Raw genomic sequence first — 141,879 nt, 5'->3', positions numbered from 1 at the left:
GATTTGCGACTGAGGTCAATTTGCAGTCTGAAGTCACAAAACTTGGGAGCCCAAGAACTCTAAGCCAAGACTTTAGCTTACAGTGGCCCTGTACGGGGAACGAGCCCAGGTACTGACAGAAGAGAACACAAGTTCTCTCTGGAGGGCGTCACTTTCATCCCGGGCTTCGAAAACTTTCCATACCGTTCCATAGAAAATGAGCAACACCTGTGTAAAAATCACTGGCCAAACAAGGGCACAGGGTGGAGAAAGAGGTCAGGAGAGAGAGAAAGGAGAATGAGATTCTATTAGTACATAGGCAGACTTTTAAGAACTTCAGATATTAGGATGATTATACAGAGAATGCAAAATATCAGTTTAATATATTAGTTTAATTAGCTTAAGAAATAAGAGGAAGTTTAAGATGAGTAAGTAGGAAGATTAGCAAACAAACTCCTAGAAATGAAAAAAAAAAAAATTGGAGTTAAAAATACAATAGGCAGATTTAACAGCAGTTTGAACAAAGCTTAAGGGACAATTACTGAATCTGAAGACAGAAATAAGGAAATTATTGAAAATCAGCCCAAAGAGACAAACGTATGGAAAATACGGACACGAGGTTAGGAGACCTGCAGGACTGAGTGGGAAATTTAAATGTCGTGTCATCACGGCTCCACAAGGAGAGGACAGGAGCGTGGAGGAAGGAAGGGGGGTGGGGCAGGGCAGTGATGTGAGGGGTGATGACTGAGAACGTTTCAGGATTGAAAAAGGAACAATCCTCAGAAGCCCGTTAAATTCCCAGTTAAATTCAAAGAAAAATATAACACAATGAAGGTGCAGGGCACCAAAAATAAAAAAAGGTGTTCTAAGTAGCTGAGAGAAGATAGATTCTACACAGAAGAGGGTTGTGTGACTTTCCCACAGACACACAAGGAGCCAGAGGACAGTGGAATGATATCGTCAATGTGCTGAGAAAAAAGAGTTGCGGACCCGGAATTCCATACCTAGCAAAAACAGCTTTCAAAAATGAGGATGAAATACAGTCATGTTCAACTAGACAAACAGAAAATCTGCCACCAATAGTCCCTCACTAAAGGAATTCCAAAGAACATACCAATAGAAGGTCTGAGGCTCAGGAAGGAGTATAGGACTAAAAGGAAAGTGGTAAATAAGCGGGTAACAATTGTTTTATATTGACTATATGAAACAAAATCATGGGCAAGCACAATAGCTCACGCCTGTAATCCTAGCACTTTGGGAGGCCAAGGTGGGAGGATCGTTGGAATTCAGGAGTTTGAGACCAGCCTGGGCAACATAGCGAGACCCTATATTATACACACACACACACACACACACACACACATATATATGTAAAAGCTGAGCATGGTGGCACATACCTGTAGTCCCAGCTACTTGGGAGGCTGAGGCAGGGGGATCACTCGAGCCCAGGAGTTTGAGGCTGCTGTGAGCTATGATTGTGTCACCATACTCCAGCCTGGGCCACAGAGTGAGACCTTGTCTCTAAAAAAACTCAAAGAAACAAAAAAAGCAGCCAAAGCCATGTCTAGTCACATTCATAACAACTGGCTGAGCAGGTGCTCACAAATGGTAGCGACGAGGATGAGGATGACCGTCACCACGGTGGCGCACACAACCTGCAGGCTGATTACATGGAGAGAGTGCAGGATTAATGTCAGAAAAACTTAGGTCGGATCATAAAACTTTGATTTATTAGTCAAATGAGAAAGTTAACAACTCCCCAAGAGTAGTTTTATAAAATGATAGGTAGGGATAAAAATAGCGGTCGTGGGATTTTTTGTGAGACATAAATTAGATAATGCCTATAAAACGCTAAGCACAGGGCTTCGGACATAGTTGGGACTTTGAATCTCAACTTCTCCGGCAAAGTCTGGAATGGAGGGACAGGTGGTTGCGGAAGGTGGGCAGGGGACCAGTTGCTCACGAATGTTCATAACAGAAGCTACCACGTATGGAGCATCTGCTGTGCACTAGGCACTATGCCATGGAATTTACGTACATTCTCTTACGTAATCCTTGTCGTATCTCTGAGAAGTGGGCACCTGTGCACCTAGTGCATTTAGCACCTGAAGCAGATCGTATGTAGCACTTTCCTTTCTCAATGTGACAAATTTATTTTCAGTATCAGTAATAATCATTATTGTTTGATTTTTTAGTTCTAAAACAATTAATTAAAACATAAATTTTAACAATCAATTTTTTTTATTTCAGCTCATTATGGGGGTACAAAAGTTCAGGTTATATATATTGCCCATGTCCCCCCATCCCCCGGAGTCAGAACTTCAAGCGTGTCCATTCCCTAGACAGTGCACATCGCACTCATCATGTAGGTATGCACCCATCCCCTCCCCCCACCCCCATCCCCCCGAGTCAGAACTTCAAGCGTGTCCATTCCCCAGGCTAACTATCAAATTTTAAAATTAAATTTTATTTAAACCCAATAAAAGATTTTGTTTATGAACTGAAATTTTCATTTATCAAGCAAAAACACTACACCTCTTAGTTTGCAAGCTTGAATGATTTCCAACCATTGTAAAATTACTCTCCAAATAAACATTGTAATTGAGTTCATGTGTGCTGAGTGCAAACCATTTAACTGGAAGTTCTTTATATTAACTTCCATGTAAGGTGCAATAGTTAATAGAGGATAAGTCATAAAATGTGCTAATTTGAAACACATACGTATTATTAAAACTCAACTGTAATAGCAGAAATTATTTAGAACTCAGATCAACAAAAATTCTTTCTCCAAGGAGGAATATCTTATCACGGGCGTTTTTTAGAATTGCCAATGCAAGGTAGTAATAAAAAGCAGATCAACTTTTAGTTGGTTTTATTATTGTTTTAAAATTATCTATAGGCAGTTGCCTGCACACAGAGTAAACTATTCTCCAGAACCCACCCTCTATATGCCATGATAAGCCACTGGGTGAGATATTTCCTTTGAAATTTTTCATCTTGGTCAGCACTTTCAGTTTTGAATTTCAAATTTATTATATCTTGGTGCTTCATTCACAACTATCAACTTAATATTTCTTTCTATCTATCCATCCATCTGTCTAAAATGTATGTATATACTCTTTCTCTCTCTGCTATGGTTTGAGTATCTGTCCCCTCCAAAACTCACGTTGAAACTTAATGGTGGCATTGTTAAAAGGTGGGTCCTTAAGAGGTGATTGGGTCATGATGGCTCTAATGAGGGATTAATGGATTAATGGGCTGTCTCGGGAGTGGAACTGATGGCTTTACATGAAGGGGAAGAGAGACCTGAGCTAGAATGCTCAGCCTCCTTGCCACGCGATGCCCGGCATGGCCACGGGACCCTGCAGAGAGTCCCCACCAGCAAGAAGGCTCTCCCCAGAAGCAGCCCTTTGACCTTGGACTTCTCAGCCTTCATAACTGCAAGAAATAAATTTCTTTTCTTTAAAAGTACTCAGTTTCAAGGCTTCTGTTAAAATCAACAGAAAACTGACTAAGACGTACTCTCTCTTAAATGTATAATAAATAAACCATTTAAAAATTTAACACATTACATGATTTTTTTTTGTTATTTTCCCTTAAAGTGACTTGAAGAGATTTTAAAATTAGTACACATAGGGAGAGTTGTCTTATTAAAAATACTTATGTGGCATTTGATAGTGTAGATGCACCATAACTTTAAAGTGATTTTTAAAATTGAACTGTAACATACATAGAAAAACATACACAGCCCATATCATATAACTTAATGAATTTCTTGAAAGCCAGCCCCTTTGTGTAACCACCAACACGTAGCAATAAACGGAAAATTACTGGCATCCCAGCAGCTTCCTCATAGCCCCCTCCACTCTCTGCTTTCCCTCGAATGTAGCCTCTAGCCTGACTTCTATCACCATGACCTCCCTTGCTTATTTTTGAGTTTTGTGTACATGAACTCATAGTATGTAGGTGTTTGTATCCGGCCCCGTAAGCTTCATCCATGTTGTTGCATATAGCCGTGGTTCACTGATCTACAGCATGATTGTTCATCTGCAGTATGATCATTGTACGGCCACACCACAATTTATGTGTCCATTCTGTTGGTGATTGACTTTTGCACTGGTTCCAGCTTGGGAATATAATGAATCACACAACTAATGCAAAATTTTAAACATGTCTTCTGATGGCAGCATTTTCACATTTCTGTTGAGGAGTGAATTATAGGGTGTACATATATTTCCTTTTGGTCAACATTCTTGCCGTGTTCCTAACCTTAGAAGGGAAGAATTCATTCTTCCGCCAGTAAGTATGATGTTAGTTAAAGTTTCTTCTAGGTACTCTATATCAGGATAAGGAAATTTCCTTCTATTCCTAGTTTGGACAAGGATGAGTGAATGAGTGTTGAACTTTTTCAAATACTTTTTCTGAATTTATTGAGATGATCCTATGGCAAACTACATTGATTGATTGATTTTTAAATCTGAAACCAACTTTTCATTTCTGTGATAGATCCGGTTTGATTATAATGTATTATCATTTTACAGATTGCTAGGTTTGCTTTGCTGATATTTATTAAGAATTTTGTGCATTTTTCTAAGGTATTTGGTTTATAGTTTCTTTCTCTTGTAACATCTTCATCTGACTTGGGTATTAAGGCCTCAGAAAATGATTTAGGAAGTATTTCTGCCTTCTGAATTTTCTGAAAGAGTTTGTGTAGGACTGGTACTATCTACTCCTTGTATGTTTAATAGAAATCACCCTAAGTTATATTTACCTGGGCATCATTTTTTTGTGGGAGGGTTTTTATTTAATAAATTAGAAATTCAATTCCTTTGATAGTTGTTGGGCTGCTTATTTTTTATTTCTTTTTGAGTTAGTTTTGGTAACTCATGTTGCTATGGACTGAAGAATGTGTTCCTCCCAAATCCATATGTTGAAGCCTTATCCCCCAATGTCTTCAGGAGGTAATTAGGTTTAAGTGAGGCATTGTGGGACTAGTGTCCTCCCATGAAGAGGAGGTGAAACCAGAACTCTCTTTCTGTCTCCACCACGTGGTCGGCAAGGAAGAGGGCCCTTACCAGTAACTGAACCCGTGGGCATCTTGATCTTGGACTTCCCATCCTCCAGAACTGTGAGAAATAATGTCTGATGTTTAAGCCACCCAGTCTATGGCATTTTGTTATAGCAGTCTGAGCTAAATCATGTCTTTCAAAAAACTTACTTCATCTAAGTTGTTGAATTTATTGCATAAAGTTATCTGTCATATTTTGGAAAGGATTTTGTGTCTATTTTTTGAGGATTTGAATGTATGGAGCCAGGTCACGAAGGCTCCCAGGCGTCGACGTGAGCATCCCTTTCTAACTTCGCATTTGGCAATGTCTTATCGACAGCTTGAAAGCAGCCATGAGGGAGTGTTCACAACAGGGACATTGGCAAATGCTGCAATTCAGATCCTTTATCCCTGCCACAGGTAGCTGTTTGACAAGCACAGCTCGGCTTGTTTATCCTTCTAATGTCTGTAGGATCTCTACTTGTGTCCACTCTTTTTGAAATTGATAATTTTTTCCCTTATTACTCTAGCTAGAAGTTTATCAATTCTATTGATTTTTTTGAAAGAAGGAGCTTTTAGTTTTATTTATTTTCTCTATTGTTTGTCTATTTTCCATTTCATTGATTTGTCCTCCTTATTTATTCTGCTTACTTTTATTTTCATTCTTTTTATTTATTTTTTTAAGTTTCGTAATATAGTAGCTTATAGCAGAGATTTTAGGCCTTTCTCCCTTTCTACTATATGCTTTTAAAATTATAATTTTTCCTCTTAGCCTCACTTTATTTGTACCTTGCACATTTTCTTTTGCTGTGTCTTTGCTATCATTCAGTTAAAAATATTTTCTATTTGGATTGCAATTTCTGGTTTGACCCATAGGTTGTTCAATTTCCAAATACTTGGGGCTTTTCTAGGCATCTCATTGTTACTGACAAGTAATTTAATTCCACAACTAATTTCAATTTAGTCAAGAAATACACTCTGTGAGATTTTGATCGTTTGAAAACGGTGGAGACTTATTTTAAAATCCAGTGTATGATCTGTCTTGGAGAACATTTCATATGCAATTGAAAAAAATTTATACTCTGCAGATGTTGGGTGTACTATCCTATAAGTATCAGTTAGTCAATGTGTTTGATACTATTGTTATATCTTCTGTATCCATATTGATTTTTTCCCTAGATCTATCAATGATTTTAAAAATATGTCTTAAAATTTCCAGCTGTGATTATTGATTTGTCTGTTCTTCCCTTTAGTTCAATCAGTTTTTGCTTTATGTATTTTGAAGCTCTTTTTTAAACTGCATGGCTATTTATAATTTTCACATATTCCTGCTGTATTGATTCTTTTATCATTATAAATTGTACTTTTTAGTAGTACTTTTTATTGGAAATATATTTTGTCTAAAATTATTAATAATGTAATCATTCCATCTTTCTTATGCTCACTGTTTATATGATACATCTTTCTGCATCATTTTACTTTCAAATTATCCATGTTATTGTATTTAAAGTGCAACTCTTGCAAATAGTATTTAGCTGAGTTTTGTATTTTTATCTAGTTTGACAATCTCTGCCTTTTAATTTTAGCATGTGGTCCATTTATATTTAACCTAATTACTGATTTATTAGGATTTAGATCTATCATTTTGGTATTTGTTCTCGATATAGTTCCTCTTTTTTGGTTATTCTTCTGTCTTCTTCTATCTTCATCTGTGTTAATCACTTTTTTGTGTGTTTTATTTAGATTCCTCTATCAGCTTTATAGCTATATATTAGCATTGTTTTTAATGGTTGTTCTAGAAATTTAAATAGGTATCTTTAATTTATCACAGTCTACTTAGAGTTTACATTGAAATACTTCAGATAAAATGTAGGAACTTTGCAACAATGCTTTCATTTAATGCTATTATCATATATATTACATCTATATTCACTATAAACCTGCAAATATAGTGTTGTTAATGTCACTTTAAACAATCAGATGCCTTTTTAAAGACGTTAGGGGAGGAAAAAAAATATATATCCGCATATTTTCTATTTTTGGTGCACATTATTCTTTCCTATAAATTCAAATTACCATCTGGTGTCATTTCCCCAGTCAGCCCTCCAGCACTTCTTGTAATGTAGAACTAACTTTCTCATGTTTTGTCTCTATTTTGCTTTCATTTTTGATGGACTATTTTGCTGAGTATGAAATTCTTTGTGGACAGTTTTATTTTTCTTTGAGTACTTTAAATATGTAATTTCAATACATTCCGATCTTCACTATTTCTGATGAGAATTCAGTGGTTAATTTTAGTCTGTTTTCTCTCATTTTTCTTGGCTACTTTCAAGAATTTCTCTCTATCTTGATTTTAGCCTTTTGACCATGGAGTTTCCAGGTATCATTGTCTTTGTATTTATTCTGCTTAAGATTTATTCAGCTTCTATTTCACCAAGTACGGGAACTTTTAGATCATTATTTCTTCAAATATTTTTGGTCCCTCTCTCTCTGCCCTCATTCTTGAGTTCCAATTACATCTCTGTTGGACTCCTTTCTATTTTCTCATAGTTCTTTGATGTTCATTTTCCTTCAGACTTTTTTCTCTCTGATTTGGACTGAATAATTTTTATTCATTTATCTTCCCATTCGCTGATATTTTTCCTTCTGCTATATCCATTCTGCTTTGAAGCATATCTAGTAAATGTTTAATTTTCCATTTCAAATAGAACATACAAAGTTATATACTTTTCAGCAATAGAGTATTCCTTTAACTTTTTAAAAGTTTTTTCTCTGTTAAAATTTCCTATTTGTTCACTCATTAAGACCACATTTCATTTAATCTTTTAAAATGCCACAGCTTCTTTTATTTTTCTTAAATATTTATATTAGCTGCTTTGAAATTTTTCTAATCCAACATCTGTGCCATTTGGAGTTAGTTTCTATTTATTGCTTTTTTTTCTGGAGTATGTGTCACATTTTCCTATTTATTTGCATGTCTAGTATTTTTTGTTGAAAACTAGACACTGTGGACAATAGATTGTAGTGACTCTAGATTCTGTTATATTCTTCTAAGGATTGTTGATTGTTGTTGTTGTTGTTCTAGCAGATAGGTAATTTGCCAGGACTCAATCTTTATTTGCTGAATTTTTTTTGGGGGGAGAGACAGGGTCTCACTCTGTCCCCCAAGCTGGAGTACAGTGGCATGATCATAGCTCATTGCAACACCAAACTCCTGAGCTCAAGTGATCCTCCTGCCTCAGCCTCCCAAGCAGCTGGGACTACAGGCATGTGCCACCATGCACAGCTAATAAAAAAAATTTTTTTTTTTGGTAGGGACAGGGTCTTGCTATGTTGCTCAGGCTAGTCTTGAACTCCTGGCCTCAAGTGATCCTCCTGCCTTGACCTCCCAAAGTGTATGAGCCACTGTGCCTGGTCTCAGTCTTTAAACACTGTCTTTTCTATGTTCAGTGGATTTTCAACCTCCAGCTGCTGTATTTTTAGACTGGCTCCTGGGGTCTCTCCTGCAGCAGCATAGACTGGTGGTCAGCCAAGGATTCAGAAAGAGTTTATAGCCACATTTTGGCATTCGCCCTTTCTGTGACTTCTTTGCTTCTATGGTTTCTCTCTTAAATTCCTGCTGCTCTGCCAATACTGAGCTCTGACCTCTAACACCTTAAGCCAGTAAGGATTTGCATTTCTGCTGCTTTGAGCTCTGCATGTTTGGGAATACCCTTAGTCAAAAATGTGGCAAACTTACAAATCTCTCCCAGTGAACTTCTATATTTCAAGGGTAGACCCTTTGATTTCTGCCTCTTTTTCACTGGACTGCCTGGGTTCCCCCACACATGTGCAGGTTAGCCAGGGATTTGGGCAGTTTACACTCAGATTTTTGAGTCTTGTTCCTTCTATGGTTCTTTTGCTTCCAGGAATGCCCCCCTAAATTTCCAGCTACTCAGCTAGCCCTGAGCTTACTCCTCTACCTCATCTAGCATACAAAAATGAGGTTTTCTACCATAGGGTTTGTGAGGATTAAAGATCACCCTCAATCACATCAAGAAAAAAAGCCACAAATTTGCAATTCTTTTCCATTGCAATGGCCATCTTGTGACAAAAATCTCCTTTGGTTTCTGCCTTTCTTTGATTGCTTTACAGTGTCTTGAAATAGTTTTTCTTTTAATAAAATTTTTCCAGATTTTACAATTGTTATCTTTGAGAGTATTTGCCTAATTCTGCTATGACAATAAACCAGAAGTCTAAATGGTATCATTTTCAAAATATCATTTTCTAAATGTTTGCTGCTGTTATATAGGAATAAGAATGACATTTTAATACTAATTTACTATCCAGCAATGTAGTTAGTGTTGCTAACTTCACTCATTGAATTTAACAGTTTGTGGGTTGTTTGGGATTTTTTACATATGCTATTATGTTGTCTGAGAAAAATGACAGTTTTATTTTTTTTCTAATTCTTATATCTTTTCTTTATTTATTTTTCTTTAGCATATTGCCTAGGGTCTTCAGAATAATGTTGCTATAAATGGTGGTGTTGAGAATCCTGGTCTTTTCTATATCAGAGAGATAGCCTAAGGATGATGGTCACTGGAAGTTTTTAAAATAGGTACTCTTTGCAAGAGTATGGGAGTTTATTTCTATTCTGTGTTTGCTTAGAGAGCTTTTTTAATTAGGGAAGGATGTTGAATTTTATCACATATTTCTTCTGTATCTGTTGAGGTGATAATTTTTCTGCATCTCCTGAGAATACAGGGAATTAAACTGGTTGATTTTCAAATATTAAGCCAGGTTTGTATTCCTCAAATTAATCAAATATGGTCATAATGTAATATTCTTTTTAAAAATCACTGGATTCAATTTACTTACATTTTGCTTAGGATTTTAGCATCTAGTTTGAAAAGACTGATCTGTAATTTTCCATTCATATAATGTCTTTATCAGAGTTTTGACATTAAGATTGTACTGGTATCATAAAATTAGTAGGAAAGCATTCATTCTTTTTTTATTCTCTGGAAGTTTGTGTAATATTGGCATTGCTTTTTCCTTAAATGTTTGAAAAAATTTACCAGGAATACTGTCTGTGCCTGGACATTTCTTTCTGGGAAGATTTCAAATTACACAATAATTTAAAAATATTTATACAGTAGTCAGATTTTCTATATCTTCTTGCACCAGTTTTGAAAAGTTGTGCTTTTCTAGGACTTTGTACATGTCATCTAAATGGTCGAATGTTTTGGAAAATAGTTGTTCATAATGTTCCTATAGGGTCTGTGGTGATATCCACATTGCGTTTCTAATATTGGTAATATTTTTCTCTTCCTTTTTTCTCGATTGTTTTTTCTAGATGTTTATCAATTTAATCATCTTTTCACAAGGAATAATTTTTGTCTTTGCTAGTTTTCTCTGTTATGTGTTTGTTTTCTGCTCTCTTCTTTATTATTTCCCATTTTTGTCTTTGTGTCTAGTTTGTTGCTCTTTTATAACTTGACATGGATACTTAGGTCATTCAATTTTTTTCTCCTTTATACTATCTGCTTTTGAGGCAATACATTTCCTACTAATCACAGTTCTAGCTCTATGTCATGTTTTCATATGTTGCATTTTTAGTCTCATTTCATTCAAAATATTTTCTAATTTCTATTTTGGTTTATTATTTGACAAATTGAATATTTAGAAGTGTTTTGGTTCATGTTCAAACATTTGGGGATTTTCCCCCCACCTCTTGGTTCTTGTAGTTATTGATTTCTGGCTTAATTTCACCCTGGTCCCAGAGCAGACTCTGAATGATGTCAATCTTTTGAAATTTGTTGAGTATCATTTTATGATCCAGCCTATGGTCCTGCTTCTTTCAAAAAAAAATTGTTTTTAACTTTATCTGGATTTTTTTAGTTTTTCTTAACAGGCATGCTGGTCTTCTACAAGCTACTCCATCATAGCTGAAGTTCCATGGCATCATAATCTAATTAATCACTTCCATTGGTAAACATTGGCTTCATTTCCAATGTTGTGATATTGCAAAATGCTGCAGTGGACGTGCTTGTAACTGCTTCTCGTGTACTTGCATGACTCTGTGAGGGATCAGGGGAGCATAGCAGAGGCGTGGGGGGCATGGCTCTCAGCAAGATCCCAGGTTTACGTCCTGAGCCTTTGTCTTGTTAAAAATACAGATTCCTGGGCTTCACTCTGGTCTCCTGAGTCAGTTTCCCAGGTGCGTTTTATGATTCTACAAGTCAGGGGACTGCTGCTCTAAAATAAGGCATAGCAATGACAATGACACTCTGAGTTGCCAAAGCGCTGCAGCTGACTACAGCTTTTCTGGGAGGGAGTGAGGAGAGGAAGAGTAGGGAGCAGGCATTTTACTCTGCTGCCTTAATTTCCTTGGGTCCGTTTGCCTCTTCCCAAATTGTTTGCAAACTTGTGCTATAAATCTGGCATTCTTGGACCTCTCCTGGCCTCCAGTCCTGCCTGTGAGGAGCAGCACTGAGTCTGCTCAGAGACAATACTTGGGGAGGTTTGACTCATCGTCCTGGGATTGGGACCAAATCTGGGTGGGTTCTGGTGGCTGCTGGAGAATTGTTTCCTCTCCGTTCTAGGGGCTAAGTGGAACCATGTCTGGGGCGTTTCTCTTGGGGCCCTGCCAGCTGCAGCCACACTCCTGTTGGGGATGGGAATAGACGCATCAAAGCCAGGTTGGGTCAACCAACAGAGAAGTAAGTTCCAGCGACAGGCTGCGAGGATGCTCTGTGGGGAGAGTCCCACTAACCTTCACCTTCACACACGAATCTGGAGGCCGTAGGAACTGCTCCTCACCTGGGAGACGTCTTGGGCTGAGAGCACCCCATCTTTCAGGCCCAGCTCGACTTTACTTTTTTGAAAACAATTCTGCGCAAATCATTTATTTAACAAATATTGTTAAAATGCTGTGGCAGTAACTGTTCTAGTTGCTGGAGACACAACAGTGAACAAAACACATACAGCTGTCTGCTTTTTTGGAGCTTATATTCTGGTGGGTAAAGACAGACAATAAACAAAATAAGTAAAATACACTATATTGATACGGCCATAGCCGCTACAGAGAAAAATAAAGCCCAAGGAGGAGCCAGGAAGTGCCAGCGATGGCGCGGGAATTTGACTGCAGTGATTGATTGCTTTTGGGTATGATTTCAGACTTACAGAAAAGTTGCAAGAATAGTACAGATAATACTTAGATCTCCTTCACCCACACTCCCCAAATGCTAATATTTTGCTACATAAAATATTCTCTCTCTCTCTCGAACTATTTAAGAGCAAGGTGCCTCTATTTCAGTGTGTGTATGTCCTAAAAACAAGGATTTCTCTTACATAACCACAGTACAATGATGAAAATCAGAAAATGACCATTGATACAAAACTGTTATCTAAGTAATCCTTATTTAGAATTGTCCCCATACTATCCTTTATACTGTTGAACTCATTTGTCATTTCTCTGTAGTTTTCTATTTTATGACACCGACCCTTTTGAAGAACACAGTCTCGTTACTTTGTAGAACGGGTTTCCTGATGGTTCTTCATATTTAGACAAGGTGAGACCCTTGTGGTGGGAATGTCACGGGGTGACACTGTGTCCTCCTCAGTTATGCTATCAGGAGGCGCCTGTTGTCGGTCAGTCCCGTTGTTGGTAACGTTAACTCTGATCACTGCTGGCATCTGTCAGGTCCCCCCACTCTAGTTACTGCTTTACCCTTTGTAGTTAAGAAGTATCATATGAGGATGTACTTTGAGACTATGTAAATATTCTCTTATTCCTCAAAGTTTTATCCACTAGTTTCAGCATCCATTAATGACTCTGGCCTGAACTATTACTCTTACTACCATTGTGATTGCCAAATGGTGATTTTCTAGCTTTATCACTCCTTCTACTTTTATTAGTTGGATTTCTCCTCATTTATTCATTTTTAAGATCAGTATGGACTCATAGATTCTTATCTAATGCTATAGGTTATAATCATTTACTGCCATTATTTATTTGGATGCTCACATCTTCTCCGATTTGGCCAGTGGAAGACCCTCCAGTCTGGTTCTTGTGCCTTTGACACACCTCCATAATATTTGTGAGCACTTTCTTACTTTGTGTCGCAAGATGTTCTAAGCTCATCTTACACTTTCCTTGCTCCAGCCCTGAATTAGCCATCAATTCCTTTGAGTGGAGAATGGTATTTACAGACCAACTTGTCTGTCCATACGCCCATTGCTGTGAGGGTCTTTTAGCAGAGTATACATGTGTACACGTACACACACCACCCACACTTATGTCTATTTCTCTATCTATCCATCAAAACCTACAGGCTCACACTGATGTCTCCAATTCCAAACAACACCTCACGGTTCATTTTATCTTCTTCCTTTCCTGTATTTGTAACTCCCTTCTCAGCGGTGAAAGAGCTGGCTCCTGTTACCAACCATATATTCGCATATTTGTCCAATCCTGTAGAGAGTAGTTTCAGAACTGCTAACCTATTCATCTGTAAAAATGAGGCCTACTAATGAGACTTCAGTATCTGTTTAGAGTTCTTCTTGTCGATTGCCTGAGGGTATATAATCCAAATATTGTGTTCAAAAGTTACCTAGTTCTCCCCGCTCGGTGTAGTTCTGTTATTTATTTGAAATGCAGCTCTGTGTTCTGTCGATACCCTAACTTAGGTCCCCTCCCCACTCCTCGTGGGTTTTCTTTTCTCTTTTTGAGCATGTGGAACATTAACATGGTCGGTACTATACAACCATAACCGGAGAAGTGTCATTCCACTGCCTCCGTCACCTCTGTCACCAGCCTCTCCTCACCCATGAACTGTTGTGGGCTGAATTGTGTCCCCTCAAATTCACAGGCTGCATCCCTAACCCTCGATACCTCAGGATGTGACTGTTTTGGGGGGACAGGGACTTTAAAGAGGTGACTAAGGTAAAATGAGGTCACGTGGGTGGGCCCCGATCTGCTCTGACGGTGTCCTCCCTCTCAGAAGGGGAGTGGAGGACACAGACTCACACAGAGGAAGGCCACGGGAGGACACAGGGAGACGATGGCCATCTAAAGCCCAGGAGACAGGCCCCAGAAGAAGCCAACCCTGCCAACACCTCGATCTGACTTCCAGCCTGCAGAACCGCGAGGAAATGCATTGCTGTTGTTTAAGTGCCCGGCCCGTGGCACTGGCTCAGGGCATCCCTCGCAGACTAGCACAGCGACAAGCCTCACTCGTCTCCGGTTTATCTTCCCTGTTTCTTTTGTTCAAATTAGCGGATCGATGTGTATTTTCTCATTTCTCCTTTTCTCTTATGTCAACTGTAGTCTGCTATAGATATTTGCAGTTTTTCACTTCATACTATATCCAGAAATGATTCCACATAGGTAAGTGCATCAGTTGTGGACTAGTAGGTCAACCGTACAGTCCTGAGTACACTCACTTGGTCGTGATGCATTATGCTTTTAATACGTGTGCAATTTTCTAATAATTTGTTTATATCTGTGTTCATGGGGGCTTACGGCCTGCAATGGTCTTTTCTTGTCACATTCTCATCAGGTTTTGGTACCAGGGTTATAATTTGTCCTCATAAAATGAGTTGGGAGGTGTTTGCTCTTTCTCTATTTTCTGGAAGAGGGTGTGTAAAACTGGTATTTTCTCCTTAAATGTGTAGCAGAATTTGCCAGTGAAATCATCTAGGCTTAACTTTTTTTTTTTTTTCTGCAGGGGTGTAGTGGAGTGGTAGGCAGAGAAAGGCAGGTTTTAAATTACAGATTCAATCTTAAACAGACATGACTCTTAAAATTTTCTGTTTCTTCCTATGTCAGTTTTTATAAGTGATGTTTAAGGAAGGAGTCCATTTTACCTAAGTTGTCAGTGTTTCATAAAAAATAGGTGGGTCCAGGCAGACCTTGCTGAGAAGGCAATATATGCACAGAGACCTGAAGGAGAGGAGGGAGCAAGCCACAAAGACATCTGGGGCAAGAGTGTAGCAGAGAGAGGAAATGGAAGTGCAAAGGCCCTGGGACATGCATGTGCCTGGTGTGTTGCAGGACAATAGGTAGGCCAGCGCAGAGGGGATGGAGGGGAAAGAGCCGTGGATGTAAGGTCAGCGGATCACCTAGGACCATCTAGGCCATTGGAGGACTATGGATTTTACTCTGAGTAATAGAGAGTTTTGAGTAGAACAGTGCTGTGCTCTGACTTATGTTTCAAAAGGTTAGACTGGTTCTTTGAGAATTGACTCAAAGATGGAACCAAAAAGACCAAGGAGGAGGCTCTTTGTCTAGGGAGGTGGTGAGACTAGTTCCTCTTCTGCAAAGACGTTAAGGGTAGAACCAATAGGATGTAATTAACGATGGATTGGACGTTGGGTGTGGGAGAGAGAGAAAGGTCAGGGGCGACTGTCGGGAGTTTGGGGTGCTGGGGTTGCAGTACCTCGCCTGAGGTCACATTGCAAGGAAGTATCCGAGCTCTGATTTGAATCGGTTTGGTTCCTACCCAGCAACTCTACCTCGCAGGCCTTTGCACACAGCAGGGGCTCGGGAAACATTTTTTGGCATGACACAAAAATGAAGGGAGGCTGGATTTTGCAGAGGCCAGAGAGGGAGACTGTCTCCTGCGGACTCCGCAGACACCACTCAGAGGGCCGAGCACCCTGTGAGGTTGCCCTGAGGATCTGCTTCCAGGGAGCCAGTCCCCTGGGCCATGGGGTGGGCTCTGCTCTGGGAGGGCAGTGGGGAGGTGGCTGGAGCAAAGGGGACAGCCCCAGCAAGGCGCTCCCCGCCCCCCTAGGGTGCTGCCTTTGCTCAGGTGGGCCTCACCTTCTGTGTCTAGACCAGGTGTGGCCCCTTGCTGTCCTTTCACCCTGTCTCCCTCTCCTTCAGTTTCTGCAGAGGGACCTTCCTGACCCACATCCTGCCGCGTCCCACCTCTGCTGCAGCTCTCCAGCATCAGGTTCAAGGAAATGAGCCAGCACAGCCCCTTCCCAGCAGCCCTAGCCGCCTTCCCTCTGCCCCTTCCTTCTTCCATTCCTCCTTCCTTCTCTCTCCTTTTTCCATCCTTTCTTTCCTTCTTCCTGCCTTTTCTCCTTCCTTCCCTCCCTTTCTTCCTTTCTTCTTTCTATCTCTGTTCCTCTCTGCCTTTCACTTTCCTTTCCTTTTATTTTAAAAAATTAATAAACTATTAAAAATTAATAAAACTACCCTGTATGATACTTTAATGGTGGATACATGTCATTGTGTGTTTGTCCAAGCCCCCAGAACGCATGGCGGCGAGAGTGGGCCCTAATGCGCCCTGTGGGCTCCGTGATATGGGGCATCGGTGGAGGCCCCTTACTTGTGACAAAGGCACCGCTCTGGGGGTTGACAGTGGGGGTGGCTGTGCACGTGGGGGAAGGGGCACATGGGAACAAGATGAGTATATACTACATCTTCTGCTCTATTTTGCTGCAAACCTAAAACTGCTCTAAAAAAAAAAGTGTTTTAAAAAATACGAAGTATTTTCGGTTTGCAACAAAGGCAGGTGACCATATCATAAACGGTCGTGCACCCAGCACTCAGTTTAAGGAATGTTACAGATGTAATTGAAGCCCTTGTCTCCCCCTCCAAGTCTCTTTATTTGTTTGTTCGATTCATTTCTTTTTTTATTTTTTTAAAAGAGACAGGGTCTATGTGGCCCAGGCTGGTCTCAAACGCCGTCTTCAAGTGATTCTCCTGCCCTGGCCTCCCAAAGTGCTGGGACCACAGGTGTGAGCCACCACACCTGGCCTCATTTCTTTTTCTTCGTTGGGATCATGAGGTCTATTCGGGTTCGTGCCCTGCTGGTCTTGCCTGGTGGGGAGGCAGCTTCCCATCTTCCTTAAAGGAGGCGGCACCCGGGGGTGGGGGTGGGGTGCAGCAGGCACAGGGCCATGCACGCATTCGCCCTCACTTGCTCTCTCGTTCAGCCCCTCGTCTACATAACTCACGGACTCTCCGGTCTGTGCATCACCCACATTTCCCGGGAGTCTCCTTGGAGTGGGAGCAGGTGACTCGCAGGTGAGTGAGCTGTGGTCCCTGCTTGCAGTTACTCATGGTCCAGGGGAGGGACAGAAAGAAGATCCAGCAAAGCCTGGGACCTGGTGGTTGCCGCAGAGCTGGAGCAGGAGCAGGAGCAGGACTGAGTGGTGCACAAGCTACACGGAACGAATGTCTGCCGGGAAGTTGCTGCAGGGAGGGCGGACTTCCTGGAGGAGACGACCCTGGGCTGGCTGGGCCCTGGCCAACCAGCTGCAGCTCGGGATCCCCTGCGGAAACCTGGCCAGAGCCCCCCAGGCAGAAGGAAATGGTCCAACATCATGGTGAGCACAGCGCCTCGTTTGCAGGGTCGGCAGGTGCAGTGGGGAGGGTGGCCCAGCTGGCGATGAGGCTGGGAAATGGGGGCCGGACGCCAGGGGCTTCCTCCTGCCCCAGGCTCTGTACCGAGGCAGTGGGGAGCACGGAGAGCCTTACAGAGGGCGTGACGCAGGCTATTTGGAGGCCCTTAGTCCTCCCTGGCCGAAGTGGTTGCTCTGCATTCCTGCCCTGTCTGCAGGACTCACTGCACTACCTGCCCCTCGGTGGGCCTCAGTTTCCCCAACTGTAACCTGATAAGCCCCAGGATTCCTTCGACTGAACGTGCACTGTGGAATAATGTCCATCCAGACACATTTTGACAATAAGCTTCCTTAGAAATAGTTCCTGAGTCCCTGGCGGTTCAGAGTGTTTCGGTTTCCCTTGCTCAGAGCCAGGCCTGGGAGAGCACAGCTGGCGGCTGAGATGTGTGGGGGGTGGGTGCTGTGTTTGCCTGACACGTGTCGATGAGGTGCCCATGTGGAGTGGCACGGTGCTGTTCACTGCCTGATGTCCACTCTCTTCATGAAAAAGTCCCTGGTTTCTTTGAGAACGTGGTGGCCCCTGTAGGGAGAAGGAGAGGGCCTTGTCTGGGGTGAGGGCAGCCTCTCAGGCTTCCGAGAGGGCACAGTGAAACTCACGGGGCCACAGTGAGCGGAAACTAGGAGCAGGGGGCATGGCAGTCCCTGTGCTCTGAATGTTTGTGTCCCCCACCCCCAAATTTACATGTTAAAATCCACCCCTCAATGTGATGGCATTTGGAGGTGGGGCCTTTAGGAGGTGACCAGGCCATGAGGGTAGAGTCCTCATCAATGCAAGTGTGCCCATATAAGTGTGCCCATATAAGAAGAGACACCAGAGAGATCACTCACCCCACCAAGTGAGGACACAGCAAGAAGACAGTCTGCAAACCAGGAATAGACACTGGCTCTGCCAGCACCTTGGTCTTGGACTTGCCAGCCTCCAGAATTGTGAGCAATACATGCATGCCTGTTTGGATGCCCGTTGTTTAAGCCGCCTGTTTCTGTTAGGGCAGCCGGAACTGAGACAGAGGAGAGAAACCCCTAGGTGCTCCACCACCCTTCTCCGAAGATTGACGACTGCCACCATGCCCATCATCATAGGTAGCTGTCACCAGTGCCATCTAGGTGACTGGGATTCATGAGCCTTTTCCAAGCCTTTGTCAGGCCCACTGGAGACACAGGTCTATGGTTTCCCAACCGCTTGTTTCTCTTTTGTTGATTGACAGATTGAAAAGGGATTTGGGGAATGGTTTGGGGCAACAGTCCCGGGCCTGGGAGTCAGGGGCGTGGGGGACCAGCCCATGGCTCAGGCCCCGCCCTGGGTGTGGGCCTCCTCTGCCTCCCCCGGCCGCAGGCTCCCTCCTGCAGTAGGTGGACTGCATTAGCTTCTGGTTCCTTCCAGCTTAAAAATTCCATGTTCTAAATCCATCCATCAAACACTATTTTGAGGGCTTTGAAGTGAAGCCTGGGTGTTTTTACCTTATCCCACACACCTACCTCACACCTTCTGAAGCGCTCACGTCTCTTTTGATTGGCATGTCAAGTGGACACATTTTTGGACCAGAGGGTCCCATCGGTGAGGCTGTTTTTCCAGGGAATTGGCTGCTCACTTCTGAATCTTGCAGGTCTGTCTGCTCCTGAGGGCAAATCGCTCAACAAGGAATCAAGTCTCCGAGATTATCACCTCTGTGTCACCTTGAAGGCCCCATGCTTCTTCAGTGTGATGGGGGCAGGCGCCGTGAGTGACGGGTGAGGAAATGGTGCCATCAGTGTGTACCAGAGGATGGAGGGAAAAACCCCATCAACGCAGGGTAAGAGTCCTAAGTACGGTTACTTAACAAATCCAGGTGTGCTTCACTGTCCTAGAGCCTCAGTCCCGCTCCCCAAATTGACTGGTGAAGAAACTTCCAGGGAAGGCCCATCTGCCCCCTCGGCGACACACAGTCACTGCACACACGCTCTTCCTGGCCAGCACAGCCTCCGACACGCAGATACTTGTGCATCGCCCAGCTGCCCTGCAGCTAGGTTGGGTCATGTGACTGGCTCTGGCAAGGGACTGTGAGCAGAAGTGACAGGTGCCACTTCTGGGCTGAGGCAATTAAGAGCCAGTGGGACGTTTCTGTCTCCTCTTCCCCTGCCATGGTGGCCCTGGAGGCCACAAGGGGTGGTTAGATGGACGGGAGGGCTGCCAACAGCCTAAGGTGAAAGAGACAATGTGAACTTTTCTCGTGTAAATATAAACCTCTTAGATAAGGAGAGTAAGTTGTTAAAGCAGCACAGCCTGGCTCGTCCTGACTGAGGAGGGGCGTTAGACACGGAGAGTACCCACATCCTTGGGAGACCTGACTTTGAGCCCGGCTCTGCTCCTGCTGGCGGTGCAGCCTTGGGCAAGTTGCACAGCTTGGCTTCCCTCCTGTGAAATGAGACGCCAGTGTCCAGCTGACAGGGTGGGTGTGTTGGGAGAGTGGATGTCAAATGTCCATAGTAGGGGCACAGCCTGGGCTAGCTCTTGTCTGTGACCCCAGCCCCACGACTCCACTCCCTCTGAAGGCCCACAGCCCATGAGCAGTGAGGTCAGGTCCACCTGCCACCGGCGCACTTGGTCAAAGCTGCAGAAGCCTGTGTCTGGGTGTGAACCCAGCACTTCTCAGAAGTGTGAATTCTCAGCTTGCCTCCCCACGGCTGCACATGCAGGGGTGCAGGCAGCCAGGAGCCAGGTCCTCCCCAGACCTGGGCTTTCTTAATTAAGGTGAAGAGGTTTCTTTCTGACCGTCCATGTGCAGGAGCAGAGGTGGCTTTATCGGCCTAACTGACTTCGGGGGTGGCCGGGGTGGGAGGAGAGGGGGCAGTGCTGCATTGCTGTCTTGCGTCCATGGCTTTTCCGAAAGCACCAGAGAGATGCGGCTTTCATCCGATTCCATCTTCCCTGTGTGGTGATTTACTGCTACCACGAAGAAGTAGTTAGTTCTTTGTTGCCTCTTGCTTTTTAGTCTTTGTTTATTAAACACAAAAATGAAAATGAAACCCAGCCACACACCGAGCTAACACCTCAGTGGCCGAAGGGTTTCAGAGGGGCGCAGTCTTATTTTAGGGTCAACCTTACATAGATGCTGAGCGTGTGGTTACTTGCAGGGTGTGATTTGAAGACCACGGCAAATGCTCAGCCCCCAAATATTTCCTCCACTGGAGTGTGACTTTACCCCAAATCTTGCCTTTATGACTGAAGTTTGAGCTGTGTGTGAAGTCCCGAGCTAGGATGAGAGGTCGGCGTGGATGCCTGAGTTTGGGGTGACCATCCACGGTCTCGGCCTCGAGGAAATTGCAGTGCAGTCATTATTGCTCTTTTTGAGGCTGCCAAGGAAGGCCAGGAGTTCTTGTCAACATTCTCTTTGCAAATAAGAAAGCAGGGTAAACTTTTCACAGTGTTTTACTGTTTCCTAGAAAAGGCCTGTGGCCTGAGCCCCCAGGGCAGGGGCAGGGCCCACGTGGTTCACTGCCCAGCAGGGACAAGAGCCTGTGTTAGTGTCCTGGGGCCGCCACAACAAAGGACTGCACACTGGATGGCTTGAAACAACAGACATTTATTGTCTTGTCTCACAATTTTGGAGGCTAGAAGTCTGAAATCAAGGTGGGCCAGGGCCATGCGCCTCTGAAGGCTCTAGGGACGGATCTTTCCCTGCCTTCCGGTGGCTGCTAGCGTTCTTTGGTGTTCCCCACAGCCGTGTTGGTCCAATCTCTGCCTCTGTTGTCACCCAATGTTCTCTCTGTGTGTCTTTGTGTTCACACGACTGTCTTCTTATGACACCAGTCGTTGGATTTGAGGCTGACTCTAACTGAGTGTGACCTCCTCTTAACTAACTACGTCTGCAAGGACCCCATTTCCAAATAAGGTCACGTTTGCAGGGACGGGGTTAGGACTTCAACATATTTTGAGGGGACACAATTTGACCCACACCAGAGCACAAGACATAGTTCCCAAGTGAACAATGAGAGGCCTCCAGAGCAGAGAGGGCATTGGGCAGTGAGGAGGGCCCAGGAAGGAGGACTTTGCATTTAAAGTGTGCTTGTTTATCCCCACATTGTGGTGCACCCTGCTGGGGGAGAAAGGCCTGGTCTGCTCGGGGCTCTTTCTCTTCCTGGGGCTGCTGTGCACTTTTGCCTGCTACCGATTCCTTCCCTCACTCAGCAGCTGTATTGAGGCCGGCTTCCAGGCCGAGCTGGGACGAGAGGGAGTAAAGAACACAGTTCCTGCCCCAGGGAGCTCCCAGCTGAGCAGGGAAAAGGCGGTGAAAATGATACTTTTGATACTATAGCCTGGTAGGTGTAGATCTAGAACTCTCTGGGACTGGGAAGGAGGATTGAGGGAAAATGGGGCAGAATGAGATTTTAAAAAACTGTCAAAAATACAAAACTGTATTTTTTACTTTTATTTTATCCAAGTGAGGACCCCGAGCTGAAGGATATTTGACCTCATGACTCTTGGGGGTGCGGGGGGGGGAATCTGGGCTTGCTGACTTGTCAGGGTGTTCTCTGCAAACATCAGGGCGTGGGTGCCCACAACAAGAGCGCTTCCCCGCCGCGGCCCGGGGCTGGCTGTGAAGGCTCCAGGGGAGAACGTCCTCTGCAGGAAGAATAAGAGCCATCCTGTAGCCCTCGCTGTTCCAGAAGGCTCCGTGGTGAATACATAATTAGGCCCTCTGTAATTACCAGTTTGAATCTGCCTAGGACACTAGGGCTCCCACCCCCTAATTTACCTTATAAATTTATTCTGCTAAAAAAGTCGAAAATGTCAGTCTTCTGTGAAAGCTGCATAAATGAATTATCTCTCCGGATGACAGAAGGTGGGAAGGAGGGGGAAGCTTCTAGAGGACATTCTTCACTGGGAGTGTCTGAAAGTGCCCCACACTTAGCACGTTCCCAGCAGAGAGCCCAGCAAGGCTGCTGTCTGTGCACAGAAAGCCCCCGCGAGCTCCACCAGGTTTGGTTAGAGTCCCCAGCACGGTGCGCAGAGGTGGCATTTAAAACCAGCCTGCTTGGACGCCGTTAGAGAGCCTTCCAGAGTCTTGCCTCTGCGTTCGGTCTTAGGTGACGGAGGCCCCCAAACACAAGGAAAGGAAGGAAAACACAGGGCAGCTTTTTTAAAAGGGCCACATCCAAGATTCCACAGTCCTCCCTGCACTCAGGACGATCTCATACCAGGACAGTGACCTCCTCGGACCCAAGTTCAAGGCCTGGCCGTCCAGAGGAACCCCCGCTTCAAAGCACAGCAGTTGCTCTCTTGATCCTTCACAAAGATGGATTTTGCAAAACTGTTCGTAAAAATATACTGCAAGTCTTCAGTGACATGTTAGGAGGTTTGGGAAATGAAGTTTTTTTAAAAGCCCCTAAATTTCATAACTCTAACACAATAGCGGCTGTCATTTCCGAATCTCCTTCCAGACTTTTTTTTTTTTCATATGTAGTCTGTTGATTATTTTTTCCCTGAATAATTAGCCAAAAGGTTCAGCTGCTACAACCTTTAAGTTTTAATTTTTAGGGGCTGATTATAAAAACCATAAATTCGGACCATAGGAAATTTTGGAGACTAAGAGAAGAAAATGAACAGCAATCCCCTCCCTGTCCCCATCCCTGTCTCTGAGATGCCATCTTTCCAGCTTTTGTGCTGGGGCGCGGTTTCTAGTTTGCAGATGTGTTAGACCTTGTATCGAGGTCTAGCTGGCTCCGTCACTGACGTCCTACTATGTGTGTGTCATGGCAGCTTCTGGGCTGTCTGCTTTGAGGAGCTCAGAGCCCAGTGACATCCCACTACCAGGTAACAACGATGACGTTTCCTCTGGGTATTGCCAAGCTTGGCCTGGTCCCCGCCACAGTGGTGTGCTGTGGTTTAAATACGTCCCCTCTAAAATTGGCGTTGAAACTTTTTCCCCATGGCGGCGGTATTAAGAGGTGGGGCCTTTGGGATGTAATTGAGTCACGTGGGCTCTGCTCTCTCTGCCGTGTGAGGACACAGCGGTTGTCCCTTCTGGAGGACGCAGCAGCAGGGCAGCATCCTAGGCAGAGACCGGGACCCTCACCAGACAGCAAACCTTCTAGCCCCTTGATGTTGGACTTCCCAGCTTCCCGAAATGTGAGGAAATAAATTTCTATTTTTTATAAATTACTCAGCATCAAGTATCTTATTACAGCAGCACAAACGGACAAAGACAAGGTACTTCGTCAATACTTGTGGAATATGTTGACAAATGAAATCTAGGAGAAATTTCTCATGCCACTCCCAAAATGAAATGTTGAAGTGTGCACCACAGACGGAATTGAAGGTGAACTTCTCCACAGACAAGCACGAGGGGTCTGCTCTAATCATATCGGTGATTTATGAAATGCCTACTATGGGCCAGGCCTATGCTGGGGCTTTCTGATAGATCATCTGATGTGGTCCTCCCAGAGGCCTTGGACAGAGTATACGAGGACCTAGGATGCTGAGAAGGGAACCTGCGGGAGGCCTTCCAGCTAACAGGCAGTGCGGCGGGGACTCGAACCCTGTGCCTTTTGGACGTACACGAGGTTGCTGGAAGGACAAACTCAAGTCAGGGAAGCAAAAGGGCTTTGTACACTGTAAAACTCTGTTCCAATATGAGTTGTTTGTTTCAAAATTTCACCAGCAGAGCCTTCTGTCTAACCTGACTCTTTCCATCCCATTTCTCTCTGCCTCAGTTATTTGGTTTCGTAGCCATGGTCATGTTTTCTTGGATTTTGCTGTCCAAAATGAAAAAAAAAAAAAAAATCTCTTCTACTGACCTGATATGCTCTGTTTCCTCATTTCAGACCTTGTTTCTCTTTATAATTTTCTCTTCTGTTCCCCATGTCCCGAACCAGCATTGACTTTGTCCTTGCTGTTCTAGTTCCGCATCTACAGATGTCTCCAGCAGCCCACCACGGCCTGCAGGATGGATGGAAATCGAGTCTGGGTGGGGAACGGTGTAGTGGTTACACACAGAGACAGACCTGGGGTTGACCTTGGCTTTACCCCTTGGCCACTGGCCTCGGGCTTCCTGTGTAATGGGGAGGAAGGTCTTTCTCTTCTCACAAAATGCCGAACAATGTAATTAGACGCCTGTCTGTGACCTAGCCGGCCTGAGGTTCTCGGAGGGACTGCACGCTGTGATCAGGACACCTGCAGAGGTCCACTCGCCCCGCTCCTTTGCTCCCTGGCACTTGGGACACAGCCAAGACTACATTTGGTGGGCTCTATTGTCACTACTGTAACAGTACAACTACGTCCTCAGCTTTTGCCTTACCTCACTTTGTTCCTCATAGCTGGGGTGGTGGGGTCAAAGTCACGTTTGTCTGACCTTGGAACCTGGGTACCAACCATGGCACAATATTGCCAGGTTTGGGCTCAGTAGCCCGTGGTGTGCTTGCACAGCAGGTGGCCCATCTGTGTGTGTGTGCGTGTGCGTGTGCGTGTGTGTGTGTGTGTGTGTGGTTGAAGGAAAGAATCACAGTGATGCTCACGAAGTGACTGTTGTGTGGCAGAGACCGGGTCAGGTGCTTTGCGTAGGTCCACTCACCACTGGTACCAAGTCAGCTCTGAAGCCCGTCTGACAAGGGAGCCTGGGAAATGGACACCCTTTCCGCGGACTACCCTGCCAGTGGGCACCTTTTTACAAAGCCTGAGCCTCCAGATCTGCACCCCTGGCCGCATGCAGTGGGCCAGGTTTTGCAGAGCAGGGGAGCCGCTCTAGTTCCAGGCAGCTGGCAGCCCTCACGGCTGGTGGGGAGGGGCTGGCAGTCACTGGCCATTCCTGCTGGCAGGCAGGTTTTAGGGGGTGGACACCTCACTCAGACCCAGCCTCCATTTTTCATTGAGAGGAAGCCTTTGATGGGTGCTGCAGTGGTGGCGGGGGGCTAATTGCATGGAGCTGGAGCTAATGCAGCCGCTGTAATTCCTGTCACCTTCTCACAACTCAGTAGGAGCTTCCGATGAATAACTCGGGGCGTTCAGGGGCTGTGTACATCAGTCGCAGGTGTCACCGTCGGAGGTCAGGCAGGGCACTGGTGCTGCGGAGAACACAGCTCCACCTCGCCTTGTCTTTAATTAAGGGAGGAAATATGTCAGAACCTACATGACCACTGCCCAGCCTAACAGGTCGTTTCCATTCGCAGCGAAAGCTGCCGCTGAAGCCTTCGGTGGGAATTGGCAGCTCAGCACAGCCTGGCACATCTCAAGAGGCCGACACGTCTCCTAATGCTTCAGGGAGAAATCACCACCTGGCGAGGGGACTCCAGCCTTCAGGGGTCTCCCTGCCACCCCCTCCGGGCAGTCTGGGGGCTCACCCGCGTGTACCCCTTACTTGGGAACTGTAACCCTGAGAGATCAGAAGGAGCATGGGAGTGAAACAATTCAATAAAGTCACAATAAAACATCCAAAGCCTTTCATACTTTTTCACTTTCTTTAACTCAATTTATTTTTCATTTTGTGGACAGAGATTTAGTCCGGGTATTAGTTTATGATTTTTACTGAAGGAATTACTCAACACACACACATATAAAAAGGAAATAATATTTTTTATCATTTATTTTGTGCCATGTATACCATAGGAGAAAAAAACAGAGCGAAATCACTTCAGTACCGCTGTGTTTTTCATTACAAAGTTATTACATATAGAAATTACTCCAAATTATCTGAAATGAATGGAAATTATGAGGTTTAAATTCCCCAGGTTACTGCAGGCACAGCTCTGGAAATTTATTTTGTCATCTTGCTGAACATAATTGCTACAACAAAATTTCTTCCATTTTACAACTGCAGCATAACTTATTTATACCGGTGTAGCTGTAATTTTACATCAATAAGTTGCATGGGAAGGAATACACAGGTGGTAATTGAAAACAATAATTTGTACTGAGGTCCAGGTGGAACGGTTGGCTCAGAAAAAGGCTCCAGTTATTGTCGGCAACAGCTTTGTGTCACTGCGGCCTCTTCTCATCCCCTTAGCCAACCCCGGTCAGACCATCCAAACACCCTCATTCACGTCCTCAGGGCTGCCACCGCGAGAGCCGCCACTTTTCTGACTTCGCACCATGGCCCATGCATCCTGGTCTGGAAACTGAGGCTGCAGGGCCCTGGGGGTGCCAAGGGAGGCCTGTGCCACCTCTGCTCGAGCTCCTGTCCTTGCCTTCTCTTGCTTTCCAACTTGCCTCTGGGTTGGGTGCATTTAGGTACCCGGAGCTAATTAAGGTGTTTGATAGATTTCAACTGGAGTATGAGTTCTTGCCAGAAACATCAACAATTCGATTCCCCAAGCACAACACAGAGCGTTAAATCCACTAATGCTTTATACATTACTGTGTTCCTTCCCAGCCGGAATGTGTGGTCTGGGTACAATACTGAACCAGTCCCCAAACAGGCGTCCTCACTCTTCAGTTCTCTAATTGTTCCTGTTAAGCAGATACAAATAATGAAACTGCAGATGCCTGTGCTAAATCCCAACAGCTGATGAATCTACCCGTTTGAATCTGGAGGTCCAAATATGGATTTTTAAAAACTGACCATAAATCTGTCCTATTTAGAATCCAGATTATCAGGGTGGTCTGGAGACAGGTCAGAGATGGGCTTCTTTGCTCCTGTCTGGTGTGCAATGCCATGATACATGTGGGAGGGAGAGGGAGGTGGGGGGTTGTGGAGGGAGAGAGAGAGAAGAGCAGGCAGAGGGGCTTTGTCCCAAGTTCAAATGGAAAATGTTATTGCCACATCCATATTTTAGAAGCCATTGTTGTTTCAATGATTCCAAAGGCTTAAAATCACAGTGAAGTCATTTTTTTTAAAGGACTCAGATTAAACTAATATCAGAACACACAGCAATCCAGTGTCTCGGTTTCCCCTCGCGGCATTAATTACCTTTTGTTGTAGCAAATTGTCTGCCTTGTAAATTGAGCTGAAAGTGCATCTTCAAGCAGATGCAGTGTTTTAATGTGTACATAATGGAACAACTTTCATAACTTCCACATACTATAGAAATATTATTTCATCTTCAATAACGTGCTGCAGTTAAAACTTTGCATTGTCGAGCCTTGTTGCTTCTCATCTCGCCACCTTAACCCTTCCTTCTTTGTTAGAGGGGAAGCCACTTACCTGTGTTCTAGGGTACAGACTATCTTTCTTGAATTCACTGGAAAGCATACGTGGCTGTTTCGAAAACTGCAAAACAACAGATGAGATCTCCCAGAGCTCTCTTTCTTTTTCAGCTCTGGAAGGCTTGTCTGAAACAAGGTGTTGGCTGGTTTTTATTTTTATTTTTTGGTGAGCGCCCCCTTGCAGCGCTCTCATTAGCCGATTGGGAGGGCTGCTAGCTTGACTCATGCCTCTCTCCCCTTCTCTGCTCTTCCCCCTCACTTCCTTTGTGGTGCATCACAGCACAGATAGGAGTTTTTGGAGTCTGGGATTGGGGGTAGGGGAGAGCTCTCAACTGAGTCAGACTTGTCTACAACTCCAGCTTAGCATTTACTGAAACTTCCTCTTTCTCCAACTGCTTAAGGATACAAACTAATTAATCCTCACAGCCTCATAAAACCCTTGTTAGGAAGGTGATCATTACTGCCTCCATCCCCAGCCCCTCCCCATTTCCTACCACCAGACACCTCATTGTCGCTGGTGTTCTCCACCACAGCGGCTGACAGCTAGAGTCGGAACTGAAAATTCCCGTCAGCATCCCAGGGCTTTCTCCAGATGAACCATTTTAACTCCCTTTTTCTTCCTTGTCTGTGCTCTACGTAGGGCAGATTGATGGTCACTGGACCACCGAATTCAAACTCACGGGTGTGTGTGTGTGTGTGTGTGTGTCTTCAAAATACAGCTTTCATCATCCTTAGGAAAACTGTCCCCTTTGCAATTGCAGTTGTACAATTTGGAAACTCAGTGATGAGAGGGAAAGCAGCAGAGAGACCCCTTTGCATAGCCCACCCCGACATGGGCACGCAGGCCACAGCCATTCCGGTCTCTGCTTATGCGAGGGGTGGGGGTGGGATTTGGTGGAGTCTGATTATCTTCACGAACAATATTTCTCCCAAGTCGACCAACTGGGTGATGCCAGTCTCTACCAAATTTGAATTGATGACTCAACTAAAGAATTAAAATTAGCAAGGCAAGAAAATTCCAAATGAGGTGAGAAAGCTGTAGAAATAGTTCCAGATCCCCTAGTACTGAGCCATTCAATATCATTTCTGATGACAGGGACAGAGCTAGGAACATTCAATGTGGGTGTGAGTCTTTTTCATATACGGGGAGCTGGGTAAGTATTTTTTGAGGAAAATAATACATGAATCAGGAACAGTGAATTTGGCTTAACCCCTTGCAGGCTGCAGATATCCAGGCAGCAGGCAATGATGCCTTAGTTTTCCTAGAGCCTACCCCATGAGCTTCAGGTAGTTAAGCAATAGTTGGAAATTGACTATGGTATCAAGCCCAAGTATTACTTGCAGAAAAAACTGAGGTGCAAATGATGTCATCTTTTAAGAGAAGCAATGTTGTTAAATTCAGTACATGGAAAGAGTCACAAACGATTGTTGAAAGGCTGGCGTTTTGTGGTCCTGCCTCTGCTATCAGGTGACAATGCAAAACCCCCTCCAAATCTAGTAAAGCCTTAATTGAGTGCTTATGGCACCCAGAAATTTGCTGTAATTTTCAGAAATGACACAAAAGAATTCTAGAAGATATGCCAGGAAGCCCAAAAGGCCTCTTTTGTCTTTTTATGCTTCTAGATTTGATAGCTAAAGATTCTAGAACCGTAAGGAAAGAGATGAGGACCATCTTGGGAGCCTTGTTACTATGTACATAAATATGATTTGTTTAGTGCCTCCTCTGTGGTTTCCTCAAAAGTTAGAGTAAGTCAATCAATCCACTGATCAGACCGGCACATGGTATTTATCCTCATCTTCATAGTCAATAACGTTTATAGATCCAGAGGAACAGAAATTCACAGACACAGATTGCTTCTGAGTTTGCCCCATACCTGTGAATACGGAAAGATTTGCCTTCTCTTTGTATGGGTTTCTTTTTTTTTTCTTTCTTTTTTTTTTAAATCATCAGAAAAGAAGCCCAAAGTAATTTGGTAAGATGTGCTGTTGTATTGCTACAAAGTTGACTACATTTTAGAGGGTGGATCCCTGTTAAAAAGAAAACAACAGAAACAAATGAAATGTCAGTTTTCTTTCTGCAGAAACATTAGGAGCTCCCATTTCCACTGACACTTCTTATCTTGATTCTTTCCAAATTTTTGTAAAGACATAAGATAAAATATAACAGCTCAGAAGGCAAAGATAACATTGTAGAATCTCGAATAGAGTCCAACCTCAGCTGAGTTAAGTATTGAGAATCGCTCAAAGAATTTTAAACAAAAAGCTAGGCTTGGGGGTCACGTGTCTGTTTAATCTGCCCCCACTGCCTGGCGTGTTACATGCAGCACACACAGGGAATTAAAGCCCCACACAAGGTTAATAAAAATGCACTCTGATTTGATGAAATGATTTCTGATTTCTGAACTCTTCTTCTATAAAGAAATTTAAAGTGACTGAGAATATGGGGGATTATCTGCTGGAATGCACTGTGAAGCTAGAAAAAGAATAGCAGGGAAATATTTGTGAGTTCAAAAAGCTTTTTGACATCTGCTGCTGCTGCGTGTGTGTGTGTGTGTGTGTGTGTATTTAAAGATAGTGCAAAAAAATGTGGCATTTATTTTCATCTGATTCTAGTATACACAAAGCCCCCGCTATGGGCAGAGCACACAGTAGGCCTGCAGGTGCTGGGGAAATGAATCTGAAGTTTTATGATATTAGTTCAGGACCATATTTGTACCTGCACTTTTCCCCTTACAGTCTCATATGTTAACTATCTGCACCCCCTTTTGGGGGGGGGGGTTGAGAGTGGCTTTTATTCTAAACAAAGGCTTGGTAGCTGAAGGGGTGGGGTGGCATGGTGCTGCGACCTTCTCAGAGGGGTCCTGGATTCCCCCCTTGCCGCCTGGGGTGCTGGGGAATGGATGGGGACGGGCTGTGGCCCCAGCTCAGCCACCCCCTCCCGCCCCGCCCGCTGTCTGGGCATCCAGAGAGTGGGGAAACATTAGTGTGGGCCAGCTGCCGAAGCCAGGAGGGGTCGAGGGAGAGGTCAAGGTCGGCCGAGAGGCGGCTATTGATCCGGCTTGGAACGCGAGACAAGGAGCGCAGCAAGACTAAAGGGGGAGCTGTGAGACCAGACATTAACAGCTTTCTGCGCTAATGATGCCCGTGCCAGACGGGCAGAGGGAAAAAGAGGAGACAGGAGTGGCAGCTGGGATCGCTCCCTGCCTGCGCTCGGCCGCCTCGCGGGAGAGGAGGAGGAGGAGGAGGAGGAGGAGGTGGTGGAGGAGGTGGAAGAGGAGGAGGAGGAGGAGGGAGAGGAGGAGGGAGAGGAGGAGGGAGAAGAGGAGGAAGAAGAAGAAGGGGAGGAGGAGGGCGAAGGGGCCAGCGCAGGGCTGGGCAGGGGCAGGGCAGCCTCTCCCCGGCTGCCGCGAGGTGGAGCGCGCCGGCGGGCGACGGCGTGTCCGGCCCTGCTTGCGCCCGCCCGCGCGTCCCTCTTCCCGCCGTCGGGGCAGCGCGGGGCCAATGAGGAAGTGCTCCTCGGGTCAGTCGGGGCCCGCGCCGCCCCCCTGCCCGCCACTTCCTGCTGGGGGTGGGGCGGGGGTGCTCCCTCCCCAGGCCCGGCTGCCTGGCCGCTCGCGTGTTGGCAGCGGCCACGGGATCCCCTGGCGCCCTTCGCCGCCCGCGGCGGGGGGGCCCTTTCCTGAGGGCATCTTGCCGCTCCCCTCAGCCAGTGGTCTCCCCTCCTTGTAATCAGCTCCGGGAAGGTGAGGGTCGCGTGTCCGGATTTGGGGCCCCAGATTGCCAGTGGCGCGAGGCTGCAGGCACGCCGCAGCGTTTTGAGTCCAGATCTGTCCCTGATGTGCTGTGTGACCTTGGGCAAAGTGCTAACCCTCTCTGGGCTTCACATCTCCAGTTCTCAAATGGAGAGGGCTAACTGAGCGCTCAAATTTACAGTTTGGGCGAATCGGGATGGCCAGTTTATGGATATCTTAAGTTTATTAAAGGTGCGTGTGGGCATTTTTTTTTTTTTTTCTTACTTAGGCCACTTTCCTGGAAAGATTTGCTTGGTGGGGTGGGATGGAAGGAGAGGGAGGACCTTCTAGACTTTGGACCACGTGGAGGTGGGGTGTGCGTGTGGGGGGTGGGCAACTGAGTGCAGTCTGCCTGGCCAAGGTGGGGGGTGGGAGGAGGTGCAAGCTCACCACCCCCCCACCGCCTCCATCCGCTCGGCCTCGTGTCCACCGACCTTGTAGCCCACAGTCCGCAAACCTGCAAGCTGGGGTACATTTCATTGCTATTATATTTTTAAGGGGTGGGAGTCCTTTCTGTCCTCCCTCACGGGTTCTGAGCGCTGTTATTGGTGCCACCGCCCCTACCCAAGACCTCGGGGAGAACAAAACCCCCACGTATCCCCGAGGAAAACCCCGAGGGAGGCGGCGCGCCTGCAGGCGTCTCGGCCTCGCTCCTCGCTCGGGTGAAGCCGCGGGGGCCAGGCCTGGGGGTGGAGTGGGGTGGCTGCAGCTGGACTCGCCTCCAGCCCAGCCCCAGCCTGGCCCCGACCCGCCCCGGCCGCGGCTGGACAAACCCTGAGAAGGGAGCGGGGTCCCGCCGCGTGGAGGCCGGGTCATCAAATGGACCAAGTTGGCCCCGACCACGGGAACGGGGGTGTCCCCGGGGGCCACCGACAGGCCCCCACAACTCCTCCTACCCTTGCCCGCTGGAGATCAAACGGCTGACAAGGCAGCTGTGTCCTTCTCAGTGTGACAGGCAATTTCAGGTCCTACCCTGGGCCGAGGAGCGCGGGGGCGGGGGTGGGGGTGGGGAGGCGGGGTGTGACTTCCAGGTTGCTGTGATTGTCAGGGGCTGGGAGGGAACTGGGGGCCTCGAGGACGCACCAACCCGAGTACTCCGGACCTGGCCACACCTACTCCTGGGTCAGCAAGTCCAAGTCCCTCTCCCACGTGGAGCGCCCCTGTTCCTTCACTCTCGCTTCCTGCGGATCCTGGCCTTAGGGGGCAGGGCCGTGTTAGACCCCCCCAGAGGTTAATGGGGTGAGAGGTGAGGGCGAGCAGAGATTAGGGTGAAAATCCCTTCCAGAATGGGACTGAAACAAGGTCTCAGATCCCCCCCACGTGGTTTTGGATTCTCTTCTCTTAGTATGTTTTATTTTGCCGTCGCCCTCTCAGAGTCTGATACCAGTATTTCTATGGAGACACTTTATGGAAGTTCAGCTCCGACCCCCAATAAAACAAAGTAAAAACTACCACGCTACTTTTTGAGGGAGATGAAGCAATTGATCATACCCCCTATTCCCCAGTCGATCCCTTTTCCACAGTCCAACCCTCCCCCCAGGTCCGAAAGCACTTTTGGGTGGGTGGGGACTTGCATTGATTCAATTTACTTCACTCACAGGGCACCCTGCCCCCCCTTCTCAGGGGGTCCTGCTCCCAGGAGGGGAGGAGGGCTGGGGAGGATTTTCTTTTATTTAAAAATATCCTGTCCGCCCTCCCCAACCCCCCGGCCCGCTTTTGCGCAGCGGGTGCTCGGGGGGGATGAGGAGCGCACAAAAACGCGGTTTGCACGTGTGGCCGGCCCGGGCTGCGGGTGTGCGCACGGGCGAGTGTGTGTGTGTGTGTGTGAGTGTGCGCGCGCGCGCGTGTCTCTGTGTGTGCTTTCTTGTTCTCTTACAGGGTACAATGTTAAAAAGCCACCGCTAGTCGCCCCCAGTGCTCCGACTCTCTGGGTCTTTTTGTCTCTAGTGCAGATTAAACGTCACGTCCGCACTTGAACTTGAATTTTATCCCATTGTACAGAGGCAGCCCCAGCCATAGAGAGACCGAGAGCTCCCAGAGAACCCGGACTCCGCCATCTTCACGTTGCAATCTATAGCTCCCAGTCCGCGCCCGCACCGACCCAGGCGCACTGGGCGAGCCGCCCGCGGCCCGCTCCCCCTGGGCCCGAGGCGCCGGGGGAGCGCTGGGGAGCGCTCGCGGGGACTCGGCAGCCCTGCGGCCGGCGCCAGCCTGCCAGGTGAACTGGGAAGGAGCCGTTCCTGGAGTCCCCCAGAGCCTCGGAAGGGTCAGTCTCCGAGAAAAAAACAGGCAGCCCGCAGAAAACCCAGACACAGCCGAACCAGGGCAGTTTTACAATTGCTTCGGGTTTTTTGAGGGGGCGGGGTGAGGGGGTACGAGACAAGTCCCCAAGTTTTCGTAGCTTTTTTTTTCTTTGCTTTTTCTTCTTTTCATTTTTTTTTATTTGTTTGCATTTTTTTCCCTCTTTTCCCCCTCCTGGTAGAAGTGCGCTTTCCACCTACCAGACCCCGAAAGAAAGTGTCAGGAGCCGGTGCAAAATCCGGTTTAAGTTCAAGAAGATATTTGGAAGTCCAAGAGGCCAAGCAGTTTGAAGAAGTGTAAGAGATTTTTTTTTTTTCCTTCAAAAGAATATATTTTTAAGGAAATCAGCCAGTCCGCGGCAAGCAACAGCAGTTTTTTTTCCCTCTTTCTCATATTTTAGATCGAGAGGTTTTTCTTGTTTTTTTCCTTCTCTCAAACAAAACAAAAAGCAGCATAGAAGAAAGAGCAAAATAAAGAAGAAGAGGAGGAGGAAGAGAGGGCAAGAGAGGAAGGGGAAAAAAACACCAACCCGGGCAGAGGAGGAGGCGCGGCGGCGGCGGCAGCGGCGCGGCGGCGGCTCGGACCCTCCCCCGGCTCTCCCCATCAGTGCAGCTCTCCGGGCGATGCCAGAATAGATGCCGGGGCAATGTCCCGCCGCAAACAGGGCAACCCGCAGCACTTGTCCCAGAGGGAGCTCATCACCCGTAAGTGTCTGCGGCGTGTGCGCGAGGGGCCGGAGCACGGGGCTCCGGGCGCCCGGGGCCGGGGACACCGAGCGGGGAGCAGCCAGCCGGGCCGGGCGCCGGGGCCGCCCGCGGGCTGGCAGAGCGGCGGCATCGGCCTGGAGCACGGTGGGGGGCGGGGGGCCATAGGAAAGTTTCTCTGCAGCCCGGGGATTCGCGGCGCTGAGCAGCCGGACGCGCCTCGGGCTCGGGGGCCTGCGGAGCCACCTCCGGGCCGGGGAGGGGGCGCGCAGGCTGGAGGAGGTGTGTGTGTGCGCGCCGAGCCTGGCTGGACGCTAGCCCCTCCGAGCGGCGTGTGTGGCGGCGGCGGCGCTGGTGGCGGGGTTTGGAGAGGAGGGGGAGGGGGCCGGGGGAGCGGAGGGGGAGGGGGGAGCCGGGAAGTGGGGAAAAGTTGGCGAGCGCGTGGGTCCGCACTGACGGCGCGGGCGGAGGAGAGCGGGGTGCGCTCCGGAGTGGGGGAGCCGCAGGGCGAAGGGCGGCCGCGGGCCCCGGTCCTCGGTCGCTGCGCCCAGCCCGGCAGGGCGCAGGCCACGCCGATCCTAGATTCCGCTGCCGTCTTTCTCTCCCCTCCTCTTGCTATTTGCAAAAGAATCCAGCTGCGCGGCTGTTTGCCGGGCTCAAGGCCCCCCCGCCCCCCGTTTCCCCACCTCCGTCTGTCTCCGGGGATGATCTTCATCCCCCCACTCCAAAAAAAGGTGGGGGGGATTGGGGTTGGTGAAAAATCCCCGCCACAGGGAAAAAAAAAAGGTTGTCAGGAGTGGGAAGAGAGTGATGCGCTTGTAAAATAGTAAAAAAAAAAAAAAAAGAAAAAAAGAAAAGAAAAGAAAAAGAGACCTATCAGTCTCTTATCCATCTTTCTATCTCTGTATCTTTCATCTTCTCCATCTAAATAAACAACGCAGGTCGCAGTGGAAATCCACCGGCCGCGATCGTGTGGATTTCCAGCGAGTGGCGGGGCGGGCAGAGTCAGGCGGCGGGGCAGCGACGCCCCAGCTCCCAACGCCCCTGTCGGGTTTGTTTGGCCAAGGGCGAGAGCGCGCGCGAGCCGGCTAGGTGCCGGGTTGCAGGGGAGTGCGCCCGGGTCCCCGCACACTCGCGCGGGGAAGGTCGCTTCACAGCGCTCTCCGCCCGCAGCAGCCCGCGGGGCCGCTTCTTCGCTGCGCGCGAACATTTCTCCGCCGTTCTTTCTCTCGCAGTGCCTGGGTCGGGGGTCGCCGTTGACTTTTTTTTTTTTTAATTGCAATAGAAATAAGACATCTTCTGGGTGCCATCGAGACCGCGGGCAGGTTGTATTCCTGCGATCCTCCGCGAACCTCGCCGGGCTGGGGCCGGGCTGCCGGTGCGGAGCTGGAGCGGGCTGCGCGCCCAGCCTCCGCCGAGGACTGGCTGCGGGGCGGCCGAGAGCCGAATATTTATGTTATATTTTAAAAAATTTAAATAAATAAATAAATATATAAAGGGGTTTTCCCCTCCCCTGAAAACCCAGCATAGGAGCCATCTGCTCGGAGCAATTGCTGTTGCCATCTCTCCTTTGTTACAGCAGAGACATTAGTAAGAATTTGTGGGTTTATTATTATTATTTTTGGGGAGGGGAATAGATATTAAAGTGGGATTTGCCTTGGGAGAGGGATGCTTTTTTGAAGAGAGGGAAGAGGACTTCTCTTTTATTTTTTTTCCCCACTGTAACATCAAAGAAGACTCGCTGGTTGCATTTAAAACAAAATGTTTTGCAGCCAGATTTGAGCCTGGTTTGATCAAGGGCTTTTTCGCCAGTTGACATTTCGATCCTTTACCAAGCCACAGCAATCGCTTATTCTACACCCCCACCCCCTTTAGATGGGGTGGTTGTTAAAACGTCTATACTTGCAGGCGCCTAATTTCTCCAGGAGGCAATTTGCCCCACGTAGCCTCTGTTTAATTGCAAGGGTTGTTTTTGAGGAAGGGGAGGTGGGGGGGTTCGGGGAAGGGGGAGTTGTTGGGGGTGCATTGCCAAGCTGGCAGCAACGACAAGAGCCAGGAGCATTTGCAGTTGTAAGGGGAAGAAGCAGGTAGGTTTGCTTTGCTTTGGCTCTCCCTGTCCTGGCATTCCTGGGACGTCAGGAGAGAGCCCTGGCCAGAGGACCGGCGGCAGCGGGGCACAGGGGGCGAGGGGTGCCTGGTGCAATGTCCTTCAGTCCTTTATTTGTTCCCTGTCTCTCTCAGCCTTGCTCGGAGCGGTGCTGGGGGATCCAGCTGACACTGGAGCTGGGGCAGGAAGGGAAGAGGGGCAGAGGAGGAGAGCTTGGGAGAAGCAGGGAAGGAGACTGGCCAGCACGGGGAAGCCGCCTGCCTTCCAGGGACACACGGGGCCCAGGCCTGGTGTGCGGGTTTAAGCCGGGAGAGTGGTCCAACCAGTTTTCAGACAAGGCTATTTATTATCCAAAAGCTGCTGGCTTTTCTTATGCCCCGTGTCACCCGGGAGGGACGTGGGAGCAGGCAGGGGAAAGGCAGGAATCGATGCAGTTTAGACTGCGTGGCCGCTGGAAGTGCCTCTCCACAAATGACACAGGAGTCATGGGTTTAGGGTGCTCTAGAGCTCCAGCTAGCAGAGCGGGTGCTGTCATATCCCCTGCCTGGGGTTCACATTTTAGGTTTTAAATGTGACAAAAGCCACCTGAAACATGGTGCATCTTTATCAGTTGGGTGGCAGCCCGCTGTCCTGTGGGGTGGCAGCCTCAGGTTCTTTAGGGATGATGCAACTGAGAATAACTGATGGCCTGGGAAGCAAGAAGTGCACGCAAATAGCATCGATGATCTTTGTGTTGGGGGAAGCTGAGAAGGGCTCCATAATGAGATAGTTAAATTTACAGACAGGGCCAGTGACAAGAGGAGTGAGGTTAACAAAAAGAGTGTGGAAGACAGCTGGCGGTGGGAACCTGGGCTTCTGGTTTGCCTCAAAATGTTTGACCCAGATGGATATGGCTTTTAAAACTGGAGGACAGACACAGCTATTAATAAAAACAAACACAAAACAACACAGTGACAATAGTGAAGAGGGAGGTTAAGGGGGAGCGGCTGACCAGGCAGAGGGTAGGGCCAGAGCCGGCTGTGCAGACAGGGCCAGGGTGGAGGGAAAGGGACTCAGGTCTACGAAGGAGCCTGAGGCTTTCCAGAGAAACCAGAGGAAATAAGATGTCCATGGTAAATTACATAACCCTAATTAAGGTGATTTTCAACAACCCACCAACAGGTTTCCTTGGAAGATTAGTAATTTTCCGTATGAATTCACGATTTTGCAAAACAACTAGAGACCCAGGATTTGACGCAGAAGTTAGGCTAACTTAATTCCATCGTTGCCTTTTAAATTAGGTTTTGCTGTAGCTGTATGTTTTGAAGGTGGCTGCGCTCACAATTATCTTAACTCCCCAGGGTATAGTATATCTCCAATGGTCCACGTATCTCTCAAAATTGGGCCTCCGATAAATTTCACAAGACATGAACCCTCTTTTTTTTTTTTAGTAGTTGGTGGGGGAGTGAAGTTCGTCTCCCTTCTGCACAGAAGGGAACCCCATATCATTAGAAGTGTGATATAAGTCAGCTGCTCTGATGCCACGGGAGAGTAAAAATGTGTTCATCAAAGGTGTTATGCCAGGCTGATTTTATTCATTTGTAATTCACACCTGAGAGAAAACAGCCGTGAGCATATTTTAACAACCCCTAATATTTTTAAAGGATATTTTTTTCCCTACCTGAATATTATGTACATATGCATATTTCTTTTTTTGAGGGAAGGAGGTTGCTGTCTGTTTGTGCCTTGGCCTTGGCAAATTTTGTCTGGCCTTTAAAATATTTCGTAACAGAAAAGTAGTCATTTCTCAAGTGCTGGGGTAAACGCAGTTGCTTTTGTGAAGCCGGCCTCAGAAACACTGAGGGAGGCTGGGCTTAGACGGTTGAGTGTGATGCTTCCCTGACCGCTGTGCAGGACTAAATGGGTCTCACATGACCCAGGGGAAGGCCAGCTTTGGGTGCATTTGACAATCATTAGAATTATGTCTCAGGTGAGATGGGAGCACATCAAACAGTCGGATGACAGATAACCAGTTTCTGCCTGTGGAGTGCACCGGTTTCTAGAGTGTTATCAGAATTGGACTCTTGGCACTCTCTTACAGCTTAGAACACGGCTTGCAGCAGCCTTCACTTATCCCCTCCGCATCTCCTATCTCGATTGCTTTGCATTCTCTGTTGCTTGTTGTGATAAAATACTTTCCAAAATAAACTCAGTCGAATTGGCTTTTGGGGATGGCAAGGCTGGGATGCCGAGCCGCGCCTGGCGCCGCCTGGCGCTAGGGGGCGCTCGGTGCCCGTGTCATGCGTGGCGCCTCCGCCGCCGCGGCCAGGACGGCTCCACCGGCGGCCGCGGCAGTTTACGTTGCTGCAAAATGTCTTAAGTGTGAAGTTGTAATATTGATTTTCCTGCAGAGATTTGTGCAGGACAAAATGAGAATATAAGTTTGAGAAATCCATTTTCAAGCTATTGCCATTGATTTACAAGCCCTCACTTGGCAGATGGGGACATTTTCCTTTTCTTTGAGTTTCTTTTTCTTTTTTTTTTTTAGCAATTAAAATTGTTAGTTTTGAATGGGTGTGTTTCCCCTATCCGTCTGTGCTCTTGACGTTCTGAAAATTACGTTGGGTTGTTAAGGCATTTGTGACCGGGTTGCGGGGGGGAGAGAGGGGTGTCAGGGAAGAGCCTACAATTGTTTGGGTTAAGGCATACTGTGTATTTCTGTCCCACATGTCACAGACCCAGGGACAGCCGAGAGTCATGTACCTAACACAGCTCGGTGAATTAAAATCCTTTTAGCTCAGATTTTATAAAACTTGAATTCTCCATCCGTTTATTAGGTAATGTTCCCACTGGACTAAGGGAAATAGCACTGTTCCCCAAAGGTAGAAAATGCCAATTCAAATAACGCATAAAACTTTGTTTGGAGGGAGTGTGTGCCTGCCAGAGCCAGCGTTGATAATACCTTTCACCCCAAACGGTGCCCGTCATGGATGGCTTTTAATGAGACTATTTCTTCCCTAAACATGTAATTTAGTGCTGGAGAATATGTGTGCTTTTGATCACAGGATTTCTAGATTTACAATGTCTTCTTTTCCAAGTTCGAGAAATACGCAGACAGCACAGTAACCTTGCGTCTTATGCTTGAGTTCAATATGTGAGCAGAAGAGGTTATTCTGCGACAGGAAAGAGTGCTTTATTCTAACCTGAAAGAGAAATAAATTAGGTCAGACAAAAGCCTAGTGCTGTCATCAGCTGGAGAAAGAGCCCTCACTCTCCAGTACAGAGGGCCAGCAATTTATCTGATGATTTCTCTACTTCATTTTAATGTTCAAATCAAGCCAGTTGCAAGCATATAGTGGCAGTGAGCTCACTGGAAAACTCAGAGGAGAGGCACGGTCACTTCACAGCCTTGGGCCAGGCGGGCAGTGGCCTCTGGCATGCAGAAAAGTGTTGAAAAAAATTCATTTGAGAAATCTTCGATCCTTTGCCTGGGAACTTGGGGGAGTTTCACAAGCTGTAACTAAACACAGACCACAGATACAATAATGCATGAGAAAATAATATGTATATATGTATAAATATATATATATACACATATGGGGGAGGGAAAAGATGGGAGTTTGGTTCTTGTCTGCTGGAGGCTCTTTCTTCACCTCCTACGGCTTAAGGAAGAAGCCTCTGGCTGCCTGGTTAGGCCTCACCTTTAGCTGAAACTCTCCAAGGACTTTGGCCTCCAAGTTAATGCTAGCATCACATCTGGGGAAGACAAGAGAAAAATAAATGCTCTTTGGGGACTGCGCCCCGCACCCCACACAGTCAAGTTATAGATGCCGGCTGCACATCCTTCTCTGAAGACAGTGTTAGCTGTAGACACACTTGCATATTTTTTTTTAATGCGGATGGGGCACAGAAGAATACCAGGAATGAATGTCCGTGTCATCCGTCTGCTCTGAGCATGGCTTTGTCACTTTGTGGCACTCTTTATTTACTCACACGATCTGGTCTGGGGTCCTGTGTGCTCTGTCCTGTGTGCTCTGTCCTGTGTGCTCTGTCCTGTCCCTGCTCCCTGATCCCACAAATCTTCTATCCGGTCTGGGAACCAAACAGCAGGGAGATCTGCTCATGTTTTGCTCCCGGTTTCTCCACCTCTCCCAAGAAAAGCTGTTCTTTGACTGCGTCCCTGGAGCGGTAGGTTTTCCCGGGACCTGTGTAAAAAGCGCCGAGAGCAGGCTGTTTGGAGACACATAAAAGCAGAGGGATACACTTCTTGCGTCTTCTGCATGAGCAAGGGAGGGGGGTGAGCAGAACCGTCTCGTTTTTTACTGGCAAAAGTGACACTAGATCAAGGTTTGATTAATGGTGCCACATTCACGAGGACTTTCGTCCGGCATTTTGACATATGCAAGTCTTTTGTGTAGTTGCTGAAATTCAAGAAATTTATTTATTTTTTTCTTTTTCTGCGACAGCTGATAATTTGCTTGGGTGTTGAATTAGCCAGCCCAAGCTATTTTACTGTCATGAAATCCCAGACCACACAAAATTAAGTAACTTCAAAGTGAAAAAGAACAACAACAAAAAAATCCTCTGTTTTACATAACTTTTTTATAACCCCCTTCCACTGAATTGCTGAAATACAAACACATTTGTGAAAATGTTCTAATGAGTTTTCTACTGAACCTACACACAAAAATGACTCAAGAAAGTTGAATGCCAATGTTATTGTGATTAACATGTGCCTCAGAAATGGATGCACTACTGAGAATTAAAAAAAAAAAATGGGGTCATGTTTAAACGCCTACCTTGGAAAAGAGATGTTCAGAGCAGTTCCTGCCTTGCTGTTTTGCTGTTGGCCTCAGAGAATCTGAGCTCCTCTAGCTAAAGCCTCGAGGCCCAGTGTCTTGTGTGGAAGTCCTTCTTTTCTTCCACACCTTTGAAAAAGCATAACGTTAAATAAAACAGATCTCTTCATTTGGCTACAAAGCATGCTTTTATATCACATCATCACGAGGCCTGTTGTGGCTCTGAAGATTTAAGGCATTTGCAGTTTTATAGAACCTGCTGAATGTGTGTTTAGAAGGATTTCTATAGTGGTAAATCTTTTTCTTTTCTTTAAAGCAACTATTTTATTTATCAAAACATGGGTCACTATGTTCCTTGGTGCTGTGAATATAGCTTTTTATCTGTAACCTTTTAATAATGACCGGGATCTGTGAATACACCTGAATGCTGTTTTGCTTATTCATTTTTTTTCCTGCTCTTGAATTGGTACGACCCAGACTCCTGAGCTCAGTTTTGGGGGTTTTGAAGAGGTGTCTGTGGTGGGGGAAGGGGGGAGGTTGGACTAAATCTATAGAGCAAGTTAGGATATTTTTCAGGGAGCTGTTTTTAATCTTCCTAAGTATCCTAAAACCAGGCTGGAGTTTTGTAGGACAATTTGTACATATGGGGGTCCTCCCTACAACATCCTACTTGGCTACCTGTCTACCGACCGGGGCTATGTGAGTGAGCTTCTTCCTGTATCCAAATCTCTTCACGAATCAGGAATCCCCACCTTCCTGGAAGGCAGGCCGGGCCCCAAACTTTCCCCACTGGCCAAGTCAGCCAGGAACCTGGTCATTTTCTCGGAACGGAAACCCACGTTGGTGACCATGTTTTGTACCAGCTGCCTTCTCTCATCTTCCTCCCAGATGTCAGAAATGGCGACCGAGGCATGTGCTGTGGTTGGCGTGGAGCAGACGGGCCTCATGGGCTGGTGGCTGTGGTGTGCACCTGTTCCTCTAGGGAGGTAGCCTGTGGAGGGTCTCAGGGACGTGTAGGGCTGTGGCACCTGTAACAGGCTGGACTCCTCAGACTGTCTCCTGAGAAGGCAGGGTGTCTGGGCAGAGACAGTTGATGATGCCAGCTTTGGACCCTGCCTGGCGTGCCCTCCCAGGGTCCCCACCCTCACCCTCACCTTGTGTCCTAATAACCCTTCTTGACCCTGTGTGGACATTCCTCCTGCCACATCCTCACTCTCATTTCCTTCTCTGCCTGGCACTTCATTATTCCCCGTGCTGGGGGAACTTCATAAAACCCCTTGTCGTGCCTTTAAGCGTCATCTAGTCATAGATTATTTTCTCCACCGAGAATTGATTCCTGCTCTCTCCCATCCACCGTTCTCCATCCCTCCTCCCCACGGTTGTTATTTTCTCTTGGATACAATAAATTAAAAATTGATGGCAGCTCAGAAAGTGTTGTGCTCCGTTGAGTGTGCGTGTTGGTGGCGTTACGGTGTCGCCCAGAGCCTCAGCCCCTCCCGCACGTTCACAGGGAGGAGAATGAAAAGATCCCTTCGTAGATTATTGGTAAGCACGGGCTGCTGGCAAAGGCTCCGTCTTCGTAGGAAGCAGGTGTAAAGTCTCCAGTCAGTGCAGAGCTCGGGCATCCTGAATGCTGGATGCTGAACGTTTCTTGTAAACACGCGTACACATCACGATGGCGGCTGTGACGTTAGTGGCACACGATTTTAAGAGCCTGGCTCCCCTCCCCCAACACCCTTCCCCTACCCACCCCCCCCCATCACTGAAACGGTAATTCTGCATATGTTTCCCCTGGACTGGGGCTTAGCCATCACAGATAGAGATTTGGATTTGAATCCATGCAGGGTAAAGTGGAACGCGAGCTCACGTGCGACATACGCAACAGTGCACAGGCCCTGTGCTCTGCGGACAGTAGGCAGAAGTCCCCAGTGGGCAGGTGCAGGGGCAGGTGCTAGAGAGGGACCAGGGCAGTCAGGGTCCTTGGAGCCCTTCGTGTAGGGGGATCACTGGCCAGGTAAGGCCTTGCTGAGGGCTCGTTGACTGCGTGGCTGAGCCAGTGTCAACAATGTCTTTCCATTTCTGTCTTCTGCCCCAAATTCCTTCCCAGCCAAGCTCAGGCATGGGGAAGTTTGTCTTAGGATCAAGTACTTCCCCCTCTACTTAACAACGATGCCCATTATTATTTGTGAAGCCTGATTTCATTGCTTCTAAATGCATTTACCAGCTGGGAGGAGGCCCAGCCTTGTAAATAAAATGTGGTTTTGTTGTAAAAGAAAATCTAACTCGTGTGTGCATGTATGTGTTTGTGTGCGTGTGTGTAAATATATATTTGCCCATGTACTTTAGGATTTAGCATTTCAGAATTCACCCAGCCCTCTGATATCTGACATTTGGAACAAGTTGCCTGCTGCATCCATTCATTTTTCCTCTTAATGAGTCAAACATTTTAGCAATTGCTCTACTTTATTCGGCTCATAATATATATTGAGAGCAGCAATATTTTGCAGGACTGTCTGACACTTGGGGAGCTTTTCATGAAAACAGAAATCATCTCAGAGGAAAACCTCATCTTTGCCTTATTTTTTTAAGCCCTGAGTTTTCTGGACAAGGCTGCATGTGGGGCTCATTTGTAAGGTCTGGGGATTTGAAAGGCTGTTTTTATTTGTCTTTTCTCTTTCCTGGTGCTTTTTCATCTCTGGTGGCAGGTCGGACGACTCTGCCTGTCAGAACAGAGGCCTGGTCCTCTGAGGCCGGGAGACTCAGGTATCCTCAGGGCAGAGAAAGGGGGCTCTCGGGGGGCCAGACACATTCTCACTTTGCCTTTTTCAGGGCTTGGCCAAGTAGCTCTATCTCCTTTTATTTATTCCATTATCAATTCAGTTCTAAGACGGTACATACACACATACACACACACACCCCCCCCACACGCACGCAGGCACCCTACACACCCAGCTTGGTATCCGCCTGCCAGCGGAAATGAAACCACAGTCTTTGGGGTGTCTCCAAAGGCCTAGAGCGCGAGCTTTCAGGCCCAGCGAGCTGCCTGGTCCAGTTGCTCTGGCCCAGAAGTTCGGGGTTTGGGGTGACTCTGCTGCCTGAACACTGGGGGTGACCTTGCCACCTTCCTGGGAAGTATGAAATGAAGCAAGCAGGCCAAGGGTTAGAGCTCCACAGCCTGGGGGGCGGGGAGAGGAAACCCCATTCTTTGGAGTTGGGGGAACACCCTGTCATCTTAGGGAGTTTTACTTTGAAAGCTGAAAGTGGGAGGGGAAGGAGTTTTTTTTTTTTTTTTTTTTTTTTCTTTTGGTGTCTTTTCCTAGCAGACACCCTTAGAGGCAGTTAGCTGGATGGCTGGTCTGGGAGGTGGAGATCCAAGTTAGGAGTGGAGCCCCGGAGCTCCGGATCATCCCGGGACTGTGTGCAGGGCGCCGGGAGGGCCCGGCTCCCCGGCCGGTTGGCTGGGCAGGGCCTGATGCAGAAATCAGAGCTGCGGCTCAGTGCACGGCTTTGGACACCTTCAGACTCAATTACTGGGGCTCGCAGGGCCTGCTGCACGAGGAAAGTGAAAAGGCAGAGACTGCCAAAAAAAGGAAAGAATACCAGATGTTACCAAAAAAAAAAAAAAAAAAGAGAGAGAGAGAGAAAAAGGAAAAAAGTCCTGGTACAGAGTCTTGGCAAGAGAGGGCGTGGGGAGAGAGGGATGCTGTGAACAGGCATATGTGACCTTTGCTAATTTTTAGATTAGTCTGTGTTTCTTTTGACTTAGAAAATGAATTTGAAATTATGTAGCTTAAAACCTACCAGCAGAGAGAAATACTCCTGCTTGCTGGACTGCTACCCAGGAAGGCGCACATGGCTGAAAAAGTTAATAAAAAACAGCAAAAAAGTACACGGAGATTAAATTTAAAAAAACAATAAACACCTCCTCTCCCTGAGAAAGGATGGTCAGGTCTGGCATGTGGATTTGTTGATGTTGTTTGTTTTCATCGAATGCTCTGCTGACTCGGCGTTTGCCAGGCCCGCATGGGGGTGATGCTTTACACGGTACCAGGTACGGCACCTCACCCCTGTTTCTTTTGAATTCTCAATTTCTTTATGTCCTTTTTTGCTTTTCAGCTCATTTCCTTTGTGCCTCTTTTTTTTTTTTTTTAACAAAACAATATTTTGACATCCTCCTCCCATTTATTAGAGCTCCTTCTCTAAAAATGGCGCACAATACATCCTTATATTTCTAAAGAGCTGTTTTTACAGCCCTCTCCTTTGGCTCCGAAATTATGTATATGTAATTGGTAATTAAAGGTGCGAGCTTTTCAATATAAACAGTATTGCTCAATGTTAGATCATTAAAGGGAAAAGAGGCACCAAATAATTACCTTTTACATTCTGACAAACCGTTCACAGGAATCCAGTCTTTCCTAGAACCACTGTTCAGCGGGAAGGTTGTGATTACATTTGAAACCATAGCAAAGCATCTTTTCATAAAATAAATTGGTAAATTAATTATGTGGCATTGTCTTCAAACTCCTTTTTAAGTAAACTCCGATTTCTTTTTAAAGTATAATTAATGGTTTCTGGCTTTGTGAGGACTGTTTCTTTACCTTGTAGGTTCTTTTTGTTAGAGATACACAGACAACAGATTTAGGAGTTCCTCAGCTGCGGGGTGGTTTTGTATTGCCACATTTCTGATGCTTTTCTACGCGTAATTCATTGAGGACTGTGTCTACTCTCCTGTAACCACAGGCGGGATTTCAAATTGTAATTTGAAAATTACAATTTCCCTTCGTAGCAATACCTACGCTTCTACCCATCCACGTATAGCTCACGCGTGTGCGTGACGCATCGTGTGTCATATATTCTGTATCCAGCTTCATACAAGGACTCTCCTCGGCCCCGAAGAAGCTTGTGTTCAGAAAATATAGAACAGTGATTTATATGTAGGATGGAAGATGCCACAGAATTTTTTCCTTAAATTATCTGTTCTTTGGCTCCGGCCCGTCAATAACTTCACTGCCACGGAATGTATTTTCCCCTCTTCCGTTCCTTCGCGCCGCTCTGCTGTGGTTTTCCTTGCCCCTTCCTAAATACTGTACAGCTTAAAATGTACCTGCCTCCTCGAGCTGCAGACCTTTGGCTGCCCCTCGCTCCTCTGAAGTCCCCACCATTTGTGCCTCCTGTACGACGACTGGCATCTGCTCTTGAAATACTCCAGCCCGAATCTGCTCAGACCCCGAGGGGGTATGAAACCTCCACACTGTCCACCTCCCTTTATTTATGACACTTTCGGCTGCCGATTCTTCCAGTTTTCCCTTGAGGGGTTTGTTGCTTTTTGAGACAATCATTAGCTTCAAAATATTCGGGTTCTATGCCCCCTACCCCCCCCAAAATAAAATAAAATAAAATAAAATAAAGGGACATCTATCTGCTGCTAAAGAAATATAAAAACATACAGCCCATTGAAAGTGTGGTTTGCTATCTGGCAAGGAATGCTTTTGGAGTCTGAAGAATATTTTTTCTTTCTTTTTCTGGGAGTGAAAATAAAACCAACAAACAGAGAAGGACAGTGGGGAGTTGATGAGTGTTGGGAAATCTGCGGAGAAATGAAGTCTGACCAGGACCGGGGTGCTTGGCGGGAGAGCCTGCTCCCCCCTGCGGGCGGCTTTCCACATCCCTTCTGCAGCATTGCTTTTTCCTCTGATATTTTTTTGGAACCTGACACTCACTTGTTGCTTTCCGAGCACGTGGGCTCTTCTTTCTCTCATAAGGCCTGGCCCTCTGACGCCCGTCTGGGTTTCTGTTTTCTAGTTTGGTGTGTGGCCAGGTCTCAGGTGGAGGAATGTGTGTAGGACTCGCATGCATGGGAGGGTGTGAATGAGGGTGTACGAGAAGGGAGGGGCCCTGGCTGCCCATTTGACCACCTGGGGAGTCTAAGGAAATACTGATGTTTGGTTCCCAGTGTACTTGGTTGGGGTTCCCACCTGGGCATGGGGATTTTTCAAAGCTCTGCAGGTGATTCTCAGAGACTGCAAAGTTTGAGACATGTCTCTACCTGATTCTGTTAGCAGCCAGGGTGCGTGTGTGTGTGTGTGTGTGTGTGTGTATGTGTGTGGTGCCTGCTCGCGCACGTGCCTGCCTGTGTCCATGTGTGTGTTCTTACGCTGTGTTGGGGAGAAATTGTCAGAAATACACTAGAGCCCAGTGTCTCAGCACTACGGATGTGACGACCTCTGGGTGCTGTGATGTTGCTCTCAGAGCCTCAGTGGGCCCGTCTGTCCCAACCCTGGGGAGGCCCTGGTGAGCGCCGCAGCCAGCAGTGGAGGGCACTGCCTCTTGGTGGGGAAGGGTTGGAACGAATGCGTGTGCTTGTGATCGCCTAAGCCCATCTCTGTCTTCTCTGCCCCTCCCTTTCTCCTTTCTGTCTCCAGCAGAGGCTGACCATGTGGAGGCCGCCATCCTCGAGGAAGACGAGGGCCTGGAGATAGAGGAGCCGAGCGGCCTGGGGCTGATGGTGGGTGGCCCCGACCCTGACCTGCTCACCTGTGGCCAGTGTCAGATGAACTTCCCCCTGGGGGACATCCTGGTTTTTATAGAGCACAAGAGGAAGCAGTGTGGCAGCAGCTTGAGTGCCTGCTATGACAAAGGCCTGGACAAGGGCAGCCCGCCGCCCTCCTCACGCTCCGAGCTCAGGAAAGTGTCCGAGCCGGTGGAGATCGGGATCCAGGTCACCCCCGACGAAGATGACCACCTGCTCTCGCCCACAAAAGGCATCTGCCCCAAGCAGGAGAACATTGCAGGTATGGGACATTGCGCTCGCCTGGTTGCTGCTGAAGCCACCTCCTGGGTCCCACGCCCTCGGTCTGAGAGCGCTGGTACTAGGCGAAGGCCTGGGGGCTTCCAGGACGGCCTCTGGGCCGCCAGGTGGGCTCACCCTTTCTGAGGGCCCACCATCCAGGTGACCCTCAGGAGGAGACAGGCCAGGGGCTCATGGCTGATGGCTGCTTTGCTTTTGTCGAGGGGACTCTGTTTTGGGGCCTAATCCAGAGGTGGCCAGGAGCACAGAATGGAAATTTGGAAGTCTGGTTGGCCCTCTCTTTGCTACTGATGTTGGCTTTGTCCCCGGTTTTGAAGCCATACAGTCTTGGGCTGGAATCTGTTCTTCACAACTTGGACACATCAGTTTCCCCATCCGTGAAATGGAACTAATGAAAACCTACCTTGTTAAGGTTGTGAGAATTAATGAGACCTTGCGTGTGGCAGTAGCTGGTAGGCATTATGCATGGGAGTGCTCATTTTCTCCCCTCTCCTTTCTCTGGACTCAGTTTCCCATCTGCAAAAAGAGGGGTTAGGCACTCCGATCTCAGAGGCCTCTTCTGACTTGCCTGACCTTATGGGTAGGTTTGAGGAAGGGCTGTGGGAACTTGCTGGAGGCCTTGGGAGGTTGGACTGTCCTTTGGTTGCTCACTCAGCAGCCATGGGACAACTGGTTTTCCCACCTTGAGAGCAGGCGTGGGTCCCTCTTCCCCCAGGCACAGGCCTGCACCCTCCAACGGGGGCTGCTCCCCACAGTGAGTTTGCATTGAGTCTGCCCCTCCCAGCCACGGCCATGCATGCTGGAGCCTCCTCCAGGGAGCCTCTGCTTTCCGTGCAAACCGGGGTGTTTGCTTCTGGTTTATACTTTTGAGTCCAGCAGGCCTGGGGGAGAAAGAACGGCCTGGCCGGCCTGGGTTCCTCAAGAGCAGCAGCCTGTCCCGGAGCAGAACGGGCATCAGAGTTCATGCAGAGGAGGGTTTGAATCTTGCTAGTTGACTTTGGGCTAGCCACTTCTTGGGTCCGAGCCTCAGTTTCCCCATCTGTCAACAGGGAGTGATAATGCCAGGAGGCCTGGTGTGGGGATTAACGAGCAGGGGCTCCAGGAGTGCTTTGCCAGGGGGACTCCTCTCTCTGCCTCTGCAGCGTGCAAGCGTGGCTGGAAAAGGTGTGGACCGAGCCCTGCCCCGTGTGTCCGTCCTGGAAGCCAGTGAGGGCCCAGTGAGGCTTTGGATGCTTCTAGGAGGCTGAGACAGGGACCCCAATCCACCAGGAGGCAGTCAGGCTGATGCTGCAAGTCTGTCCCCACCACATGGCAGCTCTGTGACTTTGGGCCTCGCTTTGCTCACCTGTATGAGGGTAATGATTCTCGAGACTTCTCTCTTATGGGAGACCAGTGGTGCAGATTCCCGCAGGCACCTGCTGGGCACTGGGAGACCCCAGGGAGCCACCTTGCCTTCCGGTGGGTGTCCTAGCATGAAGTCCCTCATACTCCCTCCAAGATACAAAGGACGCTGAGAAAAATATCTTCCATGTCCAGGCCACAGGCATGTCAACGCTGGCTTCTCAGGGTGCTGCGCAGATGAAGGGGCACCTCCTTCCCTGGGCCAACCTTTAGGCGAGGGCGGTGCTGGGTTGGGTCCCTCTAGTCTGTGTCGTCCGACACTCGAGGGGCAACTTCACCCGTGGGATGAACACCTGGCATTAATGCACACGGGGGTGGCCTCTGCTGGGGAGACTCAGGCCCCCATCTGTGTTTCAAGGGACAGACTTGCTGCTTTTGCCAAAGACATCCCAATCCTCATCTCACATTGCAGGTATTTCCCAACGAGAGGCTACAGATCATCGTGGTGGGTTTGTTTAAGAAAGTGACTAGATACGATTTCATAAAAGGCAAAGTTAATCTCAGAGGCAGCTTTGTCCTCATCCTGCCGCCTCCCCCTTCCCCGTTTTTTTTTTTTCGGGTTGTAATACTGCAGCAGCCTACAGTATTTTTATTTTATGTGTGACGGAAGATATTCTTGGCCTTTCTGTTCAGCAACAGGACAAATGGATTGCTTCATTCTAGAAGAAATATGTAAAATAATCCCTTAGAAGTCTAAAGAGATATGTTTGTTCAAAGCATTTAAAATGTTATTTTAATCAAAGGCACAAAACAGTCTACATGCTGTGTCAGCTGAAGACGACCATTCCATTTTAACAACACATCATGCGCTTGCCTCTTGGCTCCCATTTTTCCTATTTCCCTGCCTACTTGGGTATCAACTTTTCTCTTTTTTTATTTAATAAAAAAGGAAAGATTAAAGAGTAAAACTTCAGTGGCTCAAATGTATAAAGTAATTTAATATGGTGGGAGCATTAATTATTTTAGCTTAATTGAATTCTGAGGACTGCAGTAGTTGCATTTTTGTAGACAAGCCCTGTTTATTATTTCTCTGTGTAGATTAACAGTAAAGGAAACACAGATAACTTTCAGTTATTTATTGTAAAATAAATGTGTCAATTCATGTGTAAAGCAAGCTGCTCAAAGATAATTGAGTCTTTATATTTTAAGAGGGGAACGAGGAATCACGGTGCTTCTCCGCCCAGGCTTCCGGAAACCCATACAGCTGCTGCCCACGCCCCTGGCCCCAGTGGCCTCTTGGGCTCCTGTCTCTCTCTCAGTGGTGGCTCCGAGGGATCCCCAGCCCTTCCACGCCCTGGCTCCCACGCCTCTTTCTTGGGACTCTGCCTCTGGCTTTGGCTGCCCAGGCTTGCTGGAGTCCAAAGTGTGGGGCCGTGAAGGTCCCACCTTTTCTGAAGCCAGCAGTCTTCCCGTGCCCAGACAGGTCCCAGCCCTTCCTTGCTACCAGGTGCTTCAAGAGGTAGAGGCTCCAGGATGGACCCAAAGGGATTCCTTTGACCCTTAAGGGAGTCCCCAGGGTGAGGACTGCATTGGAATTCTGTCAGTCATTGCACCAGGGTGTAGACCTCGTATCCGCCCTTTCCTTGGGACGGTCCTACTGGAGATGGGTATCAAAGGAGTTACTATTACTTTTTTTTTTTTTTTATTAAATGGTAGAGAAATAGGAAGGTGGAGGGAGGTGGTTGCTGAAGCTTTGTCTCCTGGAGGGCATTCATTCATCCATTCATTCGTTTGGCACCTGCGCACCTGCGGCCAACCGCCACCTCCGCCTGGGCATCGCCTTCTGGCTCCCAGGTGGACAGGCCCCGGGGAGGGAGAGGATGTCCGGAGTGGGCACATGGCCAGGGTGTGAGCGGGTGGGGGCCCTGCCTTTGACCTGTGCAGTCTGGGTCTGGGTCCCTGCTCCCTGCGTGTCTGCTGTGGGCAGAGAGAGGAGGTCCTTGGCGGCTTGTTTGAAGGCCTATCTGGGGATAGGGTGATGTTGGTCCGAGGTAGGGTCTTTGGCCTGGCGGCCTCTGGTCTACATCCATCTGGACATTTCTTCACTTCTTAGGATCCCTGCCTAAGGCAGCCTCCTTGCCTCTGCGGGGGGCTCTGATGGAACATGGGACCCATCCCTCTGGGGGACCTGAGAGGAGTCCAGGGTTTGCAAAGGCACCTATCGCTGCTGGGCCGTTATCCAGGAGGGGCGTTTTGAGGTGGGGTGAGGAGGGGGGAGCTTGGGAGTGTTTGGGGTTTGAGGGCCACAGGCTGCTCTGTGGGAAAGAACACTGCTCACGGCTGAGCCCCACCCTGCTCCCTGCCAGCCTCGGGCAGTTTCCTCATCTGCTTTCGTCCCTAACGGTAACTGTGACATTTATGACATGTGCCTGGTGCACAGTAGGGGCAGGGTGTGCTGCGAATAAGAGCTTTTCCTGGCCCTTTTCTTTCCCTACCTCTGTCCTGTGTTCAGGTGTTAAAAGAGCCAGCACTGGCCTCCTTGGAACTGGGCTCCCTGTTAGCACTGGGGAAGAGCCTCCATGGGTTCCACCATCAGAAGCAATGTCAGAACCAGACAGACTCTTGTTGGTGTCATTCTGCCTTTTGTTATGTTGCTGTCACATGGGGACAGCTCCCTGCTGGCGGTTCACCCTGGGGAGCTGGCTGGGGAGTTTAGGGGTGGAGGGAGCACGAGTTGAATCCCAGCACCCTGATTCTGGCCACCAAGCAAGTCACTTCACTTTTCTGGGCCTCAGTTTCCTCGTGTGTACCTACTTTTCAGCGTTATGCTGGGGGTTAAATGAGATGAGGGGTGGAAGCCTAGCACAGGTTGGGCCCTTGTTAGAGGACCGAGAAGTGGACGCTTCTAGAAAGCCACTAGGCAGCATACAGGGTGCTTGCTTTTCTCTGTCAAAACCGTGAACACTCACCTGGGATGTGCCTCTTGGTGATTTCCTCCACATTCCTCTGCAGAATTCCCATTTGATAGCCACGGAAGGGGAGGCGCTGATCACAGGGAATTCGGTTTTGCGTGTTACCACCCCTTCTGTAACCAAATGAAGCTATAACGGGAGGAATTAGCCGTCCGCTGTCACTCACAGGCTTGTCTCCCCCCACCCCCAATCCTGAATGTCAGTTTTGTGCAGAAGTGCAGGAGACAGGCAGTGGGTGACAGGAGGTGGCAGGTCCCCCTGGGCTTGGAGGTGGCAGGCAGCCCCTGCTGTAATATCCCTGCCACTTTATACGTCTTCATCTGGAGCACGGGAAGGGCCAGGGATGCACCTGGGGGATTCCTGTAGCAGGCGGGGCACAGACGGGGTTGGTCTGGGGTCCCAGGGCCCCATTGCTAAGCAAAATGTTGGAGAAAAGGGCTTCTGATTGAGCCCCAGGATTTACATGCTACTCTGAGAATGTTCGCTTCAGACTTTTAAAAATAAATAAAATAAATGTGAAAAAAAATATTAGCTTGGCCAGTGGGAGAAACTAAATAACTTGCTTGTGCTGGAAACTGGAGATAAACCCCACTTGCAGGTTGTCTTAAAAAACTTGCATTTGATCTATTTAGAGTTGTTATTTTCCCTTCAAATTAAGATTAGTTAAATCCATGTGTGTTGTGGCATGGATTATCTTTTTTTATTATTAAATCGTGACAGCTAATTATTAGCTCTGCTTGCACCGAGGAATAGTGCAGTGTTCTGTCTGAGGGACGCAGCCCTGGGCTCAGGCTGGGGGGCTGGGTTTTGGTAGGGCTGAAGAGGGCAGAGCTTGGGCTGGGCTGGCCGGTTGTGGGGAAGAGGGTCTCTATCGGGTACCCCTCATTGTGCTAGGTGCTTTTCCTGGGTTATCTCCCTTCATTCTTCAAACTCGAAATGGATATTTCTAACCCCACTTTGAGTTGGGGCTCAGAGAAGTTAAGGGACTTGCCCAAGGTCACACAGCATAGCAGAGTTAGACCTGGGTCTGCCTGACTTCCTTGGATAGCGACGTGTTTGGGAGCTTAGGGAGAGGTATGCCGGCTCTGTCAGCCTGGCTGGTAGAGCCCTTGGTGGCAGGCATTACCTCTGACCCCATCCAAGGTGGTCTTTGAAGTCCGTCCCAGGGATGACCCTGTGGATACTGTTAGGACTCCTCAGGTCCCCAGAGACCTTGCCCCACAGTCAGTGGCATCCGAATATACTTTGCTTCCTGGTGAAGGTTTTGGAGAGGTGGGTGGCAGAAAAGAAAGCAACAGAATGTGAATTCGGATGTGCCTGGGCTAGAATTTTGTGTTTTCCCCCATATACACAAATTATTTATTTGGTATTCACTGTTACACAGATTTTTCCCCATTAATACAAATCATTTGTTTTATCTTGAGGAATGTTGGTTTTGCCGGTGACGTGTTGTATGACCCTCAGCCAGTTGTTCACCTGTCCAAGTGTTGGTTTGCTGTGACGTGGAGCTAATCCTCCCTGTATTTTGGGCTTGCTTGATTTAGACAGTGTGTGCGTGTAGTAGGCCCCTGTGGGTTGTGAGCAGATATTAATAGAGCTCCACTGGTGAGATGCAAAGGCAGGTTCTGGCCTTCTAGTCTAAGCTGGAAGGACCTCGTTGCCAGCACTGCCATTCTCACCTGGTTGGCGACTTGTCTGAGCTTACTTAGCAAGTTACTGACAGAGCAGAGTCCAGATCCCAAGCATTTTGGATCAGGACAGGCCACACCAGGCTGCCCAGGCCTGTGGCTCGAGGCAGGCCATTTCGCCTTGCGTAGCACCGGTTGGCTCACAAGCATGCGGGTGAGCAAGGCCTGTCCTGCTGGCCTGCTGGCGGGTGTTAGACCCAAGCTGCCCTGTAAATTGTACAGACCAGAGCAGCGTGTCAGTGGCTACAACATGTGATGTCAGCACTGAGTTTTGCTTGGAAGTTTTATTGAATTAAAAAAAAAAAAGACAGAAATACTGGTCAACTAAAAGGGTAATTTTTTCTCCTTTTTAGGTTTGAGACCTTACTGATTTGTAGGAACAGATGCATGCTTCTAGCAGCAATGCAGGAGAGGGGAGGACAGTAAGGGAAGACAGGAAGAGAAAGGCGACTGGGCTCCCAAGGGGAGGACACAGCCAGCATTCAGCCTCGTTATTATTATTAGGCTTTTTATAGACAGTAAATAGGTAGCAGTTGACTTAAGTTTTTTATTAGGCATTTTTTTGTTGTTGCTGCTAATTTTCATGCTGGACCAGCACATAACCACCAGCTCTAGAATCTGTTAGGACTGGGCTCTCTGTCGGTCATCTGTATACGTAAGGCAGACTGGCTGTCACGCCTGTGCCCCGAGGTCGTCTTTTCATTGAGGAAACAAAGAGATTGACTTCTTCATAATTTGATTTTTAATTTAACACATACTTATTGGATCTTACTGTGTTCCAGTCACTGTTCTAAGGACTTTGCAAATATTATCTGATTTAATTCTCCCTACCACCTTATGAAGTAGGTGCTAATATCAGTCTCACTCTACAGAACAGGAAGCTGAAGCCCAAAGACGATAAGTTATTTGCCCAAGGTCACACAGCGGTGAGTAGGGTCCCAGGGTGTCAGCTCCGGCAGTCGTGTTCTTCACTGTGGTCATATTTCCTCTTACGTTCCCATGCACTGTCTCCGTCCTACGAAGACGGTAAATCAGATGTTACTTTCGTTTTACAGATGAGGCGGCCGAGTTATAGAGAAGTCAAGTACCTTTCACAGCCACCCCATGAGTCGGTGGCTGGCTTGTGCCTAGATACCAGGCTCCAGGGAGCCCGTGGGCCTTCACTGGGTCATTTCCTGGGAGGCTGGGCCTGGAGGGATCCAGCAGTTCTGTGATTATGGCTGGTGCAGGCCCCTTCTTGCTCCTGGGCAGGCAATGAGTAATGTCCACTGAGATGACATCAAATCTCTGTGATGGGACGTGGGGTCTAGAGTGAGGTGAAAGGATCAGGACAGTGGGACCCGAGTCCTGTACATGCCTGTGGATGGCGTGGTGACTGTGCGTCTTGTGAGGAGCTGAGCCCCACGCAGTCAGGAGTAGAGTAACAGGCAGGGGGCCTACTGGGTTCAGGGTTGGGGGGTCATCCTCACCTGCAGCTGACATGCTGGGTGACCTTGAGCAGGCCCTCCGCCTCTCTGGGCCTGAGCTTCCCGAGCTGAAATGTGAGAAGGAGCCACCAGTGGTTTCCAACAGCTGCAGGAGCCAGGCAGGGGGGCTGGGGAGACTTCAGCTTCCCACCTAAATTCCCTTCCCACCCAGAAGCCCCGGCTTTGCTCATTTTTTACATCTTGGGCTTAGGAAGTAAGTTTTTTCTGAAGAAATTGATGGTGAAAATGAAAACTATTAGACTAAAAGATCAACAGGGTGTTTCTGCTCCCAGCTGTGAAGATTCTGGGAGAATGTGGTGCACAGGCCCTGTCTTTAATGTCGCTGTGGGGTTTGGTACTTGTTTTTTTGTGATGAGAGTCCCCCGAATTGTATAAACCTCAGGCCCAGAGACTGCTATGGGGTGACCAGTGACCTATGGGCGCACGGAGTGGGAGCCTCTGAAGGGCAGGGTATGATCAGGACTTGCAGGCACGAGCTGGACCAGGGCAGAGGAGGCCTTACTGGAGGAGGAAGGCACCACAGGCTTCATTTTATTTTGTTTTTAAGTGGTTTCCTTGGTGCCCTCTTGCTGGTCTGCTGGTTTTGATCTGGAGGGGTGGCCTGGGTGGCTCAGAGAGGAGGAGTCCGTGCTGAGGGCGGGAGGAGTGTGGGGGAGGAGGGCTGGCAAGGGGAGAGGTGGGACCCATTGATGAGCCACAGGTCTACGAAAGCCTCAGCCTGCTGCTGCTCAGACAGCGTAGAAACTGGGACCCTGGGCTCCTGGGGGTGGAAAAGTAGCCACCACATGGCCTTTTGCTGGAGGTGAAAAGTCAGACTCCCTGCTCCTGGTGTGGAGAGGAGAAGACAGCTATCTATTCAGATGCATTGGCCAAGAGCAGGGCAAAACTCAAGCTCAAGACAGCCTGCTCCTTCTGTAAGCCAAGGTGATGGACATATGATCAGGGCTGTCCGTGTGCGCCCCCCACCCCCCATGCCAGGGCTGAGTGCCAGGAGGACAGCTTCCATGGCCTTCAGGTGCAGGTGTGGACCCAGCCTCAAAGATGCAGGCAAACAAGTGCGTGGGGCAGTGTCTACCTAAGATGAATCCAAACGCAGAGCCCCGCAGGCTGGCAGTCCCAGTGCCTGGGGTGCCTCAAGTGACAGAGCGCAAATGAGGACATCTGTCCAATTGGGCAGTGTCCAGAGAACCCAAATCCACCTCCTGATGACTTCAGGTGCCAAAGGCATTCTTCAAAGTAGCGGAGCAAGTGGCTTTGTTTCAATGTCATTTTCAGGGCAGAGCACGCTTTCTGGAAAGTGTAGCCTCCCAACAAGGGGTTTTTGGGCTTCTCCTTTGGGGCTAGGGGCCAAAGAGTGCGTGTCCTGAGCTCAGAGAGACAGCAACTGTCTGGGTTCTTCTCTGTTAAGGAGGAAAATAGGACAAACCTTGGATGACTCCTTTTCACCTCCAGCACCCGGCCAGAAATGGCTGGGCTTGGTAGACCCCGCAAAACTAAGTTCTTCTGGGGCCAGAGTGGGTTCCTTTCCCCTCCCACAGCGAGTTCAAAGCCAGCCAATTAAGAAACCTAAACAGTGTGGTCTTCTCTCTGCATCATTGGCTTGTAAAACTTTCCCTGCAAACTAGGCGGCTTTATTCTCTGGGAAAAAGAAGTATGTAATTTTCATGACCTGGTCTTTGCTTTGGGGAGAAGGGGAATGAGAGAAAGAAGTCATTTCCAGAAACAGACAGATCCTGAGGCAGCAAAACAAGGTCCACCCTGGGCGTCAGGGCAGCCTTGACCGGAGCGCCGTGGTCTGGACCGCCACAAACGGGCGCTGTGGGGAGGCGGGGCGGGGACTCAGCGGCTGCGGAGCCCTCTGGGCCTGGGTCGTTGTCAGAGGGTGGACATCAAAATCCTCCCAACTCTGAGACCGAACGTCTCCCACTCCCATGAAACCAGGCACCACCTGCCTCCCCACTAATGCAATTTCCCGTGAGCCCCGACGATTGCAACGTGCAAGACTCGCCCCCTCCTCCGATTTCCAGCAACCCCTCCCCGCACCTGGCCCCCTCGCCTCCCCCCGACGGCGCCCACCCTTAGCAAAGCATATCCATCCACCTCCCGCCGCCAGCGAGGGGGGCCTGGACAGAGCTCCTCCAGCCCTGCGGGCAGAGGGCTTCGGACCCCGCCCTCTGGGGGCTCAGAGGTTGCGGTCCATTAGCCCCCCTTCTTCGCCAAGCCCAAGCACACAAAGGCCTTCTCCGAGGCTGGGGGCCCGGATCCCGCACCCAGTACTGCGCGGACACCCTGGCAACTTCGAAATTGCGACTGGGGCCTCCCCATGCGGGCCGTGTCCCTCTCCCGGCTGGCCCTGGTTCCGTCGGGGGCCTCCAGGGGCGCCTGGGCTCCGCCCGGCCGCTGGCCCCGTCAACTCGCCCAGGGCCTCTCCAGCCTGCGCCCGGGGCGCGCGGCTTTGCGCCCGTCGCCCACCTCCTTCCTGCTCTCCCGGACCAGGGCCCGGCGCGCACGTAGATTGTGCCTTCGTGGGGCGGGAGTGCAGAGGGGGGCTCCAGGCCTATGCATAATTCGGGGGCTTAATGGGCCAGCTGCCCGAGCGGGGCGGCGAGGGGCGGGCGGAGGCGCAGCTGACCCTGCCCGCGTCTGGCCTCGCCGGGAAGGCGCGCCTTTCTTCCTCCCCGACATTCCCCTCCCCCTCTCGGCCGAGGTCCGAGGAAGAGCGGGTAGTCGGCTGGTCGGAGGGCTAGCCATGGGGAGATTTCCCCCGTGCATCCTTGCAACTTTTGCCTTGGAGGGCGGGGGGCGTGCATTGAATCGGAGCCGCCTCCGGACCTGGCTCCCGAAGGAGTTGGGATGCAGGTTTCCTCTGCACTCTGCAGCCTTTGAGTCTTTCTTTACCGGCCCCTTCCTCCCGCCCCTTGGCGGCCCCCTGTAGTCCCTAGCCCAGCAGCAGCCCAGCGAGCACGCCCCTGGCCCGGGGCCAGCCCCCTTCCCTGGCTGCGGGCGGAGATGGATGGAGGCGGAGACCCAAGGTCAAGGGCGGGGAGCCCGCCGGCCCGGGCCCCTTTGTGCTCACCGGGCCGCCCCTCCTCCACCAGTCGCCTCCTGCCAGGCCCTGGGCGCCCTCCCTGGCGGGTGACCTTCCCGGGCGTGGGGAATTTCAGGACCCCCCAAAACTGCCAATGCCCCCCCGCCTCGAAAGTGTTGCGCGCGAGGGGCAGATCTCCTCGCCGGGATGGCATTTGTCCCGGGTCCTGGGGCCGCCCAGGGTGCGGCCTCTGCCCGCCGCCATTGCTCTGAGTGGGCGTCCTCATCTGCCCACCTTGGCGGGACAGAGCCCGGCGGCGTCCCGGGTCCAGGTGAGGCCCGGACGGAAGGAGCCTCACAGAGTGCCCTTGTACGTTTGTGTGGTCCTCCAGGGTCAGAGGTCTTGTCCCAAAGTGGTTTTCTTTCGTCCCTTTTCCCCCTAGGGGGAGGAGAGGGAGCCAGCTCTTCCAGAGGGAAATCCCGGGGCTGGGGTCTTAAAACTCTCGAAGGCAAAGGTGTTTTCCCAATTGTGTGGGAATAAAACCCTCCACTAGAGTGGGACACAAAGCCTCGTGGAATTACAGGGCATTAATGGCAGTCCTGCCTCCAGCCCAGACTTCTCTTACGGTAACTCCTCCCAAAGAGAATTTGTATGTAAATGGTCCCTTTGCTAGGAGTCCCTACTTTTACTTGTTAAAAATTGGCCTCCAATTGTTTAAGCACTCCAACAAGCCCTTAAAGACCCAGAAAAGCAGTGGCTGGGCACTCAGTGTATCTGCCACAAAACTCTTAAAGAAAATGTTGAAACATTTTCCCAAAGCTGTTGCTCTGGGAATAAAAATGTATGCTGTTTGCCTATAGAAGATTAAAAGTTTACCTTCACTGTGACAGCTTTTCCAGCCTAGAATTGGAACCACATCTCTATTTTCCATTATTCAGAAATAAGTCTGAACCAAACAGAATAGATTTGCTGTAACACGAGTCAAGGTAGTTTAAAAAAATATGTATCTACATTTATATTTATGATTTGGGTCAGAAACAGTATGTTGCACTTCCTGTGCTCTCAAGGCTAAGATATTATGTAAACAGTACCTTTGTGGCATTTTGAGTAAGAGTCAATCTTAAAATCTCAGATTTAGCTAACCCGAACTTTGAGCAGCTAGCTTTCTGGTGGAAGAATCCGAACGTTATTTGTCAATTTATTTTTTGAAAGGTAACTTTTCTGTATTCTGTATCCCAAGAATTCAACACTTGGGAACTCAGAGCTCCTGCCAGTCCTGGACAGAAAGGTTTTCGTATCTGCCTGAACTTGCTCCTTGATTTCTCAGCCGTCCGTTTATAGCAGTTCTAACAAGATGGAATCTGTCTTTGAATATCTGTAAATACTGGCACAGATCACAGTCCCGCACTCATAATGGCCCAAAATGAACAGGCAGATTCTCGGGTTTGATTAATATTTATGTTGCCGGATTCCTTTACAGAAAGATGAAACGCTAATTATGTGTGTGTGTTTGAGGGGCCCCATCCTAGGTCTCTGCAGTTCATTTAGAGACATGTACATTGTAGGATTTTTGGAGACAAGGTGTGTGTGTATGGGGTAATTGTTTATGTTTTGCTTGGAAGATGGGTAACCTGTGGCTGGCTGACATATTGGCTAGAACATTGAGGAGGAGGCTGACTTTTCATCTCTGTTTTCTTTGTTTTGACGGCTCAACAGTGATAAGAATTACATGTGATTTCTCCCTCTTGGTTTGGGTTAAGGCTTGGGCAGAGTGGTGGAAGGTTCTTGTCCACAATCTTCCTGGAGGAGAGCCTGAAGTCCCCAGGGTGCTCTCTTTTCTTTGGAGGGGAGACACCTTTGTGTGTGGAGTGGCAGGGTGGGCTGCCTGGTGGTGGTGTTCTGAGCCCTGGGAGGTGTCTGCAGGGTACTTGCCTCTCTTTGTTCTGGAGCAATATGCAAACACCAGTGGAATTGGTACCCAAAGGGATCCTGGAGAAGCCTCCTCTGGAGGTGCTGTTAAATATCTTCAATTTTATTGCTTTGAGAAGTCTAGATTTTCTTATAGGATTTCTGCAAGTGTGGCTTCCCAGAGTGGCACCCGAGTCCTGGGTAGAGGTTCAATAAATATTTGTTGTTGCTGGAGTGTCGGGGTATCTCACTGTTACAGCACCATCATGGAGAGCTTGGCCTACAGAATTGCACATTCTCAAATGTATTTCCTTCCTAAACAGCCCAGGGCAGCCAGTTCATCAGTTAGTTTCTTCATCTATAAAATGGGGATAGCCAGTTGTTTACTTTCCTGTCTCTGAACCGTCGGAGTGAAGCAATTGCTGATTCCAAAGACATCATAAAAGTGGAGAACTGTTACTGTTCAGTGTGTGTGGGGGGGAGGGCAGGGTGACTAATTTGCAAAGGGGAAAGGAATCAAATAGTTGCTTATAGATGGTGTCATTTGTAATGCAAGGAGGAAGAATTAGGGGCTTTGGGGGCAGGTTTACTGGGAGGACTTGGGTTTTCAATTAAGTAACCTAATGCCAATAGGAAACATCTCCCTACCCCATTCATTTTAGAAGACCTTTTTATTGCTGGGGACTGTCACGTGGCTCTGAATCCTAACAGCAAGTAGTGTTGCTGTTGCGCTTGACCTGAATACTACAGAAAAGATATTTTTCCTAATATTTGGTTTCTGGTCCCAGAAGGAGAGAAGCTGGATAGGGGGAATGTGGACTTGGATTGGGGAGGAATGCATACAGCAGGCAGTCCTTAAGTGCACAGTCTTGCTAGGTGCAGGTGGGTGAGGAAGGAACTCAGTGCAGACTGGTGAGGAAATTCTCATTTTCCTTTGCCTCTCAGAGCTAACAAAAATTGGCATTTATCCCCACAGAGCACACAGCTGGCTGCTGTGAAATGGTACCTTCACTAGGGAAACCGGAGGCCTCAAGTGTCCTGTGGGGTCCGTTTTACTTTTTTGTTGTTGCTTTCCTTTCGAAGAGACTTAGTTTCTTTTTTTCCAGCAAATGCTGGATGACTTGAATTAGGTTTTTAATAAGAATAACCTCTGGCAGGGCCAAAAACCTGTGGGTTCCCCTTGCTGGTTAGGAAATACAAATGCTTTCTTTAATACATATTTGGTTTGTTCACTCCGGCGGTGACAGGATGTCGGGCTGGAGTTTTAGGGGGGAAGTGGGTGAGTGTGGCCCTCTCCCTTCCCAGGGTGGGGGTGCCTGGACAGAGCCTTTGCTCCCTGGCATCGGGGCTGGCGTGGGGGACGGCAGATACCCCGAGTCTGTGTTGGTGCAGGCTTGGAGCCAGAAGCTGTCTGGTGCTCCTTAATTGAATACAGATCTAAGTAAATTCCACGTGGGCATGCAAGGATGGGCAAGAAAGGCAGTGATATTTCCCTTCTCTCCCCCACGTCTGGACTCGGGAGCTTGTGACCTCCCAACCTCTCTGCCTGTCCCTGCACCCAGCCCACATGGCTTGCAAGGAAAGGTGGGGAAGTGGAGGACAAGATCATGCTACACCCACGTAAATATTGTTTGTATGAACTGGGTCTTCTATCTTTTGTTAGTGGCAGCTCATTAATTAATCGGCAGATTAGTGTTGTCTTCTTTTGACACATGCATATATTTTGGGGTAGAAGATTCTCGTTCTCTGAAAACTCTGAACCAAAACGTTCAGGAAGTCTCCGTACGGCGCGCTGCCCGCCTCTCGTCTCTCTCCCAATGTCCTCCCTGCTCCCCCTTTCCTGTCCCCTCCTACCCACCCCTTCCTTAAACCCAAGTGGGCTTGTAGATGAGTGGAGAACAGACACGTTACACAGCTAAATAAATCATGTTTACGCTTGGCGTTCTTGGTAGTGAAAAATCTGTTGGCTGTTTTTACTTCCTTATTTCTCAGCATTTGCTTCCTACCTGTTTTTGAGCACATGCCCAGAAATAGTAGTTTTGTCAAATGAGGGGATAATGCCAGCCAGCCTTTCTCGCTGCCAAGGAAGCTGCTGGATTTTGCAAAACAGAGTGACGTTTTTTTAGTGACACTGATGTTTTTTTCAAAGAAATTAGGATGTAGAATAAGGGTATTAAAATGCACTTAGGGAAGGGAAAAAAAAGCTATCCAGTCACCCCTACAGCACAGGGAAATGCAGCAAGCAGGTTTAGAGAAGAAAGGTCTCTTTTTTTTCCTTTTCTTTCTTTTTTTCTTTTTTTTTTTTTGTTGTTTGCGCTTGCCGGCTCCAAGGGCAGGAGGCGGCTGTCAGAGGTGGAGAGGCTGTTCTGGGCCTGGAGAGCTGAGTCAGGTTCCCTTCGATTCAGCCCCAAGACTTAATTTTCTCTGCCATTTTGGTGATGTGGTGCAAAGATTTTTTTTTTTTTCTCTTTCTTTTTCCCTTTTGGTTTTGTGCCTCTTTAGTTTCTGAGGGCTCCTGAGCAGTGCTTGCTTTCTTCCTCTGAGGTTGCAGTTAGATTCTGGCCCCATCTGGGTTTGGAGCTTGTTGGGATCCCAGCTACACTCTCATGTTTCTGTGTAAGAACAGCCGCAGAAGCCTCTCTGCCCTGCTGGTGTTATCCGTGATGCTGTTTTGGGGTATCTGAAAAGTCATGTTCATGATAGGGTGCTGGGCGGAGAACTTCCGGGGTAATTACAGCCAAATACAGTCTGTAGATTTAAAAAATTTTTTTTAACAGTTTCAAAACCAAGTGCATGCAAATAAATGCTGGGCGCTCCTGTGTGGAGGGAGGCTCGTCTTTATCACGGCAATCTTTGCCGGGTTTCTGCAGTGAATTCTGTCTGAGGTCCAGCACATCAGCTCTGTTTCAAAGACAGCCAAGGAAAAAAAAATTACAACAAAATCAAAGTCAGCGTGCTATGATTTCCCCCAATTTCTAATGGGAATACTCTGCAATAGAAACGATATTTCCATTGAGAACCGCGCTGCTGGTTCTTTAATTACATTAAATAGCGGTATAAACCTCAGCTGAACGTAAACCTCTGTTTCAGCGGCGTCTCGAGCGTGGCTAGATGAATCGTAAGGAGCAGTGTTACTAGTGTTAATGTGCTAACAATCTTTATTAAATTAATCCTGCGAAGTGTTAATTTTTACAAATTTTGTTGTGCACACGCTGCACGTTACCGCTGGTATGTTCGGAGATGAAAATGGATTTCACGTCAAAAAATAAGTAAGAAGGTGGCTGTGAGACTGCTCCCTTAGAAGAAAATTTGTGATTTTTGCCATCAACTGTTACCCGTGTTGAAAAGAAGGCTTACAATATGTGTATTAAATGCCATCTACATACGGAAAACTCAGTTAAAGGAACTACTTTGTTGAAAGTAATTACAGGCCTGTTCAATTTTTAAGTCAGTGACATTTCAGACTTGGCTTAGAAACATAAAGAGGCCATAGAAAGATTTTGTTTTTACGTGATGCAAAGCATTGAGCCTGAGCATTCTATATGTCCATTAGAAAAAGGGAAAAAAAAAATGAAAGGGAAAAAAAGATTTAATCATCAACAACGTCCAGGGGAGAGCTGGGTTCTTTATTGCAACAGTAGAATTCAGTTTCCTATAACTCTAATATAAATGCAACTAAAACCAAAATATGTATCTACACTATAGCAGGGTCTCCTTTTTCAAAATTTGATTTCTTTTCTTTTTTTTTAACCTTCCACTAACCGGGTTTATTTCTATTCCGTCTGAAACAAGAAACCCTGCTGGCCCTGTGGTTACGTGTTCCCATACTGCCCAGGTAGAATTTTATGGTCTGATCTTAAAAAGGTCGATGATGCTGACATTCTTCAAATCTACAACTCCATCTGCACCTGAAATTTCAGTCACCTTTCCGGGCTGCTTTGGGCTTGAGTCATCGCAATAATCTTGCTGGGCACTCCACTTTCTTTATGTTCTTTTTACTGGCTGTGCTGTTTATTTTCATTCTTAATTCTCCGGGATTCTCACAGTTCAGACTTCCTCCTTCTATTTATTCCATTGCGCTGTCTGCGCATGGCAGTTGAGCAAAAGCCAGTGTTGGAGTTTGTGGGACCTTCCAACCACAACAACTTCCTGAACTCACCAGTCTTTAAACATGCTTTATAGAGGACCAGATTTTTAACAAGCGTCAGGATCCAGCATTTCCAGGTGATTCCTCAGAGGTCAGGCACAGTGGATGCTGGGGGGGAGGAAAAGGTGTCTCTCGTTTAAAACTCACTGCAGGCACCGATCTGAAGATGTGTTTCCTGGTTTATTTCCCTCCTGGGACATGTGACTTCTGTCTTGACTGTGGATTTTTTTTCCCACCAGCTCTAAATTAATGGAGAAATGGGAGTGTACCTAAAGGATGCCTGGCCAGGTTTGACATTGGAGCCTGGCCCCTAAGTTCTGTTGAGGAACGGGCTGTGGGGTCCTGAGCCCAAGTCCCAAATTCTTCGTGCTTGCAATCCAAATGATTTATCCAGCTCTTTACTTCAGTGTGTAGACCGCACTTTTTATGCAGTTATGTTTCGTGCAGATTACGTGTAGCATACTGCTTGTGGCTCTGAATGCAACCAAATACGACACTGCTGAAGGATCTTGGGTGGGTTGTGCTGGGAAGCAGAAGCTGTTGAAGGTCCAAGCAGCTACCCAATTTCTCATCAGAGGGCCCAAATCAGAGGAAAAGGGGGAATTCCTCTGCTAGGTACTGGCTGTTTTTGTTAGCGAGATTCGGAGAATCTGTCAGCTGCAATTTGTCCTTGGCTTCTGTAGACTCAGGATGCACGCAGACATTTTAACATGTGCACGTTGCTGATATATGTGTTTGTGTGTGTGTACATGCATATATGTATATGTTTATATGATCTATCTTATATATAATAGATGTGCACCCACACATTTTTCTAACTAGTGAAACACATGGCCTCACCTTCTGTTGTCCCCAGGCCTGCCCTCTCCACGACTTTGGGCCCCAATTTGGTGGACTCTGCCTGCTGAGGTCACCCCAGAGGAGTCATACTTGTTGTTCTGTGTGTGTCTTGAAGCCACGATGCATAGGCCTCAGCGTCCCAGCTGGAGGACAAGTGGCTGTGGTTTATTTGCATTCCAGCAGTTCACAGAGCTCCAGCGTTTTCCCCCAGAGACTAGCAAAAGAAGAGTGCAAGCTGCATGTTTTTCCCTGCAGATGCCGCTTAGGCGTTGGGATGGTCAGCCGTAACCAGTTGGTCAGCTCCACCCTCACCCTCAGTAGTTCACGGAGGATGGTTCAGGGACACCCTTCCTCCCCAGCAACTCCCGACTCTCACTGGGGACCTTTTGGAAGGGCCATCGAAGGTGTTGGAATTTGTGACATAATCTCACCTATCCTTGGCTCTGGGTGCAGAGGGCATCCACCGCCCTGGAGTGTTTCAGCCGCTTGCATCTTGAGGAAATTGGGGTTGGCAGCCATGGAAACAGGTGCTTTTGGACCTGGTGGAGGGTTGTGCCCGAGCGCGCCTGCTTCTAATCCCAAGACGCAGCTGCTGGGGAAGAAAACAGGTTTTGGTAGTGTTGGGGAGCATGGTCCCTCCTTCACCTCGCCTCTCCCTTTTCTGGGACGCATTAAATGGGCAGCATGTTGGGGATCGAAAATAGTTTAAGTGGTGATTCACCATGACAGATCTCAGGAGTGCTCTAGGAGGGGGGAGTGAAGGAAGGCAGCCGGCTCTGGGTGCTTCTGGAGATGTACTGCTCACCTCCTTTCGGTGGCCAGCCTTCTGTCAGTGGGTGTAGGAGATGCCCTGCTGTCCACACGGGGCTTTGGGTGGCGAGTGGGCGTCTCTGGGTGGTCATTTAGGGAAGTGGCGGCAGAGATACAAGCAGGCAGCCATGTAAAGGCCAGACGTGGATTTGAGCTATATTTTCATGTCTCCCATGTAATGACCCTGCAGGAACTCTTTAAATACAACTGTGTAAACCCTGGTGAGACCTCATTTTCCCCCTTTTCAAAGGACACTTCCACATTCACCCCCAAACCAAAACCCATTGCAACAAGGGGCTGGAGACCCGTGATGCCCACTGGGCGCTCAGACAGAGCAGTAGCCCTTGATGGAGAAGGAGAATCTGGAAGAGTGGGAAGTAGGACTTGGGGAGCCCTGGCTCCCTGCACGACATTTCTAGGTCTCCCGAACCCACTCCCTCTGGTCCTGTCTTGGGCACTGCCTTGGACTTGCAGGTTTTTTGTGGCAGCTTAAGGGGTTCACATAGATGCTTGGATTTCCCTTTTTGCTTTGTTGTATTATTATTATACACATTTTTTACAATGAAATGAAAAACGAGTTCCAGTCATTGCTGGTTCCCAGACCTTGGTAATAAAAAACTGAAAGAAAGAAGGATGGAAGGAAGGAAGGAAGAAAGGAAAGAAAATGATACCTGTGGAGCGAAGGAATTTATTTTTTGAGTAGCCCTCCCAGACCTGTGTGCTCTGAAATTGAGCAACAAAGAAGGCTGCTTAGAATCGGTCTCTATTCCTGCTGTCTCAGCCACTCCCCCGACAACCCACCCCTCACCCCCCAAAAAAGGGAAAGAAAAAGACAAATTGACGGGAAGTCCAGTCCTTTCGGGTGAGTACCCAGTGCCTGTCTCATTTAAGGTAGCACTCCACTTCTTTCAAATAGGAAATTGCCAAAATGGATGTCATCGGTTGCTAATTAGATGTATTTTAACTGCAGGATCATTTTACCAGCTAATACTGTTATTATGTGCTTCAATGTGAACCCATGGTGGAGCTGTTAAAATATGAGTGCGAGGTCTTAGCAGACTCGGCTAATGGAGCCTGCGGGATCGGTGGAGGCACTTTCCTCAGTGGCAGCTGGTCCCTTGGTGCTTTTGGCCCTGGAGGTCCCCAGACCAGGCCCTGTGCTGAAGGTGTAAGTCCTTTCAGCCTCTCAAGATGAGCTCCTGGTTTTCCTGATTACCACCTTTTTCATGTGTTTAGAGCAGGACCTGAATGCCTAGGTGGCCCGAGCTCTCCAGGTTGTGGGCACCAGCGTCACACCCCCTCCCCTCTGGACCTCCATGGTCTCCCAGTCTTTGGTCCTCTGGACCAGCCTAGAAGCAACAAATGTTCCAGAACAGGCAGACCGGAGTCTCAAGCATTGGGTTTTTAAGTCTGAGGGGGCTTTCCCCTCCACCTCTCCTCTCTAGCAAACCGGAAAAAGAATCCTAATTTCCCGTTGGGGTGGGAGGAGGTGGGCTAGGATCAGGATAATGATTCTTTAAATGTGAGCCATGCTTTTGACTTCATGGCATTTCTCCCCCCACCCCCTTAAATACGTAGCGTGTTTTTTTTTTTTTTTTTTTTTTATCATCCTGGAGACAAAGTAGCTGGCAAAATATTTAAATGATCAGAAAGAAATGTTTTTATTTGCCCGCGTTCGAATTGGGTTATCTGCCTATCTTGTTTATGAAATTTGGGGCTGCCTTTCCTGCACAGTATGTTCGCCTCTCAAATCTTTCCCGGCTCCCATTTCCATATTTCTGCGTGCTTGTTCTTTGTTAATCACTTGGCAAGCGCTTATTTGAATATTAAAAATTTCTTTAATCATCAAAGGCAGGAGCACAGTCTCATGAATATTCATATTTTTCCCCCTCCTCAGACTGGATTCTAGTTCATTACCCTGCAGTAAAAGCCAAACAGCCATCAATCGCCCTCATTACAGGCTCTGGCGTTTTGATTGGCTGCCTGCTGCCCAGAGCTTTTTTTTTTTTTTTTTTTTTTTTTTTTATTTTTTTTCCCCTTCTCCTATGAGCTGTCTTGTACCTGCCAACAATCCCCCCCCCCAAAGAAAAAAAAAATCAACAATGCAAGAATAAATTTCTCTGGTGGAAAAACAACTTTGCAAACTTGTCAAACAGTCCTTGTGGCTTGCTGCCGCCCTGTAGCAGCCACCAGTACCACCTCCCTCACAGTGTCCGTCCCCCAAACCAAAAGAAAAAAAAAAAAAGAAACCCAGGATAAAAGGAGGTTGGGGGAGCTGGAGAGAAAATTAAATAAATAAATAAAAAGGGAGAAACTTGAGCCTCAGAGATGAATATTTGTCAAGAGAGTTGACGTAAGTTTCATTTGCATAATGACTTTGTACTTCTGCATTAATAAAATTTGCATATGAAGCCATGTTAATTACTCCTGATCATGCTTTTTGCATTCATGCATAGTAATTTTCTCCGACTTGTGAGAATTAATGTCTTGGCATGGGGGGAGGGGGCGCGGGGACTGTCAGGTTCCCTTGCCAGTGTCCCTCACTCACACACGCTGGCTCTCTGTCTGTCTCCTGCCTTGATCTGTGACTCATTTCTGCACTATCAGTAGGAGTTCTCGGCTTTAAAGAAATGTATCAATTGAAAGGCACCGGTGGGGAGGGAGATATACATCGCTTGCACAGTGTCTTCCAGGCCACCTCGCTCCAGTTCTGAACACCGAATCCGTAACCCTCCCATTTGGGAGGGGATGCCCCAGAGGATTCAGTGGTGGGGAAGGCTCCCAATTCCCCTCGAAACCCGGCTTGGGGCTTTTCCAGGCGTTTCTGTGTCTACACGCTCCCTGGCGGTGGGCGTGTTTGCCGGGCTACTGCGCATGTGTGAAGAATGAAGCTGTAGCATCTGCAGGGCCCTCTAGAAGGGAGGTGGGTTGCAGACCCCTGTGGAATGCGTAAACCTATGAAGCCATTAAAAATGATTTTGTGCTCTGTTTTCGAGCTTAAGAAACATTCTAGGGACCTTATTTTTAGATCTTTTTTGTGTGTGTGCCTGTAGACCTCAAAAGAAGGTGTTTTGAAAGAGTGTCTTGCAGGGCTGTGTAGGGTGCCTTCCTGCGCCCAGAACACTGGGACAAGCTTTCTGTGCCAGGCTGTGATGACGCCTTGGGAAGGACCCACCGGGAGTAGGAGAAGCTCCACAACTGAAAATAAATGAATGATAGTTCATAAACAAACACCATTTATTGAGTGTTTGCTAACTGCCTGGCTCTGGTTAGAGTTGGCTTGAGCCTTCCTTGAAAGGTGAGGGAACTGAGGCTCCGAGAAAATGACTCACCGTAGGTCACACGGCCAGGAAATGGCACAGAGGGAATTGGAACCCCGGCCTTTCTGTCCCCATGCTTTTGCCTCTGGGCTGCCGCGGCTTCCTCTGTGTGTGTCTGGGAGCACGGGTTGTCCCCGGGTCTCAAGTGCTCATTACGGCTTCTTCTGTATTTCCTGGCTGCACCTGTGAAGGCAAACGGCCCTTCCCTAAGCGAGGGTGGGGGCTGGGAGGTGGCCTGGGACAGGTACCGAGGCTTTGTTTTTAATGTTGAAATAGGATTCACAGAATGTAAAATTCACCATTGTAAAGAGTACAATCAGTGGTTTTGCATATATGGACAATGTTATGCAGCCATCATCGCTATCTTAATTGCAGAACATTTTCATTACCCCTAAAAGAAACCCATGAGGCCCCCCCTACCCAATTTCCCCAGCCCCTGGCAACCACTACTTTCTGTCTGCATGGCTTTGTCCATTCTGGACATTTCATATCCATGGAATCATACAATATGCGGCTTCTTTCATCACTTTTGGCTTTTTGCGGTAGCTTCAGAAGAGGTTTTCTTGAGTTGTACCTTTGGGCAGAGCTCAGGGTTTAAGCCACCCCAAGGGAGGGACATCCCCCCACCAGCAGAGGGTGCTCTGAGAGACCCAGAGAGACCTGGCACAGCTTGGGATTTGGAGCCCCTCTCCCTGCGGCCCCCCTCCCCTGCCTCAGTTGAGCCAGTCCCTGGAGCAGGTGGACTTCAGCAAGGTCAGGATTCCTAACGAGGCCCTGCGGAAGCCTGTCCAGGGGTGGCCAGCCCCCACCCCTATGCGGGGCATCACGTGGTGTGTGATTTCACCTTTACAGACTCTGGCCTGAGCCCCACCTTTGACTTTTCCAGGAGAAGGGTGTGGCTGGATGGCTGTTTTCTACCTGCTCTTTGGTCATGCTTTCCCCCATGGAGACAGTCAGCTCCCTTAGCCCTTGGGGCAATCCTTTCCAGGCCCTGAGGTGCTGTTGGTTTCTCAGCCATGAGAAATGGTGCTGGCTGTGTAGTGGCCTCCCCCAGAGCCCAGGAGCTGGAGCCTGGATTTGGCCTTTTGCAGCCACCAATGGCTGGATTGAGCTCAAGGACCCTCAGGCTTGCCCCACAGCCACGTGGCCCTTGCCGGGGCACCTGCTCACTCCACTCCAGCTGCAGCCCACGAGGAAAGTGGCACATAGCCAGGCTTTGGAAACACAATGGGGTTCAAGTCCCAGGCCTCCCTGAGCCTCAGTTTCCCCCCATGGAATGTGGGTGGTCTTCCCTGCTGATTGAGGTGGTTGTAGTGTATTCAGCACAAAGCCACTGTCAAGGTTATGAATGATCCAGAGCCCTCTGTGGTCTGAAGTGGGGAGCCCACATAGGGGTTTGAGACCAGTAGCAGGCAGGGTCCAATGCACAGTGTCCAGTACTGGGGGTTCAGGCCAGGGCAGTCCGGCCGGGAGGCAGGTCACACTGGCCTTGGGGGCCGACTTTCCTCAAGGAATCCCACTAAATCTAGGACGTTGCTTCTGATCAGCATCTGTGGCTGAAACTGCTCATGGGTCCCCCAGCCATGCCCTTCCAGGGCTGTTGCCAGCTCAGACACACCCTGGGCCCTGGGCCTAGCCTAGTACGAAGCCTTTGTTGGCCCAGAGGGGACATGGCAGTGTTAGCTTTGGCTTTATTTTTATTTTTTTTTTAATTTCAGAATATTACAGGGGTACAAATGTTTTGGTGACATAAATTGCTTTTGTACCATTTGAGTCAAATTTATAAGTGTCCCCATCACTAGCTTTGGCCTCTTGGAAGGACATTGACAGCTCCCAAGCCCTAAGTGGGGGGTCTTATGTGTCCTGATCCCAGACGACCCGTGTTTTAGAGGAGCTGGGGGTTCAGAGCCAGGCAGCCGGGGTTGGGCTGCTGGCGTCTGCCGTTTTCTGCGGTCCCGTCGTCACATCGGTTTCCGGTCTGTGCGATGGGTCTCCTAAGCCCCTGGCCCTGTGGGCGCCGTAGGAAGCTCCATCAAACCGAGACTGACAGGCTCCTGGCCCGCAGTGGGCTTGTGGGGTCCCCTGGCTCTCTCGGGATGGGGGAATCTCATGGGGGTCCTGGAGTGGGCAGACCCCCACCGTGCAGACCCGGGGGAGCCGGCCGGCCCAGCTGCCTGTCCTCTTGTTGATGTTTCCTTTTTGTCTCTCTGGTGCTTCCCTGCTCAATTATTTACCCAGGGAATTTGGGCTTCTTCACTTGTGGTTTTGGCAAGGGCTTCACACAAATGTTTTGCCCTGGTGGTCTCTTAGCCATTTAAGATAAACGGACAAATCAAACACAGGCCTTGCCGGGGAGCCCGGGCAAGCCAAGGGGCTGGGCGGAGGTGAGGAGGCCCTGGCCCTGCGTCGTGGCTGTCACGCGGTGGGAGGCCTACCAAGCTGGGGCTGGGATAGTAGGAGGGGTCTGGGCAGTACCAGGGTTTTCTGGGGGGGGGGAGGGGGGGAGCAGCGTCAGAACTTTCTAGAATGCATTGGAGTTTGGGTGCTGCGTGCTCCGTGCTTGGGGCTGGAGAGAGATCCCAGAGATGGTAGGTAGCAGGCTAACTGGTGCCGGACACTCGGAGGTGGCCTGGAGGTGTCTGAGGCCTGTACAACCAGCCCATCCTGACGTAGCAACAAGTGGTGGCTCTGAACTTCCCTGCTCTTCCAGAGATGGGTGGCCCAGATTTTGGGGAACAACCCCCCAAATGGAGCCTGCTCCAGATTGCTCCAGAGGCCCCCACGTGGGGGGTCCTTCCCGGGAGCGGGGCCCTGACAGCCCCCAGAGGCAGGGTCCTGGCCCGCAGACAGCCCAGCCTGGCAGCTGTGGAAGTGGAAGTAGGGCCTCCGCAGCGCCCCACCCTCTTCCTGTGCCCTTCCCCCTGCCTCTGTCCCAGTCGCCTTCCCTGCAGGGCCTGGCACCCCCGGGGCCACCTACCCTCGAGGGGTGGCCTGCAGCCCCCACCCTAGGCCCCGTCCCGCGCCCTGGGCCCCTTGTGCAGTCCAGGGCCCGACTGACCAGACTTTTCTATTGTTTTTTCTCCAGGGCCGTGCAGGCCTGCCCAGCTGCCAGCGGTGGCCCCCATAGCTGCCTCCTCCCACCCTCACTCATCCGTGATCACCTCACCTCTGCGTGCCCTGGGCGCTCTCCCGCCCTGCCTCCCCCTGCCGTGCTGCAGCGCGCGCCCGGTCTCGGGTGACGGGACTCAGGGTGAGGGTCAGACGGAGGCTCCCTTTGGATGCCAGTGTCAGTTGTCAGGTAACAGACGGCGCGCGGTGGGGGGCGGGCCCCCGGGATGGCGGGGTGTGCCGTGGCGGCGTGGGCAGCGCTGGGATGAGGTGGGGACCCAGGGAGGAGGCACACCCCGCACCCAAGAGGCTTTTTGGGGGGTGCCAGGGGAAGTGGTAAAGGATGTTCACAAAACTGTGAACCAGCGCCTGGTCCCCATCAGTCCTCGCACCGTCCCCAGCCATTCCGAGTCTCACTCCCAGAATGCATTCCAGCCTCCAATCCCATCTCCTTGGACTGTTTAGCTAAGGCTTAATTGGATAATGCTTAACATCTGAGGTTTTCTTCTGCCCTTGCCACTGCCAACCCTTCCCCCTTCCCCTGACCCCCCAGCACGAGGCTAGGAGAAGATTCCTTGGTTGTCTGTGTACACTGCCAGAGCCATCCAAAATGCTGAATTTCTCTTTGGGAGAATGTGTTGCCCATTAACTTTGAGGGAAAAAAAAAAGTCGCTCAAAAGGAGCCTTTTAAAAAGCTGTGGCCATGAGAGGGAGGGACACATCGTGGGGGGGGAGGGGCACAGGGCTGAGTACCTACTGTGCGCCTGGCTCTGGGCAGACCCCAGACCTGCATGTCCGTGGGCCCAACTCCCCCCAGCTCTGCTGGGAGGGTGGTGTAGCAGCCCATGATGCAGACGGGCAGTGTGGCCACACACACCTGCCCTCGTCCCCGAACAAAACCCAGCTCCTGCTCTGCCCGGGGTCCCTGGGAGCTCTCAGGCAGAGGGCTCTCCTCCCAGCCTCTCCTGCCCAGCGTCTCGGCAGGGCATGGTGTGACAGGCACTGTGGCCACACAAGGCAGGGTGCTGACACAGCCATACGTGGCAAGTGGCTGTGGCCTTGTTTCCGTGGCAGGGGCCAGAAAAGGAGACAGTGGGTTCAGAACTGGGGCAGGTTCGACTTTTCCCTGCTTTGTCACTAGGCATGTTATGGGCTTTCTCTTGACTTGAGCTGTGAAAAGAAAACTATTTTTATTGGGCAGGTTTTGCTTTTAATTGAAGCTGTCCCAAGGGATGGTCCCTGTTGGAGCCACAGCTCTAAAGAAGGCCACAGGTGGCCCTGCTCTGAGGTTGAGAGCTGCCTGGGCCTTCTGCTGGTGGAGTGGCCTACAGCCTTTAGTATGCCCCCCGCCCCCTAAGTGACAGGTGGTGACATCATAGGATCTGGCTTCCAAGAGGAAATTCTGTTTTTTCACTGGGCTTGTGCCTTAAAAGCACAGAGCAAAACCCCAAATCACCCGAGAAGGAGTCAGAACCACTTGCAAAGCAGCAGCTCCCTATCTTGGGCCGTGCTGGTCCCAAGGGTCACTGGGGCTCCTGCCCTGGCTCCATAGGTCTGTTCTGGGGCTCGGTAGGAGACCCTGCTTGCTGAGCGAGGGATGACTGTTCCGTCTGGGCGGCTGCCTTGCTCTCGTGGCTTCCTGTAATTAGTGCTGCAGCCCCTGCAGCCACTCAGGGGGCCACACTATCAAAGATCATCCTGAGTGTTTATGACTGGACTCGGTCAAGTTCTGCGGCACGGAAACATGATCTCCTCGCCAGAGGCTCACCCAGGGCCTTGCTTAACCCTCTGCTGGCCCTGGCCCTGCTGAGAAGCTGCCAAAGTAGATGAGATTCAGCCAGGGGCCTGAGCCCCTCCGTCACATGGCTGGGTCCTCCCAGCATCTTCACACAGTGCTGAGCAGGAGCTGTCACCAGCCCCATTTTGCGGATGGGACAGCAAATGCTCGGGGAGGGTCAGCGGCTGGGCCAAGGTGGCAGAACTGGGATTTGACCTTGGGATGCCTCCTGCCAAGGCTGCCCCTCTTCCCACTGAGCCACACTGCCTGGGCCTACGTCCACGGGAGGACAGACGAGGTTTCCACTGCCTTGGGTCCTGGCGGCCTCCGCCATCAGCACGTTCTCACAGGCTCTCCCAGGTTCCTCATAAGGACCACGTGCTGTGGGCCTGCGATGTGCTGCGTTGTGCTGGGCATTTTGCGTGCCTTCTTGAATGTAATCCTCATACTAACCTAACACTTTCCTCTCCCCACTTTATAGATGAGAAAATGAGGCTCAGAGATGTTGAGGTCTCACAGCTCACATCCACCCATCCGTCCATTCATTCTTCAGCCCAAAGCCATTTCCGGGGCACCTGGTTTGTAGGCTGTGCAAACAAAGGAAGGTCAGGCGGGCAGGTCCTGTCCTGCTGCAGAGCACAGCCTGGTGCGGGGAGGAGAGGGCTGGGGAGCTGCAGCCAGGGTGATTGGAAGGGGCAGGAAGAGGAAGCAGCGGAGGTGGGATTTGATCGTAGGCTCCATCCATCACCTGCTTCCTCTCCGGTGTCGGCTCATCTCCTGACTTAGAGGCCTTGGATCTTAGGACTTGAGAACCTTGAGATCTCAGAGCCTGTGAGCAGCCTCGCTTGCCGTGCCTGAGGGGAGTGAGGCGGGCAATGTCCCGGTCTTGGGTCCGGGCCGTAAGGGGCTGAGCCCCTCCCGAGAGCCGCTCTTACCTCTGGCCCTCGGCCCCGCGTCCAGTGCTGTTCTCATTTCTCGCCCCGCCATATTTTCAGATCAATTTCAATACCTGAAAATCTCCTGTTCCAGTGGTTTTTGTCCCTTTGTGGTTTCTGTCCCTGGCATTGGGCTGTTTGCTTAAGTGTTTTTAGTGCCTGTTTAATTAGTAGCTGGAATGGAGTCATTAAATTCCCAGCACCCCGTTAGGAAGAAGCAGTCCTCTGTAAAGATGGAACGGGCCCCCCGTCCCTACTTGGTTTTGTCCCTTTTCGGATCAGGATGCACTGAACCTGTCTCTTCAAATTAATACGGAAAACCCCAGTGTAAACGTGTTTCACACAGGTTAATTGCATGCCCGTGAATGCATTCGTGGTTATTTATGGAAGGATGTGATTTTAGGGGGGAGAAACCGCACAGGTATGTGTGTCTGTGACACCCTGGGCTGGCTGCAGCCCATCAGCTGCGCCTCCCGGGACCCCAGCCCTCCTTCTGGTGGTCACAGTGGGGAAAAGGGACCCGAGGCCCCCGTTTCTTCTTGACTTTGCTGAAAGAATGTTGGGCTTTGAGTGTAAGAGTTCCTGGGAACTGAAATTTCATCCCTGAGAAATTCCATATCGAGGCTTGGCAAAGTGTCTGTGGTGTCAAGAGTCTCAGACTGTGGTCTTGGCCCTGACTCCAGCCGGCACGCTGCCTCGAATAAGTCATTGCCCCTCTCTAAGCCTCAGTTTCCCCCTTTGTAAAAATTACATATATGTATATTCTCATGTGTGTAAATCTGTAAACAAGGCTTCCAGTGTTCTATGGAACAGATCAAGGTGTAGCTGCTGCGGGTGGGCTGAGCGAGGGCTGAGCGGGGTTCCCAGGGAAGGGGGTGGGGTATCCAGAGAACGGTTTGAAAACCACTAGGCTTTGTCCCCAACCCCAGACCCATCCTTGTCCTGGTTGTCAGAGTGATCAGACTTCTTCAAGGGGTGGGGAAGGCTGTTCTGTCTTCTATAGCTGTGTGGCCTTAGACAGGTTGTTCCACTCTCTGTTCCTCAGTCTCCCCATCTTTAAAATGGAGGCAAAGACAGTACTTGGTCCAAAGGGTTGTTCTGACGACCGCGTGAGGGCATGTAGGCCAGGTGCTGAGAACAATGCCTTGTCCTGAGCGAGCCCCTAGAAGGTGTGATTCATGCGCGAGCAGAATGGGTCTCACAACATTACATCATTATGTGTCCGGCACCCTGTGGGATCGTACTTCAAGCTGGGTACTCGTTTCCATTCTTAAAAGCATTGGCTGGCTCGGATCATGTCCCGGCATTGGGAGGTGGAAAAGGAACTGAGACATCTCATTGCATATTTAAAAGCTGCAAATGGTCATCAGCCAGAGTGATTAATACGTGTGCTTGGTGAAGTTCAAGGTCTCGTGCAAGAACACACAGGATCCCAGCTCAGGGAAGTGGAAGTATTTGGATTTAATAGAGGGAGTCAGTTGCAGTCATTAGTATATGCTGAAATCACAGGGCAATCTTGTAAAGTTAAATTCAATTTACTTTTCTACTGAAATTGTGCTTGCTGTGTTATTTAACTAGTCTGGGGTTTCTTGGCATGGGTTAAAGGGACAATAAAGATAAAAGAATACCTGTAAGTAAATAGTAGGGCTTAACAGTAGAATCTGTCCTTTTCTCCTCCTTCAATTATATCCCAGTGTTCATTTTGTGTTGGTTTTATAACCGGAGCCATCCAATGGGACGCTGTGGATGAGACCACCCTAGCTGTGGAAGCTTGATGCAATTAATACAGTCTGTCTGGAAAGTGGCCTTATTTCTGGAAGTTTTATGTTAATGATATGGTCTGTGCTTTGCACATTTCATACCAGAACAAGAAGCAAGCTGTAGTTCCATTCTGGACTGGGTTTGATTAACACCGGAGGATCAATGGGAAGCCGGATGGCGATGCGGACAGAGATGGCAACCTCACCAGGCCCCCGCTGGTGCGCCGCCTCGACTCTGGTGCAGGGGGTGCCAGAGGCGCCCCAGGAGGGCGTCAGAGCCTCCGTTGAGACTCTGGAGGGAGGGGTGAGTATGGGGGTGAAGGGGAAAAGAGCTGTGAGTGTGAGCGAGTGTGTGCGGACAGAACTCCACCGTGGGCAGGTTGGTGAACATGCTCATGGGATCCTTCTGCAAAGCAGCGTTTGTTGTTAGGGTCTTTCTGGGCTGAACAGGTCCCAGTGTCTGTGGGGCTTGGCTCACTGTAGAAAAGGGGTTTTCAGGGGAGTTATTAAAAATTTAGAGAGTCATCTGTACGCCTTGCGATGTCTTCATCGCCCAGGGGGCTGGTGGCCCAGCATCCACAGCCCAGTACAGCATCGTCGGCGATTCCTGCATGCGAGCGCTGTGGACTCTACCCTGGCATCTGCCCGCTTCTGGAGATCACACTGCTGCAGTGGCTGGCCTCGACTGCCTGCTTTAGACCCCAGAGGCCTCCTTCGTGGCTGGAGGAAGTGCCAGGAGGAGCCACGAAGAGCTGCAAGGCCCCAGGGCAGGGGGAGCTGATTGTCCAGGGCGGTGGAGGTGGCCGAGGGTGGCAGGGCTTTGCTGGACTACAGACGGCTGGAAAGTGACATCTTCTCCAGCACCAGCGGGGGCCAGAGGAACTGGGGGGGGGGCTGCAGGAGGACTGCGTCGCTGCGCAGTCAGGGGCGGGGCACCTACCAGCGTGACTGTCCTCAGATAAAGGAGGCCCCAGCAACGTCCCGGAGCAGAGACCGCTGCAGCCTCGCCAGATTCCATTTCGCTCTCCGAGGCGGCCCTTCAGACGTTCTGAAGGCAGAGCTAAATCAAAGAATTCTGTTCAAATCCGTACAAGATGTTGCTGTTTTTCTGCTCTGACAGGAGAGGCATTTGGAAGTGCAGTTTCTTTCTTTCTTTCCTTCTTTCTTTTTTTTTTTTTTATAGCTGTCTTAAAAAGGAGTTTGGCTGTTTAGCACAGCTGGTGCTCATTACATTATGCACTGGCAATAAAATAGCATGTGTAATTAATTTTTAATGCAGCGCTAGATGCAGCGCTTTCAAGCAGTTAGTGGATGTGAAGAACCAGCACTGGCCACAGACATCAGAGACCTCAGAGCGAGGCAGCCACTTTCTCCTTTAAAGGGAACTCGAAAGTGGCAGAGGGGGCCGGTGTTGCCTTCCACGTGGAGCAGAGTGGTCCAGAAATGGCTTTGCCTTGGGTGACCTGAGGCTCAAATTTATCTTTAACTATCCCAGGACCACGGGGCCTGAAAGATCATCTCGTCCAACTCTTTCATTATATAGATGGGGAAACTGAGGCAGAGAGTGGGGATGAGGCCACAACACGTGGGTGGCAGAGCTGACTCAGACCCAGGTCCTTTGCGCTCTGCCCACTAGGCCGTACTGCCCCTCTTGAGTTTCTGTTGAAAACCAGAAAAGGAAATTTCATTATCTAGTGGAAGCCGCTTACAAATTGACTTCTGTGTTACTCCGAGGCTCAGTGTGAAAGCTGTGATGAGATTTGGCAGCAGGTCGGGATTTTACATTGAGGAGCCCCACGTTTGACCCCTTGGACCCGCATCTTTGCCATCTGCAGTTGGAGTGCTCTTGTGTCCTGGGTTTGAGACGTTCTCTGGTCGTGCTTTGATCACTGGCTGCTGCATGTCCTCGGGGCTCCATGGCGTGGATGCGTGTTTGGAATTAAACATCACGATGGACACGTTAGCAGGACAGCTGCAGGCATCTTGGGGCCCTCCAGAGAGGGCACCATCCTTGGTCCTTGTTCTCAAAGTGAATGGATGTGAATATGTGACCCCAGGCCTGCCACTTCCACTCTCCAAGCCTCAGTTTCCTCACCTGTGAAATGGGACGCTGGAGATGCCTGCTCCTCATCCCTCCGCTGGGCAGCTGCCAGCGTGACATGGCCACAGCCTACCGCCGGCACGTGGGGGAAGTGGAGGGAAAGGCAGGAAGGGCAGGAAGGGGAAGGCTGAGCTGTCGAAAAGCACGTCGACAGTGGAGGCCTTGGGTACCCTGTGCTCTGATGGTGACTTAGCTGCCATCTCTTTGGAAGTTGCTCGCTTGGGAGAGTTTCTTAGTGTGAATGAAAGGAGTGGAAGGGTTATGTCATCAGTGTTCCTAGGGCCTGCTGCTGTTTTCTGAAGGGCCGTGTGCCAGCATGTTCATAGGCAGGGCATGTCATCCTCATAATACCCCTAAGAAGAAGCATCCCCCTTCCCCTTGCTCATGAGGATACCGGGGCTCAGAGAGGCCAAACAACCCACCCTAGGTCACACAGCACACAAACAGCAGAACTGAGATTCGGACTCAGGCCTGGCCAGCCTCAAAGCTGTGCTTGTAGCTCTCCCCTCCAGCTTCCTGTTGGCTGCAGTGGCTGCTTGGACGTGGACAACAGAGCTGGAGTCGCCGATGGGAAACCAGATCACACTCGGACATTGTCCGTGGGAGGGTCCCCAAGATCTTCCTTCCTCCACTGGTCATGCTTGTGCCAGACCCGAGGGATCCAGAAACAAGTGTGACAGGGGTCCTTGCCCTAGAGGAACCCACGGGGGCAGAGGTGTCCCATGAAAGGCCCTCTCGCATGGGGGATGTGAAATGCGCGCCCCATGGTGCCGTTCTCTGTTTAAAAAAGTAAATTAACAAACGGACTGAGCTTATGGGAGTTGGGAGGGTCCTGGGAGATTGACTGGGGGGTCTACTGCCAGGGAAGCTGAGGCCCAGGGTCCAGTCCCCCATGGGTCAGTGACAGGTGTGGATGTGGGTGTCTTCAGGGAGGGGCCTGGCTCGACTTACGGGGACACAGAGTGACTGCTCCTCAGACCACCAGAAGGAAGTTTTGACCTTGAAGAAGAGAGCGGGAGCATGGACAAGATTTTCTCATCAAATCTCCCTCAGCTTGGGTTTCGGGGGGTCTGGCTGGGCGTCGGGGCCTGGCATCGAGCCCCTTCCAGCCGTCATTAGGTGGGTTTCTAGGCCCGTCCCTGTGTCTTCAGCACCCGGGAGGTGCCCGGCCCCAGGAGGTGCCCAGACAATGCTGGGGGGCAGTGGAGACCTGGAAAAGGTGGTGTCTGCACCTGTGGGAGAGGGAAGAGGAGACAGAGAACGCTACTGGTCATGTTCTCAGATGACAGTCCTTCTCGCTTTTGCACACGTGTTGTAGAATCAGTTTCTCTTCTCTCTGGAGAAACCAACTTTCATTTTTCTTAAGAAAGCTTGAGGTGTTCTTTGTTGTGTTTTTGGTGGGGGGAACACAATGTACTTGACTTATCAACCCTGAGGGCGGGGTGGGGATGGAGGGGCTGTGTACGGTACATGTTTCACAATCAGATCCAGGTAGTCTAAGCTACGAAATAGTCTATCCAAACACCGTCAGGGCTGGCCGGCGCAACCCAGAAAGCACGGGGCAGGGGTCCCTCTGCGTGGGGTTCCTCGGCCCGGCACTATGCCTCAGGCTCCTTTGCGGGGGCTGTCCCAGCTCTGAATTCAGGCTGCCCCTGCAGCTCCTGTGTTCCGGAGGGTGACCCCTCCCATAGTTCACAGGTGAGAGGTGACGTGACTTGCTTGAAATTGCACGTCTGGCGGATTGCGCAGGAAGGATTTGAACCCAGGCCTCCCGAGTGTGTCCTCGCTGTCGCTTGGCAGCCTGCTCCTCTTGCGTCCGGCTGCCTGGCCGCCCCTTGGGCCAGCCTTCAACCCGGTAGGTGTGAGCAGGGACGCATGAGGGAGAGGATGGAGCTGGTGAGTCACGGGGCTGCCGAGGGGCCGGCTGGGCCCTGGGTGATAAGAACGCCTGGATTTTATGGTTCCCGAGAAAGGATCAGAGGGCTGGGGACATCTCCAAGGAGGTTAATGCAATGCAAAAACGGTCACTACCTGCAGGAACAGGGACAGTTGGAATCTTTTCATAAAACCGGACATTTTTCCTTATTGCCTTTGTTAGTAAGAGGTGAGGAATGGCGGAGGGGAGGGGTGCGGGAGGCCCTGTGGGTGCGCGCGTCGGCTCTCACAGGGTCTCTAACCAGTCCTTTCGGACTCCAGTTCTTGCGCTTTGAATTGCCCTGTGTTTTACTAGCCGGCTCATTTCTTCTCGGTTTAACTGTAGCAGGAAGCGCTGACCGAGGGCCCACTGTGTGCTGTGCCGTGGGCGTCTGCGCTTCAGCCCCACTGGTTCTCAGAACAGCACAAAGGTATGATCGGGAGGTTTTCTTCTATTGTAGCAAAATATACATACGATTTACCGTTTTAACCGTTTTTAAGTGTGCAATTCAGTGGCGTTAAGTACATTGCAGTTGTGGTGCAACCGTCACCGTCATCCATCTCCAGAACTTTCCATCACCCCAAGCAGAGCTCTGTCCCCATTAAACCCTAACTCCCCCTTTCCCCTCCCCAGCCCCGTAACCTCCGTTCTGCTTTATGTCTCTTTGAATTTGATTATTCTAGTACCTTGTGTAAGTGGAATCATGCAGTGTTTGTCTTTTTGTGTCTGGCTTATTTCTCTTAATATAGTGTCCCCAGGGTTCACCCATGCCGTAGCATGTGCTGGGATTTCCCTCCTCTCAAGGCTGAATACTGTTCCATGGTACGCGCATAGCGCGTTCTGCTCATCCATTCATCTGCTCACGGACATTTGAGCCACTTCCACCGTGTTTGCCTGTTGGGAATAGTGTAGCTAAGAGCATGGGTGTACAAGTATCTGTCTGAGTCCTTGTTTTCGGTTCGTTTGTGTATATACCCAGAAAGGGGATGGCTGGATCAAAGAGTAATTCTGTGTTTACTTTTTTGAGGAATTGCCAAACTGTTTCCCCTAGTGGCAGCACCATTTTAAATTCCCACCAATGGTGGGTGCATAAGAGTCCTAATTTTCTCTACATCCTCACCTGACGGTTGGATTTTTTTTCCCTCTTTTTTTTGGTTGGATTTTATAACTAAGGAATCTGCATCTCAGGTTTCTTACAACTACAACTGGCCCAAGTAATGCAGTTAATAAGCGTGAGAGGGCGAATTTGGACCCAGCTTCACCTGATCCAGGTGTGGTATCTGTAGCCACTGTCCTGGGCTGCCACCTTCGTTATGTTTCATTTGAGGGCCTTGAACCCCAGTTGTCTTGTAAATGCTTCCCCATGACAGCTTTGTCTCCCAGGATGGCTGGTTTTTTAACAGTCAGCTAAACATTTAGCTACCTTAAGAGTCTAGGGAAGAAAATTCTGCCAATGCACAATTTTCACTGTCATTTCTGCTTGTCTTCAGGGCATGGATTTGAGTGCAGTTTAGCAGAAAGAGCCCCGTGTTTAGAATCAGAACACCTAGGAGCAAGGTAGAGCTTGTGGGGTGTCCTGGGCTGGACCTCAACCGTCTCTGAGCCTCTTGGGGTCTCCCGGTGCCATGGGAGCCATCTCGCTGGCCTTGCGCCCTTGGCTGGGCTGGGAGGGACTGGGGGGTTCTTTGTAGATTAGGGATAGACATCTGCAGGGTGTCGTGAGGGTTATTTGGGGCTGTGATTCCTCTCTGTTGCTCTGTGTTGCTGTCCCAGGGCTGCTGTAGCAAATGACAACAAACTGAGTGGCTTAAGACAACAGGAGTTTAGTCTCTATTCTCTCACAGTTTAGGAGGCCACGAGTCCAAAGTAAAGGTGTGGGCAGGGCTGTAGTCCTACTGGACGCTCTGGCGGACAATCCTTCCTTGCCTCTTCCAGCTTCCGGTGGCTCTGGGTGTTCCTTGGCTTGTGGCGGCATCACTCACATCCTTGCCTCTGTGGTCACGTGGCCTCCCCCTTGAGTCTGCCTTCTCCTGTGTTGGACAATTAAAATTTAAAGAGACAATTGTCACTGGATTTAGGACCTGCCCGGATAATCCAGAATGATCTCATCGAGCACCTTAATTACATCTGCAATGACCCTTTTCCCAAATCACATCACATTTGCACGTCCAGGGATTTGGTTGTGGACATACCATCTCAGAGGCCACTGTTCAAACCTCTCTGCGTGTCCCTGCTGGCTTTTAACCCCTCCAGGGTAGGAACCCCAGTTTGGTCTCCTCTGTGAACTCCTGAGGTCAGGGACAGGTTCAGGCACTTGTGGGCGTTCCCCAGTTGCCTCCTGTGTTGAACCTGGAGCTGGTTTCTGATAAGATGGGCACATGTTTCCTTTCCCCGAGGAACGTGGTGACCCCTGAATGCCTGGCACCTTTGGCCAGCACTCAAACCTCTGCGGTTTGTGGAGGGTTGTGTGGTCACATGCGGCCCCCCCAACGCTGCCCCCATGCCAAGTCAGAATGCAGTTGTTAACAAGAGAGGGGGAGGGTTTTTGAAAAGAGTCTGCCATGATTATTATGAGAAAAAATTAACCGAGTTGAATAGGAGCTAAAAATAGCTGGACACACACTTGCCTATAATCCATTTTTTTTTAAAAAGAAAATATAATTATTTTTGTAAACTGGCTCTGAGAAGCCAGGAGTATTTTTAGTCTGCATCTTCTAAGACATTGTGCATCTTTTCAGGAAGAGCAGCTCAAAGCCCACTGGAGTGTGATGATGTCATCAAGTCAGAGCCCACCCGAGGGCTGCAGAGGGGGTGCAGGTGGTGGGGTCAGAGGTTACAGAGCTTAGTTCTTAGCCGCATTTTGCTGAGCGTGTATTGGATGAGAGGATAGTCCACGAGTGGCCTAACTGTGGCCCCCATGGGTGTCGGTGGCCTGAGAGGTCCTGGCCACACCTGCTTAGGTAGCTGGTAGGGTCAAGAGAGGAGAATGGCAGCTGGTTCAGCTTAGAGGCCGGGGGTGGGGGTGGGGGGTCCCTCTGGGTGAGGCGGACCTGACCGGGTCTGAGCGGACCTGCAAGAAATAACCAGGACATGAGGGAAAACATTCCGTGGCTTTTTCATTTGGAGCCAAACATTGCCTCATGTCATTTTCTCCCTGGTTTTCCCATTGCCTCTGCCAGCGTCCTTGGGCCTGGCATGGACCCCATAGTGAAAGGCCGTGTGTGTGTGTGTGTGCGTGTGTAGGTGTGTGAGTGTATATGTGTTTTTGTGAGTGTATGCATTTGTGTGTGTGTGTGCATGCATGTGGGTGTTTGTGTGTGCTCACGTGAGTGTGTATGTGTATGTGTGTGTGTGTATGTTCACATGTATGTGGGGTTGGGGCACCGTCAGCGTCAGCACGGTTCCCTCCACCGCTGCCTGACGCTGGGTGTTTACGGTGGAGGCACTTTTGATGACTTTTCCTCCCTGAACTTTGTCATTCTTGCCGGGTTATGGTGTTGCCCATTCTGTTCCAGCACCGCGGCCTGCTGCGACCTCTGACTGTCTCCCTGGAGAGGAATTCACCTTCTCAATACCTTCTGGGGGAGACTGAGCCCCCTTCCCCCACCCCAGCCTCAGAGGGAACCCACAGTCATAGTCCTGGAACCCGTGGCCAGTCCCGTGTGTGACCCACGCAGGAGCTTGTGCAGGGAGGACAAGGGCTTTGGAGGTGTTCCAACCGGGTTCCAACCCGACTCCGATGTTGACGAGCTCTTTGACCTTGGGCGGGTGACCTGGCCTTTATGAGCACCGGTGTCCTTGTCTGCAAAGTGGGAACAGTCTCATTTCACTACTGTTAGCGATGAGGATGGTGCACTTTGCTAAGTGTTCGTCTTCAACATCCCTCACCCCAGTTCAGTGAGGAAGGCACTCTTCTCATCCCCATCTTACAGATGGGGAAACTGAGGCAGTCTGAGTTCAGAATCTTAACTGCTTTGTCGTGCGCTAGAACCTCCTCCTGTCACGTCCCACTGCCTCCGGCTGCGGCCGGTCTGTGAAAGGTGGTGAATAGCAGCATAGCAGGCACTACTGTTGTATTTTTATTGTTGTTGTAACTATAATTATTACCACCCAAATCATTATCGTTGCCGTTTCCCGGGTGCCGGTATTCCCAGCATCTGCGTGTCTTTCCCCTCTGCCGCCGCATCCTCTCTCTGCTTTCGGGGGGCCGTGTTCATCCTTCCCCGAGCTCCTGCCTTCCATCTCCTGCCCCCCTCGCCCCCGCTCCTCCGGTCTGAGTTTGTGTATATTTAAGGTCCCAGATAGTCTTTCTCCTCTAATTGAGGTAATGAACACAGTATTTCCAGAACCGCTGCTCTAAAAGTCAAGTGCAAAGTAATGGTTTTCATTTGTTGTTCTCTCTCCTCCTCTCTTCCTTAATATACATCTCTTGAAGACGGGATTGGCCGAAAGCAAACAGCTAATAACCTGTGGATTTATGGAGCCAGCACGAGTTGGCTTAATAAGCTTTCCTACCTGGAATCGGCGTGCTGTCCCTTTAAGTGGGAGCTCCGGCGGCCTCGGTATTTTACAGTGCCTGGTTTCATTTATGCTGGAGCCAGACTTACTATGTGAGAGCCGTCCGCATGCTGGAATTAGTCTTAAGCTTGCTTCTGTGGCGTTGCCAAATTCCATGTTTGTGTTTTATTTAGAATTCTTTTCACGGCCAGCCGATTCTGTGCCGGCACACATAGGCACTGTTGCGCCCCATGGAGAAAATAAGCAAGCTTGCGTTTTCTTTGGCAGAGGCCGCGGCCACAATAGACTGCGGTCTCCGAAACATTTTTTAAAAGCTATTTTAACCCATAACAGATGCATAAAGTCGGCCCAGGCATGCCAGTTTTCTTAGTTTTAATTAAAAAATAATTACAGTCTAATGGGATGTTAGTGACACATTTGGATGAATGGTGGGTGACATTATCTACAACTTATAAATTAATGCCTCTCCCTTGGCCGGAGCAGGGGTGGGGAAAAGTTGGGGAGGAGGAATTTGGATATTTGTTCTTAATTGCACGGTGGGGGCCGGGGGTCGTGGAGGCCATTCTGGGCAGGGAGGGTTCCCACGGAGGCCTTGGTGAATGGTCAGCCGCGCTCAGAAGTGATATGCCGCTGCAGCTGTCCAGGTGACAGTGCTGTCAGGGGGAACGGTGGTGTCGGAGCATCCTCCATCCCCACATGTTTGATGGGAAACTCACGTGTGGAGTTCTACAGGTGCGTGATGGGAGTACCTGGTGCTACAGCCTCGCGGCGGCACTTACCTTCGTGGCCCCGTGGTCCCGCCCCTAGAAGCACAGAGGCACTGAGGACCCGCTGGGGCCCGTGTTAATAAGAAGCTATTACTGGGAAGGTAAAGAGGTAGAAAATAGTGTCTTGCCAGGTCCTGATGCTCGCAAGAAGTCTGCATCCCAGATGCTCATTTTGGGTTCAGTTTTTATGTAAAAGTTGCCGCTCATTGGAATCCAGAGTGATGGCGGTGGGCTGGGAAGTCCCTGGGCGGCGGGGTCTCCCTGGGGACTCAGGCTGGGGGCAGGCAGGGTGTGGACTGGGGCACTGAGTGTGCCGGGAGGGAAGGGGAGCTTCTGCACTGTTCGTCCGGGAGGTGGGCAATGCCATCTCCACTAATTAGGAAGCTGATAAGTGGCCACAGGTTGTTCCAACTCCCGAGTTCTGGTTCCATCTGCTCTCTGCGGGGTCTGAGGCCCCGGCTTAGGGAGAGGGAGGAATCTGTGCCCTGGGGCTCAGCCCTGCTGGGAGGAGGGATGCCGGAAGGTGGGGATGCCGAGTTGTCCGTCTCCAGCAGGTAGGCAGAGCCTTCTGGTGTCAGGAGAAAGGTGCCTGCCCCATCAGTGCCCTTGTGCCTCTCATGCTGGACGGCCCCTCGGGGTCCCCTGTCTGGGGCCTCTGTGCCTCATTGCCATCTCAGCAGTGTCCTAGAGAGGGGCCAGGACTTGCCCCAGGCTACCACGATGAGCTGGACGCCTCTGGCTGAGGTTGGACGCCACACTTTCGCTTAGAAGCGCACGCTCTGTCTCAGCCCGTGGAGGACACACCCTGTGGCTCACGGAGGAGTCTGGGAGACAAGGGACAGGCTGCGGGGGGCTTTATCTTTACCTCTGGGTGGTAGCACTTACTGTTGACCGTGGAGGAAAATGAGTGTTTCTTAGACAATGTTTCCCTGAGCCCAAATTCCTCAGAAGTGAAAATTAAGTTCTTCTATTAAAAACATGAGTCATACCAGCCCAGATGAGAGTCGTTTTGGCGTTCCTCGAATTTTTGGAAGGGAAACATCGCATTCATGTTAATCCTTTCAATTATACCTCCTTGCTGAATAATCCACAGGGCATTTTGTGTGGCAGCCCTCGGCCATCTGAGCGCAGCTGGGCCGTGCGAGCAGCACCTGAGAGGGTGTGCGCTTGGCGCCCGCGTCCCTGTGTGTCGGCACGCCCGGCCGAGCCTTTCTGTCCAGCGCTGCGGGGCCTCCTTCGTCCCTGGGCTCTCGGGAATCCCTCTGTGCGGCCTTGGGGATCTAACCGCGGCAAATGCTCGATGTCCAGTTGAGAAGGTTCCATGTCTGTCCGATCATGTGAACTCTGAGCAGATGGAAGTGGGTCCCCCATCCTCGCTTGGCTCCGGCACAGAATCTGGGGGCCCCTCTCCCCAGTGGGTGCCCTGCTCAGGGGAGTCTGGGGACAGGCTCGGTTTGTTCCCCCAGTGAGCCTGGTCTGTAGATCTGATGTTACTGTATTCTCCCTGAAGCTTCCGGGGACCAGGAAAGGGACCAAGGCAGGGAGGTGTCCCTGGGGCCTGGGGGCAGACCCAGAGACTTCCTGTCTGCAGGCCGCACATCCTGCCTTGGGGAAAAGGAGCCGGCAGGTCAGGGAGGTCGGCCAGCTTGGCCTTGTGACCAGCTACCTGGCTGTGCAGTCTCCGTGGCCTCTCGAGTGGGCTCTCACAGGTAAGCTGAGCTTTGGCTCCAGCTCAGCTCTTGGATGTGAGGGGTGGAGGGTGTCACCTCTGCCCTCCCCTGTGGGTCCCTGCACTTCCCATGGTGACATCTATCCTGGGGCCCATGGCAGTTGTGAGTCCACCCTCCTGTGTCCCTGCCTGCCCCGGGAGACCAGGCTGTGAGCTAGCCTGGGTCTTATTTGTTCCCCTACGCCTGGGTGCTGGTGTGGCCCCCGGCAGGCTGTCTGGGAGCATTGCTGAGGCCAAGCAAAAAGAAGCTAACTGGGCAGAGGCCCAGTGTGGCCGGAGACCCAGGGCAGGCGCAGCCAGGAGCCTCAGTTTCCTGAAGTGTTGGCTGCCTGCTCAGGCACAGGGGAAACTGCAGGTTTGCACATTTGAGCAATATGGGACTTGAATTCTATAAAGTGCAGCTGTCAGACCAACCTGGAATTCCATCTCTGGCTTTGGGTGTACCACCGGATTTTGGAAATTTTGGGGGGATCCATTTTGCTTTTGCTTTCTTTTTTTTTTTTTTTTTTTTGAGACAGAGTCTCACTCTGTTGCCCAGGCTAGAGTGAGTGCCGTGGCGTCAGCCTAGCTCACAGCAACCTCAAACTCCTGGGCTCAAGCGATCCTCCTGTCTCAGCCTCCCGAGTAGCTGGGACTACAGGCATGCACCACCATGCCCGGCTAATTTTTTCTATATATATTTTTAGGTGTCCATATAATTTCTTTCTATTTTTAGTAGAGATGGGGTCTCGCTCTTGCTCAGGCTGGTCTCGAACTCCTGAGCTCAAACAATCCGCCCACCTCGGCCTCCCAGAGAGCTAGGATTACAGGCGTGAGCCACGGCGCCCGGCCTGCTTTTGCTTTCTTAGTCAGCAAGTTGCTCTGGCCACCCACCGCTCAGGTGAATCCTTGGTAGGAGGAGCCGTCCCTTGGGTTGGTGGCACCTCTTGGAAAGACAGATGACATGCAAGGAGGATGAGGAGTGGAGAAGGCTTTTGGGTTTGGATCTGATGCAAAGTGTGGGGGCGTGGGGATGGCAGGGGTTCAAGTTCATTTACTTGTATTAAGTTGAAATTTTCGTTGTTTATGAGTAAGAAGAAAAAGCCCATGCAGATGATGAGAAACACAGGGTGGAAAAGCAGAGTTTGTTTACTTATTAAATTTTCCGTAAAATAAACAAAGGTTTATAATGGAGGAACCAGCAATGGGGCACTTTGGAGGGCGAGGAAGAGTCTGATGTGAACCTCTAGTGGGAAATGGGCCAGCAGGTCAGGGCCGAGTGTTTACATTAGAGAGGTCAGGTGGAGCCTGGGCGGTCAGGACGATGGACGAGAGTGGCCAGAAGGAAGTGTGTGTGCCTGTGTGTGTGTGTTGCACTTTTACCTGTGTGCACACCTGTGTGTGTGTGTGCACGGCGATCCCACCCTCCCCCCGAGGCCGTGCTCTGTGGCCGGCTGCTCTGTGATCTTTGAGGAGGGGGCAGAGAGGCGAAAGGCACAGGCCAGGAGGGGCCAGGGCAGGACCACGCCTGCGTGCCTGACTCGGCCCTACCCCTCGGAGGTCCAGCTGCTCTTATGGGGACCTGCCCCTGCTCCCCTGGGGGCTCACAGGCTTGGGTGGGGGCCGAAGCCCTGCCACTCTCCCAGCTCTTTCCGAGCCAGAGAGCCTGACGGGGGGTCTCACAGGCCTGATGTGGCTCTACCTCTTCTTGACTGGGCAGCCGCAGCCCTTCACTTCCGCCTTCTGGCCTCAGTTTCCTCGCTTGCTGAAAGGAGATGCTGGTATCACCTAGGTATGGGCGTGTGTGACACTCAGTGCAGGGTCCGCACTGGGTAGGCCTCAGCAGGCTGGGCTCTTACTGCTCCTATAATATTGTCATGATAATCGCCACCGTGGGCAGAGCAGGGGTCCGCGGCGTTGTGTGCAGCTAAGTGGAGGGGTGGTGATGACAGCTGGGCTCCCCCACTTGGGGTCCCCGACACGTTCTAGGTGCAGAGACCCCCGACTCACGAGTGTCTGAGTCGCCCCCGTTAGCCCAGTGTGAGCTGCCCTGTGGGGCTGCAGTGCTTGCTGGGTTCTGGCGTCAGGGACACCTGTCCCCAGTGGGAAGCCACAGCCTGTCCACCTGGGCCATGGGGAGCCCCTGCCCCGCGCCAGCCTTCTGATTTTATTGGGCTGTGTCTTTCTCTTTCCACGGGTGGCCCTCCATACCTGGGCAGGGAAAAGCCTCTCCGAGCACCCGAACCTCGGTTGTGAGTTGCTCAGGCTCCTCCGGAAGCCTGTTCCAGAACAAAGGGGCTGGAGCGAGGGAGGAGGGTAGCTGAGGAGAGACCTATTCTCAGCGACTTCTCCCTGGAGAAAACCTCTCGGTAAACACTTCTGCAAGCAGAATGGACTGGAAAACCTGTGGCCTCGTGTTTACTGTTGGCTGATGAAGCCCAGGGATTCAGGGAAGTTCTAGGCAACGCTTCATCCTTCCCCGGTTTCAGCCATCCTTTGCACCAGCTCTCCCTACCTTTCTGTTTTCTACAATCTTTGTTCTGTCGGTTTTTGTTTGTTTCTCCTGGAAGGGATAGGATGCTGTTGCCCAGAGATGCATTAGGGTCGGGCGGGTGCATAGCACGTGTGCCTCAGTTGCTCTCTCCTTCACCAGGACAGACATCACTTGTTGATCCCAGCACCTCTTTCCCCTGGGCTTGGCCTGGGCGCTTCAAGCCGATAGGCAGGGCAGCCACTGCTAATCGATCACGCTGGCCCTGGAGTTGAAATTTCATTTCTGTCTGGCATGACTTTCCTCTTGGGGAATGGTAGGAGGGGACACTTCCTCGAACCATTTCCTCAGCCCTTGAGGAAAGGCCCTGGGGACTTGGGGTCCTTCTGGTCATTGGACCACTGGGGGGATTTAGCCAGAGGCCTCAGTTCAGGTGCTGCAGCTGCAGAGATAATGTCTGCCCTAGTGAGCGCTGGTGTGTGCCGGGCTCAGCCTGGCCGTCTTGGGCTCACTGCAGTCTCACACCTTCGCAGCCAAGGCGCAGAGAAGGCAAGGCTTTGGTCTCAGGTCACACACTTGGAAAGAGGCAGAGGGGACAGTTGGCCTAGCCAGTCCACCCAGGGTGCTCAGCTTTCATCCAGGCTATGCTGTCGGGGGTTCTGCCCCCAGCCTCACCCTCCCAGGCGTCTCTTGGCTGCTTGGAGCAGCGCCCCTGGCCCAGCCTGAGGCTGAGGGTCTCCCCAGGGGCTGGGACCTGCGTCCTCTTTGGCACCTTGTTGAGATTCTTCTCTGCACATGGTTTCATTCCCTGGTTGTCCCAGGTGTCACCTGCAGCTCTGTTGTTGCTCACGGCTCTGGGCTGGGCCGGCCCTCGCACTGACCTTGTTCCATCACATGGCCTCCGTGGTCTCCACGGGATCCACCCCAGGGCCGTGCCCTGCTCTCTGTGCGCCCAGGAGTTCCTTGCTGATGTCAGTGGAGGCCGTGTGTTTTGACAAACAAGGGGTGGAGTTTGGGGGTCCAGTAGGAATATGAGCTGAGAGACAGCTTCTCCCGTTACCTCCTTTGTCCCGCCGTGGTTCTCAGTGGCGGGAGGGCCACTCCCATCTCACAGATGAGGAAACTGAGGCTCAGAAGGGACCTCAAGGCTCTGAAGTGGCGGAGGGAAGGCTGTGAGCAGGGCTTGGACTCCAGCCCTTCTCTCCTAGACGCATGTTGCAGTGCAGTGCTTCCCCCTGGGTAGCAAACCAGAGCCTGGTCTGCCGTGGCCGTGCTCTGCCTCCCTGGGCGGTGGCCTGGCGCCCTGGTGGATTCAATACCTCCCCCTCTCCTGTTGGGGTTCGAGGCGCCCATGTCCATGTTGGTCTTGACCTGGCTGCAGCGTATGTGGCTGTTCTCATGTCCCCCCCTAGACCTGACTTTGGCTGAGGGCAGGGACCGTGTCTCGTGACCTCTGTGTTCCTGATACCAGCATCGTGCCCGGCCTGCTGGAGGGGCCTGGCAGTGGCTGCTGGGTGGGCGAGTGAGTAACCAAACTGTTCCAGCAGACACCTCTTTGGGCTGACTTGATTATTGTCTTGGGTCAGGAAGGCCTCAAACAAGGGCCAGGCTGGATTCTGGGAAGGGCCCCTGCCTCCAGCCTCCCTAGACAGGGTGGAGGCGGCATTATTAACCAGCATCATAAAGCCCTAAGCCAAAGGGAGCCTGAAAACCCCCTCTCCCCTTGTTAAACGCACCCCTGCGCTTGGTCTTGCTTCGGTTAGCTTCTCCGTCTGCAGCGAGAAGGAATGGCCCTTTTATTACTTGAGCGCTTCAGGAGACCTCGAGAAAGCTGGGTGTAAATATTAGCGCCTGCCAACAGCCAGTGGCAGCAACTGCCTAATAAACTGCAAGTAAATAACGTGGCGATTAGCGAGGATTGCAGCCCCCGAGATGCTGGCCTCTGCGAAGGCAGGGCCCTTGTCCACACCTGGGGTGGAGGCTCGGTGAAGTCCGAGGGCCCTGTGGGTGGTCTGGCCAACTACGCGGGCTCCTCTGTTCGGGGAAGGATGCCAGGCCTGAGTGAGTCTCAGTCCAAACTGTGCTGCTGAGGATGTGGCGGCCCTGGGTGCGGCGGCCCTGGGTCCGTCGACTCTTGCTTTAAATATCTGGGCTCCCAGGTACCCCTGTGGGAAAGTACCCTCCTCATTGTGGCATTCACGGCCTCTGGGACCTTCTGGACTCATCTCCCAGTGCTGCCCCAACCCGGCCGCCTGGCACAGCCTCTGTAAAGCGCTCAGTCTGTGCTGGGCCTGTGCACCTGCTGTCCCAGGCCTTCCTGATAATGCTGCCCTGTGGGCGTGAGGAGTCTGAGACTCGGGGTGGGGGGGGCTCTGTAACTTGCTCATGGCCACAGCTGGTGGGGGCCCCTACCTAGGTGGAGCTGTGGACAGGCTGTGCCACTACCCCGTCACTCAGGGCTGCCGTTGCTGTTGAGTGGCTGAGCTGTGCTTGGTGCCTCTGCCCTTTGGCCTGGCCAGACTCTGCCCAGCAAGCTCCCCAGGCCCCCCGGGCAGGCACGGGAGCTCTGTGTACTCTGTGGGAGAATCGGCCCCGGGCAGCACTCGCACACGCCCCCGGGCAGTGGCCACGTTTATCCTCCCTGGTGCACCACGGGCCTCCAGGGCAGGGACTGTGCCTTGCAAATCTGTTTCAGGGTCCCAGCACCCAGGGCAGACCTTGGTGCCCAGGAGGGGTCAGTGAGGGTCTGTGAATGGGGGTGTTTTTGGAGCCCCTTTGCCCACCAGAGCAGGAAAGACACTGGAAGTGACTGGAGTGAGCGCTGAAAGCCGCCCAGCCTCATGCAGGAATTCCTAGTCCCAAGGAAAGGAAGGGATGAGGGGCCCTTGGCCAGGTGAATCCTGAGAGTGGGGTCTGCAAAGGCTTATCACGGTGCAGAGGGACCCCTGAGCTGGGAAAACCATTTGGTCCTCGTGCTCTTTTTCTCTTTCTTTAGTATTTATACCGTAGCTGCTTTCATCACAAAAGGAATTTGAAGTAAACCAGGAACAGAAGCATTTAAATGATGGTGAAAGAGTGGGAGGCATACAAACAAGAGGTGGGAAAGGCTGTTCCAGTAACCACTGCAGCAGAGCATTGAATTTACCTCTGAGTTTCCTGGCAGCCTCGGCAAAAAGGGACACATTGTGAATTCTGGTTAATTTATGAAATAAAGAGCAATAGTTGAGGATAGAAAGAGTTTTGGATCAACTGCAAGCCTGGGAAGCTCCATCCCTTGGATGTTTAGATAAGGCAGGGCCTTTATCTATGATGACGGACCAGATAGTAAAGTACTTCAGGCTCTGTGGACCAAATGGTCTGTGTTGCAACTATAATAGTCCACCCTTACGCTTGAGGGATACATTCCAAGGCCGCCAGTGGATGCAGATAGTATCAAACCCTGTATAGACCATGTTTTTTCCTATGCAGTACAGACATACCTATGATAAAGTTTAATTTATAAATTAGGCACAGTAAGAGATAACCACAGTAACTAATAATAACATACAGCAATTATAATAATATGCCAGCATCACTGCTCTTGTGTTTTGGAGCCATTATTAGGTCAATGAAGGGTTACTTGAACACCAGCACTGCGACAGTGCCACCGTTGATCTGGTCACGGAGAGGGCTTCCGAGTGACTAACGGCTAGGTGGTGTCTGCAGCGTGGACGTGCTGGACAGCGGCTGATTCACGTCCCGGGTGGAGCGGAGTGGGCCGTCATGAGATTTCATCATGCTACTCAGAATGGCGTGCAGTTTAAAACTGATGACTTGTTTATTTCTGGAATTTTCCACATGATGTTTTCAGACCACAGTTAACCTCGGTTAACTGAAACCCCAGAAAGTGAAACCACAGATAACAGGGAGCTCCTGCCCTCAACCCTGGCATTGCAGTGCAAGAGTGGCCGTGGACAGGTAACGAACAAGTGTGGCTGCTGTTCCAATAAAGCCTCGTTTACAAAAACGGGCAGCCAGCCCCTGGCCCCTAGTGTGCGGCCCCCGAGATAAGAGTGGTGAGTATCACGCTGACGGGTGACTATGACGCTGTCACACGAAACATGCAGACACCTTCTCAGACTGGCCCTGATAGAAGCTGGGACAAAACATGAAGCGGAGGGTCTGGCCCTTTTGTTCTGCGTCCCAGGACCTCCCTCTGCCTCCGTCCCTGGAGTGACAGAGAGCCGGTCGGGGGGCCCTGGCCCTGGCCTTGACAGACGGACCTCGCCGGCTTTACGGCCGCCTGGAACCTGCTCCGTGGTGGTTATGACCCACACTGCCCCCAGGTACAGATACGTGTGCTGGTATGTTCTTTTAATTGTTGGAGGCTTAATGTGGGAATAGAAATTTCTGTGACTTCTTCTCATTACCACTTACTCTCAGTTTGTTTATTTACCGTGTTTCTGACCTCATTCCTTGAAGGCTGGGGAGGGGTGGGAGGACGGCAGCCAATGTTCCGCCAAAGTCTGAGCGACTTTCTCCTCCTCTGGATAAGGGAGCTCGTCTCTGGCTGTCACAGGTTCACGGAGCGCCCAGGGCAGCGGGTGACACACAGGAAGTGCCCGGGATCAGTTTTCTCCTCTCCTCGGATGCTAAGGTAGCCAATGCCTGTCGTTGGCGGCATTTAACCAATAATTGTAGAGGCGGGAGAGGCAGCCTTTGGGAGAGTCCTCGAATTTTCTCAAACTGTATAAAACACGTGTGGGGCACCCAGAGTGGATGTGAGTTCTCCATGGCCCAGCTGGCCCGGGGCCGCCATGGTTAGGGTTGTCCCCGGATGCTCATTTTCAGGGCCAGACTTTCTGGCCATGTCACCATGAAGAAATGGCCCAGGATGGAAGCACTGTCGCCACCAACCTCGGATTCTCTCTTGACTGCCCAGGAGGGTCCTTTCATTCCTTTAAGGGCTGCTTTATTTTAATCCCCCCTTCCCACCGCTGAGAAAGAGTCTTGTTTCCATTAAGTATCAATCATTTCATCTTCTCTTTAGAAGTAATTTAACCAGAGGTGCATTCTCCGAACACCTGCCCACAGGTGATCTGGGACCTGGTCCACCTGTTCTGTCCCAGGTGCCCCCTCGTGAACGAGCAGCAAGTCCGAGGGTCGTATTGGTGTTGTCACACCACGTGGGCTGAATTTAGACCCCAAGTTACACAGCTGTGTTTTGCTTTGCCCCTGTGGCTGTACTGTGGGCAAGTTCACGAGTTTCTTTAGGTCGCTAACACTTTTGAACAAGGAATGTGGGCCGCCCTGCGAGACAACCTTCAGGGACCCAAGGATGGAACTAAGATGCTGGTGCTTGATTTGTCTGAAACATCCCTTTCGCCACTCGGGCTCGAGCTCCCACTCTGCCTGGGTGTGAGGGAAAGGGAAAGTTACCAGTGAGGGAGAAGGTTCTAGACCCTTGTTAGGCCCCCAGCTGCCCAGCATTGGCCCCAGTCCCTAGGAAGTGCTCAGACGCTGCCTCTGGGACGAGCAGCTGAGGGGCCCCTGTTGGGTGTTGGAAGGATGTCAGTGGGGCATGACAGAGGTATTGTGTGTGAGTCCCCCCACCTGCCTCCCTGTGCACGTTGGGGTGAAATGCCTGGGCTGGGGGAGCAAGAGTCTGAGTCCCCGTCTGCCTCCCTACCCCCGCCCCTGAGCTGTTGGGTGCTGAAATGCCTTTGGCCACTGCAGACGTGGAGAGCTCAGGTGTTCAGGTATGGGGTGGAGGGTGGGGTCGCAGGTGCCGTAGCCTCTCTGCACCAACCCCAGGTGCAGGGAGAGAGACGCCTTTATTCCAGACCCCCAGAATGGCCAGTCCACAGGGTTCACCAGGGGCCCACCAGGCAGCTTGTGCATGGATCTGTCTGTAGCAACCTGCCCAGTGACTGTTACCTTTGGCTGGCACCCCCAACCCCATCATGATCTCCGAGACAGCCTTTTCCATTCCAGGACCAGGCTCCAACTGAGCAGGGTCCCAAAACACCCACACTTCGAGTGCTGGGCAGAGCCTGGAAGGCCGGCTAGGGGCAGTGGCCGAAAGACCACCAGGAGGAAGCCTTTCTCCCATCTGCAAGGGCCGGGAGGACTGGGGGCGGTGGCACCTGGATGCTGCTGACCTAGTGATGCTTGTTGTCTGCAGGTAGGGGCTCACAGGGGCTGGAGGTGCTGCGATGAGATTAGGCCCTGAGAGGCAGAAATGGTTGGGCCTCCACAGCTCTCTGCCCCTACCTGTGTGAAACGCCCCTCTGTGCTGGGCTGCAGTGAAGCTGTCAGCGTGTGGGCTGGGAGGGAGCGGGGTTCCCTTCCTAACGGCATCCTCCCCTGTCCAGCACAGAGCTTGGCACAAAAGACACACTTAGTAGACCCATTTGTGCAACGAAAGAACAAAGAATGAGTGGGTGAATGAATGAATGAAAGAACGAGTGAATGAGCTTCTTGTGGGCAGGGGCTTTCCCAGGATGCCCACAGACCTGGCACACAGTAGGTGCTCAGGAAGTGCTTGTTCAACCAGTGAACCTATTAGAGCCCACTTTTCCCTTTCACCCTCACTGATGGAACGTGTGCGCCTTTTCTTTCGCTAACCTCTTCGAACCGCCTTTGAGAGATGACAGCCAGGGCTTCAGCGCTCCGCGCGCTGCGCATCTCGGACGAGCACGTCAGCATCCGCTGCTCAGACGGTCCCGGCGCTCGACTGAGATCTTTTCATCGCAGAAGCATCGCTCTGTCCTGGGGCTGCAGGTGCCATTCCCCCCACCCCAGTGGTAGGATTTGCAGGAGCGAAGGTGGGGATCCTCTGTTTGCTGCCTGCTCATGTGGCCGTCGAGGCCTGTCTGCTCACTGAGGCCACTTGGGATGAGAACGGGGCCAGGTGGGGCAGTGCAGTGGCCGCTGCCCTCCTGTTCTGTGGCCGGGGAGAGCTCCTTCCTGTCCCTGGGCCTCAGTTTCTCTTCCAGGAATGGGAGTTGAGATAACGTGTGGAAGGTCCCAGCCTCGTGCCACAGCGGGTGTGGGCACTGAACGCCGAGGACGTGGGTGAGAGGATGCTGTGCAGCTCTTTGAGGAAACAGGTTTTCACTGGTCGCCCCCTCCCCATGGCGCTTGGGCTGCGAGGCCCTGGAGTTTTGGTGCGGGTTTGCATTAGAGCCGTCTGGCCTGATTCCCTTCCTGACCAGAGACCCAAGGCCAGAGACGGGAAGAGACTCTTCCAGGTCACTTGGCAGGGGTGGGACTGTGTGAGACCCCAGGCCTGTTCCGCTGGCACCAGGCTACCTCTCTGTCCTCCATGGTGAGTGAGGCTGGACGAGGCTGGGCCAGGAGGTCAGAGAACCCTGCAGCAGTGAGGGCTGCTGGACTTGGGCTCCGGTGGCTGAGGGGTGGCTTCTCCTGCCTCAGCCAGGGAGAGAGCCTGGACGGAGCCCCAGCCGTCAGCCGTCTCGGCCCTCCCGGCCCTGTGAGTCGTCAGCTCTGCCCCCGGAGTTGTCGTGGGGCTTAGGAGGCAGCTGTTTTGTTGGTTATTGTCCTGCCCAGGCTGAGCCGTCCTCTTCTACTCCAAGGTACATTTTCAGCCGGTCACCGAGTTGCTACTGAACACCTTCACAGTGATTGATGTGCGAGAGGGGGAAGTGTCTGTTCCTCCTCCTGGGGTGGATCTATTAAAAAAGAAAAAGTTTTTAAAAAGCTATATACCATATATGAAGGTTTCAGAAGGAAAAACGAGTGGCTCTGGTGCCCACGGGGTAGCTCATGTATCTGGCTGGTGCTGTCCGCTCATTGCTGCCTGGCATGTGCTTGAGGGTGCCCGCAAGCCCGGGGCTGTTCTGGGCACCAGGAATGCAGAGGGTAAGGTTGCAGCCCCCGGTGTGAGGGTGCAGGCTCTTCTGGGACCTGGCAGTAGCCAGCGATGGCTCAACATCAGGGTGCCTAGGACAGGGCGCAGAGAGGAGGCCGGGGTGGCTGCTGGCAGCAGATACGGATGAACACAGGGCCAGCGCCAGGGAGCAGCCTTGTTGTGGGAGGCTGGAGGCTTCCGGCTGTGTGATCCTGAGTAAGTCCCCTCACCTCTCTGAGCCATAGGTTCCTCATCTGTAAGCGGGAGGAAGTACCTCCTGGGGCTGAGGATGAGGATGGTGATGAGGATGACGATGAGGATGATTCCTGTCTCAGTGGGTCATTGCAAGGCTCACATCGGGGTCCAGATGAGAGCGTTCCTAGTGCACCGGAGCGTGGCCCTGTCATCATTTGTGCCCCCTCCCCCTTAAAATAGTGTTTTAAATGTTAATTGTGTAACAACTTTTCAACCACTGATCAGCTTTAAGCAATTGAGGGTCAATTTGTTTCTCAGCCATTCTTTACAATGAACCTTGGTTTTGCTTCCAGGGGTAGAAATTCCTGGCTAGAGCTGCATTTTCCTCTGTAGAAATATTTTCTCGGGCCACTGGCCACTTCCCGTGGGGAACTGGGTGCCTGTGGCTTTGATCCTGCTCTCAGGAAAATGCTGGGGGCTTGGAGAGTTGGGGTGGTGTGCGTCCACTCCCCGACCTACTGCAGGGCCCTGGCTTCTCCCACCACGCTGGCCCTGGCTGTGCCCACTTCCTTATGCCAGCAGTCTGGCCTGGGAGGACACAGGACGGGGAGGCCGGACTCCCTCTGGCCAGCCCATGGCCCGCTAGGAGGCCACTGCATATTCGTTTTGGGTCAGCAAATCCTGGCTGAGGGCCGCTCACACAGTGAGCTGGAGGTGAGCCACACACAGGCTCTGCCCTGTCTCTGGAAGCTTCTTTCCAGGACTTGCTGGTTCTGATTCCGTCCAGGGTTAGCCCCAGCATCAGCGGTGCCAGCCTCCTGCCTCATGCCAGGGACATGTGACTGTTGGCGGGGAGGGCTGTGGCCCAGGCTGTGGAGCAGGCATTTGCGTGGAGTGGATCCAGGGCTCTGGCCGTGACCAACACAGATTCCTGTGCCTCACTGCTTCCCTGGGCCCAGGCAGAGACTTTCCCCACCTCTTTGGGGGACAGATGCCTGGGCCCCCCCAGAGGAGGCCTGTTGTGTTGGAGGGCTTCCGGATGGCGGTACACCCCTTGCCCCGAGATCTCAGGCACCGCCATGTCCCCCTGTCTCTGGCTGTGGGTACCGCTGGCCTTTTAGTGCTTGGCGCTGGCTCAGCTGTGGGCTTTCTGAGCGGGGTTGACAGAGATGCACATGGGGTTTCATCTGGGTCCCCCCCGCCACTGCCCCAATGGGTGGAACTGGCACCCACTTCAAGGCTGACCCTGCCTGGGCTTTGGTGCTGGCAGTGGACTCTGCTCCCTGCCTCGGACCCCGAAGCACCCTGGAGTTCCAAACACCCACAGGTGGGCCTCAGGGGTTTCACTGTGCCCTGCGCCGTGTATTCACAAGATTGTTTAAAAAGACCAGAGTTCCGTGTGCGGTGCAATTCGGTGCCGTTGGAAGCCGAGGGATGGAGAAGTCAGGGGGAGCTCTTTCACAAGAAATAGACGCTCGTGCCTTGGGATTTGGGGAAACAGAACTGACGAGGTTTTTTTTTTTCCCTTCCCAGGCACTCTGTATTATTAAGACACTCTGTCTTATAAGGGATGTTGGATAATTAATCCTGTGGCGAGGCAATAGCAACAAGCGTTGGAATATATTTAAATAATGAGGAAGTTCTTTAATGTGGACCCGTAAAATAATTGTGGGCCGGTGGCGGGAAACAGAGAGGATCCGTATTTATTGAAATGTACTTTTCCCCTTCGGAAGATGGGCTTTTTTCTTTTGTGTACGCACACGCACAACACACACGCACACGCACACGCACACCGAGCATTTAGCCAGAACCCCGCTAAGTCTTCTCCCTTTTCAGTCGAAAAGAATCAATTATGCCTCGTGGTCGCTTTCCAAAAACCACTTTTGATTGTGTGATTTTGTTTCAGTCGAGAGCGCTCCAATCAGCCCCTCAGAAATAAGAAGGGGGAAAGAACCCTCTCACCAATATCTGGGCGTCTATGTGGATGCTCAGCCGTTGAGAATATTGACAGCAATCAGAATTCCTCGGCTGTTGAAACTTTGCCTCTAATTGAACTGGGAAAGGTAAACCCAGATTCAGGGCTCTGCACGCTGTAATTGCAATAATTTAATTTAGCTATTTAACCTGTAATTCAGTGGTATTTATTAAGGAGCATGGGAGAAAATGAGGCCATTAGGAGCCAGAGATGAATACATTGAAATGAAAATGAACACTTCTAACTGCCAGTTGACCTTCGGTTTGTAGCAGTTTTTATTAGGCTGGTCACGGTAATTACCAGGACGTGAATCAGGGAGGAAAAGTGAATAATTCAGTAATGAACATTTTTATTCATTATCTCACATTTTCAGGAAGCGGGTAAGTATGGCAAAAGTACCAGCTACGCCCTCTTTCTGTTTGTTTTTTAAAAAAGGATTGTTTGTGGACACGTGGCCCCGTGCAGAGCATCGTTCTGTGGCTAGGGGGCTGGTGTCCGGGGCGTCCGAGGGAGGCACCCTGGTGTGTCGTCGGCGCTGGCGTGCCTCTGGGTACACTGGGGGACGGCTGTCAGAGTCAGCCTGGGAGGGCTGAGGAGCCGAAAGACTGCCAGCCCCAGCTGGGGAAGGTTTTTCCAAAATTATTGGTTAAACAGAAAGTTTGTTTTTGATGTGATGACCAAAGGTGGCACCGAACAGGTATTCTCATGCTGTTAGAGTTAGCCCCGGCAGGCTGAGCGCTGAGTGGTGCAGTGTTCGGAGGGCTGGGCTGCAGCTGGAAGTGTGTAGCAAGGTCTCTCATACTCTTGGGCCCTGGAATTCTGCTTCCTGGACCAGCCAGGGGAATGCAGAGGATCACGTGTGTACACCTGCAGCGGCCTTAAAATAGTGGAAAATTGGAAGCAAGTAGATTCCAGCAGGAGGAGAGTGGTGAAATGAACTATGTCCCAGCCATATGAAGGAACATTACACAGCAATTAAAAATAATCATGTTGAGGCATTTCTAGTGATGTGGGAAAACGTCAAGAGAGCAAAGCACACATCAAAACTGTATGCAGTAAGAGCTCTAATGCTTGACGTCTGTGTGTTCTTGTCTGTCTAAATCCATAGGAAAGGGATGGAAAGGAGACATCAACTTATTGACAGAAGTTACTTTGGTGGGTTCTGCTTTCTTCCGTATGCTTGTCTGTATCTGTAAAGTTTTCTACAAGAAGACCGTGTTCCTTGAAAATCAGCAAATGAGGTGACATTGATCTCAAAAGTCAAAGTGACTTTTGCTCATTGGAAAGGGCAGTGTCTAGCTGGGCCCCCTGCATCGGCAGCCCCTGCCAAGCTTGTGGTTTCCTGACCTCCTCCTCCTGCTTCCCAGAAAACCCTTCAGCCCTTTGGTGTACCAGGGGGTGCTGGCGAGCACACTGTGTCAGCCGGGCGGTGTTGGACAGCTTCCCGACACGGCGCGGTGTCCGTGCGTGGTTGGGAGGCATCTTCTTTTTCCTGCTGTGATTTCCATACCCTGCTTGAGGCCCCACACTGGGAGTCGGGGGCCTGCATTGGGGCCCAGACCCTCCTCTTCTGGGGCTGAGGGCACATGGTCCAGAAGAGGGGACACTTGGTGAGGATGGTCCCCCTATGCCCAGCTGTTGAGTTGACGGCCCCAGTCGGAGCCTGTGCGCCAGCCGTCCGCCCGCCTGGTCTCTGGCTGTGGTCATTTCCATTCAGATAGAGACGTTAGAAATAATCATATTCTGTTCGTGCACCGAGGAGGAGCGAGTGTGGGGTATGTATCTTGGTGTTGTCAGAAGAGCCTTATTAGATATGAGGATAATCCCCCCTCCCTGCAGCAAGGTCTTCATTTCCTCCCTGGACTGCCCCTGGCACCCTCTGACACCCAGAGGAACGAGAGGCTTGCCTCGTGAAAAAATTACTCTCTTTCCAATTTTCAATTTTCCAACTTCACTCATTTTCTTTATTAAGTGCGGTATGGATATTGGAAAGAAAGAAATAAAATGACAGCTCTGCCCTGAATTCAGAGTGTGGGACCCTACTTTGCATACTGACTTCCGCTGACTGGTAAGAGGGGGCTGGTGTCTTTAGGCCCCCGGGCAGTGCCTGGCACACACTGGGCCCCCAAAGATGTGCCCTTCCGCCCTGCGGGCCTCTTCTCACTCCGCTGCTCATTGCTTCTGACCTGCTGCCACCAGCTGTATCTCTAGACGGTGCCCTGAAACGAGATGACTGTTAGCAGAAGGCTCCGTTGTGTAGCCTGAGAAGGGTGCAGGCTGCGGAGGTGGAAAGATGTGCGTTGGGCATGGGCCTTGGTTCTGGGTCCTGGGCCTCAGTTCCTCCACTTGTTGAAAAAAATAGGTATCATCCCAGGTGTGAGAATAAATTTCCCGAGATTATGTGTGCGAAATTTTCTGGTCAGGTTCCCAGCACATGGTAGGTTCTTGGTAAATGCCCCCTTTCCTCCTTCCAGCCCCAGGCCCTGATATTACCAGGATTAGCACGGTAACTGTAAGGCCCACCTAACTGGTGGGCATCTGATGCCACCTTGGTTGGGAAAACTGAGCTTCTGAGGGGCTTGAATGAAAGAGCTCGGCTTTCGAGGTGCCTCCTATGGCCTCGGAAAGCATTTTGATTTTTCGAGTGGATGGGTGCACAGGCTCGCTGCACACAGGGCTTCTGTTTTATTTGCAAGGGCCGTGAGATCCCTCTACCATGTTCCCCTCTCTCACAGGGGGACGCAGGGCTAACATTTCCCCGAAGTGCAGCTGACCAGGTCGACCGGGCTGCGGTTCCCTGGAGTCCTGGGAGCATTTGTCAAGACAGCTGCGGACAAGGAATGTCAGGGAGGATGAGGCGTTCTGGAAAGGCCGCGGCCTGGGACCTTTTGTTGGAAGCCCGCTGGTAACCAGCTTTGACTGTGACTGTTAGAGAGGACATGGAGCTGTCTCCCTGCAAAACAGGCTGGCCAGCCCTGCTCAGGAGGGCGCAGGGACAATGCCAGGACATTTCAGTCTTCATGTTGGAGGAACAGCTAGTACACCCCCCACCCTCCATTTTTTTAGGGTCCAGAAGAGGGTATCACGGCGCTGTGTCTCAGTAGCCACTGTGAGCGCAGTGAGGCTGTCCTCTGTCCCCGCTTGTGTGGAGGAACTTTGGAACCCTTCCTCCTCGTGGTTGCCTGGTTACAAGCTCATCTGTCACGTGTTCCCCGAGAAGGGGGCTTGGCTGGGGAGATTCGGGCGGGGGTGGGGGGCGTCGGGAGATAGTGTCTGCTGTTGGGAATGCAGTGAGTACATTCGATCATATCTAATTCCCATTTATACTACGCCGGACAGCCCTACTGCCCAGCTGCCCTCTCGAAGCCTCAGACCCTGGGGTTTTTTTGACGCATGAATGAAGACTGGGAAGTGGGCCAGCACTTGGCTCATGGGCTTCTTCATCATTTATTAGCTTCTAGTTTTAATTGTTTCCCGACTTCTTTCCAGATATTTATCTAGGAAGAATTGTCAGTTCTTGCTGCGCCGTGCAGACGTGCGGGGCGGGCGCCGACTGCAGAATTTTAACAGCTCTTCTGGGCAGCGGGCAGGAGGGCCACTTCAGTGCAGCCCAGCAGGTGTTGGTTGAGCACCTACTATGAGTCAGATGGTGCCGGGTGGTGAAGGGACACAAGGATGACTAGGATGAGGCTCCCACCCTGGGGAGGCCCGCCCTCCTGGGAAGCAGGATGCTATCTCAGGGAAACTTATATACATTCCTTTTTGAGTGCTGCCTGTGCTATAGGATCTGGATGGTTGTGAGCTGTGTGGCCTCAGGCAGGATGCTTTACCTCTCTGAGCTTGGATCCTCCATCTGGAATCCAAGGTAGACAAACCTTATAGGGTCAGTGAAGACATGCTGAGGCACTCAGCGAGTGCTCGGGCCATTGTTTTGGGGGTACTGAGCCCAGGGAAGTGTCCTGGTCGTGGGGGTGTGGAGTGGGGTGGGGCGAGGGTGCCGTCTGTCTTCTGTGTTCTCATCTCATCTGTGAAATGGGGCTCTGCGAGGAGCCCCACAGAGGAGGGCTGGGGAATGCTGGGGCGCCACTGGCAGCTTCCCTTCCTCCTTCCAGAGGATCCCAGGGTCACAGTGACCACCATGTTGGTGTTTGTGGTGGGTTTGGCGAGTGGGACTCGGGAGAGCAGCTGAGGAAGCCAGGCTCGGCTCACTCGGCAGTTGTGATGTGTCCTGAGAGCACATCTGGGCTTTAGGTGCTTTTCAGTCCTCTGACCACCTGTGCTAGGAGGTGTCCGAAGACTCGAGTTCCCGCCCCAGCCTCATCCTTGAGCAATGTGACCTTGGGAAGTCCTTTCTGTGCACCGGGAAGCCTCAATTTCCCCATCTGTGCACTTTGAGGAGAGGCTTCTGTGAGCCAAGGAGACTTGCTGGTGGAAGGCCTCACGTTCCTGCCCTTTATTTGGTCACTTGGGTTGCCTCGGGCAAATGCGCCATACACCTGAGCCTCGTCTGCCTCCTCGCTTAGCAACTGTGTGGGATGGGGTTGCCACGAGGATTTAACACGGTCCCGCTGCTCAGGTGCCGCGTGCGGGCCTGTCCGCCGCCTTGGGGGTCGTTACTATGGAAGGCCGTCTGCTCCGTGCTTAGGGCCAGTCCTCCAGGCCTGGGCCCCGGTGCCTTCGCTGTAGGGCCAGCCACAGAATCTCTCTGAATCGCACTTTTCTTCCCTAAATGACAGGGAGAATATTAATGGCTTCCTCTGGGGGATGTTTTACAGACTGACAGATTCAGACAAGTTAAGCGCCTTGCCTGGAGTTGACCAGGTAGTAAGTGCAGAGTCATTTGGAATAGAAACCTGTAGCTCTGAGTCCTTGGCTCCGGCGCATGGAGCAACACTGGACGGGGTTCTGGGTGGCCCAGAGGGCAGAAGCCTGTAAGGACCGAGCGGTGGCCATGTCCGCTGGGCGTCTTCCTGGCCCTGCCACCAGCATGGAAGGTTTGTCCAGGAGCCCCAGCTCCCTCGCAGGCCCATCCTGCCACACCTGGGTGTGTTTTCTGAGCCAGTGCAGTCCAGGGAAGGCTTTGGCTGTTCACCGACGGTTACCTCTGCTGGAGCACAGTCTGGGGACAGCAGTGTTTCTTGTGCTGAGGGTCCGAGGAGGTGGGACAGGTGCCCAGGTGGTGCCCTGCCACCGGCCCTGAGCGTCCTGATTTTGCTTCGTCTCCACCATGTTTGGGAGAATTGTGAAAACTCTGATGCTGCGTGTGTGGGGACATACACATTTCTCACAGAATTCCCATTTCCTTGGAAATCGCTGAATTTGCCACTTGCTTTGGGGCCGTATCGTTTGGCGGAAACCATCCAAACCTCAGCGCCCCGTTCTCGCAGACAAGCACTGGCCTGAGGGTGGCTGTGGGGAAAATGACAAAATCCCTCCGACTTGTCAGCTTGCTTCTTGGACGTGAGTCTAAAAAACCCGTTTTAGGTCTGGGGTTTTTAAAAGACAGACCTCTTCTGAAATTTCACCCAAAGTGATTTGACGCAGAATTATCAGAGACTGGATTGAAAAGTGGTCATCTCAAGCCCGCTTCACGGTCCGGACCAGAACTTCGGTTAAGAGTGTACGATTGTTTCTTCACATAGTTACATGTATTATCTTAGATTTGGGTTTAATCATTTATTTTATTTTATGTTTTTTAAGAAGGGAAACATTTTTACAGAAAAAAGTGGTAAGAGGACTGGGGGGAGGTCACCCCTTTGCAGCTGGAATCTGAGTTCCCTGGCACGTTGTGCCAAGTTGACGGCCATTATTCCCTCAGAAAATAATGTCCCTTTTTTTTTTTTTTCTACTTCCTTTTAACATTCTGCCCTTGGCATCTGTTCCAGGCATTGTGGACGAACGTAGACTGTGTTCTGACAATGGGTTAAAGCAAGCACTTATTGAAAAGCATTCTCTACTTAATTACATTTCCTTCTTCTGGAAGCTATTTTAATTTTTTTTTATAATCACATGTTAATTGTGTATTAGCGGGGCCTTTCTGATTAGTTGAAAACATAATGAAACCTTTGTAAACAACACACAGAGAAAGAGGAACGTGTGAAACAGAGACAGTGGTGATGCGCCAGTTCTGCGAGGCCGAAATAACTACATTTCTGGATGCCGCGGAGGGGCGGAAGTTGTACCCGGAAGTCCCCTTTTTGATTGACAGCGCCCTGACGGGGCGGGCCAGCGGCGGCTGCTGACTGTGATGGAGAGGGGTTTGGTCATGAGTGGTCTCCTTTTAGTCCCTCCCAGCCCCGCCCTGCTGCCTTTCACTCATTCGTTCACCCATTCACTAACTCATTCATTCATTCACTCATTTACATTCTTACCACTAAGCAGCTTTATGAGCGCCGAGCAGACGCAAGGCCCTTCACAGGCAGGCTCTGGCATCCTCCCCCGTCCTCAGTACAGGTGTTATCCCCATTCTTGGAGAAGGAGCTGGAGCTCAGGGTTGAGCCCGCTCATTCACGTTCTGCCAAGGCTGGGGAGCCGCAGGATCAGATCTTTCCAGGCCACGGCTCCAGAGGGATTCCAAGGGAGCCGTGTTTCTTCCCGTCCAAACTTCAGCAGGCCTGGACACACCTGGTGCCCGTCGGGGCAGCGGGCAGGTGGAAGCAGCTAGCTGGGGCCGGGCCTGTGTGTGTGGCCCCGGGCGAGGTGAAAGGTAGCACGCTGCTGTCCCCAGAACGTGCCGGCATTGTTTTATTTTTCTGCCTTTTAACGAGAGCCACGTTTCTTGATTGAAAGCACCAGCCCCAGTTCACAGTCCCTATTGTGGCAAGTGGGGCCCCGAAAGCCCCGCTCTGTTCCCCATTTAAAGGGCTGGGCTCACAGGGGTTTTGCAGTTCCCAGGCTGTTATTAGGGAAGCGTGGCTGGGGCGCTTAAAATGAAAGTGCTACTGTATGCGAGAGCCAGGTTCACCGTGCGCGCTCCAAGGAAACGCTGCCAAGACAGTATTATGAACAGCCGCCAAGCAAAACACACGCATTCCGTCCAGTGGAGCCAGCTCACTTCTGCAAATAGAGGAAAAATTGACTTTCTGATTTGGAGTGTTTCTACAACTAAGAAGAATCACTCCAGTGATTGTTCTAAAAATATTCCGGAGGCAGCATGTTCTTGAAGGCCTCGGGATTCTGAGCGTCCCTTAATTGTACTTTTTATGTAATCTCTCTGGGTCGTGTTTAAAAAAAAAAAATCACTTAAGCTTGCATGGTCATCCTACCCTCCCCCCCACCACACAGACACACAAGTGTTGCTGCAGTGTGAAAGCGCAGTGTACGCAGCAGAAATTGTATTTTTATCTCTTTGACTTCAGGAAGTATATTTGGGTTTTCATCTCCTGCAGCCGCTGTTGCAAGGCTCACAGCTGAGCCGCGGAATCTAGGGCAGCCCCTGACAGCCCTGCTTAGTGGCCGGGCCCAGCTCTGGAGGGAGGGGTCCGGCACTTGGGGGGGGGGGTTTTGGTGGCAGGGACTGCTGACAAATGCAATGCCCGGTTCCCTCTGTCGGTTCAGGCTGCCGCTCCCCTTCCCAAGGCGAGGAGCTCCCTAGGAGCCTTGGAGTCACGGCTCCAGGCAACTCTGGAATTCAAATGATTTCCACAATGATGAAATTGACTGGGATTCCACAGTTCGTTTATTGCCAGAAGTAGATGATGTGGGCCCCTCCTCCTCGGTCTTTGCAGTTCTCTCCTCCCCTTCCTCCCCTCTTTCTCCTCCCTTTCCGACTCTCTCTCTTACTCCCTATTCCCTGTGTTTTCCCCTCAGTCTGTTTTGTTAGACTAGAGGCAGTGCCCACAAGGAAGCCAGCATTTAAGTTGAAGGGTCTGGCTCGGGGCTGCCCACTCTTGGGACAGTTGAGATTTGGGGCTGTCCTGTGCATTGTGACATTGTAGGATGCCAGTAGCACCTCCACCCCCTCAGCCTTGACAATCTAAAATGTCTTAGATTTCACCAGGAGTCCCCTCGAGAGGCAAAATGGCGCTCAATTGAGAACCACTGGTCTAGCCTGTTTTTCCAAACTAGCAACAACCAGAAAAAGGCCTGGGGAATATTAGTGTCTATTTTTAGGTTTAAGAATAACCAATAATAACAGGGTGGAATCAAAGGCCTTGGAAATTAGGAATTGAATTCCCACTGCTGCATTTTACCTCCAAAGCATATATATATTTTTTTACTTTTTATTTTTATTTTTGAAGATAGGGGTCTTGCTGTTTTGCCCAGGCTGGACTCGAACTTGTGATCCTCCCACCTCAGCCTCCCAAGTAGCTGGGACTGCAGCCTCCCCCACCTTGGCCAGCTCCCAAAGCATATTTTAGAAAGAAGTCACAGGATGACCCTGGTTTGTCACCGCTGTGGGCAGCAGGGGTCAGGGTGGGGAGCTGTATGTACCCTCACAGTCCTACCTGCAGGAGTTGGAATGGCCAGGTGGGTCAGACGTCTGTACCTTCAAGTACTCAGTTTTCCTCTAAAAAATTTCCCATGCTGAGCTGATAAGACAACTCTGCTAGAATTAGGTTACTGAAAGTCTTCTTGGTGACCGATCACTTTTGAGGAATTTGCCAGTGATTTTGGCAATGTGCTCTGGGACTTTCTGAGTTTTAAGGCCGTTCTTCTCTCCCTCCTTCCCCCCTCCCCGGGCCTAGCCTGCTCACAGGCAAGCACCTCGTTTAAACGACATATGCTATAACCATTTTACAAGAATCATGTTATGTGGCTTTAAATGTTGACTCATTACGGGAGCTCCCAGTAGGGTCAGGTGCCAGATGTCATTGCATCCATCAGCAAACCCATCTTTGAGAACTCTAGACTTGGGTGGTCAGCGGTATTGTGCTGGGCTTCCTCGGAACGCCCCGTGACTGTGTGAGAGTGAGTTCCCAGGCTCAGCCAACACCCATGCTTCTGCGGGCTGGTCTCTGCAGCCTTGAGGTGCTCCCTGCAGCCTTGAGGTGCTCCAGCCGTGTGGAATTCACAGAACTGTGCCTCCCCTGGGGGCCTCCCTGCTCCAGGCTGTGCAGTTAGGGCCAAGGTTCTTCAGTCCAGCCTCCCATGCCGGTGCACATTTCCTCCTGCCCCTTGGTGTCGGTGACGCTTTCATCCTGCCCTCAAGGGGCGGGTGGGCAGTGCTGTTTTGAGAGCCAGCTGGCACGGCCACTGTGGGTCACAGTCTGGAGCTGGTGCCACGGTTGGGCCTAGCTGCCGAGCCGCTGTGCTGAGGCTGGTGGTGTTTGGAGAGGGGCCGTGCTAGGAGCATGCCCCTTGACATTATTCCCCCACCCCCCGTGTGTGCATGTGTGTGAGCACATGGACACGTACACACGCCCCTGCATTTTTGTGTGTGGGGGCGGGGGCGCTCAGTTTCTTCTGTGGCCTCCCGCGGTGATGTTTGGTACCTCTCTGAGTCCTCTGATTTTCTCATTGCACCAGGCAGCTCGGCCGTGCATCTGGGCCCCCCAGAAACTCCGACACTGTCAGGCTGTGCCTGGCGAGGATGACCACGTCCCCGGCTGGCGGCAGCGGGCTGGAGGAAGCTTGGCACCGTGGCAGAGGCAAAGCGCCGCAGAAGTGCCGCAGGTTTTTCATATGGAAATGTGAAATAATGGGGTGATTAAATAGAGCTGTATATTAAAGTACATCTGACATTAGAATTACCATAATGTGCTGTAGCCTTAGGCTGAGTACTTTATTTGCCATCTGCGTCGGCCCAAAATCCCCCGGGGAAGCGCTAAAATATTCTGAATAAACTCAGCTCGAGTTCTTATTGAGAGTAAAATACCATTTGTGGCACGTCGTATTGATTCGTCTTAATTGTGGTGCAGAAAAGAACATTCACTGGCTGATGACTTTTGTGCTTGGTGACAAGCTGGCTGGAGTTACTCTAGCACTGCAGTTGGTTAACCTGGGCTGACGGCGGCTGCGGCCAGGCGGGCACCTGGGCTCCAGCCGAGGGAGCCGCAGCGCCACCCCCACCCTGGCAGGCACAGCACAGCTGGGGCTCCCTGCGGCGCCCTGCCCTCCTGGGGAGAGGGTGGGGAGAAGGGCACCCATGGCGGGCAGAGGAAATTCACTCTCCACCCCGCAGGCCTCTCCCCGTGCCCGGCCTGTCTCCCTGGTCTCCCCGGAACAACCCTGAAGCACTGAGTAGCTGGGGAAAGAGAGACCTCAGCCGAAGCTGCAGCCGCAGCGTCTGCCCTTGGTTGGAGAGATGCACTGTGCATATTTAAGGAAAGAAAACTAAAAAAGAGAGAGGAAAAGAAAAGGAAAGGAAGAGGAAAAGAACCCACTCACCTAGGCAAACGCACACTCGGTTGGGCACCGGTTGGTGGCCGTGGGCCCCGTAATGCTCCCTGAACCCCTTTGCAGGGAAATTACTTGCAAAATGCATTCGAGATAAAAGGGTTATCAGTGGGAAAACACTCAGTGATCCAAACAGTGCTCCCCCATTCATAAGGTCCAGTTTTTACCCTATAATTGCCTATCATTATACACAATTTAAATATTCAAACATTCTCCACAAACCCTGGGCTAGCATGTTTTTATTACAAATTCAGAACAAGGGAATAACCTTTAACTTCAGAGACAAATGAGACAAATTTACAAGTGCGTATCTGCTGTTTTCTTGTGCTTTATCAATCCCCGCGGACCGGAACACTTTTGCTCTAACACCACTCAGAACAATATACATATATTACGACTTGTTTGTGGTGCGTCGGCAATGAGTCCCCTCTGTATTAGCTAACCTATATAGCTCGGCGTCGCGCTCTCCATAACGTCAATTATCTCCTCGGAGCTAAACGTACACTCCATTAAAACGAGATTTACTGCCCCTGCCACACTTCTCGGGGCGGAATGTAGAGATTTTTGTGGATTTAAGGAAAGGAAGGATGGAGCCTTTGGCCTTGAGAAGGAAGCCGTGAATTATGGAGTAGGGAGAGGTGGCTCGGGGGGAGGCTCAGGCCCCACGTGTGAGCGAGAAAGGCGGGCGCACGCGGGCACACGGGTACCCTCTCTCACACCTGCAGCCCACCCGCCTTTCCTAGTTCCCTCTTTATTGGTCCATTAAGTGATGAGGATGGCCTGCTCTGTGCTTCTCTTTCACGTTCTTTGCGAAATTCCTGTCCCCAGAGTTCTAGAATCCTTTCAGAGAACTCCCCTGTTGGGTGGGGTGGGGTGGCGGGAACAAAACCACGAAAATGAGTTCAGCTCACAGCCCACCAAACCCCACCGGGACGTGTAGGCCCTTTCCAGGGAAGCCTACAGAAAGCAGATTCCAAGGGACTCCAGCGACGCGTTCTGTATCGTTTCCAGTGGATTTGAGCGCCTTACCCAACGTTGCGGGGTGGGGGGCGAGAAGGACGACCTTGAGGAATGTACCGCAGTTTTTCATGAGTGCTGCAAATGAGTTCCCACAAGTAAAATCCGCTCTGTGCGTCCTGCCTTCAGGCTCCGCTGTCAAAACACCACTGTTTTCACCCTGCACCGAGATGCCCCCGCGGTCAGCGACTTTGCTTTGTTTCAGGGCTGGGTGGCTGTTTCCTGAGCCTGAAACAGCACACCTGGTCTGACCACAGAATTGAGCGGTTGAAATAGAGACTGTTTTGGGAAATCTGGGGTGCATGGTGCCCGCAGCTGTAGTAGGGTTTTAATACTTCTCTGTTCCACTAAGAGCCTGGACCACCCTGTTCCTGAAGGCAGATTCACAGGCCCACGATATGCAGATAAGAGGCTTGCTGGAATAATTGAATTCCTGCTCCAGAGGGTGATATAAAAGCCACCTCCTACACCAGTGATCTTCATAGATTGGATTTTAAGTTTCATTCCTTTATATCTTACGGTTTCATAGTTTGGAAAGGTGCGTCTTGTTGGAAACAAACCTCTCTGAGGGGTTTACCTACATCATTTTGTTGTATTGAGATTTTGTTATACCGAACAATTCTTGACTTGAGTTGGCCTTCATTTGTGAGCTTACAGATTTTTAATTAATTTTTTAAATATGGAAGTTTTCACTGTGATGGAATTTATGTCAATGGAATTTGCTGTGTCTCCAGCTAAGTTTCTTGGCATGTTTTCAGAGCCTCCTCGGACAGGTCCCAGACCCCCTTTTCAAATTCTGTCTTCACTTCTTCCCCTCTTTGAATCTAGGGTCCCCTCCATGCCTTTGTACACGCAGCGTCCTCTGCCAGGTGCTCTTTGCTCCCGTTTCTGCACGACAGACTCTTACTCTCCTTCTGAACTCCGCACGGGGTCTCCTCCACAGTCTTTCCTGGTGCTCCCAGGCTGTCAGCCTCGACCCCCTCTGGGCCCTCTGCTGTGTGGCACAGCCTTTGTTAGTGACTGTGTGGCTTGAAGCTTTCCTAGATGTCCCTCGAGTGATTAGCCTCTTGCTCTGGGCTTCAGCCTTCCCCAGGACAAACCTCCATTTCTGCGACCCTCTGGTTAGCGCAGGGCCTGGCGCAGAGCCTGGCGCAGAGGGGACACATCTGCATCTGGACGGGAGGAGGGAGCAAGTGAATAAATGGTGTTGAAGACGCACTCTCACCTCTTGCTGTCACGGTACTGTTTCTGGGTTGTCAGATGTACGGTGACCTTGAGTTGTCCTGATACTCTTCTTGTTCTTCTCTGGGAAGGAAGACTGGGCGCAGGGCATCGTGCTCACATTTAACATCTAGCCGGGGTAGGAGGGTGAGCGTGTGTGGGTGAGAACAGCCTGCGCGGAAGGCCCCGCAGAGAGCAGGGGCCTCTCCAGTTGCATCTCCCATTTCCCCTCCCCCTGCCGCAGTCTGCAGCAAACAGCGCTGCTTTCTCCTGCCTGTGCCCAGGCGTCCTGCACCCAGGGGTGCTCATGCAGCTCCCTCTGCCTCGCAGGCCTTTCCCTCCGCCTGGGCACATCTAGCTCTCTGTGTCTGGCTCGAGCATCGCGCACTGTGCGGTGTTGCCTGCCGGCCTCCTCCCTGGACTCTCTGACGTCACTCAGCAGCTCTGTTCTGCCTTAGAATTCTCCGTGTCCACAGCTTAACCCACCCCCCTCCACAGCCCCACCCCACGACCCTACCTGTGGCCTCCTTGAGGGGAGAGGAGCAAGACGCCAGCATTTCTGTGCAAAGCCAGCTGGCAAAGGGCATGGGGGACCCTTTGTGTGGGTGGCATTGGAGGGTGCAGACCCAGGCTCCTGGGCCTGTTCTCCCAGCCTGGGCGACCGTCAGGCAGATGCAGCCTCGAAGTTCACCTCTGCTGCGGGGATCCTGTCAGGTAAACAGTCCCCAAACACTGTGGCTGAGCCAGGTTTGCTCCCTGGGTGCGGCCTCCCTTCTCAGCCCTTTCCTGCCCTGGAGAGCCTGCTGCTTGCCCTCCCTGGCCAGTCGCTAGTACTTGGGGACACAGGTGGAGTGACTGCCCAGGGCTGGTCCCAACTCTTCCGCAGGGCCAGCTATGGCAGGGTTTACAGCCCCAGTGTGAGGGAAGCCAGCTGTGTGTCCGGACACAGCATGGCCCTGGGCTCAGATGGACAGGGTGTACCAATCGTGTGACCTTGGGCCCCTCACTCAACTGTGATGAGACTTAGTTTCTTTTTCCTAGAAAATCTGGATTAAAACCTACTCTCCAAAGTGGCCATGAGCATCCACCTGAGAGCAAAAGCCCAACATTGGCACACGCGGGCTGTAGGTGAGTTGAACACACCAAAGTCGAGGACAAGGAGTGACAGTGCAGCGTGGTGATCAGTGTGCAGCAGGTCTGAATAAATGCTGTGGGGACGCAGAAGGGGGGACACTGGCTGGATCTGAAAAGATGCTTTCCAGGTGGAGAACGAGAGGCAGGAATTCCGGGCAGCAGGGCCGGCACTGGCAAGGGCACGGCTGTGCAGATGCACGGCCTCAGGAGAGGGGACCAGGAGAGTGGGTGGCCAGTGCATGGTGTGGGTGGCCCGCAGCCAGTCGGGCCAGGTCCTGAAGGCTGGGGTGCTGGTGTGTCCTCCAGGGCATCAGGGGTGCCCATCAGCCCTGGGATTTGGGAAGATCAGTCCCTTGTTCTGGGGTGGACAGTGGCGGAGGTAGTGGCAGATTTTCTTGGTTCCGTTGAGAGTCACCAGGGATCCTGGCACGCTCTGGTAGTTGGAATGCAGCCAGCTGTGAGGCGTGGGCAGTGCCGGCTGGGTCCCCTGCCCGGAAGAAGAGGCCGTTTGTTGAGGGTGCTGAGCTGAGCCCTGCTCTGGAGGCAGCTTGGCGTGGAGGGCAGAGGGCAGACTGGAGTCGGAAGCTTCACCCAGGCCTGGTCCTTGTCCTGGTGGTGACGACTTCAGCAACGCCAACTGTGGGAAAACACACAGAACACAAAGCCCTGGGCTCAGGGTGCAGATTGGCCGTGCGCCCCTGTGTCTCTGTCACCTCCCACGTACCCTGAGCTTAGTGTGTGTGTTGGGGACCCCATTTTGGGCATTTTTTCATGATGGTCTCCCTACAATGAACAACCTGGGAGGGCAGGTATTATTTTCACTGTGCAGATGATGAACCTGAAGCTCTGTGACGCCCAGTGACTTAGCCAAAGAGTCCTGGCTCCGAAATGAATCTGGAAGGAGCACAGACTTATGCCGGCGAAAGGCCGAGAGAATGCCCCAGTCTGCTGGTCGCCTCCTGACCGTGGGCCACCAGCAGCTGTGAAGCACATCTTCATGAGGCGCCAGGCTGCGGCTGCAGGCCGAGCACCCGACAAGACCAGCCTGGTCCCTGTCCTCAGGCAGCTTGGAAACGAGAAGTTGAATTTTAAATAAATAATCCAAGGCCAATGTGTTCTCAAGCACTTACTTAAGTTCTGTGCGCCTCCTTTATTTCTCCTGTAAATGGTTATTCCGAGGACTGAATGAGGGGATGCAGGTCCCGAACCCTCACGATCAGCCAAGCCCCTGAGTTCTTTTCTCCCAGCACCCCGAATTTCTCCCTGGCACCACTCGTGATTTTCATTAAACAATGAAGTGGCTTATTAGGTGCTCCCTGTCTCCCCCTGGAATGTGAGATGGACCCCCGGCTACCAGCAGAGTCCCTGACAGATAAAGCGTGCCCAGCTCCTGTTTGCTCAATGAATGAATGAAAGGCACAGGTAGTCACTGTTCTCAGCAGGACACACAGTGCTATCAAGTTATTCAGCCCGGTGTGTTCTGATCCCGCATTTACTGGCTTACTCGTGCTGAGATCCAGGAATAGTCAACAGGCACAGGTGCATCTGATTTGGTGATGGTTGTCTGGAGCCACGGTTAACCAGGATTCCATGGCCTGTGGGGAGAATTCGGGATGGATTGGCAATGTCTGGCACAGACACTAGGGTAGGGGCAATGGCCCAGCATTTCATCACGAGGGGTGACTGTTCCGTGGACCACTTGCTTTGAAAGATTTTTCTATTCTAAACAGGATTTTATCATGTTACTGCAATTCTAGCCAAAAGCGACGCATCTCAATATTTTCATTAGCACCTGGGCTGCCATGGAAGGTAAAATGCGAGGGACACACAGTTACCTCCGACCCCGCTCCTACCCGGTTTTTATCAGTACAGCATCATGAGCACAGGTGCTGCCAATGACCAGCTGTGTGGCCTCCGACAGGCCCCCTTATCGCTTCCCGTCCTCAGTTTCCTCATCTGTAAAACAGGGATGATGACAATAATTGGTACCTCAGGGGCTGTTGGGAGCATCGTGTGGGGTCCTTGGTGTTCTCAGCTTGGGGCCCGGCTGGCGGTGCGGATTCCATAACGGTTTCTTGGTACGGCTGTGATTATCACTCCCTGGGTTCCGCCTTGCATCCTGGAGAGGTCTGACGGTGCCTTTGGAACAAGCAGGCTGGTTATGGATTTCCAAGATGGCCGTGCTCAGGGATAACTTACATAGACCCCCAAGGTGCCCAGTGGATATTGTCTGACATCCATGGAAGGGGAGATAGTTTTTAAACAAATACACAGTATACACATTGGGGGGCTAACACTGGTCATTATGATCGTTTCAGAACTGAGGAGACAACACCTATAGCAGTCGTAGATTGTGGAGGAGGACAGAGCAGCTGGCCAGTGAAACCAGCCCTCTCACTGGGAGCCTGAAGCCCATAGAGGGGAAGGGAGCAGGGACAGTGGACCTTCTCAGGTGCCAGCAGGGATGTGGTCTTCACCTGGCCTCCCTCAGAGGCCGTGGTGCGCTGCGGGGACATGAGCCAATGCGTGGGAGAACGCCAACCCAGCTGTAAAATGCCTGGCGACCTGTAGAGGGGAATGTGGAACCAAGACCCAGTTCTTATCCGAGTCCCCCAGGACATCACCCTAGGCCCTGCTTGAGTCCAGAGGGGGGTCTCCTTGCTGCTCTCCTGGGCGGGAATGCCCTTCCACTTGGTATCACTTGGTCTTAGGAGGACCAGGGCTATTAATTATGGCCTTTTCATTGAATAAATTCAGTTAAAGGTGTTTTTATTGAATATCCCTTACACCTTTGTTGGTATTATTAGAGTAGCTGGCATAATAAGGAGGAACAAGTGTTTAAATGTTCATAAAAAAAAAAAAGTCTGACTGCAAAGGAAAAGTCACATTTCACTGCAGGAGTCCAGTTGTGTGTTGGTTCCCACGCATCACAATAAAAAATGATGTTTTCTCAATGTTTGCAAATTTCTACTTCCCTGGAACCTCTAATACATGAGGCAGGCTGCATTAAAATTTCTCCAGGGTTTCATTATTGCCAGAGTTATACCAGAAGGCATCCCTGAAACATCCACGGCCAGGTACAAAGATGGATAATAAAAAAAAACACGTGCAAATACCCGCCGTGATGTCTCCATCGCGGTGTGTGATTTACAGGGCGTGTCCACATACGGGGGCTCATTCGGTCTCCCCAGCCCTCTTCGGAGTCAGGTATATTTTTCCCGCTCTGCTGATGAGGAAATCAAGGCGCAGAGAGGTTAAGTGACTTGATTGAATTCACCCTTCTGGGGACATCCGGGCAGAGGTACGAAGCTGCCCAGGGCTCTCGTGACTGAGAGATGTCAGGGGGGTTTTGCATTTGAGAAAGACATCCAGGGGCTCTCTTTAGAGCCAGCAGCGCAAAGAAGACCCAGTGTGGGTTTCCACAAGTTGGTACTAAAAATGTCTGAGAAAGGAAGAAGGAAACAAGTGAGGAAAGATGCAGATCCTGGGTTCTGAGTCGCCAAGCTTGATTTATTGAGCAAAACGCAGCTGATGTTGCTAGGTCTGTAGGCCGGGTTGGATGCTGCAGGGTGAATTGCTTCTATGTAATGTAGCCCTTGACCTAGCAGTTGTACTCTCAGTAGCTACTGTGGCCTGCCTGGGCCACTAGCGTAAAGTCGCCACCTCTTGCTGCAGTGCAGCTTCCGGCTCACCTGTGGGCAGGTGGCCCTGAGTTCGAGGAGGGGTCCCAGGAAGGGGAGTGGGCCATCCCTAAGTCAGAAGCAGCCTGCTCACCAAGGGTCTTCTGCTGCATTTAAAAATGAGCCGTCCGAGACTACATTTGCCGCATGTTTAAAATATTTAGTGAATTTTCAAATAGAGAAATGTTCCGAGTGGCTCTTCAAAGACTTTCTGACATTGTTCAGTTCTTAAAAGTGAGCAGCCCCATGCTCAGGGCTACTGTTAGGCAAGAGATAACCACGAAGTGATAATATGGAAATGAACATTTTATTAAAGAAAGAAAGGGGGCATTGGAAAAGAGAATTATCTAGGGAGGGCCTTTGAGGGCTGGGAGATTTTTACAAAATCAGAAGCTGTCAGATCCTGGGGAGGCTGTCGCCTGTAGTGGATCCTGCCCTCGTGCAGAGGGAAGTCTTGGAACCAGAACGGTTCAGGGTGTTCAGGGTGTGGGGGTGACAAGTGGCCCTGAAATCCAACTCGGTGAATAAACACTACTCTTTCCCTCCTCATGGCGAATTGTGGACAGGTAACTTCCTCCCTACACTGCTCCAAGTTAGAGTTTTAGAAGCATTTTTTTTTTTTTTTAAACAAGAAGTGGAAACATCTGAGCTCTTGAGAACATGTAGCTACATGATTCCCAGCAGCTGCCATTTTGAGTTAAAAAAAATTTAATCGGCCATTTCAGCTGTAGAGCAGTCTTCACTGCTGGCCTGCCTAGGAGTTCTACATTTTCCTCTGATAGCCACATTCCTCACCAGGCACAGAACTTTCTAGAAAATATGTGGCCACCAGCTCCAGGAACAGGAAGTGCTTTGGAGCTACACAAGGAAACGAAGAGGAAAAAAGAGATTGGGGGAAGGGAGGTGGTCTGCCTTAAAGACATGAGCAACCGGAGCAGCTGTGACGTCCATCGATTAATTAGAGTGGCTGGAGCTGGGGTGAAGGGTACAGAAACGCTCTCTAATTTGAAGATCTATGACCTTGTAGGACGTGGCACTTCATTTGTGTGATTAGCTCCTGTGTCAGAAAGGGATGTTTATTTATCTTCTTATTTATTACTTATTTATTTCACCGCGTTCCAAAAAAGGATGCAAGGAGGAGTCTAAATGTGGCCGCTGGCCGGCTCTCCGATGCGCTGCCCGGGTGAGGCTTTCTGTCCCCAAGTACATTAGCTAATAAGCTGAGGACAGAGACGGTGCCTCCGGAGCAGCCGGGGCGTTCTGTTAGCCGAGAGCCGTGCAGGGGGGCAGGGCTGGCGTGTTGCCGGCCTCGGGAAGGCACCTGCCCTTTCCAAGGTGGGGAGCCCCCCTCAGGGGCTCCCGCATGAATTACTCAGCCGAACTGGGGGAGGACAATGACCCAGACACCCTGGAGAAAGAAAATGCCTCAGAACTTCTCCTTGTGGTGTTTCTAAAAGGGAGGGGAGGCTGAACTTTAGAATTCCTGTTTGATTTCTGTCCTGCCTACCTACTGCCTTCTCACCACCAAACACACAGACAGGAGAGTGAAATCATTCTTGTGGGATACTCGTAAAAGCACAGCTCGGTTTCCAGCGTGTGTCCTGGTCTGGCTGGGTCTGTGGTCCGGGTGAATCTCCACCCTGCCCTTGGACAGCATGACACCTTCTTGGGGAGGTCCTGGCCCACGGAAGTTGGCAAGCCTAATTTGGGAGAGAGGTGTGCACCACACTCAAGACTGAATTGGACAGAACTCAGGGCACTTGGTTCTCCAAACGGAGGTTTATGTGTCTATAAACACTGCTAAGAGTGCAGCCTTCCAGAAACATAATTAGTGGGTGGCAAACTCTCTGCCCGGGATTTCTGAAGTCCATCAGTTGATGGGTGGAGAGACTGGGATGAGGACTGTTTGCTCCACTCCCCTCCTCACCTTGCTGATTCTGGGATGGTAATTAATGTGCACTTTTGGCTTCTCCAGGGTGTTTGCAGCTACTGTAGTTTAATATCAGCATCAAAAATCTTCCAGGTACAGGAAAGTCTGAAAAAACAAAAGGGGCTTTTCGAGATCACAGATGCCATGTCTTGCACCAGGTCTGAGGTGGGATTCCTGTTCCCCTCCTTCGGCTGGTGAGTCCGATGATGGAAGACAAGGCCTGTCCCCACCGTCTCCTTACGTAAAGCGTTAGGAGAGGGTCAGGCTGGAAAGCAGCCGCGGTTGGGAGGGCGCCCTCAAGTCGGGTTCCAGATGAAATGTTCAGCCTCCATTTTGTGACCACCCCAGTGACCGGCCAAGACTGGGACATTCTGGTCCTGTGCCTTGAGCGTCCACTACAATTTGCTGCCCGTGTCACCAGAGCCAGTTTCTAACAAATCAGCACTTGCCGCTGTTCATCCTGACTGCCCTGTCAGATTTCAGGATGTTCTTTGATTCCTTGGTTTTCTGGCAAAGGACTTCGAAATACTCATTTGGGCCAATTTCTCCCCCTTCCCCCACCCCAGGGGTCTCTGGAGGCGGAACTGTACACTGAGGTTGTGTGTGAGGACACGGTGGGGGCGGCTGTCACACAGTAGTAGGTCTTCACAGTGTGTTACGTTTTTCCTGTTCCTGAATATCCATGTTCAGTCGGGCGGTGCGTTCTGCGCAGACACTGGTGTATGAAACACTAGAATTTCCTCTAGCTAAAATCCCTAATGTTGCAGACGTATCACAGCCATTTCTTTTAAAGAAAAAAAATCGTTTGCAAAACAATACTGTTTGAGTTTTGGTAGAACTTCCTTGAATCAAATATTGTCTGGATCTGGTTCTCAAGGAGCAAGGGGAGGGGGGCTGCTGCCCCTCAGGGAACACCGGTCTGGAGACACTTGGTCTGCACCACTGGAGGGGGCTGCTTGTGGCATCTCCTAGGTGGAGGCCAGGGATGCTGCTGAGCATCCATGGTGCACAGGAAAGGACCCCCCGCCCCCAGAATTATTGGGGTCAACAGTGCCTTGACTGAGACCCTCGTCTAGGCGGTTTTGAGCACGGCTGGGTGAGATCCGCCCTGGCTTTTGGTGTAGTTCAGCCTTTTGTAGACTACTTACGGCCGGAACCAGGCATTGTCACAAGCAAATAAGAACATCTTTACTTTGGGGGAGCAGAGTGAGGCCTACAGAACTGACCTAACCTGCCGAAGTCCAGCTGCCTGGGCCGCCTCCCAGCCGGGTGGAGCCAAGCCGGGCCTGCGGGGCGGCCCTGCAGCCTCGGCTCCGCGGTGCCCGCGCCCCTGCTGCTTCTCACGCTCTGTCTGCCTTTCTGTCCGTGTGTCTCCCCAGGTAAAGATGAGCCTTCCAGCTACATTTGCACAACATGCAAGCAGCCCTTCAACAGCGCGTGGTTCCTGCTGCAGCACGCGCAGAACACGCACGGCTTCCGCATCTACCTGGAGCCCGGGCCGGCCAGCAGCTCGCTCACGCCGCGGCTCACCATCCCGCCGCCGCTCGGGCCTGAGGCCGTGGCGCAGTCCCCGCTCATGAATTTCCTGGGCGACAGCAACCCGTTCAACCTGCTGCGCATGACGGGCCCCATCCTGCGGGACCACCCGGGCTTCGGCGAGGGCCGCCTGCCTGGCACGCCGCCGCTCTTCAGCCCGCCGCCGCGCCACCACCTGGACCCGCACCGCCTCAGTGCCGAGGAGATGGGGCTCGTCGCCCAGCACCCCAGTGCCTTCGACCGAGTCATGCGCCTGAACCCCATGGCCATCGACTCTCCCGCCATGGACTTCTCGCGCCGGCTCCGCGAGCTGGCGGGCAACAGCTCCACGCCGCCGCCCGTGTCGCCGGGCCGTGGCAACCCTATGCACCGGCTCCTGAACCCCTTCCAGCCCAGCCCCAAGTCCCCGTTCCTGAGCACGCCGCCGCTGCCGCCCATGCCCCCCGGCGGCACGCCGCCGCCGCAGCCGCCCGCCAAGAGCAAGTCATGCGAGTTCTGCGGCAAGACATTCAAGTTCCAGAGCAATCTCATCGTGCACCGGCGCAGCCACACGGGCGAGAAGCCCTACAAGTGCCAGCTGTGCGACCACGCGTGCTCGCAGGCCAGCAAGCTCAAACGCCACATGAAGACGCACATGCACAAGGCCGGCTCGCTGGCCGGCCGCTCCGACGACGGGCTCTCGGCCGCCAGCTCCCCGGAGCCGGGCACCAGCGAGCTGGCCGGCGAGGGCCTCAAGGCAGCCGACGGTGACTTCCGCCACCACGAGAGCGACCCGTCGCTGGGCCACGAGCCCGAGGAGGAGGACGAAGAGGAGGAGGAGGAGGAAGAAGAGCTGCTGCTGGAGAACGAGAGCCGGCCCGAGTCGAGCTTCAGCATGGACTCAGAGCTGAGCCGCAACCGCGAGAACGGCGGCGGCGGGGTGGCCGGGGTGCCGGGCGCGGGCGGCGGCGTGGGCGGCGCCAAGGCGCTGGCCGACGAGAAGGCGCTGGTCCTGGGCAAGGTCATGGAGAACGTGGGCCTGGGCGCGCTGCCGCAGTACGGCGATCTGCTGGCCGACAAGCAGAAGCGCGGCGCCTTCCTGAAGCGCGGCGCGGGCGGCGGTGACACGGGCGACGACGACGATGCGGGCGGCTGCGGCGACGCGGGCACGGGCGGCGCGGTCAATGGGCGCGGCGGCGGCTTCGCGCCGGGCGCCGAGCCCTTTCCCGGGCTCTTCCCTCGCAAGCCCGCGCCGCTGCCCAGCCCCGGGCTCAACAGCGCGGCCAAGCGCATCAAGGTGGAGAAGGACCTGGAGCTGCCGCCCGCCGCGCTCATCCCGTCCGAGAACGTCTACTCGCAGTGGCTCGTGGGCTACGCGGCGTCGCGGCACTTCATGAAGGACCCCTTCCTGGGCTTCACGGACGCGCGCCAGTCGCCCTTCGCCACGTCGTCCGAGCACTCGTCCGAGAACGGCAGCCTGCGCTTCTCCACGCCGCCCGGGGACCTGCTGGACGGCGGCCTGTCGGGCCGCAGCGGCACGGCCAGCGGTGGCAGCACGCCGCACCTGGGGGGCCCGGGCCCCGGGCGGCCCAGCTCCAAGGAGGGCCGGCGCAGCGACACGTGCGAGTACTGCGGCAAGGTGTTCAAGAACTGCAGCAACCTGACGGTGCACCGGCGGAGCCACACCGGCGAGCGGCCTTACAAGTGCGAGCTGTGCAACTACGCGTGCGCGCAGAGCAGCAAGCTCACGCGCCACATGAAGACGCACGGGCAGATCGGCAAGGAGGTGTACCGCTGCGACATCTGCCAGATGCCCTTCAGCGTCTACAGCACCCTGGAGAAACACATGAAAAAATGGCACGGCGAGCACTTGCTGACTAACGACGTCAAAATCGAGCAGGCCGAGAGGAGCTAAGCGCGCGGCCCGGCACGCGCACCTGTGCAGTGGAACCGTCGCCAACTGAGAGAATGCTGACCTGACTTGCCTCCGTGTCACCGCCACTTAGCACCCCGCGTGTCCCCGGGGCCCAGGGGAGGCGGCACTCCAACGCAACCTGTGTCTGCGAAGTCCTATGGAAACCCGAGGGTTGATTAAGGCAGTAAAAATTGTGGAGCCTTTTAACTGTGCAATAATTTCTGTATTTATTGGGTTTTGTAATTTTTTTGGCATGGTACTTTTTATTATTATTCTTTCTGTTTAAATTCCTTTAAAAGATTTTGTTGGGTATCCATCCCTTCTTCATTTTTTTTTTTTAAACCCAGTAGTAGCCTGAGCAAATGACTCGCGAGCAGTGTAGAGGGGGAGCATATCTTTTAAATTATAATTTTGGGGGGTGGGTGGGCGCTGCTTTTTTGAAATTTAAGCTAAGCATGTGTAATTTCTTGTGAAGAAGCCAACACTTAAATGACTTTTAAAGTTGTTTACTTTTTTATTCCTTCCTCTTTTTTGGTCCTGAAATAAAAAGTGGCATGCGTTTTTTTTTGTTTTTGTTTTTGTTTTTGGGGTGGGGGATTGGATGTACAGCGATAACAATCTTTAAAGTTGTAGCACTTTGTTTCAGCATTGGAGTGGAGATGTAGCACTGATGATGTCCTGAGCAACGTAGGCCTTTTCTGTGTTGATTTCCACTTTGCCATTGTGGAAGGAAAACTTTTAGTGGTGGTGCTGGGGCGGGGGGTGCCCCACAAACTCGGCACCACCGGAGAAAGAGTTTTTGAGGGCTACTCCGGGAAATGGCCCAAGAGCATTCTGAGGTTGTGCATTACCAGCAGATACTATCATTTTCTTGGAATGTTGGTGTGCCCTGGGATGCTGTCTCTGCTATTTGCTGTAGATTAGGCTAAATAAAATGGGCTGAGGGTACTTTTTTGGGTAGATGGGGTGGCCTGCAGTGACACAGAATGGAAGAAACCAGCGGTGTTCTTTCAGCCTTCTTCTGGCTTGACAGCTTCTCTCTTTGTATCACCCCCACCCCCACCACACAAATCTCAAGTCAGAGGTTGCTACCAGTGGTAACTGATGATTCTGAAGCAGACAATGCCCTGATGGTGAATTGAGGAAGCTAGTGTTCTCATGTGATGCACACTGATGACATTATAGGGACGGGAGGATCCTGTGAATTTCTGTTCCCTTTTACTGTAAGAGCAGGGGAAGAGTTCCAACCGCAGGTGCCCAGCGCTACTTCCCAAGTGGTTTTGTTTTCTTTCTATCTCATTAGGTTGGAAGGTACTAAACATCAAACTGTTAAGGTTAGACATTTGAATTCTGTTGACCCGCACTTTAAAGCTTTTGTTTGCATTTAAATTAAATGGCTTCTAAACAAGAAATTGCAGCATATTCTTCTTTGGCCCAGAGGTGGGTTAAACTGTAAGGGACAGCTGAGATTGAGTGTCAGTATTGCTAAGCGTGGCATTCACAATACTGGCACTATAAAGAACAAAATAAAATAATAATTTATAGGACAGTTTTTCTACTGCCATTCAATTTGATGTGAGTGCCTTGAAAACTGATCTTCCTATTTGAGTCTCTTGAGACAAATGCAAAACTTTTTTTTTTTTTTGAAATGAAAAGACTTTTTAAAAAAGTAAAACAAGAAAAGTACATTCTTTAGAAACTAACAAAGCCACATTTACTTTAAGTAAAAAAGAAAAAAAAAAATCTTGGTTGAAGATAGAGGATATGAAAATGCCATAAGACCCAATCAAATGAAGAAATAAACCCAGCACAACCTTGGACATCCATTAGCTGAATTATCCTCAGCCCTTTTTGTTTTTGGGACAACGCTGCTTAGATATGGAGTGGAGGTGATTTACTGCTGAATTAAAACTCAAGTGACACAAGTTACAAGTTGATATCGTTGAATGAAAAACAAAACAAAAACAATTCAGGAACAACGGCTAATTTTTTCTAAAGTTAAATTTAGTGCACTCTGTCTTAAAAATACGTTTACAGTATTGGATACATACAAGGGTAAAAAAAAATTGTGTGTATGTGTGTTGGAGCGATCATTTTTTTTTTCAAAGTTTGCTTAATAGGTTATACAAAAATGCCACAGTGGCCGCGTGTATATTGTTTTCTTTTGGTGACGGGGTTTTAGTATATATTATATATATTAAAATTTCTTGATTACTGTAAAAGTGGACCAGTATTTGTAATAATTGAGAATGCCTGGGCATTTTACAAAACAAGAAAAAAAAAAAACCCTTTTCTTTTCCTTGAAAATGTTGCAGTAAAATTTAAATGGTGGGTCTATAAATTTGTTCTTGTCACAGTAACTGTAAAGTCGGAGTTTTAGTAAATTTTTTTCTGCCTTGGGTGTTGAATTTTTATTTCAAAAAAATGTATAGAAACTTGTATTTGGGGATTAAAAGGGGATTGCTACACCATGTAGAAAAAGTATGTAGAAAAAAAAGTGCTTAATATTGTTATTGCTTTGCAGAAAAAAAAAAATCACATTTCTGACCTGTACTTATTTTTCTCTTCCCACTTCCCTCTGGAATGGATATATTGGTTGGTTCATATGATGTAGGCACTTGCTGTATTTTTACTGGAGCTTGTAATTTTTTAACTGTAAGCTTGTCCTTTTAAAGGGATTTAATGTACCTTTTTGTTAGTGAATTTGGAAATAAAAAGAAAAAAAAAACAAAAACAAACAGGCTGCCATAATATATTTTTTTAATTTGGCAGGATAAAATATTGCAAAAAAAATTTGTATGTTGAGTCCTATTGTACAGGAGAAAAAGGGTTGTTTGACAACCTTTGAGAAAAAGAAACAAAAGGAAGTAGTTAAATGCTTTGGTTCACAAATCATTTTAGTTGTATATATTTTTGTCGGAATTGGCCTACACAAAGAACCCTTCGTGTTGGGCTTCACTCTGAACGCCCCGAACCTTGCATCAAGGCTCCTTGGTGTGGCCACAGCAGACCGGATGGGAAATTCTTTATTCATGTTGAGTGGAAAAAAAAAATCAGTTTTTGTAAAGATGTCAGTAACATTCCACAGAGTCCTCCCTTTCTCTAAGAGGCCATCTGTAAGATGTCAGATGTGGTGGAGAGAGAGCGAGAGAGCATCTTCCTTCTCTACCATCACTGCGGTGGCGGTCACCACCACCACCCCTCTCCCGCCCTTAAGAGCAGAAAGCAATGCAAACCGAGCTTCTTTAGTCCTTGAGAAAGAAAACATTAAACAAGCAAAAATGTAATGAAAGGAGCTGGTGTATCAGCTAGGTTCAGGCGAAGTGACCTGCTGCTGAGAACAGTGCAAATCGTATTTCAGGAAGGAGACCCCATCCTGGCCAAGACCTCTGTGCCATGGAGAGCGCTGGCCTCGCGCTGTCTTCCCTGCTTTGCTGCTTTGCTCTCCGAAACCTACATTCCGTCAGTTTCCGGATGCGGATGCGAGGGCCTGGGATGAATTCGGTGCCTTTCCATATCTTTCTCTCTCCTTCCTCTGCGCTTCCTCTCCACCCTCCATCCTCTGTCTGTCCTTTATTCATTTTTTTCATCTTTATTTGATTTCTTTTCTTTCTCCCTCTCTGTCTCTTTCCCTCTTTTTTTTTTTTGTAAAGCCGAGTAGCTTTAAGACAATAAAGTGGTGGTTTTTTGGATGAGGGAATAATACATTTTTTAAAAAATACCTATATCAGGAAGCCATTTTTTAATTTCAGGAAATGTAAGAAACCATTATTTCAGGTTATCAAAGTATAACCAAGCATCCTTTTGGGCAGTTCTTTACCAAATGCAAAAATCTTTCTTCTGGGAGCTTTTCTGTTCGATTCGATCTTTCCTCCTTGCCACTTACCTTTGCAAAGTTAAAAGAAAGGGGGAGGGATGGGGGAATAGGAGATAAAGCTGAGATTTCAGTTTCCTGCTGCCTGACCCGAAGACCCGGGGCTGCTCCTCCCTCTGCGCCCCCCGTCAAGGCCCTCGAGGGCCTCCACGGTGGTCCTCCTGTAGTCATAAAAGCTAGCCAGCGCTCACCAGCTTACACAAAGTCACCAGAGTGCCAGGACTAAGCCATCCTAAAGCACAAGGATTGTGTGTCTCTGTCAGCTGCAGAGAACAGAGAATTTTCTTTCTCTTTCGTGTTTAAAAAACCAACACGGAAGCAGATGACCCGGTGACAGAGGCCTCTAGCATGGGCGACCCAGCCACCTCAGGCCGGTTTCCACACTGCCACGACTTTGTTCAAAGTTGCCCCAAATTGGAATCCGCCACTTGCCATTAGAGGGTCTTTCATGGGGAGAGGAGGAGACTGAATTACTCTAAGCAAAATGTGAAAAGTAAGGAAATCAGCCTTTCATCCTGGTCCTACGTAACTGTCAGTGGAAGGTTTCGTTGAACACAGGCAAACCGTGATTTTGGTGCTCTTTGTATCTTAGCCCTGCAAAGCAAAGCTACGTTGATTTCAGTTGTTTGCATTTGTACTGGCAAGGCGAAATATTTTTATTACCTTTTCTATTACTTATTGTATGAGCTTTTGTTGTTTACTTGGAGGTTTTGTCTTTTACTACAAGTTTGGAACTATTTATTATTGCTTGGTATTTGTGCTCTGTTTAAGAAACGGGCACTTTTTTTTTTATTATGGATAAAATGTTGAGATGACAGGAGGTCATTTCAATATGGCTTAGTAAAATATTTATTGTTCCTTTTATCCTCTGTACAAGATTTTGGGCCTCTTTTTTTCCTTAATGTCACAATGTTGAGTTCAGCATGTGTCTGCCATTTCATTTGTACGCTTGTTCAAAACCAAGTTTGTTCTGGTTTCGAGTTATAAAAATAAATTGGACATTTAACTTGATCTCCAAACCTTGTCCTTTCCTGTGTCTTTTAAAGGTGGGGGTCGGACAGCTTATTTCCAAGGGTGAATGGAAGGTCTTTCTCTATTTTCTTCCTGACCCAGACCCTTAAGCCCGTATAGGGGAAGAGAGGAGAGAGTGGTCTGTGGGAGCAACGGTTCTCGCTGCCCCGACGCGGCAGCGTGCTTCAGAGCAGCGGTTCTCAGCTCGGGTTGCAAATTGGCATCTCCTGGGAGCTTTCAAAAATCTCAGTGCCCGGCATCAGAATTTTTTTAATGACCCAGGTGATTCTCCTACAGCCAAGTTTGAGAACAAGTGGTTTAAATGAAAAAGCACTTGGCTAGGAATTAGCAGACTAGTTAACCAGTCTAGTTTAACTCAGCTAACATTCATCAATACCTAGTGAGAGCCGCTGGGAGACGTGGAGGGATCAGAATCCGGTGAGAAGGAAGCCCTGCCCCAAGGGTCTAAAGGACTCTGTCCTCCAGCAGGTCCCCTCGGTTGTCTTATTTATAAAATGAGGTTGTTGGGCTAGTAGACAGCCTCTCTGACCATCGTGATGTTTAGCAAGATCACACAGAAGGACTTCCTTCTGTTCTCACGTGCCGGATGTTAACAGATTGGAGGCAACTTTCTTCTGTGATAATCAAACTCAGCTCTTGCAGAATGAAAAAGGCTTTAACTGGTTTTTCCCAGCGCTGGGCCTGGAGCAGCCAACACCATGGGCACGGAGGAAGGCAGGGTTCTGCCGGGTTCCAGCCACCGCGGCAGGAAGGTACCAGTGATTTTCTCCACGTGAGGGAGAGGCAGAGCCCACCCCTGAGAGTGAAGGAATCAAAGACCCACTGAAGTTTAGACCTCTCTCTTCCTAGGTTTCCTGCTCTTAGAGGGACAAAGAACATTCCATTCAAACCACTCTTGCAAACTCTCACTGGGCACTGACCGTGAACCAGGTACCGAGCTAGGCAGGCCGAGAATCCTCACGAGCAGACTTTGCAAAGAATGAAAAGAGCAAGCCATGCTCGCTGAGGTCCTTTGTGGGTTCTGCCCACAGGGAGGATAAGAGACACAAGGGCAGCGTGTTCCTCTATGTCCTGTCTTCGCCCAAACAAGCCATCATGCTCCCTGGCCATATCTAACCCCTGGACAAGAAGTGGGATTTGAACTCCAGCACCCGAAATGGAATTGACAGTCAGCCGGGAGACTTGCCCTGCTTCCTAGGAGGTTAGGGAGTAAGAATTCCCGGCGAGGAATTTCTCTTTTTCTTTTCTACAGGTCCTGGGGCTCCAAGTCTGTTTCCCCAGTTGGCTTTAAGACACAAGTGTTTGTGAGTCTTTGTGTTTCTTTCCCACCCAGAAAGCTGTGCAAATAGCAGAACTGAAATGCTCAGTTGCTTTCAGGTTGAAATAGAGGGATGTGCTCACCTCGGGGATACTCTTCATTTTAGGAGTGGGAGCAAACACCCAGGCTGACGACCAGCCACAGCTCGGGACGAGTGAGTTAGGCACTCGTGAACATGTCCTTCACTCCTGTGGCCTGGACATGTTTGGGGACCACCAGCGGAGCAAAGGAAAGGCTCAGATCAGCTCTCACCGTCGTCCCTTCAGTAACTGGCTCCGTGACCACAAGTCAGTCCCTTTCCTTTTCTGGGCCTCGGTCTCCCCGTCTGTAAGACGGAGGGTTAAGATGATCTGGAAGGAATCTTTCTGCCTTCAAACAGTTGAATGCTTCTGAGAGTGCAGCGCATGCTCAGAGGAACGAGGTTTGCTGGGAAGGTTAATGTCAGAAATGTCCCCTGTTCGGGTTACAAAAATCAGAGTAAGAGTGAGTTCTCAAGAACAGAAAGTCCCACGTTGTTGCGGGTTGTGACCCGGAGCCTTCAGTACTGGGCAAGTCACAGAGTCTATGTTTTCCAAGCTACCCCAGGCATGGTTTGGGGCATCCCAGCACGCTGCTGAACACCTCACTTTGGAACTGTAGGTCTGGAAATTAAAACTAGAATACATCCCTGTCCGCTTTGCAAACAAAACTAGATGAATAGCACCTGTTGGTTTTCTTTTTTAATGCTAATGGGATGGACATAGACAATGAGTCTCATGTCACTTTCCAGCCAGGGAGGGTAAAGATTCTGACAGTCTTGTGTGCAGCTGGAGCCTTGGTCACTGACCGCCTGCCCTGCGTAATCTTTAAAACAGCTTTATAGGATTCTGGTTACAGACCATCTACGATGCTCTAAAGCAGTCCGAACAGGGTGAGCTCAGAAGTGATTTAAGTCCCAAACAAAGGCTGAGCTGGGTGTCGGGACTGGGCAGACAGGAAAGCCTCTGGCCTGGTCTTTGCCCTGGTGGGTTCCTGTTCAAGGAGAGAGACAAGCTACCAAGCCGGACCTTGGGACAGAGTCATATGGGCCAAGAGGGGCGGAGAGGGAGCATTAGGGAAATCATGCTGCTTCTCCAATGATGAGTGAGGATATGCCAGGAGGATGAAGACCAGCAAGGGTGCAGTGGTGTGCCTTGCGGAGAGTGTGACACTGGAAATGCAGGGAGGTTTGAAAAGCCCAGCAAGCCCTTGGAGACCCAGAATCCAAGAGTTGGCTGAGACCTTAAAAGTCTTTTTTAGTATAACCCCGTCTAACACAGGAATCACCCCCCAAACCCTAAAGTATAGCACATCTGCCTGTTTACCCATCCATCCATGTATCCATCCATCCATACATGTATCCATCCATGCATCCATCCATATATCCATCCATCCATCCATCCATCCATCAATTCACAAGCTTGTTCATTTAATAAACATTTATCAAAGGCCTTTGCTGCATCACAGACCCTGCAGGGAAGCTAGAGATAAATGAAACCCACCTCTGCCTTCCAGGAGCTTACCCTTCAGTGGGCAGGATGGGACAGTCATCCACCTGCTCAATGATTCCCTAACTCCCCTGGAGTTCCTCCTGAGTACCCCACTCCCCCAGGCCTGGGGATGCAGTCCCTGCCCTGGAATGACTCCTGAGTAGCTGGGGAGGCTGTGAGTGAACAGACTGTCCTGGCTCAGTCTGTCGGACAGGAGCGCGGGTGCAGCAGGAGGCTGGAGGGAAACATTCACATCCTTCCTTACAGCTGAGGAAACCCAGTCCTTGTCCCACTGAGCCCTGCCATAGCCCAAACTGCCTCCCTGAACTGTGGTTTATTCTTCACAGACCATAATGAAAGTGAAGTGTGTTTCTGTGATCTTTTATAATTACGTAATTTTAATATAAAAAATGTCCAGTTTAGGGCACATCCCAGGATGTGAGCCCAGGAGTCCTGCCTAGAGGATGTGGGTGGTCCTTTACCTGTCAAAATCCTAAGGCACGATGGTGATGCCGGTGTGTCGTTCCTGGGCCAGGCCATATAAGGCATTTTTGGCTGAAAATGCACTGCAGGCTGTAGTTGGCAGAGGCTTGGCTGCCTCCCAGCAAAATAAGGAGCTACTGAGGGTGGCAGTTCCTTCTTCTCACCTTCTCTTTTTCTAGCTCTTCTTCCTCCTTTCCATCAGCAAGATCGTGCTGAGCATCTACTCCAAGTCCTGTGGTGCAGCGTGGAAGCGACTGTGCGGGGCCAACCGGTCGGTAAGTGAAGGAGAAATTAAGAGGTAGACCGCAGGTGACACCCAGACCCCCACCACCTTTCGCACTTGGCGTGACCCAGCCCTTTCTCCTGTGTGTAGAAGTATAATTGAGGGTTCGGCTTTGTTACCTGTATTATGTTTCAACCACATTTCCCTCTTCCCTTTGGAAAGCTCTGGGGCGGTGTGTATCAAGGGCCCAAATTATATTCTGAGTATTTGATCTGGTGATGTCATTCTTGGAAACTATGCTAAGTACACTAATTAGCAATTCCTAGAGAGAGGAAAAGCTATGTGCCTATAGATGGTCACTTCCGCATTTCGTTAAATACTTTAGTAATAATTTGCCTCCTTCCTCATCCCACGAGATTCTGAGCAGACCAATAAAACATAATAAAATATAAATAAGGAGCTCGAGCTCAGGACCAGAGAGATTACAAGATAGAGTAAGATGTAGATACCCGGACAAAAATATAGACTAGAGAAGAAGGCCATACATTGCTATGCCTAAGTCATAAATTTGAATCTAAGCTTCTTGTAGGCAAAGGGAAAAAAGAAACCTAGATACACTGCTCATTATTCATGCAGGGAAAACATGCCAGAGAATGATACATGTGATAGAATAATTTTGGAAGCAGCCTGTGTGTTCAGCAACAGAGAAGTGAATGAGTGAAGAAGAGCTCGTTCATTACGGAATATTTACATTGATCTAAAATGACGGGTAGCAACAGGGAAAGTGTATACGAGATAATGTTAACTCTTAAAAGAACAGAAAATGTTCATACATTATGATTTCAAATTATCTAGCTAAATGTATGTGTGGACATGAGCATGTATCTGATGCAGATGTTTGGGGAAAACCTCTCCAGAAAGGTATTTCTCCTGTTTTGTCTAAATTTTCAGGAAGTCAGTCCTTGCTTTTGCAATTGAAAATATTCAAGGGAATACCATGTGCCAGATGGGCTCTCACAGGTGTCTCGCCGGCACTTGCCATCTCTTGGTGCCATTTGCTCAGGCCAGTGATGACTCTGCAAGGCCCATGAAGGTCTGCACAGAACCACCCCTGGATAGTATGGAAATACCTTGCTCACCTCATAACCTAGCACTAATCACAACAGAAATATCTTATCTGTTTTGATTAATTCCTGAAATAATTTTTGTTCTAAAAAATCATCCTAAGGAGGCTGTAACTCAGCCGGAGATGTAGCCACAAAGATGTTCACTGTAGCTGCATGCAAGACAGCAAAAGCTGGAAACGAAGATGCCCTGCAACATGGGATTGGAAAAGCAAGTGAAGGATATCGATGCAATGGAACAGTAGGCAGTTATCAAAAATGATGTTGTCAGTACAATTTAAGTGGCACTGGAGAGATGCTTATGATAGAATGTTAGATTCTAAAACAAGCATGGCACAGGGTCCGTTAGGTACCTGTGATCTCTGGAAGACACATATGAATCAAAAAAAGTGCCAGAAGGAAATGCAGGGGTGGGATGGTGGAAGCTGTTTCCGGATGACACTGTAGCAAGACCCCTCAGGCTGCAGGTGGAGGACAGAGTGTCACGGCAGGAGCTAAAGTAGGAGCTATCCAAGGGGAGAGGACGGTGGCTTGGTCTTAGGCGGAAAGCGGTAAGAAGCAGGTGGGAAGAACTCTGATTCAGTATCTGTTTGGTTTACAAGAAGAGCTGATAGTACTTGCAGGTAGGTTGGGTGTGGATGTGAAGGAAAGAGCCGTGAAGGACGACAGGTCCTTTCCCAGGATGGATGGCCATCTATGAACCTGGTAGACAACGAGAGATGAGTGAGGGGGTGGGGGTGGGAGGAAGGGGCGCAAGAGTTCTCTCTGGCAAGGGAAGCTAGAGATACCCGCTAGTTAACGCTGGCAATACCCACCTCACCAGGTTGTTTAGAGAACTCAAGAGTCAACATCCACAAAGCAACAGCACAGTGCAGTCGCCAACAGAACCACTCTCAGTGCAGACTACCCGGGTTTATAGCTTGCCTCTGCCACTTATAAGCTGTGACACTTTCATCCCGTTAACCCGGTCATGCCTCAGTTTCGTCATCTTTAAAAATGGGAAAATAATAGCACCTCCCTCACAGGGATGTGATGAGGATGCAGTTAATTACTATTTGGAAATGTGTCTTTGTATCCAGTGAACCAAACACCTAGAAAACTCTGAGTGCACGTAACTGGGCTTAACATCTGTCCACTTTCTTAAGGAGGACCAAAGCTCAGGGTCTCACCAGAGTCTGACCGTGGTTATCAGTAATGATAGCCCAAGGGGCCATTCAGTGCCCTCTGAATTTCTAACCCTTATTTCCAGGTAGAACATCACAGGGCTGCACTGGAGGGGCACATTAGCCCCCAGGTCAACATCTGGAACAAGGTTCACTGCCATGTTATGTTTTCATCTGCTTTTGATGGCTATTGCTGGGACTGGCTACAAAAAGAATTGTCATCTAGCAATTTTCTTGACTATAGCCAATGAAAATAAATAGAAAGGTTGTTGAAGAGGCTTTCCATTGCATTGTTTGTCATATGTTGAACCGGTCATTTTATAGTCGTGCTCAGCTCATTTCATTAGTCCAAGTTCTCTTATGTTTTTTCCTTTGAGGACTCTTGCAGATCTGATTCCTTGGTGGTTTGTGATTTCAGATTGTGAGCTCATCTTTGTCAATTTCCCCTCAAGTATGTCTGATGTGTCCTGGTTATAAAAGTGTCCTTCAGAGCACCCTTGTGGCTGCTTCTGTGTCCACTTCGGGCCTCTGGTTGGTCTGGAAAGGGAGGATAAATCTGGACCTCACACATCTTGGCCCCACCCCGGAGGGCAACCCTCTCCCTTTGCTGTGTCCTGGTGAGTGTAGCTTTCCTGGTCCTGTTTTTGCTGATGGAGCAGCTCTTCAAAATCCAGGCTTTGCACAAGGAGTTCTATTCCAGGTGCCCAGACACATGGGCTTGTGCCCATAGGAACATTGGAACTGTAGCTATTAGCTCCATATCTGGGTCTGAAACCTATGAACTGTGGAGCTAATTCTCACTGCTCAGGTTTTGATTTCTCTAGTTTTCAGGGATTCTCTTTCTTTTGAGTTTGGATGTATACACACATGCATTGTTACATACACACACATGAATTTTTTTGTATATGTGTGCATGCATGCATGTGTGTATATTTGCATGTAAAACAAGATAACAAGTGTTTGTGACATTTTATCCATCTGGAGGTCTTCTCACTGATTTGTAGGAAGTAGCATTGGGAAATGAATGTCTTCTTTGGTAATTCAGCAAGTTTAATTTTCTATTTGAATCACATAACTTGTTGCATTTCTCTTTCTCTTTCTCTCTCTCTCTCTCTCTCTCTCATGCAGAGACTGCCAGGAAGCTCAGTGTTAAATTTAATGTTCTGCATCTATTGAGATGATTGAGATGTGGTCTTTGTCTTTGTTTCTGTTTATGTGGTGAATCACGTTTATTGATTTGCATATGTTGAACCATCCTTGCATTCCTAGGTTGAAACCCACTTGATCATAGTGGATTATCTTTTTGATGTGCTGTTGAATTTGGTTTGCTAGTACTTTATTGAGGATTTTGCATCTATGTTCATAATGGATATTGGTGTGTAGTTTTCTTTTATTGTTGTGTCTTTTCCTGGATTTGGTATCGGAGTGATACTGGCTTCATAGAATGAGTTAGGGAGGATTCCCTCCTTTTTGATGTAATGGAATAGTCTCTGTAGGTAGGTGCCAGTTCTTCTTTGTATGTCTGGTAGAATTCGGCTGTGAATCCATCTGGTCTGGGGCTGTTTTTTGTTAAGAGATTTTTTTATTACTGCTTCAATCTCGCTGCTCATTACTGGTTGGTTCTGGTTTCTATTTCTTCCTGATTCAAGCTTTGGCGGTTGTGTGTATCAGCAGCTCTATTAGTTTGAGATTACTTTTTAAAAAAGCTTTTCTCTTCTGTGTTACATTTCATTTACTATTTTGAAAGCCTTATTGTATATGTAATCTTATTGTAACCTACTGAATGTGCCTTAGGAGATACTAGGGTAGAGAATTATTAGTAAACAAAGCCATTCCAGGACACTGCCCACACTCTCTGAACCTCCCTGTCACAGTGTCTGGTGACAGCTCTGGTCTGCTAGACTGTCCTGCTTCAAAGGATCTTATGTATACTTCTTTGTCTTCTCATGAGCTTAGAAACTTTAGTGCAGTGGAGGAATATGGAATTTAGATTTGGACACACCTGAGGCTGAGTAGGAATCTCAGCTCCTACTAGCTAAATGTCCAGAGTCTGTAATCTCTCAGCCTCAGTTTCCTTATCTGTGACATGGGGACAGGATCTTTACACAACAGAACTCTTGTGAGGATCAAACAAGAAAATGTAGATGAGGCACCTGGAACATGGAAGTTGCCCAAGAAAATTCCATTTGCCTTCCTTTTCCTTTTCCAGTTGTGGTCTCCGTGTTTCTAGAAAGTCCCTGACCTGCTCCCGAGACACTCCGGCCTCTTTGCTCCCTGCCTCCCACTCTCTACCCACCCCCACCCTTTGCAGAGCACCCGAAAGCCTCTTACCTGCCTTGCACCCGCTGTTGGTAAAGGCTCCCTCCATCCCGCCCCCCAACATGTGCGCCTTGGGGGAGCCTCGCCTGGCACTGTGAGACACCTGCGTGGCACAGCGCAGGGCAGCTGGGCAGGAGGTGGCTGCCATGTGGGGAGGGGCCAACTCTGGGGGTGGGCTGCCGACCTGGCCGACCTGGCCCTCACCCTGGAGGGGGAGGGAAGACCTGGCAGATGGGAACAACTTGCGTGTCCTCGGTTCCCTCTGCTTCCTCATCTCTCTCTCACGCTTGCGAGCTTGCGTGGCCTTGCTCTCTCCCCTGCCTGGCTGTCTCTCTCTGCGTCTCCTTCCACCTCCTTCTCCGGCTTAGCCTCTGGTCACTGTCTCAGACTCTCCTTCTGCTGTCCCCTGTCCTCTCCTGCCTCTTTGTCTCCTCTCTCTCCTGCATGGTACACTCAGGGCACACACCCCATGAGCACCCCTCTGGGCAGAGACCCCCTAAAGTGAAGGGTGGGCAGCTTCCCACATGGGGATTCCGTCTTGTTTAGATGCCATCTTTTACAGCTGTGCTGTCCAATATGGTAGCTGCCAGGAAATATTTCAATTTAAATTAATTAAAAATCAGCACAATTAAAAATTCAGTTCCTCAGCAGCACTCACCACATTTCAAGTGCTTGATAGCCACAGGTGGCAAACGGCCATCACACTGGACAGCAAAGACAGCACTTTCCATCACTGAAGAACGTTCTCTCAGATAGCGCTGCTCTCGAGAGGCCTTGGGGGTCTCTGCTGGCTCCTCTGCACTGAGCCATTGCAGTGGAAGATGCAGAGGGTCACATGCAGGGATCCTGGTGGGCCAGGCCTGGGAGGAGGGAATGTCACTTCTGCCTCCATCCCCTTGGCCAGGAGGTGGTGACATGGCCCCGACCTGACTTCAGGGGACGCTGCAGGGTGCTTCTGCACAGCATTCAGACCCTTCAGACCTGGATCCAACGTATCTGTCCAGTTTCTTCTCCGTCTGTCCATTTTGCTTACGCGCCCTCTCCACCCTTATGCCTTGGCCCCCTGTGGCCCTGGAGGGGAGAGGGCACTGGTTGCTGGGATACTAGGAAACCTCTCGGAAGGCAGTGAAACCTCCTTTCTAGAATTTCTAGCCAACTTCTCCCCGACGTGTCATTGGCCTGAAATGCATCACGCGGCTGCTCCTGAACCCATTCCTTGACTAGAAGAACTCCATGAGCGAAGTGGCTGCAGCTGCTGCCCCGTGTTGGAAGGCTGGAAGAAATGTTGGGGAGCAAACCCCAAAGCGCCGCAAGTGCCCTGCTCGGTGCCTGGGGCTCTGCTGGGCACTGGAGGTGCAGGTCTGACCTTGACACGGTCTCTGCCACCAGGGCGTTCAGAGCCCTACTGGGAGTCTTGCCAGCAAAAGGGGAAGGTACAGGCCCCTGTCGCGCATGAGGGTCAGTGGTAGGCCCCTCGGGACTGCCAGCCAAATTGCATGGAATCTCCCAGCACCGTCCCACATGGCAGTTCATGTTTAGATGCTCTGATGTGGTGCTTTTTAGATTATTGGTCATGTCAGATTTCTCAAAGGAGCAAGGACAAGTCTGCTGTGCCAGCGCTTGTCTCTCTTTCCGTTTCTGTTCTCAGCTCCCGGCTCTTTCCTCCTCCCTCACTTTCCCGCCCTCCCCCAGCTGGGGTTTAGCATTCCAGGTACTTTTTCACATTCTCCCCCTAATGAATGCAGAGTGCTTTATTTATTTATTTATTTTGTCAGAGGCGCCCAAGCATTTAGCAGTTACCAATGATCAACAGTACATTTTGCAAACAACTAATAAATTTTAACAGCAATTTGTCTACGAATTGTGACCTTTTGATGATGTATTTGATTTTTTTCCCCCGAGAAGTTGAACTTCTTTGTCATCCAAGTTTGATTCATATTTTAATTTTTTTAAAAGCAAATGGTCTGTATAACACATTGCAACATTGAGCTGATTGCAAATGCTATTTTGGTTGCAGTCAATATTTTTAATTTATGCCGTTCGAGATACACAGGGAGCCCCTGGCCCACTTTGCTAACAGCTGCAAATCCACACATCTCTGCCCCTGACATTTTATACTTTGTAGTTTTCTTAATGTTATATGGATTTTTTTTAAAGGGAAGAATAATTATGCCAGTGCCTTTTAATGATACACCTTTAACCAAAGATAAAACACACCCTCGCTTCCCTCAATTCCTTGCTTTGGCCTGAGTGTTGCAGACCACTTTCCTATGGAAAGGTTGTAGACTCTTTGAATCCCCCAACTGGCGCATTATTTTGTGTTAATTACCCCAGGACGAGAGAGGGCTCAGAAGCAATCATCTTTGTTTGTTAACACACCCTAGCTGCGGCACTGCTCTCCATAAATAAAACATAACCGAGATTACAATGTCATGTTCACTGGGACTTCAGACTGTGGTAACTGCTCTAGGAGAATGCACAAAACAGCCCATGGCAGCTGGGTTCCCCGAGACTCTGGGCAGTCGGGCTGGCTTCTCGTTTCTCGGTTACCTTGTGCCCACCAGGCCCTGGCTGCGTCTGCAATCCCACAGTGCTGGCATGCTGGGAAGGCTGGCAGGAAGCTGACTTTGTTTCTCCTCCATCTTAAAAGGGTTAGGCTTGTAAATATGCAACGGTATTTTTAGCCACTTGGAAGGGGTCCGAGTGGACTAACAGAGTGAAAAGCTGTGGTCAGGAATTTAGCATGCGTGGATTGTAGGAACATCTAAAGCGACCCTCAGACAGAGACATGCGTTTATTTATTTATTCATGCCAGTGACTTGTTCCACACACATGCATGATAACAAAAAGAAGGTGAGATGTCTGATAAGAAATATGTTAGATAAATTAGAACAATATGAACAATATGATTAGGGCAAGTGCCAATTTGAATAGAAGTGAAATGCAAATACCCGAGGCACAGAGTTCTATAGCTTGATTTGCAAGTTTGGCTTTGAGCTTCCTGGCTGTCAGTGGGAAAAGGGATATAATGAGTACAGTCATCAGTGTGGAAAGAATCTTAGTAGTTCTTCAGATGAAGCAAAGTGTTTCTTGGCACTTTAATCTGAAAGCACTTTCTGTTATGGGTCTTCATATGGAGATATGTTTCTCAGTGTGTGGTCCATGGCTCACTGGCGGGAGGGGAGAGACTCCTGCACAGTCACAAACTGATTAAAAATGTACATTCAAAATCCAGTTCTTAACAGCGGATGATCCACAATCCCATTTATTTTGTTGTTATGTATGACTGATGTCTACTTAATAGTAATTCACTGAGTTACTAAAGGGTACCCAAATATAGCTCTCATAAATTAGATTTAGTGCATTACTAGAGTGTACTAAGGACTCTATTTTAGCATTCTATCAGGAAGTCTGACTTCATGGAAATATTGCAAAATTCCTGGCAATATTCCTTGGCAAAAAAATTCTCATTGCCAAATATGTAGGCAAAGAGTTAAAATTTCCTTAATTTTGGGTGATTATATTTTGTTCTTGCTGAATTATCAACGTGGTCTTGAATTCATGTGGTTTTCAATTATTTGTGGTGTCATATTGGAAAATATATTGGTAGAATAACTTTTAGGTTTTAATTTTCTGAATCTTATTTTTCTTTTCTTAGTAATTGCTTTGGAAAATGGAAGTGGGTGGGAAGATGGACTGCAACATCATTTGCTCCACCTAAGTGGACCTCAGACGAAAGAGCTGACAGCACACCCACAGTGTGGCCAGCTCACCCACAGCAATGCCATTCACAAAGAGAATATAATAATCCTAAATGTGTACGTGCCTAAAACCCGAAATTTATATGCAGCAAAAACTGATAAAATTAAAAAGAGAAATAAACAAATCCACAATTACAGTTGGAGATTCCAACACTCCTCTCTTGACACTTGATAGAACAAATAGGTAGAAAATAAATATGGATGTGGAAGACTTTGCTTTCAACGGACCCTATCAACTTGACATCCAGGGAACACTTCAATCAATAAAAGCAAAATACATATTCTGTTTAAGAAAACAAGAAACATTCACAGACCATATTTGGGCTATAAAACAAATATTAATTTACATGGCTAGACATCATACAAATAAGTTTTCTGACCATAATATAATTAAACTAGAAGTCAGTAACAAAAAGATGTCTGAAAAATTCTCAAACCATTTGGTAAATAAATATCATACATCTTAATAATTCATGGGTCAAAGAAGAAATCACAAGAAAAATTAAAAAGTATTTTGAGCTGAATGAAAATGTAAATAAAACATATCAAAATCTGTGGTATACAACTAAAGAAGTGCGTAAAGAGAAATTTGTAGCATTAAATGCTTATATTAGAGAAGGTCTCAAATCAGTAATCTAATCTTCCATTATAAGACACCAGAGAAAATGGAGCGGACTAAACCAAAAATTATCAGAAAGAAGAAATAACAAAGACAAGAAAAGAAAGCATTGAAATAGAAAACAGAAGAATAATGGAGAGAATGAATAAACCCAAAATCTAGTTTGTTGAAATATCAATAAAATTGTCAGGTCTCTAGCTGGACTGATCAGGATGGAAAAAAAAAAAAAAAAAAAGAAGACACGAAATTCCAATTATCAAGAATGAAAGAAGGGACACTGCTACCTATTCTACAGATATTAACGTAATAAGAGAAACTACAAACACCTTTATACCAATAAATTCCACAACTTAGATGAAATGGACACGTTTCTTGAAATACACAAACTATCAACCCTCCCTTAAGAAAAAATAGATAACCAGGATAGTTTTATATGTATTAAAACAATTAAATTTGTAGTTAAAAACTTAAACAACCAAACAAAAAAGTCTCAAGGGCCAGCTGTCTTAACTAGTGAATTACCACCTATTTAAGAAAGAAGTGATATTAATTGTACACCAACTCTTCCTGCAAATAGAAAAGGAAGGAATAATCCAACTTATTTTATGAGGCTGGCATTACCCTGGTACCCAAACCATAAAAAGATATTACAAGAAAAGGAAACTATAGACTAATATCCCTCTTGGACATAAATCTTTAACAAAATTCTAGCTAATTGAGTCTAGTAATATATAAAATGGTAATGCATCATGACCAAGTGGGTTTTGTCTCAGGACTTTAAGAAGTCAATTAATGTAATTCACTGTGTTGGCAGACTAAAAAGAAAAACAATATGATCTCCTCAATACATGCATAAAATGTATTTGACAAAATTCAACACCTAGTAATGATTAAAAACTCTCAGCAAACTAGTTATAGAAAGGAACTTCCTAAATCTACACAAGCTTACAGATAGCGTTATACTTAATGGTAAAAGACTGAATGTTTTCCCTGAGATCAAGAACAAGACAATGATGTCCACACTTAACCAT

The 141,879-nt window shown here is 50.0% G+C and overlaps 1 protein-coding gene across 4 annotated transcripts; it reads left to right on the top strand.

The window, feature by feature from the left end:
• Positions 1 to 33,344: 33,344 nt before the first annotated feature.
• Positions 33,345 to 128,317, top strand: BCL11B (BCL11 transcription factor B). Of its 4 annotated transcripts, none has more exons than XM_069465286.1 (4): positions 33,345 to 34,338; positions 47,649 to 48,014; positions 72,658 to 72,870; positions 121,374 to 128,317. In XM_069465286.1, exons 1-4 carry the CDS (start codon positions 34,281 to 34,283, stop codon positions 123,422 to 123,424), a joined length of 2,688 nt encoding a protein of 895 aa, XP_069321387.1. In that variant the 5' UTR covers positions 33,345 to 34,280; the 3' UTR covers positions 123,425 to 128,317. The 4 variants fall into 4 exon arrangements, with proteins under 4 accessions (XP_069321387.1, XP_069321386.1, XP_069321390.1 ...); XM_069465285.1 differs by having other exon boundaries at positions 47,646 to 48,014; XM_069465289.1 differs by lacking the exon at positions 72,658 to 72,870.
• Positions 128,318 to 141,879: the final 13,562 nt, after the last annotated feature.

This window comes from Eulemur rufifrons, chromosome 2 (assembly GCF_041146395.1).
Source record: "Eulemur rufifrons isolate Redbay chromosome 2, OSU_ERuf_1, whole genome shotgun sequence".
In the NCBI taxonomy this organism is placed as follows: Eukaryota; Metazoa; Chordata; class Mammalia; order Primates; family Lemuridae; genus Eulemur; species Eulemur rufifrons.
This window is presented reverse-complemented; position numbering and strand designations above follow the sequence as displayed.

Bases quoted from the DNA above. Each gene is read 5' to 3' on its own strand.
- BCL11B (XM_069465285.1), top strand. From the start codon at position 34,281: ATGTCCCGCCGCAAACAGGGCAACCCGCAGCACTTGTCCCAGAGGGAG. The intron at 34,339-47,645 runs GTAAGTGTCTGC...TTCTGTCTCCAG, and splicing joins CCAGAGGGAGCTCATCACCC to CAGAGGCTGACCATGTGGAG. The intron at 72,871-121,373 runs GTAACAGACGGC...GTGTCTCCCCAG, and splicing joins ATGCCAGTGTCAGTTGTCAG to GTAAAGATGAGCCTTCCAGC.